Source organism: Mus musculus, chromosome 14 (genome assembly GCF_000001635.26).
Source record: "Mus musculus strain C57BL/6J chromosome 14, GRCm38.p6 C57BL/6J".
Classification (NCBI taxonomy): domain Eukaryota; kingdom Metazoa; phylum Chordata; class Mammalia; order Rodentia; family Muridae; genus Mus; species Mus musculus.
In genome coordinates, this window is record NC_000080.6 from 72,370,649 (window position 1) to 72,501,060 (window position 130,412).

General features: G+C 46.2%; 2 protein-coding genes across 2 annotated transcripts; both read right to left on the reverse strand.

Annotated features, from left to right (window-relative positions):
* Window positions 1-61,011: 61,011 nt before the first annotated feature.
* On the reverse strand, window positions 61,012-91,006 carry Gm9195 (predicted gene 9195). The gene is made up of 29 exons (XM_017316340.1): window positions 90,786-91,006; window positions 89,783-89,994; window positions 88,834-89,054; window positions 87,667-87,813; window positions 86,751-86,915; window positions 86,033-86,184; window positions 85,074-85,242; window positions 83,926-84,034; window positions 83,154-83,287; window positions 82,707-82,832; window positions 82,441-82,611; window positions 82,107-82,331; window positions 81,076-81,202; window positions 79,594-79,793; window positions 78,999-79,211; window positions 77,624-77,778; window positions 75,267-75,394; window positions 73,359-73,503; window positions 72,347-72,479; window positions 71,945-72,091; window positions 70,463-70,589; window positions 69,966-70,177; window positions 69,353-69,515; window positions 69,067-69,149; window positions 65,268-65,428; window positions 64,981-65,158; window positions 63,709-63,824; window positions 63,280-63,380; window positions 61,012-61,156 (listed from the first exon to the last, which is right to left on the reverse strand). Exons 1-29 carry the CDS (start codon window positions 90,885-90,887, stop codon window positions 61,012-61,014), a joined length of 4,467 nt encoding a protein of 1,488 aa, XP_017171829.1. The 5' UTR covers window positions 90,888-91,006.
* A 10,437-nt stretch (window positions 91,007-101,443) lies between these two features.
* Window positions 101,444-121,200, reverse strand: Gm30500 (predicted gene, 30500). The gene is made up of 12 exons (XM_017316341.1): window positions 121,040-121,200; window positions 115,137-115,210; window positions 112,901-113,027; window positions 112,026-112,165; window positions 110,067-110,270; window positions 109,759-109,908; window positions 109,394-109,573; window positions 104,037-104,153; window positions 103,406-103,555; window positions 103,016-103,231; window positions 102,157-102,341; window positions 101,444-101,584 (listed from the first exon to the last, which is right to left on the reverse strand). Exons 1-12 carry the CDS (start codon window positions 121,198-121,200, stop codon window positions 101,444-101,446), a joined length of 1,845 nt encoding a protein of 614 aa, XP_017171830.1.
* Window positions 121,201-130,412: the final 9,212 nt, after the last annotated feature.

Sequence of the window (130,412 nt, forward strand, 5' to 3'; positions counted from 1 at the left end):
AACTCATAATCCTCCTGTCTCAGCATTGTGAATACTGTGAATATAGGCCTGAACAACCACAGCCAACTATTTTCCACTTCTGTTTCCTCTTGATTCAAAATACGACGACACAACATACCATTAGACCATCTTAACCAAGGGGATCAACACACATGATTAAATTCTTCTTCTTTTACAAGTCACTCCCCCCCCGCCCCCCACCCATTGGATCAGGGAGTTGAATGGAAACAGAAGACAATGCTGAAGACAATTTTCAAAGTCCAGACAAGAAATAGTGTGCAAAGCAAAAGAAGTAGAAAAGGGAGGAGAGCAGGCGCCAGCATGATTTCAGAAGCTTCTCTCAGTCCGCTGATAGATAGGGTGGAGTAACGCCATCAGAAATGACTCCTGGATTAACAAATAAGCCCAGTGCCTGGAACATAATAAGTGCTTGATGGATGGTTACTGAACAGCTAGATGAATGAGCATTAAACACCTCAACATCAGCTTTCCAACATAATTATGTGCCAGCGTGTCTGGTGCAGATAAATGCACTGGATCATCAAAAGGATGTCATCGAAGCCAGAGGTAAGAGTGCATGCCTGTCATTCTGGGTGTTCTAGAGGCTGGGAAAGAACAGCCATGTCTCAAGAGTTCTCATGAGTTCAAGACCAGCCTAAGCAACATAATGAGACACCGTCAGAGAGAGATGGGGAGAGAGGGATCTAGGAAGAGGGGAGATTTGAGCTTGGAAGCTTGGAAGCTTGGAAGCTGACTATCGCCAGGTTAGAGAAGCAAATGTGAAAGGAGATGATAGATCAGATCGCAAAAGCAAGCCTGGCTGCGCTGCTGTAGTGTTTGGGAAGAGATATTTTCGGTTTTGGTTTTGTTGTGTTCTGTTGTGTTGTGTTTGAGTGTGGTTTGGGGATGGGGTATGACGATGTAAACCATGACTCTACTGATTGGTAGGATTACTGTCACACTTGAGCCACCACATCGGGCTCAATCAGATTTAAGATTGGTTTCATTATTTGGGGGGAGGGGTTCTGCCTTGGTGGGAGGAGCCTGAGTTGTTTTGTTGTTGTTGTGTTTTGTCTTTTTTGGTTTGGTTTGGTTTGGTTTGGTTTGGTTTGGGGACAGGAAAGTGAAGAGAATTGCAAAGATGCCTGTGGTGGCAAAGCAGAAGAAAGGACAGAGAACTCACTCAGATCCCAGCTACAAGCAGGACTACTGGTCCTCCCAGATAACTGCCATGGGTGGGGCATCATCTAGGGAGCACCATCCTTAGCAGCCAGGGACCTGACCCCATTAGCGGGATGGCAGGAAGAGACTCCATTTGGACCCTCTTATCTTTCTTCGGCAGTTCAGTAAAACGACCAGCTGGCCACTAGAAGCAGGCTGGTGGTCACAGCCAAGAGCACATGCAGAATCCCACCGCAATCTCTCTACCGGAGATGCCTGGCCAGCGAATGACAGCAGCGCCCTCTGCTGGACACATACTGTCTTGCAGCCCACAAGGACATCGACTGTCTTCTGCAGCCAGATTAAGAGATGAGGGAGTTAGTTAGGCAGCCAGCCGGGGAGCCCCATAGAAAAGACAAGTTCTCGAAGGAAGCTGGAATTGTTCCTAATGAGGACCATCTGCTCAGAAGGCAGGTAATCTGAAATGTCTGAAATGTCTCACTCAGGCCGGCCTCCGTAGGGACGCCAGTTTTCCTGAAGGGGTCACACAGGAGCGCTTCTGCTCCCTTCGTTTTTATTTTTTTATTTTTGGGGTTTTCGATGGGCACAAGTAGCCGATATATTTCTCCTCACTTTAAGCTCTTGACCTGTGTTTTGCCTCAAACATATTGCGATTAGGTCGCATGCGCCCACGCACGCGCATGCACACACACCCACGCCCACGCAAGCCCTCACAAACGGACACTCCAGATCTGCATGCATGCATTCCATTCACACAGCAGATATTTATTGAGCACTTAGTATGGCTCAGACATGAGGTTAGCCCCTGGGAACACAGAGATAAATACATAAGGCTTTCCATGGAAGGTAGTTGTCTGTATATAGACTGCTCTATACAGTATGCTAGCAGGACCACAAGGAGGAGCCCATCCCAGGTTGAATCAGTTACAGGTAACTTATTGAAGTTAACACATTGCATCTAGATCTTGACAGAAACAAGGATGTGTCTCTGTCAAAAGTGATAAGAGGCCATTGAAATGGCTCGGTGAGTAAAATTGCTGGCCTGATGACCTGGGACCCATGCAGCAGAAAAAGAGAGCAAACGACTATAAATTGTCCTCTGGCCCTATTCCCATTATACACTCAAAGTCTTTTTTTTTTTTTTTCAATAGTGATTTTTATAGTTCCAGGAAGATACCAGCACTCAAGAGACAGAAGCAGGAGAACCATCATCAGCTATATAGGGAATCTGAGGCAGCCTAGTATACAAGAGGCCCTGGCCTCCCCTCCTTCCCCACCCCCCACCCCCCCACCCCCGCCCCACAACACACCAAGAAGCAGCAACCGCTCATGGGGGATGGCCGGTGTTGGGGGGATATCTTAAAGAAGTTTGGGGGCTGGAGGGATGGCTCAGCTGTTAAGAGTCTCTGCTGCTCACAGCCACCAGTAACTCCAGCTTCAGAGGATCCAACAACCTCTTCCAGCCTCTGAGGTCACCTGCACACACATGGTGTGCAAGCATGATCATGGGAAAGGCACGGGATTGTTAGAGGCACCTTTAGTGGCAGCAAGCGACAGTGCCAGGGGATCTGGAGAGAGCTGACTGCCGAAAGCCTTTGTTACAGAGTTTGTGGGGACCTGGGAGTCAGCTCAAGACACCCCAAGACCAAGTTCTCAGCATCCGTGAGATTTTTCCCTTGAGGTACAGAGGGCAGGGAATAAGAGACAGAGACAGGAGATAGAGAATGAGAGAGATTGGGAAGGGAACAGAGGAGGGGGGAGAAGAGGAAGGGGTATTTGTACCATGGGACAAAGGACTGTCTGTGGATAGAGAGGAGACAGACATGGCCCATACAAATATGGTGGTTTATAAAGGTACAAGGGGAAAGAAACCCCATGTTAGCACAAGGTGCTTAATTTTAATCAGGCATGTTAATAAGGTGAGCAGGGGGGGGGGGGACACACTTTTGACTGCTGAACCTCAGTAGTCAGCCTTAGGAGGAGGAAGTGGCCAAATAAGGGAATAGTCCTTAGAGGGAATGGGGAGAAGAGTAAGGTTTGCCATGCTCAAACTGGCCACAGTCCCTTTAGCTTGGGCTCAGGGGAAGGGCCCAGACTGTATCCATGGTACCTTAGAAAGAAGTTGTTACTGGATGGGCATGGTGGAGCTCAGAAGGCTGAGGCAAAAAGATTGAGAGACTCTGAGAACAGGCTGGGCTGCATAGGGAGTTTGAAGTCACTCTGAGCTATATAGCAAGACAAGGAACAGAGGGAGGGAGGGAGGGAGGGAGGGAGGGAGGGAGGGAGGGAGGGAGGGAGGGAGGGGAAGAAACTTCAGTGGGGATGAAGATCAGTACCAGAGTATGGGCCTAGCACACAGGAGATCCTGGGTTCCATTCCCTGCCCTGCAAAGAAGGGGTAGGGTAGGGGGGTAGATATTGACACTGATGACTGAGGGCCTGGAAATACCTATTTGTACCCAACGCTTTGCCATCTCTGGGATGTTTTCTAGAGAGTCAAACAAGCATCATCTCTACCTCTTCTTCTTCAAGCCCTAGACAAACCCAAGCAGTGAGCGAGCACTTTGTCTGAACTGTATGCCTTGGGCTGGAAGATCTTTATGTGACCTTCATTCCTCTCTAAACTGTCTTAGTCAGGGTTTCTATTCCTGCACAAGCATCATGACCAAGAAGCAAGTTGTGGAGGAAAGGGTTTATTCAGCTTACACTTCCATACTGCTGTTCATCACCAAAGGAAGTCAGGACTGGAACTCAAGCAGGTCAGAAAGCAGGAGCTGATGCAGAGGCCATGGAGGGATGTTCTTTACTGGCTTGCTTCCCCTGGCTTGCTCAGCTTGCTCTCTTATAGAACCCAAGACTACCAGCCCAGAGATGGTCCCACCCACAAGGGGCCTTTCCCCCTTGATCACTAATTGAAAAAATGCCCCACAGCTGGATCTCATGGAGGCATTTCCCCAACTGAAGCTCCTTATTCTGTAATAACTCCAGCCTGTGTCAAGTTGACACAAAACTAGCCAGTACACTAAACCTAAAGTAAAAAGAACGAAATGCATTGTGCTGCCCAGCACTGTTTAACTCTCCCAACCTCCTGCACGAGCTGAATCTGCTCTGGCCAGACCATCCCCTGGGGACAGGTAGCAGAGAGGTATCCAAGCTGTGTATCTAGCACCTCTCAGGTGATCAAAGGAACACTTTTTAAAATCACTAAAAATTGTTCTTCAGCAGGGTGTGGTGGTATCCCTGTAATCCCAATCCCAAATCTTGTATTCAGGGCATTGAAGCCCGGGGATGCTTAGTACGACTCTGCCAAGAGTGTGTAATGTACACGGTTGGAGGAGCTTCCTTGAGCTTCTTCAGCAGGGGAGCCTGAGAGACTTGTCATGGGATGGGGTGCAGTTCCTTCCATAATCCCAAATAAACCTTAAGTGTGAATGTGTTCATCCATTAGTGTTCCACACAAGGGTCCATCCCCACTAAACACCCGGGCAGGAACTGACAGCGGAGACGAGAATGTCCCAGGAGGACAGACCTGGAGAGCCTCCATGGAGCTGACTGTGTCACTGTGCAGATTTTGTGAGAGTCCACAGTGTCACAGATCTGTAAGATGAAGGGGCTTCTAGAGTGACCCTCCAGCAAGTGCCCTGGAGCCCCACCAGCCAGGGAAGCCTGTGAGTGAGCGCTGGTTCATTGGACTAGTCACTCTCCAGGACTTCTCCAAAAGCTGAATATGAATATTTCTAGGGATGGAAAAAGAATCTTCACCTTCTCAAGTCCCAAGCACCCAGACAGTCCAAATGTCTTCTGCTGATAAGAAACGCAGTGATCAACTCAAAGGGAACAAGAGGTTGTTTATTCATGAGCCAAATATGGATGGCCATGGCCCAGACACACAGATTTCTGGTTGAGAAGAAAAAACTCCCAAGTGGAATTGATTTCATGAAGTGTTTTAGTTACAGAACAAAAGAAAGTCACAAATCAAGGGATTTTTCTAGGACCCTGGTGGAAACATTGGGTAGTTGGGTTACAAACACTGGAGCAGGGGTCTCTCTTCTATAAGTTTCAGATGTTAACTATCATATGACACACTTGGCTTCCCAGGTTGGTAGAAACTAGTGACCTAAGTTAATAAGTCCAAAAAGGCACAAAAAATGTTAGGTTAGACACAGAGATGATTGGTGAGTGAGTATCAGGAGGACTAAAGATGACCTGAGATAATGGGCTAGAGATGTAGGTCTCCAGGAAACTATTATCTGGTGTGCTTAAGGCTCAGGGTATCAATTCCTGGCAGCACAGAGAAAGACAGAGAGACAGACAGAGACAGAGGGAGAGACAGACAGACAGACAGAGATTGCAACTTCTGTCCTCTTAAACTTTGCCCTGACCCCCTGTCCTTCCTAGCTGCAGACAGCTCCTCTGTGATAGAGTGTTTGTGTGACTTGTGCACATCTCTAGGTTTAATCTCCAATACTTCAAAAACAAGCAAACAAACAGTGTCTGTCCTCTGCATCCATGTCACACGTGGTAACTTCCCCTCCTAAGGGCAGAAGCCAACCAAAACCAATTTAAATGGGATGTTCCTTTTCTAGAAGAAGGAGAAACTCCACAGCTCTCTGTTTTGACCTCCAGGTTCATAATTCCTGCTGCTCCCACCCAGTGCAGCACACACACACCCATGCCTCTCAAACCAACCTTGCTAACCATATGAAAAGCATCTTATGTGGAGTGTTCTTAGAAATTCAAGGGATTTCCCAATTGTATCTCGTATTGCATCTCATATTCCCATCTCCAAAGCGACACCTGGAACTCCCCAACTAGTAATGCGCTGCCTTTCTTCTTTAGAGATTCTCTTTTGGACAGTTTCCTCTTGGGTGATGCTAAATTCCCCCTAGAAGAGTAGCAGGAGTTCTACCACACAGTACCGTGGCCCTGGAAGCCTTCCTTCAGAACCCATCATCTAAAAGGGAGATTTTAAAGAAGCATGTGAGTATGTTGGTTTCCAGCTACAGGACCCAAGGATTTGGTTTGTAAAATTCCCCAAAGGTAGGTTTGCTGTTTAGCCCGGTAAGCATAGCCTCTATTGTAAGCCAGAGGCACAGGGGTGTTTTCTAGGTGTTTGTGGGAAAGCACAATGAATGAGAGCACGAATGACTAAGAAAACATAAAGGGGCCAACTATCCTCCTCAGGGAGATAATAAGGCAAAAAGCAAACTCCCAGGATGAAAAAACTGACTCCCTCTTCCAGGTGTGTGTGTGTGTGTGTGTGTGTGTGTGTGTGTGTGTGTGTGTGTGTGTGTGTGCCTGCCTGTATGTGTGTGTGTTTATGTGTATGTCTATGTGTGTGTCTGTATGTGTCTATGTGTGTGTTTATGTTTGTGTGTCAGTGTGTGTCTGCCTGTCTGTGTGTCTCTGTGTGTGTATGTCTGTGTGTGTGTGTATCTGGGTATGTGTGTTTGTGTATCTGTGTGTCTTTGTGTGTGTGCCTGTGTGTGTCTGTCAGTCTGAGCTCTCTGTTTCTGACAATTCCATTAATCCATCCCTTCTTGCTCTTCCGTTTTGCAAGGGGCCCAGTCTGCCAAACCTGGCTGTTAATCTTGCCACCAGAGGGCGCTGCAGACTAAAGACCAGGGTTTTTCTTTTTTTTCACACATGTACACACACACACACACACACACACACACACACACACACACACACACACACCCAGTGGGTAACAGCACCCTCTCCACCAAGGTCATTTTTGAACCCCTGACTTAGAGCTTCTTCCCTGTGTACTCCTGAATATCAAAAATCTCTTACCTGTGTCTTCGTACTTGGGGCCTATAACTAAGTAATTAAAAATCTGTAATTTGAAACATAAAAACCAGGAGGAGAGTCCCTGGCCAGTCTGTCTGCTCTGTTCACTCCAAAAAAAAAAAAAAGTCTCCATCATATTTCTCTAGACAGCTCACCATGGTCCCTGGAGAAGCCTGGCACTTCCTATGGATGATCCATATTTAATTGATAATTAACAAGCTGCAGGGGCTGACTAAAAGCCATGAAAGCACAGCAAAGCCTTTCTGAGGAAGACTGCCAAGCACAAGGCTATCATCTAACATTTGGGCTCAAACTAGATTAGAATTGAAGAAAGTAGCTTAACCCTTTCAGCATCCACTTGGAACTATTGGGTCTAGGACAAGGAGAATGCTACACTTCCTATGCATGGATAATAAATGTACATGTTTATAAGAGCACACACAAGAACAAGTTCTCTCACTCCTTTGAAAAATTACTTTTTCCCCCTTTCTTCTATTTTTTCTTCTCGCTCTAACAGGAAATGGAGCTGGAGATAAGGTACAGTGGTTAAGAACATAAATTGCTTTACCACAGGACCCAAGTTTGATCTGCAACGCCCATGTTGGATGGTTCATAACAGCCTGAAGCTCCACTTCCTAGTGATCCCATATTTTAAGATAATAATAATAATAATAATAATATGAAAAGGAGTCTAAGCAGAATATCTAGATTTAAGACTAAGAATATAAGTCTTAAGTATACATGGTCTCATAGAAGCAGAGCTATTTGGGGAAGGAAGCAAGCCAGTAGAAGGGAGAGTACAGATGGGAAAGAGCACTTGGGGGAAATACTAGCAAAAGCAATGACATATGCATGGAAATGTTATAAGGAAACTCATTACCTTATACAAGGACTAAAAAGACTTAATTAAAATAAAACAAATAGAAAGACATGGTGGTGCATGCCTTTAATACCAGCACTGGGAAGGTGGATCTTCGAGACCAGCCTGGTCTGCCAAGGGACAACCAAGGCTACACAGAGAAATCCTATCTGAAAGAATATATATATATATATATATATATATATATATATATATATATATACTCAGAGATGGCCATGAGAAAAGACACTGTGCTATCCTGATGCACATCTGATTAGAATGAGCAAATAAGTGCTCTCTATTCTGCCTGACATCTATCTGTCATTATCTTCTTTATGATGACAGCTATGACCAACTGTTAAATAACTAATAGATATCGGTCATTTCTAAAGGCCACATATGACAAAGTCCTAGCATCTCATCAACATAACTATTCACAGAACATGTAAGTGATAAGTTTTCTGGATCCAACTCACAGAACAACACCACCAAAAATAAAGATCCTTAAGGGCTGGAGGGGAGACAGGAGACTTCACTGAATCTAAGGAATTTGAGCTTTGAAGTGTTTGGGACAAAGAAGGAAGACCTTTCCTAGCAAGGTAAATATCATGAGTTCTGTCTTAGACATTATTCTATTGTTGTGACAAGATACCATGACCTGGAGAGATGGCTCAGCGGGTTAAGAGCACTGACTGCTCTTCTGAAGGTCATGAGTTCAAATCCCAGCAACCACATGGTGGCTCACAACCACCTGTAATGAGATCTGATGCCCTCTTCTGGTGTGTCTGACAACAGCTACAGTGTACTTTAAAAAAAAAAAAAAAAAAAAAAAAGATACCATGACCATGGCAACTCTGAAAAAGGAAACCATTTAATTGGGACCTTGTTTACAGTTCCAGAGACTTAGTCCATTATCATCATGGCAGGGAGCATGGTAGAAGGCATGGCAGACACAGTACTGGAAAAGTAGCTGAGAGCTCTGAATCCTGATCTGCAGGCAGCAGAAAGAAAAGGGTTTGGCATGGACTTTTGAAACCTCCAAGCCCACCATCATTGACATACTTCCTTCAACAATGCCACACCTATTAATCCTTTTAATCCTTTCAAATAGTGCTGGTGACATAGCATTCAAATGTATGCTACAGAAGCCATTCAGATTCAAACCACCACAGTGAGGAAGGCTTGGTTATGGAAAAACAGTGTGTATGTGGAGGACTGTGAACAGATAGACCTCTAGAGACTGGGGCCTAAGTGACAACTGGATTGACCTAGAGTGACTGAAGAACCATCATTGAGGAAAGAGAGATATCCACTACCCATCCAACCTTCTTTCTACAACATCTTTCCAAAGCTACATCTTTCCAAGCCACAACCAATAGGCAGACATATGCATAATCATACTCACACAGACACCTGCACATTGTGTTTGCTCTTGTCAGAAACCAGCCTAAGAGATCGTTGTGGATTCTAGAGGATGTGCGGAGGGGCCCCATAGCAGATTGGTGAGGCTCTAATTACATAACTCTGAGGTGGAAATTTAGTAAAACTGCAGACTTAGAACAACATAAAAATACATTAAACAACCTCATCCTCTCATTATGCAAAGAAATTGCTCATTTGTGGAGTTTAGATTACAGTAGAGAGCTTATAAAGCAAAAATATGGAGCTTTGTGGCATCCTATAAGGGCTGGCATGTTTTCCACATAGAAAGTACACCTGCCTTATGTCACCTCACTGAGGAACATGGTGAGTCCTCCAGCTAAGAAGGTATGCCCCGCATTTCCACTGCACCTGCCTCCAGGCAGGCTGAGGAAGGGTTTGCATAAAGAAGCCTCTTGGGAAAACTACTATGTACAGCCCTTCTGAGACCATAGGGAAAGAATGCACAAAGGACCACTGGCCAACAGGGACAGTTCAAATCATATTTGTGGCCACTAGACTAGGGAAAGGAATGTAGCATCTATGTCCTGTGTTTATGAAGAAACAGGGCCAAGGGTGTGAGACTCAAAGATTTCCATGGGACCAGGATCTGTACAGGAAAACAAACAACAACAATAAACCCACTTAGCTTTCACCTGTCTTAACTTCCTTATTATCCATTCTTTTTCTTTACATTAAAATAGGCTTGAGGATGACTAAGTCATAAAAAAACACTTCTTACCACTATATGTTACGGAAAGCTATTTACAAGGAAAAAAAGATTTGGTAATCAAATGCATTGGGAAAATTTCAAGTTAAATTCACACATGCGTACCTTTGAAATTTCAAATGCATGCTGCTATATGAAAAGTTTGCCATTGTTAAACACTCACTGGACTTCGTTTAACTTTTTATTTTTAAAATTTTAATCCACTAGGAAGAAAATGGGCTGACTATGGTGGCACAAGCTTTTCAATCCAGGCAAAGAACTCTGTGAGTTCGAGGCCAGCCTAGTCTATACAATGGGTCTGGGACAGCTGGAGTGGCAAAGTGAGACCCAGTCTCAGACAAACAGAAAAATAAGAAATCTAGGGCTTTCCTTTTTCTTTGCAAAATGTCTATCATGGTGAAGAGCAACTTTGGAAGTTTTACAAAACAAACTTTGGAAGTTGGTCATTTACTTTTGTATCACTGTGGTCAAAATACCTGAGAACTAAAATGGAATCATGGGTTATGTTGCTATCATGTTTCAGAGGCTTCTGTCCATCACAGTAAAGGAGGCGTGGCAAAGCACATCAGCACACACCAGAGCTGCCAGGAAACAGAGAAAGGGGACAAAAGAAAGGTTCAGAGCAGGATAGTACAAGCCTTCCCCATCCCCTCCTTTCTCCAACTATCTCTACCTGAAGCCCCTAGGGAAGGGCTGCCCCTGATCATCTCTAGTGTCAATCTGATGGTAGCATGGCTTGAAAGTCCTTAATAGTCTTGCCAATAGGCACATCACTTCCATCTTGCCCTCTATCATTGTCTATCCTCATGATGTCCCCGTATTCCTGTGTCCCTTCCTCTTCTCATAAAGATACTAGCTGTATTCTGTAAGAGCTCACCCTAGTCCAACATGATCCCATCCTAACTTGTTTTCATCTATTTCCAAAGAGGGTCATAGTCAGAGATTCTAGATCTGGGGAAACTCTCTAACCTCCCATGGTGTCCAAGCTCAGTCTGCCTGAGGGTAGCAGGCTCTAAAAATAAAGTGACCTGACCCAGTAGCAGCAGAGCCAGGACCAGAGTTAGAGTTTATTCCCCTCTCCCATATCTCTCCTCATTGGTAAATATCAACATACTCCAAAGAGTACACATTGGATTCTAAGTTCCGGATAAAGGGAAGGCATGGCTTTGTTTCAGTAGCTTCCAGTGCTAAGCTAAGTTTACAGTGATGTGTTGGCCTCTCGAAGCATGGTTCCTAAGTTAAAGACAACAGTTTCACTGGGAGAGCTCACCGTAAGGTGAAGAATTGTGATTCCTAGTGCTCAAAAGCATGCTCACTGTCTTCATGCTTCCCACAAGTCCGGGTCTATCTATATCCAGAGACAATATTATTCCTCCAGCACCAAGCTGCCATTGATAAGAAATCCTGGAGAAAGTGATCCTTTGACAATCTCATCATCAAATGCCTTTGACTCAGTAGGATTTTGAAAATGTTTCTTTAGAACAGGAATAGAATGAACACAGAAGACAATTGTTTATCAAATCCCAGTCTTTAATACATCTATATAGTCTGAGACAAGGACTGGGAAACCAAGCCCACTCTAACAGCTATGGTTTCTAGCCAGAGAGAATTGGTTGATGGGCTCCAGCAGCCCCTGAAGGTCTATATGCAGATGTCAAACAAATGTCTCTGGCCTGACGCAGCTCTGAGACTAAAAGAGGCAGCTCAGACCACATCTGGGATTTCATGGCAGTGGCTCAGTGCCAATTCTATGCTGGAAACACCTTCATTCCATGCTGGGGACCCAATGGCATCAATTCAAGCCAGAGAGATACTTGGTGGGGTCAAGAGGTATCTTGACTCACTGGGAGGGAGAGCAGAAGGTGTACTTCAATTCTCACTAAGCACTGGGATACTTGGAGATACCTTCAGGAATTGGAAAAGGGACTGGACCCTCCTGAGCCTCTGCTACCCCCTTCATAGTGACAGTTGTCACTTGCAAGAAGGCACATAGAGAGCATTCAGAATCTGGAGTGAATCCCCTTGGGAGTCTCACCCTGGTTCTGTTTCCGGTTTAGGCAAGTCTGAAAACACAACCAACCATGAGATGCTTTGCTCATTCAAAGATTAGATGTATCCTATTGTCTGTAAGGACCTCAAGAAAGCAGCAAAGAGCCCAAACTTCAACTTCAAATTCTGTGGGCCCCATAATGGTTCTGTTATACCCAAGTTGCTGGTAACCCCCAAAGACCACTGAGGAACCAATTTCGATGTAAATACATAAGGATCTAGAGCAAGGTCTCTCATTATCCCAAATGCAGTGGGTCAAAGTAAGAGCCCTGAGTCTAATAGTTCAGGGTTTTTATTGTGGTTACAGCAAACTTGGGGAATTTCCATATGGGTCAGCAAGTTAATATGTTAAAAAAAAAACTTCAGTTCTGGCGTTATCGGCAGAAACTGGACACAAGGGCAAACCACCTGACAAACAGGATGGCCAGGTTACCTAGTCTCTTCAGGATGTCTTAGGTTATCTCTATGCACCTTGGTCCTGCTATTGTAACCTGGCTGTTGCTAAGGGGGGAAGGGGTGTCATAGGATATTCATTCAGGTGTGATTTTCTTCCTGGAATTGGAATTTAGCCCCTAGTCTCACACAAAATGGAGTTTCTCCAAAAACAGAGTTGGTTGGGTTTTATAGTTCCACTATGACCTTGCTTCATGACTTTAGCTAAGTTCTTGATCCTTGCTGTCTAAGATTTCTTGCTGTCATTTCTCAAGGACAGGCAAGTCATGTTCTTCCCTTCTCCCTGCATGAGACTCAAATCAGATAATGCATACAAATGTTCTTATTGTGGGTTGAATATAGAATTTCCCCGTCCCTCTCAGGCTTTTGTTTTGAGTCCTTGGTCTCCAGCAGGTGATGCTGTCTTAGAGGTTGTGAAACCTTTGGGTCATGGTGTCTAGCTGGAGGACAGAAGTTACTAGGGACAGGTAGAGTATAGCCTGATCCACTTCTAACTCTGATCTCTGCTTTGAGATTGGCCAAGATAGAAACAAGCTACTTGCCAGGCTCCTTGTAATCATGCTTTCTCTGCCCTGGTGTGCGATATCCCCTAAAACCATGAGACAAAGTAAAGCCTTCCTCCTCAAAGTTTCTTCTATCAGCCAATTTGTTGCAGCATTGAGAGAAGGAACTAATTCAATTCTGTACAATACTAGGGACAAAGGCACCAATAATAAAGAGTGGAGAGGAACTGCCACTCAGCCACCAGCTATCCAGGTATGGGAACCTGGAAAAGTCATCACAAAGCTGCCATAGTAGATGACAGTCTTGGAATTCAATGGGCTAAAAGCACGCACGGATGCAATGATACGTGCACTGCACAAGACTCAGGAGCTTCTCCTTTGGGTCATCTGTGGGCCTCTAGCAAATCCATAAACCCCAGATCCCCAGTGCTGCCCATAGAGAATGATAGCAGCAGCCAAGCCTTAGCTGTGGTGTCCCTGCAAACTAAAAGCAGAGGGAAAAAATGTACTTATCACCATGCTTATAAAAGCAATGCTGCGCGAACGCACACACACACACACACACACACACACACACACACACACACACACACACACATCTTATAAGGACAACAGTCAGATTGGATTAGAGACCCATCATTTCAACTTAATTCTCCCTGAGTCTTGTTTTGGTTTGGTTTGGTTTGGTTTGGTTTGGTTTGGTTTGGTTTGGTTTGGTTTGGTTTGGTTTTTTCAAGAAGGGTTTCTCTGTATAGCCCTGGCTTTCCTGGAACTCACTTTGTAGACGATGCTGACCTCAAACTCAGAAATCCACCTGCCTCTGTCTCCCAAGTGCTGGGATTAAAGGCGTGCGCCACCACGCCCTGCTCTCCCTGAATCTTTACAGTCACAATCTGAAGAACTGGAGGTGGCAACTTCAACATATGGTTTTAAGAGTACAAAGTTCAGTCTTACTTGTCTCTAGTGTCCTTCCAGGACTCACATCTACTTCTCTGGAGGTAAATGAACTTTGGATGGGCCTTTCTCCCCTTAATGGTCAGCAACTGGTTGGCAAGAACAAAGATGGAAGCTACTGAGATGTACTGCTATCTGGTTGGGGCCTGGAGAACGGGACTGAGTGCTTCTTTTGATCTACCCACAGCACTCTCAATGTCAGAGAGTGAACTCTGAATGCCCGCCACAGGGGTGAGTCTCAGAGTCATCACATGCTCCCAGCAAGCAGCAGTCATAATAAGGGCTACACTACGTGTGTCTTCCACTGCATTGTAACAACTTCTCAGGAGCCAAACAGCTGCATTGTTTGTCCTCTATGGGGAATAAGAAATTGGTTTCTAAAACTGAAACACTTGAATTATCAAAGTAACATGATGAATAAAAGAAACTTCCTGTATGATTCTATTCACATGCATCCCAGAGTGACAGAAAACAGGTCTGGGGATGCCTAGAGAGAAGACACAAAAGAAACAGGAGGCAGTCCCAAAGCTGCCTAGGTGATGGGCATGCTCAGTACCTTGATGGTGGTTGTGGTTTCACAGGCGCACATGTCAAAAACAACGCATACCAAAGCATCTTGCAGACAGACTTGAAACGTGTGCCTTCTCACACGTCAATTAGACTTAATAAATCTGCTCAAAGCCAAGGTAAGAATGACAACTGATTTATCAGGGAGTCTTGCAACTTAAGCCCTGGTGAGAAGAAGATCAGAAAGAAATGAGAGGCAATTTGCAGCTAGATCGCTGGGAAGCTCTGGGATTCAGAAGGCAGGGAGGGGCAAGCAGGGAGGGGAGCAGGCAGAGTGGATGGAAGCCTGTGCTTAGAGAACCCGTCCTCTCAGGCCCCTCTCATCCCATGCCTCAGTACTACTTGCTCCTCCAAAGTTACCCAACAATAGACAAAATATGCAGTCTGTAGTCTCTAGGGATCGCTCACAGGAAATCCCTCTGGTATCCAGCGCTCTTCTCTGTTCCACTGCCAACCAGCTTCTCAAGACAAGAGAGACAGAGAGACGGAGACAGAGACGGAGACAGAGAGACGGAGACGGAGACAGAGAGACGGAGACGGAGACGGAGACGGAGACAGAGAGACAGAGACGGAGACAGAGAGACGGAGACGGAGACGGAGACGGAGACAGAGAGACGGAGACGGAGACAGAGAGACGGAGACAGAGACAGAGATGGAGAAAGACAGAGGAGGTCCCAGCTAAGCCCCAGAGCAAATATCACAACCCAGATGCTCTTGGGCCTCATGAAGGAGGAACAGTAATATCTTCAGTGCAGGACTGGGGTGGCACTATACCTCGAACATACCTGGAACCCTGGAAGGATATGTGGCTACTGCCATATTCTCAAGAGGTCCATAACTAAGAAGTTGCCTTTTCTTCTTCTTCTTCATTTTTCTTTCTGCCATAGGCAGTTCTTTTTAGGCATCAGGGTTTCTTGGTATCTGTCACACTATCCTTAGCTTAAGAGTTGGAATCCAGACTTCTGACACCAACCCTATCACTGAACTCATAGAAACAACTTCCCAGAGCATTGGTCACAGATCTGGGAACTTGGCTTTCTCTCTTCTTCACTCTCTTCACCTGAATTACTGCCTTGTTTTACACACACACACACACACACACACACACACGGTTTCCATCCACAGCCACAGTTGTCACTCACAGAGGGTTCATTTCCATGCCGTGAGGGGAGGGCAGCTTCTACAGAAGACACAGACATCAATTTCGTAACATCAACACATCCAACATCTACAATGCATTTTTAAAAGGATTTATTTATTTTATGTGAGTCCACTGTTGCTGTCTTCAGACACACCAGAAGAGGGCATAGGATCCCATTCATTCCAGATGATTATGAGCCATCATGTGGTTGCTGGGAATTGAACTCAGGACCTCTGGAGGGGCAGTCAGTGCTCTTAACCACTGAGCCATCTCTCCAGCCCCTAAATGTGTTTTGATCCCTTGCGTATCACACCATTTGTTTCAAGTTGTGTTGTTTAGCTTTCCTCTGTATCTGTGGTGCTGTGGATTCAGCCCAGGGCCTGTGCTTGCTAAGTAAGTGCTCTGACCTTGAGCTGAGGCCACAGCCCTTGCTTTTTGAGGCAATGTCTTACTATGTAGCTCAGGGTCCCCTTGAACTCTTGCCTGACCTCCTAGGTGCTTGGATTATAGACATGCCCCCCCCCCACATCTAGTTTATTACTTCATTTTTATCTAGATGACTTGGGAGGAAACCTGTGAATTAGAAATCGGCTGTCTGGTGCACAGATATCAGTATGTGTTGATGTCAGAGGCAGGATTGTGTAAGTGTATGAGATCAAAATGGGAAAAATAAAACCCTGCTGGGTAAGGGTTCTATTGAAGTTAAGACAGCTAAGAATAAGTTCCTGTTTATCCTGTGTTAAGTTCTTGCAAGTTAAGGTTTCTATTTGTAATTAAGAATAAGTTTCTGTTTCTTAGGTCTGATGTGAACCGCTTAAGACCACACTCATATGATATATATCCTCAACTCCTGTTCCTTGCCTTTCATTATTTCTAACAATGTATAACACTCAACTATCTCAGCCCTGTGAACACCTTTAGCTCTCCTATACAAGAGCCTTCAAGAGGCCAGCAGGAGCTGCTCTCTCAATTCCAGGCTTAGAGTGAGACAGCCAGCTGGCCAGTCCCAGGTACACTCCAAAATACAACTTGCTGGACAATCATGGACCTAGTCTTTCTCCTCATGATTCTCAGCTTCATCAAGAGCCAGACAAGGGACTTAGAGACTGTTTGTCAGGAACCTATAGGTACATCCCCTGACAAAGCCTGGGAAGAGAAGAGAAGAGAAGAGAAGAGAAGAGAAGAGAAGAGAGGGGAGGGGAGGGGAGGGGAGGGGAGGGGAGGGGAGGGGAGGGGAGGGGAGGGGAGGGGAGGGGAGGGGAGGGGAGGGGAGGAGAGGAGAGGAGAGGAGAGGAGAGGAGAGGAGAGGAGAGAAGAGAAGAGAAGAGAAGAGAAGAGAAGAGAAGAGAAGAGAAGAGAAGAGAAGAGAAGAGAAGAGAAGAGAAGAAAGGGGAGATTGGGAGGGAGTCACCCTAATGGACCCTTAAGCAAACTTCACCTCAGCTCTCTTCTTAGCCTTAGCTTCCTTATAACAATGTAAGGCTGTTTATATGGGGGTGGTTGTGGTAAGGAGTACCTGGAGGCTGAAGAGGAGGGATGGATAGATACTGACATCATATTGCCTGGCTTCAAATCCTACTTCTCCAAAGGACTGGCTGATCCTAGTGAGAGGTATTTATTTCACTACCCCAGCACCTCAGTTTCCCCATCTCTAACGATGTAACATGGATGGTTCTTGTCTCATAAAACGATTATAGAGACTAGGGTAAGAATCCACACTTTACACTTTAAGCAGCATTATCTATTCTAATTCTTTGATATTTGAAGGCAGGGGAACTAGAGCTGACTGGGAGGATAAGTGGTAAGGAGCCTCTGGGGAGAGGAGGATGGATCCTTCCTTCTTTGAGTTTTCAAGGCTCTAAGCACAGTCTGCTAACATGCAAATACTCTCCCAGCAGTTTTCCAGCAACTGAAAATTAGAGATGTGAACTGGTTGACAGACATCTTTTGTCTTTTCTAAATTAAACTCAGGTTTGAAGGGAGCAGAGAAGAAAGGGCTCAGGACATGGCTTTCATAATACAGATTGCTCTTGTGGAATGGCAATGTTTGCAATAGTTGAGTCACAGGTTCTACGACAGGATTACCAAATGAAAGGGTCAGCCCCAAACATCTCACTATTTCTGAAAGAAAGGCTAGAAATCTGTTTATGACCCAGAACCAAGCCTGTGGTGGCCCCAGGTGACCACATGGGCAGAAAAAGAAAACACCATTCTACAGCTCCTAGTGGCTATACAGTGAGGGGGATGAAGTGGATTAGAAGAGTCAGACATTATTTTTGCTGTCACTCACTTGTGAAACTGCATCTTACTAGCCCAGCCTCCATCCCAGATGTGCACGGCCATTCCAAGATGAGAGGAAATGATGTTCAGATGACATTTGAATATCATCAACAGGGTGAGCTTCTGACAGCTGGAAAGGTGGCTAATCTGGGCATTGAACTTCAACCAAGATGTAACAGAAAATCACCACAAAGCCTTAGAACCCTCCTCCTAGGAAGGAGGAGAGTTCTCCTCCTCCCTCCCTTCTTCACTTCAACTTGCCCTTGAGCTTCTACAACCCTGGCTGTTGCAATAGAACTGTGACTCTGCACAGACCATACCAGGCCAATGTAGTTCCACATGAGAGAGGTTTATTGTGGGAGAGGGGGACTAAAGGGGGGTGACAGAGACGAAGGGAGAAAAGAGAGAAGAGAGGGTGAAGCTCAAGAGGGTCTGCCTTTTATTTAGACTGTGATATAATCACTCACAGGTAAATGTGTGGGAGGTAAGCCAAATGGATGCTGGAATGTATGGCTATTGCCATGACAACAGATGCTCGGGTCCCTGTCACCTATGGGTGACGTCATCATCATCTTTGGGTTTGGAGGTGATTTGAAACCATAAAACCAGTTCCTGATACCACCACTGGCAATGAAATTTTCAGGATGGTTTGACAGGTGTGAGTCCCTGGCCCATATTGCACATGGAGTGGCTCCCTCTCCCACTCACTTGGAATGTGGGGCTCCACAGCAGTCCGACATGACAACTCCATTGGTGACCTGACCACCTTGGTTCCTACTTCCTGTCGCAGCATATTTGTTCAGTTGGAAAGGATGTGTAAGAGGCTAAAGCTTCCAGCAACAGCCAGAGGAGAACAGCTGCAAAAGCCACCCTAGCCGAAGAACCACTGGGGTCTGGACAGCCTGGCTGCTTGCTGCAGAGAGCTCCCCTGCAGACTTGGAACAGAAGACTTGCATCTGGAGAAGTGATGGCTTCATAGCTTTCGGCCCAAGGACACCTGTTCCAAACAGAGCCCTTTACTCAAGGCAGGTGGTGTCCTGATAAGGTCTCTCCCCAACCCTGACATGCTAAGCTGCCCTGCCCCTGCACTGATTTTAAGTGCCCTCCAAGTGCCCCACCCCAACCAGGTTAATCCCCAACAAATTCTGCTAATAAAGACCCATCTCTTCACCCCTGCTCCAGAGTGACTGAAATTAAAACTGAATTTGCACCATGAGGCTCAGAGGCTACGCCCATCTTGTTTCTCAGCCTCTCCCCTCTACACTAAACAGTTGCCAGCAGGATACAGGCCAGCTTGGCCAGCTTGGCCAGGCCTCAGGAAATCTCTCCACAGACTCAATGGAGTAACAACCCCTCCCCTCACTTAATGGCTGATGGAGGCCATCTGTGCCTGAACTCTGGGAATTGAGCAGTCAGTGCCCTGGGGCCTCTAGGGGCCTCAAATCCATGGGGAAATTCTGCTAAGCTCTCAGGAAAATCTCACCACTAATAATAACTGGTAATTTCCCAACTTCTGCCCCCCCCCCCCAGCCCCCCTGCCTGAGCTGGAGAGCAAGTGCCATCCCAGGTGGATTCCCTACAACATGCCCTGGGAAAAGGCAATTGCTTAGCATCAGGTCCCAAAAAAACTCAGAACAGAGGGATAACTGTGGTGCCTATTAGCATACCAAAGCACATACTGGCTTCCAGATGCACTCAGTACCTATAGCCTCAGTTCTTCTCACCAGCTTCCTACTTAAACTTGTCCAGCCTTTGGGCTTCACTTCCTTCCCCCTAGCTTCTCATTCTATATAACCATTTTCTTTTCTTGGCTCTTTTTCTTGGTTTCTCTCTCTCTCTCTCTTGGTTTCTCTCTCTCTCTCTCTCTTGGTTTCTCTCTCTTGCTCTCTCTCTCTCTCTCTCTCTCTCTCTCTCTCTCTCTCTCTCTCTCTCTCTCTCTCTCTCTCTCCCTCCCTTGGTCCCCTCTATAGCTCTCTCCCTCCTCTGCCTCGTACTTCCCACCTCTGTCCAATCAGGGACAAGCATACTCACTGACGTACTTCCTGCCGATATATCTCCCACCTGCGTGTGATCAAGCACAGACTGGGCAGTTGGGCAACCAACCCTACTTACTTAATGAAGTAAAAACCCGTGGTTTGTTATCTTACATGAACAACAGCCGCCAGCATTCCAGGAAGTCTTTGGGCAAGTGAAGCTTACAGGTTAACTTTAGCCCTCACACCTGCTCTGGACTCTTGTAGATGCCTCTGACTGTTCTCTCCCTTGTATTTACAATAAAACACCTTCTCCTCAACTATACCTTTAAGCGGTCGAGGCCTCAGTTCACTCAGTGCAAGAAAGAAGTTTCTTCTTATCAATTCTGCAGCCCCTAGTGTAGGCAGGCATCCAAGTGATGAGGAGGATGTAAGCAGAGGGGGTGGAGCAGAAGCCAGGGACCTGCCTCCAGGTCAAGTTCTGAGCAGAAGGGATGTCAGCAAAGAGTGGGGTACATACAGCAAAAAAAGGACCAACATCATCATACCACAAAAGTCTAGAGTGTAACGTGCTTCTCTCATCACCATGATAGGGCATCTGACAGACACAACTTAAAGGAAGACAGGTTTATCTAGGTGTAGGATTTATAGGGCACCATCTTGGTAGAATACTTGCTGTGACTAGAGCAATTCAGTTTGGGATGGTGGGAGCTTGCTGTGTAGCCTGTGATATCTTAGGGGATCAAGTAGTAGAAACCTCAGGGTGTTACAAGAATTCAATATAACTTGGTGACCTATATCCAACAACTAAAATCTGCCAGTCAGGCCACAATCACAAAGGCTCCCAGCCTTCCAGAACATTGCTACCAGCTGGGAACCATATTCAAACACAGAGACTATGGAGGCTTTTTGTATTCAAGCCATGATGTCCTATGGCTCCTTTGGTCAAGGGCATGTCCAACCCCCAGCCCATAGGCCACATTTGGCTAAAGATAGCTAGTAATACAGACCAACTCAAATTTATAAATGTACATAAAGTATTATGAAGGGAATGTGTGTGTGTGTGTGTGTGTGTGTGTGTGTATTGTTGTTGTAACTTGACTGTGTGGTTCTCCAGCATCAATGACAACATCTTTTCTGAATGTCAAAAAAAAAATTGACATGGTTATGTTAACAATGACAGGTCCAGAGCTCTGGGACAGGGATGTCATAATGGTCACAGCTATTACATCATGCCATTGCAGATTCAGAGCAAGAAACCAACCTTCCTCTCCCTCCTCGTCTTCTTTTTCCCCAGACTTCTCCATGGTCATTGGTTGCATAACTCCATGAGGCTATACTGGTAAAGCGAGTATCCTGCCTGGTTTTGTGTGTCAACTTGACACAGGTTGGAGTTATCCCAGAGAAAGGAACTTCAGTTGGGGAAGTGCCTCCATGAGATCCAGCTATAAGGCATTTTCTCAATTAGTGATCAAGGGGAGAGGGCCCATTGTGGGTGGTGCCATTTCTGGGCTGGTGTTCTTGGGTTCTATAAGAAAGCAAGCAAAGCAAGTTAGTAAGTAGCATCCCTCTATGGCCTCTGCATCAGCTCCAACTTCCTGACCTGCTTGAGTTCCAGTCCTGACTTCCTTTGGTGATGAACAGCACTGTGGAAGTAGAAGCTGAATAAACCCTTTCCTCTTCAACTTGAGTCTTGGTCATAATGTTTGGCGCAGGAATAGAAACCCTGACTAAGACAGCTGGGTTTAGTGGTTCTTAGACACTCTCTATCACCACGGCAAGTACCTAAGAAAAGTTAAGAGAAGGATTTGCTTTGGCTCCCTATTTCAGAGGTTTCTTCAGTAGATAACATTGTGCAGAGTGTGGTAGAGGACAACAGCTCACTTCATTGTGGCTCTCACCTCATGGTGGCCAGGAAGCAGAAAGGCAAAATATCTAAACTCGTGGGCTTTCTCCTTTCTCCTCTCCCATTCTATCTGAGCCTTCACACTATGCCGTGCTGGCCATACTCAGGGAACTGTTTCTCCACTTCGCTAATTCTCTCTGGAAATTCCTTTGCAGACACAAAGAAGGTGTGCTTTACCAATCTTCTAGATGTTTCTCAATCCAGTAAAATTGACCATTAACTATGATATGACTGAAGAGATGGTTAGAAGTGTTTCCTGTGTGTCTCAGCCACCGTTTTATGACTGTGAAGAGTCATCATGGCCAAGACAGTTCTTATAAGAGAGAGCATTACCTGACGGCCTGTTTACAGTTTCAGAAGTTTATTCCATTACCATCATGGCAGGGAGCATGGCAGCATGCAGGCTAGTAGAGCAGTAGCTGAGAATTCTACATTCTGAGCAGGCAGCAAGAAAAGAGAGCCTGGGCCTGGCATGGGCTTTTGTAACCTCAAAGCCCACCACCCATTTCCTCCAACCAGGCCACACCTCCTAATCCTTCTAATCTCACCAAGGAGTTCCACTCCCTGGTGACTAAGCATTCAAATAGATGAGCCTAGAGTGTCCCTGCTATGTAAACCACCACATTGTGTGAGAATGAGGACATGAGGACGGGAACCTGAGTTCAGCAACCCAACACCAATGTAAAAGCCAGATAAAGCAGAGTGTGTCCAAAAGGGCAACACTGGGTGTGGGACAGGAAGTGGTGTGCAGAGTCAGGGGGAAGCCAAGGGCTCTCTGTCTAACCAGTCAGGCTGTGAAGGCTGTAAACATATAAGCTTCCTCTCCTTGAGTCATTTTCCTCAGGCATTTGTCACATGGTAAGAGCAGTAACTGACATACTGTGACACCTAAGGTCTGAGTAGCTTTCAAAGAATCCCAGACAGGCATCTCAATTCTTAATTCCAAAGTGCTGGCACTTGAGGTGGCCTAGAGTGGCAACCCCACAGCCACAGTCTTTTCTTAAAGGCCTGTGAAGCAGGTGCACAGGGCTATAGCACCTCAGCTGGACAGCACAGGATGGACAGAATGGGCAGATGGGAGCCTGATGGGACACAGCTCTGAATGCCCTCGAAGACAACAGGACCTGCTTAGACAATGACTCAGCAAGACAAATATCATAGAAATGGGACAAACTTCACTGTAGGGACATGTAGCCTTCCATTCATCATGGAATGAAAAGACTTTTATATTTATTTGAAAACCTGTTCACATTTATGTTCATAATTAATTACAACTTGTTCCTAGATGTGACAAGTGAATGTGCGCCCATATTCAGCATTTTTTATAGTCTCAACCAAATTCCTCCCTTATTTTCCTTAATAGCACAAACAATAAAAGCTCACCACCAACCTGCCATGCACCTGCTGCCATGTCTGTGCCTTTGGCATCGTTGCCACAGATGTCCATCCTTCTGAATTCTTAAATCCTACCACACAGGCTCAGAGGTTATCTCCTCCAGGAAGCATCTCTGGCCATACTTAGATCTCACCAGTATCTCAGGCATTCCCAGTTTCTAACCTTGATTTTAACTCCTTTTCTTATTGTATTCTATACCATATTCTGAATGTAGGACCATCAATCTTCTATCAGTTGGAGGTATCAGAAAATACTTTTTTCCTGCAAAGGCACCATGTATGATTTTGTTCGTGTAACATACATACATACTATCAATAAAACAGTCCGTGGGAATTCTGTCATCAAATTACATTGTTTGGGCCAGTGAGATGGCTCGTTGGGTCAAGCTGCTTGCTACCACACCTGATAATCTGAGTTAGAACCCTGGAACACATTGTCCAAACCAGAAAACTCACCAAGATTCAAACCACCTGCTACACTCTTACTATGACTAGTTTACTATATCATATGATGATTCCATTTTTTGTACGGATAAATTTTAATTTAATACAGATGAAATTGTTGGAGCAGGGGAGATAGCTCAGATAGTAAAATACTTTCTGTGCAAAACACATCAGGATCAGTTAATTCCCTCAAACACCCAAAGTCTGGAGGTGGCAAGAGCTTGTAATTGTGATTGAAGAGGCAGAGAGAAGTGGATTTCTGGTGTTTGGTGACCAACTAGTCAAATTGGTGAGTTCTGAGTAAAAGAGAGAAAGTCTGCCCTTTAAAAAAGGTAGAAGCATGCATATGTATGTATGTATGTATATATATACATATATATATACACATATATATATATATGCACATGAAACACACACACACACACCACACATACCACACACACACACACACACACATATACACACACACACACACACACACACACACACACACACATGCATGCACACACACCCCACAATATATGTCCTGGCTAGTTTTTTTTATCAGCTTGACACAGAGTTTTCTGGAAAGAAGACCCTTAAAATGAGAAAATGTCTCCACTGAGACTGTTAATCCACAAGTCTCTAGGACATTTTAATAACTTGTGTGAGAGGGACAAGCTCACTGTGGGTGGTAACTCTCCTGGGCAGGTGGTCCTGCGTGGTTTCAGAAAGGAAGCTGAGGAAGCAAGTGAGCAGCATTCCTCAATGGCCTCTGCTTCAGTTTCTGTCTACAGTCCTGCCTTGAGTTCCTGCCCTGACTTCCCTCTGTAATGCAGAAGAGTAAGATGAAATGCATCCTTTCTTTGCCAAGTTGTTTTGGCCATGGTGTTTTATCACATTCTTTAGTTACATTGTCTTCTAAAAATGTAAACATATATTGTAAATACCTTTGTGTGTGCGTGGGTGTGCCTGTGTACACATGTGTACATGCAAAGTTTATGTGTTGGTTTTGCTTTGCTTTGCTTAACCCAAGTCTTTCTCCCCCGACTCCTCACATCAAGTTAATGCAAGATGTCTGTTGGATCTCCTGGATGATGGTCACCCAACCAGTCTTAGCTTTCACAGAGAAAAGGCCTGTGTGGTTCAGTGTGGCTGAGTGGGTCAGACTGACCCTCAAGGGTCCAGACCCCTTACTTTTTTCCATTCCCTCAATGCCTTACTTGTTTTTTAAAAAAAATTAACTTTTTATTGATTCTTTGTGAATTTTATGTCATGCACCCCAATCCCATTTATCTCCCTGTCCCTTGCAGCCTCCCACACAAAATAAAATACAAGTAAAAATAAACAAAACAAAACAAAACAAAACAAAGAGAACAAATAAACACACACACACACAAACTCATTATGGAAGGTGCAGTGTGTCACAGTGTGTCCCACAGTAGACCCTTTTGTTCACACATCTTTACTTGCAAATGTTCATTGCAATGAGTCACTGGTCTGGTTGGAGGCCTCTGGCTTCTGCCACACTGTCAACAACTGGATTCTCACTGGGACTCCTCTCAGATATCTTGTTGGTTCCCTTGATCATGGAAATCCTGCAGCTTTGGGTTTGCAGGCCCTTCTTGCTTTCCAGCAGTTCATAGATAGGGTATATGTTGGGGTGGACCAACTCCAAGTCCTAGATCTGGGCCTGGGTACACAGCCCTTCAGCTCTCCTATACACACATCTTCACCAGGGAGAGCTCTCCAGCATTTCCCCGGCTAGCTCTACCGATGTTGCAGCCTGCAAGGGCCAGAGCCAGCTCTCCTGCTCTTGTGCCCTTGGGACTGGCTCACCCATGCCCACTCCACCAGGGTCAGTCTCTACTGTGCTGCCCAGGTGAGGAAGCACCCTACCCTTAGACCACAGCTTAAGGTCATTCCCACTTCCGTTCATGCTCTCATGACACTAATGCTTCCTGTAAGTCAATTCTAAGTGTGCCATTCCCATAGGACACCCTTTACAATACCTCTGCACTACAAAGCTCCTCATATTTCAACCACAACTTTTACCTGCGGCTTTCTTTGTTCTTTTTCCACCTGTGTACATGCATGTGGTGTGGATGCATGTGCCTTTAGCCAGATGTGCTTGCAGATATGCACACAGCTGTGTGCACAGGTGTATGGAGGCCAGAGGTTGACCTTGGTGTCTTCTTTAGATAGTCCTCACATTTTTTTAAAGATTTATTTGTATGTGACTACACTGTTGTTGTCTTCACACACACACACACACCAGAAGAGGGCATCAGATCCCATTACAGATGGTTGTAAGCCACCATGTGGTTGCTGGGAATTGAACTCAGGACCTCTGGAAGAGCAGTCAGTGCTCTTAACCACTGAGCCATCTCTCCAGTCCCAGTTCTCACATTTTATTGATTTTATTTGTTGCCTTTGGAACTCCAAGCTTGCAGCCTCAGCTACTCGATCTAGCCAGCTAAGTTTTGGGGAACCCTGTCTCTGCCTCTCGGTTACTAGGGTCCTACTCTTCATGACAAAGCTGGGGATTCAAACTTTGGTCTCTGAGCTTGAGCAGTGAGCGCTGCACCCACTGAGCCATTTCCCAAGACCCTCGCCTCGTTATGCTGTGATGCTCTCCCACTTCGTTCCAGGAAAGACTGATTTCTGGTTAGTAGTTGTAAAGCATAATTCCAGTTCATTCCACCCCCTCCCCAGACTCTCGTCTCATGCTTTGTTCTAAAAAACTTTATAAAATGTTTTTCTCGTCTCAAATATTTTAACATAAACACGTTGCCTATCTTTAAAAGCCTCATGCTGAGACTATTATATGCACAGAACTGCTTATACTCTTTGTTGGAATAAAAGTCTCTCTTTCCTCTTATAACTCAGTTAGAACTTCATTTATTACATGCATCCTTATGTGTTCTCTATTATAACCATCACCATGAGCCCTGCACCAGAATCTGTATCTGCACCTCTCTGTGTCTGCTAAGAACCTAGTGGGCTGATCTGCCTGTAAGGATGGGCAGTAAGGGAATGCCTGAATGAATTACTTGTTGAGAGGGTAAATGAAAGCTGATGATGGCACAGTCTTTCCTTGTGGCTCCTGTGGGTTCATATAAGGCACATTGTTCTAAATCACCGAAAACTGCTACAGGAGAAAACACAAGCAATGAGAATTTTCTGGTGCTTCAGCATTACAAGTCCTCTACTACATTTTAATGAAAACTACCATTTAGTACATTATAATGCATTCCTAAACTCACATGCTGTCCACGACAATCGAAAACAAAGATTTCTCATTAGTTAAATAAAAAATGTTATCAATTATTTATAAATGAGAAAAGTAACTATGAGACTGGCATATATCTATTAAACAGCTTATATGTACAAAAGACTAGACATTGACTTGGAGGAACTACTGTATATATGTACGCACACAGTCACACACATAACACTCACTCACACACACATACTCACATACTCACACACATAAACACTCACATACACTCACACACACACACACTCTCACACACACAGAGAGACTTGCAGGTGTTGAAGAGAGGAGATAGGCTCCAAAGACAAAAATCCAAGATATGAAGATACTAATTACTCGGATTTGATCAGTCCCTGTTGTATGTATGTGTTGAAATATTGCACTGTATATCTGGAAGTTGTACAATAATTACATGTTATGAACAATAAAAGTTTTAGGCCTAGAGAGATCATAGAATGGTTACAGGCCTATACTATGCTTATAGAAGACCCGAGTTTGCTTCTCAGGATGCACATGAAACAGCTCACAGCCATCTGTATCTCCTGCTTCAGGGCATCCAACCCTTTTTTGGGTCTCCCTGGGCAACTGCAAACGTACATACATATAATAAAAGTAAACCATTCTTTAAAAATAATATGAATGGCTTAGTGGTAGAGAGTTTGCCAACCATGTCCAGGACCTTGAGTTCAATCCTAACACCACAAAAGCAAAAATATTAAAGGGAAAATAGTCTCAGAGCTCTGAGGCCCCTCACAGTCTCAACACGAGAGTCAAGGCCCTATGGGGACAACCTTGCTGCAGAGGCCCTTGGGCTGATTGATTGATTGATTTTGATTTTTTGAGACAGGGTATCTCTGTGCAGGAGGCCTCAAACTCGGAGATCTGCCTTCCTCTGTCTCCAGAGTGCTGGGATTAAAGGCACGTGCCACCACTGCCTGGTTGAGCTTTTTCTTTTAAAGCTCCAATTTTCCATGCATTTAAGGTTAAACTCCAAATGTAGAAAAGCATATGGCTGACCTGGTCCAGATGTGTGTTTGTGGTTTGTGTGTTTGTGTGTTCTCTCTCTCTCTCTATATCACCCCCTAGAACTCTGTGTTTGTTCTGTCGTGCATTTTAGACAAGGTTTTAAATCACAAGCCACTGAGGCTTTAAACTTTGATTCTCCCGTCTGTACTTTCTGAGCACTAGATTCACAGGCAGGCACCCACCATACTGTGCTTATTGTAAGGCTTTAAAGTGGTCGTGGGTGATAAGCTGTTGTTTTGTTGGGGATGCCTGAAGTAGGCAAGCGAGTTAGGGAGATATCTCATTGTTGTGATAAAATACCTGAACAGCAACAACTTAAGAAAGGGAATATGAACTAACCAGTACCCCCAGAGCTCATGACTCTAGCTGCATATGTAGCAGAAGATGGTCTAGTTGGCCATCATTGAGAGAAGAGGCCCTTGGTCTTGCAAAGATTATATACCCCAATACAGGGGACTACCAGGGCCAGGAAGTGGGAGTGGGTGGGTTGGAGAGCAGGGAGGGGATATAAGGGACTTTTTGGATACAATTTGAATTGTAAATGAAGAAAATACCTAATAAAAAATTGGAAAAAGAAAGGAAAAATGTATTTATTTCAACTCATAGCTTGAGGGTGGAGTCCACCATGGTGGGGGAGGTGTTGTAGAAGGAAAGGAGATCTGGACTTTTGCTTCCCATCCTCTGGCAGGCCTGGGAGCCAGCGAGGGGGCACCTCTCTAAGAGGGAGAATGGCTGCAGCCTGCCTGGCTCTGCTGGGGTGGAGTGTGATGGAGCCCACTCCTGGTGTGCGGAGGTGAGGGCAGGGCAGAGCAGAATCTCTGGACTGTGGTAGTGTAGTCCCTTTAAGACACAGTTGTGTCCTGGGCTGGCTGGGTGCATGGACTGTAACGTGGGAGAATGCCCTCTTCCTTCTCTGCAGGTACCAGAACAGAGTGTAGGTATTTAGATCAGGTTTTCACTCAGCCTCTGACTCTTTGAGTTGGTGATTAAAACAGAAGAGTTTTGCTTAAGGACATTTTATCCCAGAAGGGGACCCAAGGAAGGGAAAGAACTAGCAGCCCATGTAAGGAAATTGGCATTTCTTCCCAGATAAAAAGGTATTTAATCCCTGGTTCACCCAGAATAAAGTTTATGCACTTATATCCACCACCAAATAAAGCGGTATGAACAAGCAAGGATCATCTTTCCATCAAGGATCGCCATGGAGTAGACCTTCGTCTCTCTTCCAACCTCTCTCTATTTTCTAGGCACTCACTCAGTATCAGACCGGTTCAGCGCCCCTACCTTGTCCAGGGCTCTGCCTTCCCTGCCTGGTGAGTGGACACCCTAAGAGGAAACATGGACCTTGAACCCCCTTTCCCAACTCCCAGTGGCATGCCCAGGTGCCCGCGTACACAGAAGACCGAGAACCACAACATTCGTCCCAGGTCCTACTGTTCTCCCTTCAGAGAAAATGCGGGCTGTGGACCACCCAATACAAACTTTGCCTTTCCCCTGCGGTGTGCCAGGCGGTGCGGTGCTCTGTGCACCCCAGTGGAGAAGCAGGTGTGGTATGCTGTCTTTTGCCAGGTCCCTTTAATTGAAGAGAGCAACACATGACTCCCCCTGAGCCATTAAGACTGCCTGAGAGAACATTCTTGAGGCTTAATAAGGACTGCTCTAACTTGTCAAAAACCCCTCCTTGTGAGGATTTGACAGGACAGTCCCTGTATGCTCCCAGGCCAGACTGGGCCTATGAAGTCCCCACAAGACTGTCGCTGAAAGCTTAGGTTTGAGTGAGTGGGATGGCCCAGTGGGTAAATGCGTTTGCTGCCACTCCTGATGATCTGAGATCCATCCCCGGTCTCCACATGGTGGGAAGAGAGGACTGACTCCCAGAGTCAGCTCTGCGACTCAGAAGTCACTGGTGAGTTGCAGGGCCAGAGATGTTTGCTTCATTTCTCTTTCTTTCTGTGTTCACCTGGAAAGGGAAAGAAAGGAAGAAATCGATGCTGACTATCCAGTCCAGAAACACTGGCCAAGCACTGCCCCCCCTGCCCTGTGCACAGAGAGCAATCACTGGAGATGCTCACTGCCCTTATCAGGGTCTCAGGCACTTGCAGAGGACCTCATGGGAAACCATGGTTTCCCTAAAGAAAGCTTCATCAGAACAAAAGTATTTGGGACTGGGATGGACTATACCAAAAAGAACTTTCAACTAGAGTACCTCCAGACATTATGGAGGGTTTTTTGTTTGTTTGTTTGTTTTAGAGTGACTTTTTAGCGTTTTGGAGACAGAGTATTACTTTGGAGCTCAGGCTGACCTGGAAGTCACTGTGTAGCTTATTCTGGCCTCAAATTCATGGCTACTTTTCTGCCTCAGCTACCTAAGTGCTGAGATTACAGGTGTGAGCCAACATGCTCGGTGGCGTTTTAATACAGTTTAAAATGATCCTGGAGTGGGCTGACATTTTCCAAATCTGAAGCATTTGTTTGCCCAGGCTAGTTTTATGTCAACTTGACAAAAGCTAGAGTCAACGGAATTGAGAGAAATACCTCCATAAGATCAAGCTGTAGTGCATTTTCTTAATTAGTGATTGATGGGGGGAGCAGGCAGCCCATTGTGGGTGGTGCTGCCCCTGGTCTGATGGTCCTGGATTCTATAAGAAAGCAAGCTGAGCAAGCCAAGGGAATCAAGCCAGTGAGCAGCACCCTTCCATGGCCTCTGCTTCAGCTCCTGCCTCCAGGTTCCTGCCATGTTTTAGTTTCTGTCCTGTATATACAATGATGTAGAAGGGTAAGCCGAATAAACCCTTTCCTCCCCAAGTTGCTTTGGCCATGTTGTTTCATCACAGCAATAGAACCAAGACGGTGCTCTTCTGTACCTGACATTGCTTGCCAGAAACATAAGCTGGAAATCCCAGGAAAAGGGTGTAAGAGAGGAAGGAAGTTTAGAGTGTGTCTTACATAGCGCTCTGTTGCCATGATGAGATGCCATGGCAACTCTTATACAGGAAAGCAGTTAATTGGGGCTAGCCTGCAGTTTCAGAAGTTTAGTCCACTGTCATCATAGCAAGGAGAATGGCAGCATGCAGGAACAGGCAGACATAATAATGCTGGAGACGTAGCTTAGAATTCTACATTCAGAACTGTAGGCAAACTGGGCTTGGCTTGAGCTTTAGAAATCTCAAAGTTCATTCTCTGACACATTTCCTCCAAAAAGGTCATGCCTCCTGTCTTAGCCAGGATTTCTATTCCTGCACAAACATCATGACCAAGAAACAAGTTGGGGAGGAAAGGGTTTATTCGGCTTACACTTCCATACTGCTGTTCATCACCAAGGAAGTCAGGACTGGAACTCAAGCAGGTAAGGAAGCAGGAGCTGATGCAGAGGCCATGGAGGGATGTTTCTTACTGACTTGCTTTCCCTGGCTTGCTCAACTTGCTTTCTTATAGAGACCAAGACTACCAGCCCAGAGATGGCACCACCCACAAGAGGCCCTCCCCCATTGATTACTAATTGAGACAATGCCTTACAGCTGGATCTCGTGGAGGCACTTCAACTAAAACGCCTTTTTCTGTGATAACTCCAGCCTGTGTCAAGTTGACACACAAACCAGCCGGTACACCTCCTGAAACCTTTCAAATAGTGAGACTGCCTGATGACTAAGCATTAAGCTATCCTCATTCACACCACCATAAGGTTCAGGAAGCATAAACAGACCTGGAAATTCTCCAGCCTTGGCATCCTAAATATTGGGACTGTAAGCCCAAGCCACCATGCCTGCATGGATTAGTATATTTAACTATGAGGTCAAGCAAGATGACTCAGAAGAACAGCACTTTCCACAGGTGCCTGGTGACCTGAACTTGAATCCTGGAACTCACATAAGGGTGGAAGGAGAGATCCAGCTCTGGAAAACTGTGCTTTGATAACGGCTCCATATTTATTCACAGAGAGATGGAGAGAGAAAGCAATAGAGCCTTCCATTGCTCTCCATGCTACTATGGCTTGTTGGTAGGAACCTGACTAAGAGCATGTCAGTGAGGTGTCCTTGCTATTCATCTTTATACACTCACCCCCTTGTATGAAACAAGGCCGCTGACTGAGAAGCATGCACGCCTTGTTGTTCATCTTTTTTCTTTTAGGATGATTTTATTTTATGTAGTTGAGTGTTTGGGCTGCATATATCTGTGTACTATGTATGTGCCTAGTGCCCATGGAGATCTGAAGAGAGCATTGGATCTCCTGGAACTGGAGGTATGGATAGTTGCGAGAGAGCATGTGGATGCTGGGACTCAAACTTGGGTCCACAGCAAGAGCAATGAGTGCTCATAATTGCTGAGCCATCTTTCCGTCCCCATGCATGCAGTTTTTGTTTAACTTGTTTTTGTTTTCTTTGTATTTTCAGAGTTACATTGAATAATTCACATACTAAACAAATTATCCAAGTTAAGATGTACCATTCAGGTTTTAAAAGTACATTTACACAGTTGTGAAGTTATTGCTCTAATCAACTGTAGGAAGTTTCATCACCCCAAAGAAAACAGAATAGGGTCATCAAGATGCTCAGGGAGGAAAGGGATTACCAACCCTATGATCTAAATTCCATCCCCAGGACCCAAGTGGCTGAAGACAACTGGCTCCTATGATTTGTCCTCTGATCTCTATATGCACACTGGCACATAAGTGCCCACACACATACACAGATGATAGATAGATGATAGATAGTAGGTAGATAGATAGATAGATAGATAGATAGATAGATAGATAGATAGATAGATGATAGATGCAGATACAGATACGGATACAGATTCGGATACGGATACAGATACAGATAGATGCATAGGAAATCTATATTCATAACTATACAATCAGTTTCCCTGTCAAAGCACCCCTGCTTACCATCCTGGGAAATGACAGACCTGCCTTCTTTTTCTATAGATTTAACTATTTCACAAGTTGGCTGCACTCACTGAAAGAGGCTGCGAGCTCACAGGCAACATCCCACAGAGAGGCTCCCAGCCTCAGTTTCCTACAGAGAGTGATTTTTCAGAGGGGAGAAAAATGTGTATGAGGGGGAACTAGAGAGTTGGCTCGCTGAGTAAAAGCACTTGCTGCATGCATATGAGGACCCAAGGTCAGATCCCAGCACCCACAGAAAGAGTAGCTGTGCACATACCTGTCACTCCAGTACTGTCAGGCAGTCAGTGGGTGTGTGCCAGGGCTTGCTGCTGACAGCCTAACACCAGGGTCAATGAAAGACCCCATCTGAAAGAAGTGAGGTAAAGAATGATAACACAGGACACCAGTGTCCTCCCCTGACCTCTATGCACAAACAGCACATACACACACACACATACACACACGCTCGTACGCTCATGCATAGACTACACTCAGGCACATACATATGTGCTTACGGAGAGGGGGGGGGGGTCTGAAGAGACGTAGCTAAGTGGTTAAACCACTGGTTGCACTTGCAGAAGATCCAGGTTCAACTTCAAACACCCACGTAGTGGCCCACAACATTCCCTAACTCCAGTTCCAGAAGGTCCAGTGCACTCTTCTGGGTCTACACTCACATTAATGCACAGACATGCATCTAAGCGAAGCACACATACACACGAGATGAAAATAAATCCAAAACCTTTTTTTTTTTTTTTTTTTTTTTTTGGTTTTTCGAGACAGGGTTTCTCTTGTAGCCCTGGCTGTCCTGGAACTCACTCTGTAGACCAGGCTAGCCTCGAACTCAGAAATCCACCTGTCTCTGCCTCCCGAGTGCTGGGATTAAAGGCATTCGCCACCACTGCCCGGCCCAAAACATTTTTTAAGAAACGAAATTAAGTTTTAAAAAGTGAAGTTAAAAGTGGATATTTTAATTTCATCTCTGTTTCCATAATAACACACTCTGACTGAAAGCTGTTGAGGGGAAGAAATCGTCTATTTCAGCTGACAGGCTGTAGTCCCTCACGGAGGGAAGTGGACACAGGAACTCAATTTCAGGCAGAAATCATGACGAAGGCTACTTGCTGACTCGCTCAAAATCTTCATGCTCAGATAGCATTCTTGTTCTACTTTTGTACGGTGATGGCTAAACTCCATTAGGCCCCCATCCTGGTACCTAACAGCTCTGCACTTCTGACTCAAGTTCCTGACTCCTTCATCCTTCATGGGTGTGAATGCCAAAGAAGCCATTGCATCCGGCTTGAGTCATAGATATGTCAGCAGTACTCTCCTGGTCCTTCTATGTCAGTGAGCATCCAGGTGCGTTACCGTAATAAAATTCTCACGCGCTCGACTTTCCAGTGAATCCATCACCATGCATGTTATATTACAACTGTGTGTGTTGCTGTTGCATTGGCATTAATGAAGTTCTTGCGGCTGTAGTCTTACAGCCATTGGCACTGTGTGCTAATCAATTCTGATGCACTTAGAAGTGTGTGCATTGATGTTCTAATGCAAACAACGTCAGAGCCATACAAGTAAAACTGTCTCCTTTGTTGTAAATGCAAATTTAATTGCGTTACCAATTACATTACATTACTACTAATTACATTAGTAGTACATTGGTTTTTGCAAATGAACCATCGTGTGGTGTTTTAGGCATAAGTGCCCGTGTTTAGCAAAGAGGCCACTGTGTATACATGAGTTACAGATTGTGAGTGGTGCTCTCTTGTTCCTTGTATGTTCAGTGAGTGCCCACGTGCACATGTGGTCTTTCCAATCAATCTATCAACACCTCCGTCCATGGCAGTACAACTGGGTGTGTTGTGTTGATATTACAAAGTTCTTGCTGCTGTAATCGCACTATCATTTTCACTGTGTGCTTATTGACCCTGGTTCACTTAGGAACATTTGTGCTTCTGCACTACTGCAGGCAAATTCAGAAGTGTATGAGTAAACCTGTCTGATTCTTTGTAAATGATTAGTGGTAGTACAGTAGATTTTTCAAATATACCATTGTATGGGGTTTTAGGCATATGCGTGTGTTTTCTCCAAAGAGGCCATCATCTAGTGCATAAGTTATAGTTATGAACATTGTGCTCTCCTGTTCCTTTCATGTTCAATGAGTGTCCAGGTGCACTGCTCGTATCAAAACCTCATGTCCTGTGCTTTCCAGTGAACCTCCCACTGTGTCTGTTAGAGTACATCTGTGTGCCTTGCTTGGGTATTGTAAAGTTCTTGCTGTAGTGATAGTAATACATTTCACAGTGTGTTGATCAATCCCAGTACTCTTAGGGATGTGTGTTCTGCAGTTCTGATGCAGCAAACTTCATACCTATACGAGTAAACCTGTCTGCTTTATTTTAAATGCGTATTTGAAGATGCTAGTGTAAAAGTACATTCACTTTTGCAACTATATCATTGTACGGTGTTTTAGACATACCAGTGCGTGTTTTCCAAGGAGCTCATTATGTCGTGCATGAGTTAAAGATGCTTATGTATGTTCTCCCATTCCTTTAATGCACAGTGTCCAGATTCATTGATATAATAGAAATCCTGTGTGATCCACTTTCCAGGAAACCTATCACCACTTCTGTTACAGTACATCTATTTTGTTGCATTGGTATTACAAAGTTACTGCTATTGTAACCGTACTACCTTGTACACTGTGTGCTAATCAATTCCAGGACTCCTAGGAATATTTATGTACCCGGTCTCATGCCGGCAGCTTCAGAGCTGTATAAGCAAACTGTCTGCTTTGTTATAAATACACACCAGAACACACTACTTTTGTACGACATCGGTTTTCGTAAACATGGCATTCTGCATTGTTTCAGGACTAGGTGTCTGTGTATTCCAAAAGAGGCCATTTTGAATAGTTTGAGTATGTAAACAATGCTTCCTGATCCTTTCATGTTCAATGAATGCCAAGGTCCACTGCTACAATAAAAATCTCACATTCTTTGCTGTCCAGTCAATCTGTCACCACGTCTGTTACAGTATAATTGTGTGCCTAGCATTGGTATTGCAAAGTTCTTGCCGTCGTAATTATACTACCATTTACACTGTGTGCTTTCTCACTCCCTGTTGTCTTAGAAACATTTGAGCTGCTGTTTTACTGCAGGCAACCTTGGAGCTGTATGAGGAAACCTGCCTGCTTTGTTACAGATGAACATTAGAGTACTAGTAGTACAATTGTTTTTTGCAAATATGCCATTGTACATTGCTTCGGGAATACCAGTGTGTTTTCCAAAGAGGCCATTGTGTGTGGCTTGAGTTCTAGATGCATACAGTATGCCTCCTATTTCTTCCATGATCAAACAGTGTCCATGTGCACTGCTCTGGGAAAAGTCTTATGTGATCTGCTGTCTAGAAGATTATCATCACTTTTGTTTCCCTGAAACCTTGTGCCCTGCTTGGGTATCACAAAGTTCCTGCTATACTAATAGTACTGCCATTATCACAGCGTGCTCATCCATCCTGTGCTCCGAGGAACATTTGTGCTGCTGTTTTCATGCAGGCAAATTTGGAGCTGTAGGAATAAACCTGTCTGCTGTGTTGTTAATACACTTTAGATTATGTTACAGTAATAGGACATTGAATTTTGCAAAGGCACCCTTGTGTAGAGTTTTATGCATTTGGGTGTGTTTAACAAAGAGGCTGTTGTGTAGTGTATGAGTTATAGTTAAGAACGTTGGGCTTTCTTATTCCTTTCATGTTCACGGAGTGTCTAGGTGCACTGCTATAATAAATATCCCACGTACGCTCCTTTCCTGTATCTCTATCACTTTTGTTACAGTATATCTGGGTGCCTCACCTTGGTATTACAAAGTAATTAATGTAGTAATAGTCCTGCCATCTGTGCTCTGTGCTAATCAGTCCTGGTACTTTTGGAAATGTGAGTGCTGGAGTCACAATGCAGGTAATTTAAGCTCTATATTAGTAAACCTGCCTATTGTGTTGTAAACACACATTAGATTACACTATAGTGATAGTACATTGGTTTTTTTTAATATACCACTGTATAGTGTATTACACATATGAGCGTGTGTTTTCCAAGAGCACATTGTGTTCTGTGTGAGTTACAAATGTGTATATGGTGTTTTCCTGTTCCTTTTACGTTCAATCAATGCCTGGGTTCATTGATATAATGAAAATCTCAGGTGTTCTGCTTTCCAGTAAACCTATCACCACTTCTGTCAGTACATCTTCTACATTGCATTAGTATTACAAAGTTACCGCTAATGTAATCTTATGAGCATCTGCATTGTGTGCTAATCTATCCCAGTGCTGTTAGAAATGATGTGCTTCTGTTCAAATGCAGGAAACACCAGAGGTGGAGAAATAGACTGTTTCTCTTTGTTATTAGTGCACACATTACCACATCTGTCCCACTGTGATTCTGTGTGTTGCATTGGTATTACAAAGTTCTTGCCCTTGTAATCTTACTACCATTTAATCTGCGTGCTAATCAATCCTGGTGCTAACTGTTGTAAATGTTCTGCTGCTGTTCTGATGCAGACAACTTCAGAGCTGTAAGGATAAACCTGTCTGCTTTGTTATAAATGCACATCAGAACACACAACTTTTCTGCTACACTGATTTTGCAAATATGCCATTGTGCATTGCTTTAAGCATGTGTGTGTGTGTGTGTGTGTGTGTGTGTGTGTGTGTGTGTGTGATGTGTGTGTCTGTGTGTCTGTCTGTGTGTGTATGTGTGTCTGTGTGTATATAAAGATGCTATTGTGCATGGCTTGAGTTTTAGATGCATCTGCCACTCTCCTCTTCTTTCCATGCCCAGGTGCACTACTATAATAAAAATCTTATGTTCTCAGCTTTCCAGTGAATCCATCACCATTTCTGCTATATTACAACTGTGTATGTTGACTTGCCATTACAAAGTTCCTGCCATTTTTATCACGCTACCATTTGCGCTGTGTGCTTATCAATCCTGGTTCACTTAGGAACGTTTGGGCTGCTGCGTGACTGCAGGCAACTTCAGAAGCATGTGAGTAAACCTGTCTGCTTCTTTGTAAATGATAAGTAGTAATACCCTAGCTCTCGTGCACACAACATTGTGCAGTATTTTAGGCATATCTTTGGGTGTCTTGGAAAGATGCCTTTGTGTAGTGCTTGAGTGATAGATGTGTCTGCTGTGCTCTCTTGTTCACTCCAAGTTCAAGCAGTGTCCAGGTGAACTACCTACTACAATGACAACCTCATGTGTTCCTCTTTCCAGTAAATCAACCTCCCCTCCTGTTAGAGAGTTGTATTGATGCACTGCTATTATAACACCCTTCTCCTTCTAATTCTATGACCATTTTTACTGTATTCTTCACCATCCTGAAGAACACATGTGCTAATGATTTAATGCATTCAACTTCAGAACTGTACAAGCAAACGTGTCTGCTTCCTTGTGAATGGGATTTAGGCTTCCCTACTGTAAAATTGCATTTGTTTTTACAAAGACACCATTGCACAGTGCTTTAGTCACATGTGGGTGTGTTGTCCAAAGAGGTCCCTGTGTGCTCTGCTCTCCAATTTCATTTTTTTTCGGTCAGTTTCTGGTGCCAAGCTACAGTATGAATTCCATGGACTCTGCTTTTCTATAAATCAAACCCATTTCTGTTACAGTACATCTCTGTGAGGTGCATGGTGTAACAGAGTTCTTGCTGTCATAAGAATGCTACGGTTTCACAGTGTTCTTACCAATCCTGCAATGCAGAGGAATAACTTTGCTGCTGTTTTCATGCAAGTCACTTCAGAAAACACTATTGTGCAGTATTGTTTCAGTCACAGGAGTGTGTCTTCCAAAATGACACAATGTGGAGTTTAAGTTGTAGATGCATATGGCATGCTCTCCTATTCCATACATGCCCAACCAGTGTCAGGGTGCAATGCTACAAAGTGATCTCATGGTCTCCTCGTTCCAGGAACTCAACTATGTCTTCTGTTACACCACATAATTGTTATGATACACTATTCAACACATACACCATCATACAAGAAACATGTCCACATCCTTGAGGTCCGATAGTAGACTGTGTAGTATCTTTTTCACATGTACATTTGTTTTCCAATGATGTGACTGTGTACTGCTTCAGCGATAGGTTCATCTGTTCTGCTCAGCCATTCCACTCTTGTTCAATCGCTGTCTAGGTGCAATGCTACATAAATAATCTCATGTGATTGCAAATCAGTTACCGATTGTCTCACAGTACATCTCTGTGAGTTGCATTGACATAACCAAGTTCTTACTGCTGTAAAAGTACTACCTTTTCCTGTATCTTGCCAACCTGGTCTCCATAGGAACTTAGTAGTGCTGTTCCAGTACAAGTAACTTCAGTGTTGTATGAGTACACTTGCCATCTTCACTGTAAACAGAAATTGGATTTCACTGTAGCAGGAATACATTAGGTTTTGCAAATACATCATCACTCAGCATCTTAGTGACATGTGCATGTGTTTTCTAGAGATGACACTGCGTGCTGCCTCAGCTATAGATGCAAATGTTGTGCTGTCCTACTCCATTCAAGTTCCGCCAGCAGTGTATATGGTCCTGGGTAAAGCTGGTCCATTAAGAACACAGTGTATGCAGAACCTGAGACTGCGGTACATAGGGAAGCAGACTACCCGGGCCTGACCTGGGGCACAAGCCCCTTCCGCTCCACTCGAGCCCCGGGCTACCTTGCCAGCTGAGTCCCCTGACGCCCGCAAGGGCCCACATAGGATTCCCCACGGGATCCTAAGACCTCTGGTGAGTGGAACACAACTTCTGCCAGGAGTCCGGTTCGAACACCAGATATCTGGGTACCTTCCCTGCAAGAAGAGAGCTTGCCTGCAGAGAATACTCTGACCACTCAAACTAAAGAGAGAGCTACCCTCCCAGGTCTGCTTATAGAGGCTAACAGAGTCACCTGAAGAACAAGCTCTTAACAGAGACAACTATAACAGCTAGCTTCAGAGATTACCAGATGGCGAAAGGCAAACGTAAGAATCCTACTAACAGAAATCAAGACCACTCACCATCATCAGAACGCAGCACTCCCACCCCACCTAGTCCTGGGCAACCCAACACAACCGAAAATCTAGACCCAGATTTAAAAACATTTGTCATGATGATGATAGAGGACATCAAGAAGGACTTTCATAAGTCACTTAAAGAATTACAGGAGAGCACTGCTAAAGAGTTACAGGCCCTTAAAGAAAAGCAGGAAAACACAGCCAAACAGGTAGAAGTCCTTAAAGAAAAACAGGAAAACACATCCAAACAAGTAATGGAAATGAACAAAACCATATTAGAACTAAAAAGGGAAGTAGACACAATAAAGAAAACCCAAAGCGAGGCAACACTGGAGATAGAAACCCTAGGAAAGAGATCTGGAACCATAGATGCGAGCATCAGCAACAGAATACAAGAAATGGAAGAGAGAATCTCAGGTGCAGAAGATTCCATAGAGAACATCGACACAACAGTCAAAGAAAATACAAAATGCAAAAGGATCCTAACTCAAAACATCCAGGAAATCCAGGACACAATGAGAAGACCAAACCTACGGATAATAGGAATTGATGAGAATGAAGATTTTCAACTTAAAGGGCCAGCTAATATCTTCAACAAAATAATAGAAGAAAACTTCCCAAACATAAAGAAAGAGATGCCCATGATCATACAAGAAGCCTACAGAACTCCAAATAGACTGGACCAGAAAAGAAATTCCTCCCGACACATAATAATCAGAACAACAAATGCACTAAATAAAGATAGAATATTAAAAGCAGTAAGGGAGAAAGGTCAAGTAACATATAAAGGAAGGCCTATCAGAATTACACCAGACTTTTCACCAGAGACTATGAAAGCCAGAAGAGCCTGGACAGATGTTATACAGACACTAAGAGAATACAAATGCCAGCCCAGGCTACTATACCCAGCCAAACTCTCAATTACCATAGATGGAGAAACCAAAGTATTCCACGACAAAACCAAATTCACACAATATCTTTCCACGAATCCAGCCCTTCAAAGGATAATAACAGAAAAGAAGCAATACAAGGACGGAAATCACGCCCTAGAACAATCAAGAAAGTAATCACTCAACAAACCAAAAAGAAGACAGCCACAAGAACAGAATGCCAACTCTAACAACAAAAATAAAAGGAAGCAACAATTACTTTTCCTTAATATCTCTTAATATCAATGGACTCAATTCCCCAATAAAAAGACATAGACTAACAGACTGGCTACACAAACAGGACCCAACATTCTGCTGCTTACAGGAAACCCATCTCAGGGAAAAAGACAGACACTACCTCAGAGTGAAAGGCTGGAAAACAATTTTCCAAGCAAATGGACTGAAGAAACAAGCTGGAGTAGCCATTTTAATATCGGATAAAATCGACTTCCAACCCAAAGTTATCAAAAAAGACAAGGAGAGACACTTCATACTCATCAAAGGTAAAATCCTCCAAGAGGAACTCTCAATTCTGAATATCTACGCACCAAATGCAAGGGCAGCCACATTCATTAAAGACACTTTAGTAAAGCTCAAAGCACACATTGCACCTCACACATTAATAGTGGGAGACTTCAACACACCACTTTCTTCAATGGACAGATCGTGGAAACAGAAACTAAACAGGGACACAGTGAAACTAACAGAAGTTATGAAACAAATGGACCTGACATATATCTACAGAACATTTTTTTTAGAAGAGATAAATCTATTATTGTATTTCATTATTAAAAGTTTGGATTTTAGTTATGTACATGATCTATAGTTTAGCTAATTTTGTTTTATCTGAGATAAAGATAAAAATTCATTTTCACGAGTTATCAGTTGTTCTTGCTATATGTGTTGAAAAATTCTTTTTCCTCATTGTATTGTTTGGCATCTTTGCCAAAACTCAGATGAGCATAAACGTGAAGGTTTATAACTGGCTTTTCAGCTATAGTTAATCAATAAAATCTGTCTCAGCGACCGTGACTATGCTAAAATACTCCAGGAAAGCAACCTGAGGTGAGAAATTTGTTTCGGCTCACAGCTTGAGACCTCAGTCTACCATATTGCAAATGTCTTGGAGTCAAAAACTTGATGCAGCTGGCTGTATTGCCTTTGTAGTCAGGAAGCAGAGAGACAAGGGTGTTGCATCCAGCATCCTCCTCTTCATGCATTCTGAGACCCAAGCCCCAGGAATAGCCCTGATCACTCTTTGCGGACTCCATCCCACCTTACTTAACCTAATCTAGCTAATGCCTCACAGATGTGCTCACAGGCTTGTCTCCTAGGTGATCCTAGGTCCTGTCAAGTCAATAACATTCTACAGAACATTTTATCCTAAAACAAAAGGATATACCTTCTTCTCCGCACCTCATGGGACCTTCTCCAAAACTGACCATATAATTGGTCACAAAACAGGCCTCAACAGATACAAAAATATTGAAATTGTCCCATGTATCCTATCAGACCACCATGGCCTAAGACTGATCTTCAATATCAACATAAATAATGGGAAGCCAACATTCACGTGGAAACTGAACAACACTCTTCTCAATGATACCTTGGTCAAGGAAGGAATAAAGAAAGAAATTAAAGACTTTTTAGAGTTTAATGAAAATGAAGCCACAACGTACCCAAACCTATGGGACACAATGAAAGCATTTCTAAGAGGGAAACTCATAGCTCTGAGTGCCTCCAAGAAGAAAGGGGAGACAGCACATACTAGCAGCTTGACAACACATCTAAAAGCTCTAGAAAAAAAGGAAGCAAATTCACCCAAGAGGAGTAGACGGCAGGTAATAATCAAACTCAGGGGTGAAATCAACCAAGTGGAAACAAGAAGAACTATTCAAAGAATTAACCAAACGAGGAGCTGGTTCTTTGAGAAAATCAACAAGATAGATAAACCCTTAGCTAGACTCACTAAAGGGCACAGGGACAAAATCCTAATTAACAAAATCAGAAATGAAAAGGGAGACATAACAACAGATCCTGAAGAAATCCAAAACACCATCAGATCCTTCTACAAAAGGCTATACTCAACAAAACTGGAAAACCTGGACGAAATGGACAAATTTCTGGACAGATACCAGGTACCAAAGTTGAATCAGGACCAAGTTGACCTTCTAAACAGTCCCATATCACCTAAAGAAATAGAAGCAGTTATTAATAGTCTCCCAGCCAAAAAAAGCCCAGGACCAGATGGGTTTAGTGCAGCGTTCTATCAGACCTTCAAAGAAGATCTAATTCCAGTTCTGCACAAACTATTTCACAAAATAGAAGTAGAAGGTACTCTACCCAACTCATTTTATGAAGCCACTATTACTCTGATACCTAAACCACAGAAAGACCAAACAAATATAGAGAACTTCAGACCAATTTCTCTTATGAATATCGATGCAAAAATCCTCAATAAAATTCTCACTAACCGAATCCAAGAACACATTAAAGCAATCATCCATCCTGACCAAGTAGGTTTTATTCCAGGGATGCAGGGATGGTTTAATATACGAAAGTCCATCAATGTAATCCATTATATAAACAAACTCAAAGACAAAAACCACATGATCATCTCGTTAGATGCAGAAAAAGCATTTGACAAGATCCAACACCCATTCATGATAAAAGTTTTGGAAAGATCAGGAATTCAAGGCCCATACCTAAACATGATAAAAGCAATCTACAGCAAACCAGTAGCCAACATCAAAGTAAATGGAGAGAAGCTGGAAGCAATCCCACTAAAATCAGGGACTAGACAAGGCTGCCCACTTTCTCCCTACCTTTTCAACATAGTACTTGAAGTATTAGCCAGAGCAATTCGACAACAAAAGGAGATCAAGGGGATACAAATTGGAAAAGAGGAAGTCAAAATATCACTTTTTGCAGATGATATGATAGTATATATAAGTGACCCTAAAAATTCTACCAGAGAACTCCTAAACCTGATAAACAGCTTCGGTGAAGTAGCTGGATATAAAATAAACTCAAACAAGTCAATGGCCTTTCTCTATACAAAGAATAAACAGGCTGAGAAAGAAATTAGGGAAACAACACCCTTCTCAATAGTCACAAATATTATAAAATAAATTGGCGTGACTCTAACTAAGGAGGTGAAAGATCTGTATGATAAAAACTTCAAATCTCTGAAGAAAGAAATTAAAGAAGATCTCAGAAGATGGAAAGATCTCCCATGCTCATGGATTGGCAGGATCAACATTGTAAAAATGGCTATCTTGCCAAAAGCAATCTACAGATTCAATGCAATCCCCATCAAAATTCCAACTGAATTCTTCAACGAATTAGAAGGAGCAATTTGCAAATTCATCTGGAATAACAAAAAACCTAGGATAGCAAAAAGTCTTCTCAAGGATAAAAGAACCTCTGGTGGAATCACCATGCCTGACCTAAAGCTTTACTACAGAGCAATTGTGATAAAAACTGCATGGTACTGGTATAGAGACAGACAAGTAGACCAATGAAATAGAATTGAAGACCCAGAAATGAACCCACACACCTATGGTCACTTGATCTTCGACAAGGGAGCTAAAACCATCCAGTGGAAGAAAGACAGCATTTTCAACAATTGGTGCTGGCACAACTGGTTGTTATCGTGTAGAAGAATGTGAATTGATCCATACTTATCTCCTTGCACTAAGGTCAAATCTAAGTTGATCAAGGAACTTCACATAAAACCAGGGACACTGAAACTTATAGAGGAGAAAGTGGGGAAAAGCCTTGAAGATATGGGCACAGGGGAAAAATTCCTGAACAGAACAGCAATGGCTTGTGCTGTAAGATCGAGAATTGACAAATGGGACCTAATGAAACTCCAAAGTTTCTGCAAGGCAAAAGACACCGTCAATAAGACAAAGAGACCACCAACAGATTGGGAAAGGATCTTTACCTATCCTAAATCAGATAGGGGACTAATATCCAACATATATAAAGAACTCAAGAAGGTGGACTTCAGAAAATCAAATAACCCCATTAAAAAATGGGGCTCAGAACTGAACAAAGAATTCTCACCTGAGGAATACCGAATGGCAGAGAAGCACCTGAAAAAATGTTCAACATCCTTAATCATCAGGGAAATGCAAATCAAAACAACCCTGAGATTCCACCTCACACCAGTCAGAATGGCTAAGATCAAAAATTCAGGTGACAGCAGATGCTGGCGTGGATGTGGAGAAAGAGGAACACTCCTCCATTGTTGGTGGGATTGCAGGCTTGTACAACCACTCTGGAAATCAGTCTGGCGGTTCCTCAGGAAATTGGACATAGTACTACCGGAGGATCTAGCAATACTTCTCCTGGGCATATATCCAGAAGATGGCCCAACTGGTAAGAAGGACACATGCTCCACTATGTTCATAGCAGCCTTATTTATAATAGCCAGAAGCTGGAAAGAACCCAGATGCCCCTCAACAGAGGAATGGATACAGAAAATGTGGTACATCTACACAATGGAGTACTACTCAGCTATTAAAAAGAATGAATTTATGAAATTCCTAGCCAAATGGATGGACCTGGAGGGCATCATCCTGAGTGAGGTAACACATTCACAAAGGAACTCACACAATATGTACTCACTGATAAGTGGATATTAGCCCCAAACCTAGGATACCCAAGATATAAGATACAATTTGCTAAACACATGAAACTCAAGAAGAATGAATACTGAATTGTGGACACTATGCCCCTCCTTAGAATTGGGAACAAAACACCCATGGAAGGAGTTACAGAGACAAAGTTTGGAGCTGAGATGAAAGGATGGACCATGTAGATACTGCCATAACCAGGGATCCACCCCATAATCAGCATCCAAACGCTGACACCATTGCATACACTAGCAAGATTTTATCGAAAGGACCCAGATGTAGCTGTCTCTTGTGAAACTATGCCGGGGCCTAGCAAACACAGAAGTGGATGCTCACAGTCAGCTAATGGATGGATCACAGGGCTCCCAATGGAGGAGCTAGAGAAAGTACCCAAGGAGCTAAAGGGATCTGCAACCCTATAGGTGGAACAACATTATGAACTAACCAGTACCCCGGAGCTCTTGACTCTAGCTGCATATGTATCAAAAGATGGCCTAGTCGGCCATCACTGGAAAGAGAGGCCCATTGGACTTGCAAACTTTATATGCCCCAGTACAGGGGAACGCCAGGGCCAAAAAGGGGAGTGGGTGGGTAGGGGAGTGGGGGTGGGGGTTGGTATGGGGGACTTTTGGTATAGCATTGGAAATGTAAATGAGCTAAATACCTAATAAAAAAATGGAAAAAAAAAAAGAACACAGTGTAGTACTATTACAGCAGCAAGACTTTATTGTACCCATTCACCTCACAGAGGTGTACTGGAGCAGAACTGTTGGTTGGTATACAAGAAATCAAAGCACATGGGATCACTGAGTCACTGAACCAAGCAAGACACTGAAGCAGTACACAGTGGAGTCTCTGGAAAACCAACACACTTGTAACTAAAACACTCCATAATGGCATATCTGTGAACACCAACAAACTTGAACCTGGAGCAAAATCTAAATGCCACTTACCATGAAGCAGACCACTTTACACATACAATTCTCAAGTTGCTTTCAGCAGAACAGCAACATGTATGTTCCTAGATAAAGCAGGTTTGTTAAGTACACAGTAAACACAGAAGTACTTTTACAACAGCAAGAATTCTGCTATACACAGAGATGTATGTAATAGAAGTGGTGATTGATTTAAAAGCAAGCGAGCACATGCATTTACTCTTGTAGCATTGCCCCAGGACACTGAACAAAAAATGCAATGGGAAATCTCACCATAAGCCTCTTAATGAGAAGCAGTTCACAGTGGCATCTTTAGAAAACACACACATACATGACTAAAACACCCTACAATACCACACTTGTAGAAACCCACGAACTTTTTTCCCCAAGCCTAACTGTAACTAGCTTTACTAGTTATACTGTCCATAAACAATCATGGTATTTACAGTTTATACTGTTCATAAACAATCATGGTATTTCAGGCAGGACATGGGCAGACAATCAACAATATACAAGAGCTTCCGAATTTCCTTTTTGTATAGACTACCAAAAACCCATGAACTTTATTACTGAGAAATTAATCCTATTTACATCAAACCTGATGGATCTATTCATATAGTTCTAAAGTCACTTGCACCAGAACACCAGTGCGTACCTCCCTGGTAAAAGCGGGTTTAAGAATACAGGGAAAATGGTAATACTTTTACCACAGCAAGAGCTGTTATACCAATGCACCTCAGAGAGATGTACTGTAACAGAAGTGGCTATTGATTTACAAGAAAGCAGGGATATGAGATTATTACCATAGCACTGCACGGGGACACTGATTGAACTCAAATAGAATAGGAGAGCACAGCATTAGTCTCTATAACTGAAACAATACACAATGGCAAATGACTAAAACACCCACAATGGCACTGTTCCAAAAACCAATGGATGCACTTGTATTGCAGCAAAACCTAAATCTCATTTTACAATGAAACATACAGGTGTATTCATATATCTCTGATGTTGCTTATATCAGGACCGCAGCTCCTTTGTCCCTAGGTGAAATGGGTTTGTTAAAAACATGAGGAAGACGGGGTTGGGGGGGGAAGTGGGTATGGCATTTACAGCAACAAGACCTCTTCACAGAGATGCACTGTAATGGACGTGGTGAGTGATAGACAAGAAAGCAGAACACATGACTATTGCTGTAGCATTGCACCAGGACAGTAGCTGAATAAGAATGGAATAGAAGAGCTCAGCATAGCATCAATAACTGAAGCAGTACACAGCAGCATCTTTGGAAAGCACACACACAGGCAACTAAAACAGCACAATGGCGTTTATAAAATCCAGTGTACTTCTGCTGCAGTGAAATTTAAATCCTGCTTACAATAGGAGAGACCGGTTTATTTTTCACACCTCTGAAGTTGCTTGCATCACAAAAGCAGTTCGAATGTTGCTTGGCAAAGTGGGTTTGTTGAGAACACTCCTGCTGGCAGGCTAACTAGAGACCTTCACTTCCCACTCTGCTCCTGGGTGTCCAAATCCCCACTGTCACCAGCAGCCCTACAGCAGTCAACTGCTGCAGCCTCCCTTCCTCTCCTGCATCCATCTCCAGTGGATCACACAAACCTTCCCTTCCCAAATTCCTTCTACCAGCCCATTGTTTAATCCCAGCCCCCAACTCCAGCAGGAACTCCCTGGGAATCCACCGGCCACTCTGACCAAGAAAGCAAGTAGGCTGTCTATTTTTTTATTTTCACCTCACCCTCCATTCCTTTAAATCCAATCCCCAATTCTCATACCTAGCTTATTAGCAAACCTTCTTCTATGGCCTCTCCTCACTCTCTGCTCCTATTCTCCAGGGACTAACTAAGCAGATCCCAGTGGAACACTCTGTTTTCTTCCCTTATGTGAACCCTCTCTACCACACCCTGCCCTTCCCCATTTTTAAGTCTCTAGTCCCAATACCCAGAAACAACTTTTAATTGGAACCACCAGTACCTACCTCTATCAGGACCTAGAAAGATTTTTCCTATAGGCAACACACAGCTACCACATTCCCCTAAGGACTGGAGAGGAAATGATACCAATGAGCAAAACATGCACCTAACAAAGACAAGACCAGACATTGGTACCTAGAATTAAAATCTTCCCAATCCCACAGGACTACGTACCAGCATGAAAACAAAATCAATAGCATCCAGCAGCACAATATGTCTCCACTATAGCCCAGCAAATATATATATTTGATGCTCTGTATTCTTTTTGTACCTTTATAGGAATGTCCTTCCTTAAGTTAGGAAACTTTTCTTCTATGAACTTGTTGAAAATATTTTCTGTGCCTCTGATCTGTGTTTCTTTTCCTTTCTGTATTTCTGAGTACTCCAACATGCCCTGAATATTCCAACGTGGCTAAATCACAAGCATAAGACCTCAAAAAAGCCTTTATGAATATGATAGAGGTCCTTAAAGTGGAAACAAACAAATTCCTTAAAAAACAATCTATGAAACCATAAACAAATGATGGAAAGAAATGAATTAAACCATCCAAGCCTTTTAAGTAGAAATAGAATCAATAAAGGAAACCCAAACTGAAAGAAATCTGGAAATGAAAAATTTAGGATCTCAAACAGAAACCACAGAGGCAAGCTTCACTAGTAGAATACAAGAGATGGAAGAGAATCTTGGCCATTGAAGACATGATGGAAGAAGTGTATACATTGCTCAACAAAAATGTTAATCATAAAAAAATGCATGGCACAAAGCATCCAGGAAAACTGGGAAACTATGAAAGGACAAAATCTAAGAATTAATAGGAATACAGAAAGAAGAAGAAACCCAGGTCAGAAGTACAGAAAATATTTTCAACAAAATCATAGAAGAAAAGTTTCCTAACCTAAGAAGGACATTCCTATTAAGGTACAAGCAGCATACAGAACATCAAATAGACAGGACCAGAAAAGAAATTCCCCTGAGCACACAATAATCAAAACACTAAGCATACAGAACAAAGAGTATTAAAAGCTGCAAGGGAAAAATGACCAAGTAACATATATAGGCATATCTATTAGGATTACATCCTATTTCTCAATGGAGACTCTAAGAGCCAGAAAGACCAGACAAATGTACTATAGCATCTAAGAAACCACAGATGGCAGTCCAGACTACTATATGCAGCAAAACCATTGATCACCACAGATGGAGAAAATATATTCCATAATTGCATTTTAAAATTTTTATCATCACATATTCAGTAAAGTAGCTGAATACAAAATTAACTCACAAAAATCAATAGCCCATCTATATGAAAATTACAAATGTTCTGAGAAAGAAATCAGCAGGGGGGAAAGACATTTTCTGCAATAGCCTCAAAAAAAAGATAACATTTCTTGGTACGATCCAGAGCCAGAAGGAATAAAGGGCACAAAGAAAGCAAAAGGTTCTCTAAATCAACATAAGCAATGCTCATATGAACTCACAGTCAACTCCCACAGCCTGTCCCTTGGGGCCATTTCCATGCACAGGGCCTGCATGGGTTTACACCACATCCTCTGCATTTAAATTATGGCTTTCAGTTTAGTGTTTTTTTAAGGGATTCCTGAATGTGTGAATGATTGGGTCTCTGATTCTTGTGTCTTCTCTTAGGCACATATGAACAGCTCTCCATTCTAACACTGTCTTGGTGAGTGTTCTATTGCCGTGAAGAAACACAATGACCATGGCAACTCTTAAAAAGGATAGTATTTAATTGAAGCTGGCTTACAGTTCAGAGGTTTAGTCCATTATCCTGGTGGGAAGCATGGCAGCACACAGGCAGACATGTTGCTGGAGAAGTAGCTGAGAGTTCTGTATCTGAATCAGCAGGCAGCAGGAAGACCAAGTGAGCCACTGGGCCTGGCTTGAGCTTCTGAGACCTCACTGGGCCTGGCTTGAGCTTCTGAGACCTCAAAGCCACTAGTGATGTACTTCCTCCAACAAGACACACCTACTCCAACAAGGTCACAATTTCTAGTAGTGCCACCCCCTATGAGCCCATGGGGGATACCTTCATTCAAACCACCACAAGTGGTATCTTTAGGTTCTGAGGATGTAACAGTTAACACACAGATACAAACTATATAGTCGTTTTTCAGTGAGAGAAGGTAGAACACAAAATGAACAATAAATCAATGAGCAAGGCTTCTGGTTTCCATGGCTGTGAAGTTAAACTGATTGAAGCTCTTATTCTTTCCCGTATGACAGAATGAGATACTATGATAGCAAAGCAGAAACACAAATCTGACCACATTAGCTAGCAATCCACAAGCCTCTTCTGAGTCTCCATTGCTGGAAGGATCCAGCCCCAGCTCTCTAGTATGTGATCTTTCTATAGTCTGGTAATACATTCCTCTTCATAGGGCTTGGTCCTGACACTCTCCATAGACCTAGGACCTACCCCATTCAAGCCTTAGGTCTCAGTTCCAAAGCCCTAAGCACTATTGCAACTCCCCATGTTGGAGACATTATTTGATAAATGATCCTCTCAGAGGAGATATCTGATCAGTGACCATCTCATTGGAGGACCTATTTAATGGGTGATAATTATCATAGGATAGGATACTAGGCAGTGACGATCTCACGGGAGGTATGTCTTTGATCCATGACCACCTCACTGAAAGCATGATTGATCTGTGATTGTCTCTCTTACCAGCTTATGATCCCAGAGCAAGGACTTTATTGGCTCCATTCTCTAAGCCACAGTTGAGGTTCTGAGCCCAGCAGGTATTACTTGGCTTACAAGAAAAACAAGCCAATGAGTTCTTGAATGAGGATTCCTCGATCCTTTGGGTGTGGAAACCTATCATTGTGGTTTGTCCAATCTTCTTCTCAGGAGCTATTTGTAAGGGCAGGAACTTTGAAACTAAAAAAATGCAGTCAAGTTCTGAGTCACTATAGCCTTAAATAAAGAGACTTGGGACATGGGGAAGGAGCACATTGGTCTGAAGGGGCAGGCCAGGGATAATCATGATGTCATGACAATCTTTGAGTTCCTGGCCTGGCTTCTTCACTTCCAGGAAACCCCTTGAAAGTGACTTTACTAAGAAGATGTGAGATGTAGGCCTCACAACTTTCCTCCAATTCTTTGTGTTTTCCTGTCTTAGTTACAGTTTTATTGCTGTAAAGAGACTGTGACCACAGCAACTCATATAAAGGAAATAGTTAATTGGGGCTGGCTTACAGTTTCAGAAATTTAGTCCATTATTGTCATGTGGGAAGCATGGAAGCATGCAGGCAGGCATGGTGCTGGAAAAGGATATAAGAGATCTACAACTAGATCTGCAGGCAGCAGGAAGAGACAGTCACTAGGCTTAGCTTAAGTTTCTGAAACTTCAAAGTCCATACCCCACCCCCACCCCGACCCCCAGTGACACACTTCTTCCACCAGGAAGAACAAGGCCACACCTCCAATGATGTCACTTTCTATGAGTCTATGGGGGCCACTTTCATTCAGACCACCATGCTTCTCTAGTCAGCCTTTGTGCTTTGGTCTGATTGGACCTTCTTTTTCCTAGTCTTGACCTGTTAGTCTGGGCTCTGAATCCAATTAGCTCTGGGTTCCTCAGGTCTCATTTCACAGTAAATCTCACCCTCACTCAAATAGGGCTGACCGTTCACTCTGCACATGCTGAGCTGAAGGTAGGTCCAGCCTTCCTGCTGGGAGTGATGAGACACAGGCAAGGTAACCTTAGCACCTGGGTCACCAGCTTTTGTTGGTTGTCTTCTCCCCAGTGGCACAGGCTCAAAGGCACCATCGCCCTCTACCTTGCCTCAATCCTTCTCCCTTCTTAGTTAATTTGTTTTCGAATGCTGGGTAATCTAACTTTATAACCTGCTCCACATCTAGCCTCTTCCTTTGCTCTTTCTTTTATAACTCTAGTGAAATTCTGGATTCGCAGTACTTCCCTCAACTATAGACAGGCTGCCTGAGTGCTTCTCTGTGTCATCATTTTCTAGCTCCTTCTGCACAGGGACCCAGTGCTCTATGTATTATTAGCTCTTCTCAGCATGGGTCCTTATGTACTTCATCCTCTCATTATCCTTCCAGTTGTCAAAAGCTTCCTATACCAAGTCATCATTCCACTGTGGGAGCCCTGGCCTCTAGCTCACATGGTTTCTTCTGCCTGGAAACTTTTGTGTTGGGCCTTGGGGTTCTAAATCCAGTTGGACTCTCAGTTGTTCAACAGAGGTTTCCCAGCTGCCTTTGGGTTCTGCCTTCTTATGATTCCACCACTTTTTCATGTACTTAAAATTGACATCCACCAGGACCTATGTCTCAGATTTAAAATCCCAACATTTAGGAGGCTGAGGAGGGACAATCTAGAGTTTGAAGTGACACAGTGACACTCAGGACAATCCACTTTCATGTTAGTTTGTGGTTTTAGAGAGAGCCAGTCTGGTGCTGGAATAGTGGCTTATAGATAGTAGGCTCCCAATAAGAATACTCCTTGAATGTGTTTTTAACATAAACCAATTAAAATAGCAATAGCAGCCTATATTTATTTGCATGCTTGTCAGGGCACTCTGGTGGAGTCAGCTTGTGAGGCAGAAATGCCAAAAAGCTGCTCATGAGAAATGAATTTCTAGGACTCTCCTCCTGGATATTCTGGCGAAAGCCAACTCTCCAGTTTGGATCGGTTTGTCGGGCGAAAAGCCTGGAAGCTGTTTCACGAGGATAAGAGTTCCATGGAAATTTTCCTCCCAGAGTTATGGCATCTCTTTCCCTAACCCATTATATTCAAATTTCCACCACATTAATCTAGTGTATAGATTCACGTGCACTCTATATAGTATTACCTTATAGTAAATGCCTTTTAAGATTGTATTCTAACATAGCTAAAGCCTTTTTCCAGTGTTCTTAGATTCCAGATAGCAGCAAGGAGCTTAACCTATTCAGTAACTAATTAAGCTCTACCATAAAACAATAAAGCACCTGCCATTTACTCAGCTGTCTGCAGATAGAGACTAAAAGTCTCACTGAGATAGAAATCTTTTACTACAGGCTACATTCCATGTCAAGTATAAGTTGATATACTACCCTGATAAAGGGGAACTCTCCAGACAGGATAAGTTTTACTAGACCTAAGAATTTAGAGCTCCTGATAACACACTACTCTTAAGGCCTATCAAGAGTTAACAACCCCCTGATGCTTTTAGGCTGATCCTAGGCAGGGCTTGTTATCCCTAATGTAAACATTTAATTAGTCCCTGCAAATTCCTTTCTGCTGTAACTGGTGAATTTCAGTGTATCTTGTCTTTTTGTGATTTGTATCCTCTGATAATTCGTTGTAATATAAATCTGAAGCTCAACCAGAACATTACATTCAGATTCAACACCTCTCTTGTGTGTGCCTGATTGTCACTTCATCCGACTCTTTTGCCCATCTGCCTAAGAAATCCCATTCCTCGCAGACCAGGGACCCAGAGGGTCTGCGGCACATACTCTATACACTAAGAGAGTTCTGCAAGCTTTTCATACCCACAATGCCCTTCCCACCAGCATTGGAGGTGATCTGTGCCACTGTGAAGCCACTGTGAAGCCAGATTAACTTGGCTGAGGTCATGAGTCAGATAAGAGCTGGAGCTGGATTTGAACCTCTTCCCCTGCTTCCTGGAATACAAAGACAAGTGCTTGACCCTTGTTAGGTTTTTATATGGTTTGAGTGTGTGCCCTAAGGTTTATGTGCAGGAAGCTTGGTCTCTAGTAGGTAGGAGTTTTGAGAAGTAGAGCTTTCAAGTACAAGGTGATTAGATCAAATGATTCTCTCCCTCAGGAGAGGCTAATGTTGTTCTCAAGGGATTTTAGTCAGTCCCCAAAAGTGCATGTTGCTATAAACAGTGCAAACCTAGTTAGTCTCTGACTCTCACTGGCTTCTTATCTCATGATATAATCTCTTCACACATGCTCCAGCCATTGCAAAGCCATTTCCTACGAGGCCATTGGCAGAGGCTAAGCAGGTGTGACATCCTAATCTAGGGCTTCCAAACCTATGAGCTAAATGCATTGCTAAGGGCTATGCTTCCATAAGAACATGGGCTTTGCTATCATATCGCTGGACTATAAACCTGCCACTTACAAGTGATGGCTGGTCACTGTGGCATCTGAAAGTCTACAGAGCATGGTGCTACTTGATAATTAATGATCCCATCTGTCTAGCAGTGGTGCCCTATGTCAGCTGCATTCAAACAGACTTGATGGGTGTCAAACACTTGAGTGTGAGTTTCTGTGTCACCATGTGAGTTTGTAAATATGTTTGTGTTTGTCTCTATGTCTCTATGGGAGACAGTATATAACTGTGCATGAACATCTGTGTGAGTTTAGATGTGTGTTTATGTATAGTTCCCCAAAGAGGGAAGAAAAATTCTGCTTTCAGAAACTCATCCCAAAGAAAGGGCCACATGCATGGCATAGATAACTAATGTGAGAATCCCATACAGGTGAAGAAAGCAGAGGGCATTGTGGTATATGCCTCTCCTATAGTTCTAGAGTAGTGGTTCTCAAACCATCATTGACGACCCTTCTGGGAGTTGAATGACCCTTTCACAGTAGAGATAACCTGCATATCAGACATTTACATTATTATTCCTAACAGTAGCAAATTGCAATTTTGAAGTAGCAACAAAAATAATTTTATGGTTGGGGATCATTAAAAAATGAGGACCTGCATTAAAGAGTCACAGCATTAGGAAGGCTGAGAACCACTGTTCTAGGTAGGTCCTGTGGCTCTCCCTAGGACAGGACAATGGAGGAAGCGGCAGCTTGGGCTTCCAGGAAGTGCATTAAGGCATTAGAAACTCAGTAGAAAGGTAAGAAGAAGAGTGGAATGTGCCTTGCTGTACCTACACCCCAGGACCCTATCCACGGCACTTCTTACTGTGGGGCTGGTACCTAAGCAACCTTTAGACCGCATGAACATAGACCACAGGACAGAAAACACAGTGAACCTTACTTTAGAGAGAGGATGCTGGGAGCATTCATTGATTTCTTATTCCTAGGAAACTTAATCATCCCTCACCCCAAAAGATCCAAACTTAACACATTCTGATGTCATCTTCTGACAGAAATTGGGGTGTCCCCAGAATGCACCCCTAAACCAGTATACCCACTTATATCCCCAGCCTCAGGTTCCCCACTCCATCTTAACATGGTGATGTGGTTGTGTCCTTGGTGTAGAAGGGACATCCTACGGGTGGCCATCTTTGCGTCCTTGGTGACTTGGGAACATGCTGGCTATCATGGTGGCTGGGCTGGCTCCCTTCTGCTCTTGAGCTGCTGGTGGGAATCTGGAGGAGCAGGGACAGCTCCCACTCCAACTCCTCAATCTTCTGAGCCAGGTGGATCCTTTGCACTTCCAGCATCAGCGCCTGTGTGCTCTTCAGGACAGGACAGGGCAGGACAGGACAGACGTAGAACAAGGAGAGGTGATCTCCAAGAGTTCTCACTTCCCATTGCCCTTTGTCACACTGATGGTCTGTGAATACCAACATCCCTCACTCTCAAGAATATATCTAGAGACTCCTCTGGAGACCAAAATCACTCAATAGAAACAACTGTATTTTGCCACGAATGAATCAGATAACAGCCAATGAAATCACACATATGTGAATCATTTGGAATGATTATATTAAACAATTAAACCTCATCTATACTATAGCCCTTCACCTCAACCTGTTTGTTCCTTCCTCAAGTCTAAGAATATTTTTAGTTAATATTTCATAAGAATGGAGTTTCCCTGCTCCTATGTCCTCACTGAGTCCCTTATCTTCTGCCATTCCGTGATCCTGGGGATGAGGGCAGCATCCTGCACCCGGTTCTCCACGGGTAGAACTAGCTTCACAGCTGTCCACTGCAGCAGAGGAAGGGGGCCTTAGAGAGGAAACAGAACTTGGCTCGGCATGAAGCCTACAGTTCAGCTGCCAGCTTTGATATGTCTCACACTCTGTGCAGACTCACTGCCTGACCAGAAACACCCTCATCTTGTTCTCCTGTAACTGTTCTTATGTCCTCATCTCTAGATACCCCAGTGACGGTAGGAAACCTCAGAAGACACATGGAAAGTCCCTGGGATCAGAAGCTACTGTCATCTAGGCAACATCTACAACAATCTTCTGAGGCAGAGTTTCATAGCTTAGGCCTGGTACTTGCTCTGTAGCTGAGGCTGGCCTCCAAATCAATCAATCTCTCTCTCTTTCTCTCTCTCTGTCTGTCTCTCTGTGTGTATGTATGTGTATGTATATCTGTCTGCTGTCTCTGTGTGTCTGTCTGTCACTCTCTATATATCTGTATGTGTCTCTTTGTGTGTATTTGTGTGTGTGTGTGTGTGTGTGTGTGTGTGTGCACATACACACGCACGTTATTATTGTATGTGATGGAAATCAAAGGACAAGTATAGGAGTCAGCTCTTTCTTTCCACCATTTGGGCTCCACGAATCACATTCATGCAGTCCACCAGTTTCTATAAATGCCTTTACACGTTGAGCCACATTGATTTTCTGCCTCCGTATACCAGGTACTGAGTTTACAGCACCACTGAACCTGGTACAACAGCTATTTCTATTAATCTCTTCTGTATTTCTACAATCATTCTAGCTCTGAATGTCCTTAGAGAACTATACCCCAGAGGCTTCCCCGTCTGTATCCTCAGCTCTCGGTCTTCCTTGCTCAGCCTTTCATGTGCCAAACAGAATGCAGCACGTAGCCATGGCTACCAGATGTTCTGGTCATAACCAACCTCTGTGCAAGGGGCTCTGATACTATAAGCTCCCCCTGCGGACATGAGGAGTTGAGGTGTTCATTGGCTGGGCTTACCATAGAGGTGTTCTCTTCCCCCAGCAGGACTTGGTCCAGTTTACCGTCCTCTTTCTGGAGCTCCAAGGCTTGAGTGCTGAGCCAAAAGAACTCCTCGTTCAGCTCATCCAGCGCCTCTTCCACTTGCCATGTCTTTTTCTACAATCAAAAACCATTGTTTGTTTACTTTCTTTCTTATAGGGCTCAGCCTTGTTATCTTTCCAAGACTGGCCTTGAACTTTTGAATTCAGCAGCTCCTTCCCTGGGTACCCTGATAGATGTGTGCCATTGCAGGCAGCAGGGGACTGTATTTGATGCCTAGGCTCTGTAGGCAAGCTATGAGGCTCTCCATCACTGAGCCTCATCTCCAGCCAGCACCGCCTCATCACTTTTACTTCCATGATCATTTCATTAAAATGTTTCCCACTGTGCTACAAAGCACCATCCCTGTGGGATGTTCTCAGAGGGCTCAGAGCCTCATGAATCAACCCAGACCCACAGGAAAGACTTGTAAAGGGATGTGCTGTGCTGCAGGAACAGAAAAGACACCTAACCTGGAAGTGAGATCACAGAGAGAAAATCCCAACTGAATTTTAAAAACTGGACAGGAGTTACCTGGGGGTAGTGTGGGAAAAATAGATAATATAAGCAAAGAGAACAGAATTTTACAAAAGTCAGAGATATAAGATGGTATAAATAATGCCCAGCTAGCTGTCCATCCATCTACCCATCTATCCATCCATCCATCTACCCACCTCTCTGCTTATTTACTCAAAGCACCGTTCATTAACCCACCCTCCATCCATTTATCCCCTTACATATCCATCTATCATCTCTCCCTTCATCCATCCACACATCCATCTACTTATTTGCCCATCTACTCAACTTCTCAAACATCAGTCTATGTTCCCATCTTCTCACACATCTACCCCCACTCTACCCATGCATCTATACATCATTCTTTATTTATGTACTCATAGACAAACTAATACTTATTGGGGGCCAGGAGAGATGGGCTCAGCTTGTCTGTCAACACTTGCTGTTCTTTCAGAGGACCTAGGTTTAGTTCCCAGGACTCATATACTGGCTTACAACTATCCATAAACCAGTTACAAGTAATCTGACACTGTCCCCTGAATTCTATAGACATAAGACATGCTCATAGTGCACAGACATACATGAAGAAAACCTCATATACACAAAATAAAAATAAACCTTTTTAATTTTTTAAAAAGAAATGCTTACTGCACACCCACCACGCATTAAGACAATGTGTTAGCATTCCATTAGTGAGCACCTATGAGTTTGTAAGTCTATCAAGAAAGACAGACACATAAGGAAAGAGGTTCTATGTGATACATGGTGTCTAAACAGATTTTAGGTTGCTGTAGGAAGTAGTTAAAGTTTGGCAGCATGGAATTGTATTGGAATAGTGGAAGAAGATACTAGGGGAAGAAACAGTTAGTTGCCGTGGAAAGCAGGTCACCCAGGGCCTGTGTGTTCTTCCTGGCACTGGGGGATCATCAAGGACTACAGCTGTAGAGTCTTTCTGGTTATAGAACCCACATTGGGGGTGGGAGTACTCTCACTCAAAAATTAAATGTTTCAGACTCCCTAATAGAGCTGATTATAGTGCTGAATTTTGGCTAAAGCTGTTTTGGAGTGGATACTAGACATGAAGTTAAGCCAGGTATAACAGCTTAAACCTATACTCCCAGAACTCAGGAGCCTGAAGCAAGAGTATTGATATGCATTCAAGGCCAGACTGGCCACTAAATAAGATGAGATTTCAAAACAGACAAATGAGTTCGATTCCAAGCATCCATGTGGTAGCTTACAGCCTCTATAACTTCAGTCTTCTGGCCTCCACTTGTCTTCTGTGGCACATGTGCACTTATAGTCAAACACTCATGTGTGTGCATGCACACACATACACACATACACACACACACATGAGATAGGGGAGACAGAGAGACAGAGAGAGATCCCATGTTCATGGATTAGAAGAATCTATACTTTTCAAAGTAATGTTTTGTCAAAATACTAATGATGTTATTCCTACAAATACACACATTAAAAATAATAACCACAAAATTTGAATAGAGTTTAAAAAGAGACCCTGAACAGTCAAAGTAATCCAGAGATTTAAAAAAAAAAAACAAGCAAACAAGCAAACAAACAACAAACAAACCAGAGGCATTATCACACCTTGCTTTAAAACATACAACATAGGACTGGAAAATTAGTTTAGTGGTAAAAGTACTTGTTAATCTTGCAGAGGACACAGGTTCAATTTCTAACACTCAGGTAGCAACTCATAACCACCTGAGTTGTGAATTCTACTTCCAGGGGATCAAATACCCTCTCCTGACCTCTGCAGACACTCAGGCATGTACATGGTATGTATACATATATGCAAGCAAAACACCCATACATGTAAAATAATAATTAAAAAATAATGAAACCTAACTACAAGCTGAGCATCGTGGTGCAAACCTGCCATCAATCCCAGCCCTTGGGAGGCAAGGGCAGGTAGATCAGGGTTCATGGGCACCACAGGCTACTTGGAAGTTAGCAGCCTAGATTACATGGAACCCTGGTTTTGACAAAGGCAAAAAGAATAAGTATCAGTGAAAGGAAAAGGGTATATCCACCACAGAAGAAATAAACTGAGTTCCTTGTCCTTATCGTGAAAAAAGGAAATTCAAAGTAAACCAAAAACCTAAATATAAGATCGGAAGCAATGAATGCAGTAAAGGAGACAGGGGAGGAGGGGGATGCTTTAGGGCTGAGAATGGGCTGTGGCTTTTGGATATGTGTCCCAAAGCACTGGCAACCAGAACAACTCAGCAAAGCAGCAGGCATGCTTCTTTATATCACGGAAGCTGATTCACAGAGTGGGGCTGGATCTGCAGCACAGGAGGAGGTAACTGAGAATTATTCATCTGACCAAAACGTAGTATCTCAGGTATATGAGGAACCCAATACAGCAACAAATAAATAACACAAACACAGCCCAAACTCAGTAATTCCTTCAAACAGGGAAGTGAAAGTAATAGGCAGTGTCACAAATTGTCAGGGAAATACAAGAAGATGGCTCACCCCAGGAAGAACGGCTGTCATCAAGTGACAAAAATCACATCGCCAGCAAGGACACAGAGAAGTCTTATATATAGGTGGTGGAAATGTGAATTGATTACTCTATTGTGGAAAATAAGCTGGAGGCTACTCAAAAAGAAAACAAAGCACTCCTCTCCAGAATGGATCCACCATATGATCCAGAAATCCAATTTCTGGGCATATATCCTAAAGTACTAAAACCAGTCTGTGGAAAATATATCCATATTCCTGTGTTTGTTAAATATTATTCATGGTAGCCAAGATAATGGTGTCATCCTAGGTGTCCATTAATAGATCAATAGATAAATATTACTAGCCACAAGATGTTTTCATCATATGGCTGGAATTGAAGGATGTTATATAAGGTACAATACATCAGACACAAATGGGCAAGTGACCTGGCTTGTGTGTGGAAGCTGAAATGTCTATCTCCTTGCATGCTGATTCCTTTAAGCCTCATAGGCTTCCATTCCCCGTCCTTGAGAATATTGTCACCAGTTACTAAATACATGCTGATTCCCCTGGCCAATATTCACTAGTCATAAAATACCTATTTTTTTTCCAAAGTTGTGATTGATTTCTGTCTTCTAGACTTACAAAGTGACTAGAAAATGAACAGGACTGACAGGGAGGACAGAGAGACACTCAGAACCCTGGGTGAAGCAATGTGAGTGGAGAAATTGCCCCAAGTTCTAGGTTGTCCCTACCTGCAAGTCAACATCAGGCCTGTGTCTGGGTCTGGCCCCAAGGATCCACTTCTCAGGAGTTGGGGTCTGAACCTCCCTTCCTTTAGTGTCTTCCTGGGGGAGCTGGAAAGGTTCTGGGGCCTGCTGTGGCCTGTGGATGAGGGAAAGAAAGGTCCCATTTAGGCTTCATATGTAGTAGGACCACCTATCTAGGAATGAACTGGATGAAACAAGAGCTGCTATTTACTACTGTCCAGTGGCTGGCTGAGCCAGGCAGGCTCGATGAACCCTTTCAGGCTTTGGAGAGGAACAATGGCCCTGTGGTCACATGGTCACACATCCTACTCTCTCCTAATGTGTCCTCCATCTTCCTATACTGCCTCAAGCTTCCATGTAGAACATGCCAGTTGATCCCTATGGGAAACCAGTTGATCCCTACTGGAAACCAGCTTTTAGCAGTGTTACACTTCCCATAGATTCTAGATCTGCCTCTGGGCATTGAAATCAGAGAAAGTCGGAACTAGGTACAAAATCTCGGTCCTTTTGGAAGGACAGCCATGAGTCACATCTCAGCTTTCTCATTTTATGTCTTTGTCAAGGAACACCTTCCTGCCCATTCAAGACATCACTTCCTTTAAATGCCCATCTCAGATGACCCCATTGGCCTTCACCTTTTGCTGAACTTTGCACACATCTCTAAACTAGAACTCTCTCTCTTTTGTATATCTATTGTCTTATCATTTTTGTGCTGTCAGACCTATTCTTTCTGACCTTTTCATCTTTAGGATTTCTTTTTTTTCTTATTTTGAGATATGATCTTCCTATCTACCTCAGGCCGGACCCACATTCACAATGATCCTCCTTTATGGGCTTCCAATATGCTAGTATTACAGGCATGTGTCACCACACCTCGTGGCATCCTTCATTAAGGATAAGGGCAAGGACTTATTGCATGAGATTATCCTATTTGTCTCTAAGACAACTAACTGGCTGGAGAAAGCTTTTGTTCAGTATGTATAACAGTTGGAGCAGAGCCCATCCTCGAATCTAGATCTACAGACTCTTAACCTGTCTTCCATTTATCACTAAGCACCCCTTATTGCTAGAGTTCTAGGTCCTCAAGGACTAGGTTCCATGATATTAGAGCAATGGCTCTAAACATTCCTTATGCTATGGCCCTTTAACACAGTTCCAAATACTGTGGTGATACCCAACCATAAAATTATTTTTGCTGCTATTTCATCGTTGTTATTTTGCTATTGTTATGATATATAAGTATCTGTTTTCTGATGGTCTTAGAGGGCCCCTGTCAAAGAGTCATTTAAGAACTCATATTAGAAGGAGAATCTAGACTCTCCCCCTGCCTGCAGAAGAAATCAGTTATTTGTTCACTCTCTAGGCCACTTCACTGAGGAACCCCCATAGTGGGTGCTTCTGAAAAGGAGGCTGATTATGGCTTCCATGGAAGGCTAGAGGGAATAGTCGACCAACCATCAGTATGCTCAGGGTGTGAGACTCATATATTCATACTCCATGTTACTTAACCTCTATGAGACTCAGTGTCCTCACCTTAACAATTAAGCAACTGGCAGTATCTACTCCCTATGGCTGTTGTGAGGATCAAACTAGATAGCATTTATCACCATGAAATGTAAAACAGTCAACAGCCATTACCACTTACCATCATTAAAAGCATATAAAAGGAAATAGACTACACAGAGATAAATTGAGTCAGTCAGATGGTTCAACGTGAAGGATACTTGCTACCAAGTCCAACAATTTGACTTCAGTCCCTGGAATTGACATGGTAGAAGGAGAGAACTGTTCCCTACAAGTTGATCTCTGACCTCTATGCATGTGCCACATCTTCCCCAATATAATAAACATAAGTAGTCTACATAAGCAAATGAGCTCATCATAGCCCATGGGTGTGACTTGGGAAAGGATAGTAAGTGCTACCCCATGGAAGAATTCAGTACATGGTAGTGAGAAGAAGAATTAGGTAGGTTGAAACATGAAATTTGACGTCTGCCAGAGTCAAGTGGACTCAGTCTCAAAGGTGGGAACACTTTACTAAACACTGTCAGTAAACTTTCATAACAAACATGGATTGCCTAGGTGGGCATAAAGACCCTCCAAATGTTGTAGTTGGATTTGAATGTCTTAAGGCTTCAAATCAAGTTGTGTTATGAAAAATGAGATGGCCACAGTCAGGGATATAAATGTTGTCCTTAGAAGCACCTCTCATGGACCAGCATACCAGTCCTGCCCCACCTTATGTTCTGGGGTTCCTCGGGATGGACTGGAGAGTGTCCCATCATGGGTGAGTCCTTTTGATTGGTGGAGTGAGGCTGCTCATCATGGTGACTAGAGGTCTAGAAAGAACAGACAGTGTTATAGTCTACAAGAAAAACCAGAGTCTAGGGTTTCAAACCAGAGTTCATGGCCACGACGTAGGAAAGCAAGGTCCCAGGGAGTGTGTTAAGTTGTGGTTGTTTGTGTATATTGTTTATGGGCATTTGCATGCATGATGGTTCAGTGGGTTTCACTTATCTCCACAGCAATCTGTTTTGCTCACACACAGGTACATGCATGCACCATAGGCCCATGGGTCTCATTTAGCTCCAGAGGATGACAACAAGGGTGACAGACAGGCTATCCTGGTCATACATGTGTATTCCATTGCCTCTGGTAGCCTCTCACCTTTCTACTGGCCCCAACTGGTGGCTCACGTGTCTGAGAAAGTGCAGACGCCAGGGCAGTGATGGTTCTGTTAAGCTCTGGCTGGAAGCTCAAGGGAGAGATGCTTGGGGTGTAGCCTGGGGAAGAAGACCAAACAGAGGAGCCTCAACATAGAGACCTCAGTCCAGCACAGGTACACCACATGATACCCAGTTTCCCTGCCCCTGGCTTCCTAGCCTTGTGTGGGGCTAAGCACATGCCTCTCCCCTTCTCAATGTCTTTTCCTCTTGTGCCACAACTGACTCCTCCCTCTCTTGATGAGATGGACACTTTACAATGCGAGATGCTTTGGGTAGAGCTTTGATCACCTATGGAGGTACCCTGTGCATAAATGTACAAATGATCTCTTCCCTCTGTGTGTCAAATTATTTCTTGGTTATGTTTATGAATACAATATTCACAGATCTGCTGATCTCTTTATCTGTCTCTCTATAGTTTTCTGTGCCTTTCTCTAGCCATGCTCACCATACAATCCTACAGACACATCTCCCTCTGTCCTTCACACTTGATGGCACTATATCCTGTCCCAGGGCTTGACAGGGGGAGCTTGACATCCTGAGCACTTTTCCTGGGCTATAGAGCAAATGTTGCCTGAGCATAGATTAATTTTTTTCCTGTTTGATAGAATTTCATATCCTGTTGATTGGAGGAGGGGCACAGTCTTTTACCAAGGAAAATCCTCAGCCCTCTGCCTTATAATACATGATGGTCCAGGATGGAAATAGGCTTCATCTAGCTTCCAAATGCATCCTGTCAGTAAGCACCCTGGGTTAGGAGGTAGGAGAGGGAAACATCTGGACATAGCTTTACAGCTTCAGAGAAAATGGGCTTTCTTGGTCCTCCTCACAATCATTGGCCAGAGATGATAAGACAAGAGAAGACTGACCAGAAGTCCAAGGAAAAGAATTGGTATGGAAGGAAGGTCATAGAAGCCTCAAATCCCTGTGTGGGTGTTAGACGGGACTGAGAAGAGTTTCTGATGGATGTTTAACCAAATTTATAAATCCCTTCCCAAGGCCAGTCACCCAACATCAGAGCCTGGAGCCCTCATGATGCTTGTACTACATAGCAGTGTCCCCACTATCTAGATCCCTCTGTAAGTCATACCCTTAGACTTTGATGGGCTGGATATTGACTGCTGTGATTGAGTACTGAGTACCACATGAGATGACTAAGTGGAGTTGCATAGGCAGCCTCTACTGCTGACCCTTCCCAACCACACCTGCCTCTCACCTGGAGCAAGCTGCCAGGATTCTGTCTGAGATGATGCAGTGTGACTGGCTCTTGCTTCCTGTGGTTCATCTTTCTCCCCAGTAACTGATTCCACCTGGGTTTTGAGCCCTGAGGGCTCAGGCTCTTTGTCCATGACCAAAGATTGAGGTTCTGGCTGGCTGAGGCCCTGCAGAAAGTCCTGGAAGAATCAGAGCTGTGTCACCTCTTAGTAGTAAGGTCCCCATGGGCTCAGGCTTTCAACAGAGTAGTGGTTGCCTTCTGAGTGGTTACCCAGGAGAGGGGCTAACCTGGAGTCCCTGCAGCTGCTGGCTTGCAGCCTCATAGAAGGCCATTGCATCCTTCCTGTGCCTGCTTAGCTGAGCTGCTATGTGAAGACTCTGGTCCTCTAGCTTGTCATAGAGCGTGTGCACACTGAAGTCCTCCAGTGTCAGGACTTGGGGTGGCTTCCCTGTAGGGGGAGATCATAGAGTGAGACTTAGAGTGAGCAGGGAGCGGTAAAGGCCTGGCTGGGGAGGTTTAGCTATTCCCTCCCTAGGGACTTTGTAGGCAGAAGAAAAGGAGGCCCAGCTGCAGAAGAAAGCCAGCTGCTTTCTAATCCAGGCAACACTGGAGAAGAAGAAGGGGGAGGCTTTATGGGGAAGGCATTGAGAGCTCTATGGGCAGTAAGTGGCAGGTGAGAACCTCTGTGTGGCTGTGACCTAAAAGGGCCTTGATTGTCACACAGCTGGCTCAGTCTTCCTGAGGGAGCCACCTGCTTTCCTCTCAAACCTTTATGCCCAGCCCTTCACTCCACTTGCACCCACACCACTGTCCGTGTGCCCACAGCTGTAGTGTTTTGCACTCACCCCTTTGATGCCAATGTTCTTTGGACTCGTGTCTAGCTGGACTTCTCCAGCACCCTCCCCATGAGTGCCCCCCATAGTGCCAAGCACTGAGTTCAATGGGTGCTTATTTGTCAAGGAATGTGACCCCAGCCAACTTCAGAAAGGGAAGAATTAGGGTGACTCCATCAATGTCGCTGTCTATCCAGCCTCGGTCTCCACTGGACTCAAGTAAGTCCCGTCATGGCTTTTAATTGCCCCTGACCCAGTTTTCGTCCACCTATTCAGCTCTACAAGACGGAAAACAGGATGACAAAGGTCCTTTTCCAGCTGCAATATGTAAAGTACTGAAGAAAACCTCAGTACACCAGGACCCTGTATCCAGAAGCACAGGTCTTCAAAAGTGAGGGAGAAGTGATGAAATTCCCAGAGAATGAGAAGCAGAAGGAGTCTGCTACCATGTCACCTGCCATGTAGAAATGCTCATAGGAGCCCTGCAGGGTGACACAAAAGGATGCTGAACAGCAGCTTGAAGCTAGAGAGTCACTTAAAGCTATGGAAATAAAGACCTTAATAATGGTTAACAAGTTGTAGACGCTGATATTTACTGTGACAACTGTTTATGACGTTACACATAAAATCCCAGACTGTGTGAACTGGAGAATCTTCAGATAATAGGGAAATCTCTCCAGTTAACTGTGGGTCTCATTTGAGAGACTAATACATTAAAAATTATTGAGCTAAAAGCATATGTTATTGTAACTTTGATTGGCATTTTATTCTTTGTTTTTTTCTACACACTTTAAGAGGTAGATAGAAGATTAGAGACTGCCTTCCCATGACATGGTGAATGAAAAGAGTCAGAATAACAAGAAATGGTGTCTATTCCAAAGAGAGAAATGCCGGGAAGAGCTTTGGAAACCACACAGAGTGACAGGACAGCTGCAGAATTCAGGGAACCCAAGAACAATACAGAGAAAAGGCACAAACTGCACCTGGCTCCATCTTCGTGCTTATAGGTAGAGGAGGGGAAACAGATACCTCCTCCAAAACGTGGTCCTGGTGGCTCAAGTGAAAAAGAGAGAAATATTCCCACCCATATGGGGCAAACCCACAGTTCCCTGTAAGCCTTGAATCCAGTGGGGGTCTTAGTGAGACAATGATGCCTACATTGTAGCGAGTCATGAGCAGAGAGGAATTCCATAGGCTTTGCCATTCTCCATGCATCACAGGGCTATGGCTCGGAACCATCTTGAGACAGAACCTAATGTTTAAGACTGGGGAGTCAATAGGGAGACACATGTCTAGGCTGTCTCCTTCTGTGTCATAGCATCAGGTTCAACAAAACACTTTTCCAAGGGGACTTCTGTTGCCCACTTTCAGGGGTATAGGTGGAGGAAACAGAGAAAGAAGGAAAATTGATCCCACAAATCAGAGAGTCTAAGGCCAGCCTGCCATAGCTTAAGGGGACAGACATTCAGGGAAGGCAGTGGTGGAAGAAGACTGAGGTGACAAGCCAAAACTCAAGACAGCAGAATGCTTGGCTCACGTGTGTAGAGCAGATATCTCTGAAATGAAGACAAGAAAAGCAATAACGTAAATAAAAAGTTCATCACTGAAAAGAGCAATGACATGTATATATATTTATAAAGAATGTGTGAAAACTCAGATTCCTAAAAGCAGAAATGAAAATAGGGGCATAATCACTAAATTCTTCACAAAACAAGAAGAATGTATTAGTACCATGACAATCCCAAGCCAAGAAATCACATAACTAAGGTGCAATGGATGAACTGTTAGAACCAGAAAACCTACCAAAACTGACTCATGAAGAAATAGAAAATACAGAAGATACATAACCAGTAAGGAGAGCAAGATTCCAGAAAAAAAAATCTTTACATCTTTGGTCAAACAATTTCAGCAAAGTTTCCAAGACCACGTGCAGTCTTTTTAGTAAATGATTCTGGAAAAACTGGATGTTCACATGTCAAGGGACAGATCTGTGTTCTTACCTAATTCCACTTCCAGAAGTAAAGCAAAGTGGACTAAAAACCTAAATATAGAATCTGAAACAATAAATTCCTTAGGGGATGGGGAACAGTGCAAATCCTTTGTAATATTAGATTTGTTCTTGATTAAATATCAAAAATATAGGAAATAATAAGGAAAACTGCAGTACAGACTTGAATTAACCTAAAATAATTATATCTCAAAGATGCTGATGTCTGGAGCTCAGGTTAGTGACAGAGCACAAATTCAGTAGGCAAAAAGCACTGTGTTTAATGCCCAGCACCTAAAAGAAACACATATAGTACTACCCAACACAATGTCTTGTGTGTGCATTCTGTTTTCCCAGATAGTCTGGGAGTTCCTGGGTGTGATGTCTATTTCTCAACTATCTCCGTGTCTCCTAGTCCTTGACAATACTTCTTAAGTGGGAAAAGAAAGACACTATAAACATTACCAAGGCAACCTAGAGAATTACAGAAAATGTTTTCAAATTACTCACATGATGGTGGATTTAATATCCAGAATATACAAAGAAGTCCTAAGCCTAGATGATGAATGCCCCGATTCAAAATGAGCAAAGGACTCACCTAGACTTTCATTCAAGATCATGCAAATAGCCAAGAAGTGTGTGGAGAAATGCTAGCTGTCTTCAGTCATCAGGGCAAAAGCAAATGGAAGCCACAAGAAAGCACCACAAGCCCTTGAGGCTGGCATCCACCCAGGAGAGTGCTCTGCCAAAGATGTGAGGGAGCTGGAACTCAAAGCAGAGGGAAGGTCTCCTCCCAGAAGTCTCTCCCATGCCCTTCTGCTCAACATCCCTGCTCACAGTGGGTGTAAGTGCTGTGAAGGATGAAAATGGTCCAGCAGGGGAAGTCTGACAGTCACAGTCTCCTTCTCACCCCTGAGCTGAGCCAGGGCAGTTAACGAGTTGTCCTTGGCTATAGACAACTGACTAGCACAGTAACTAACAATCGGAGAGTCTTGCCTCAAACCAGGGCCACCCTTTCTGCATACCACACTTGCAGGGGACCTCTGAAGACTCATATTTCTTGGCCTCAGGCTTTCTATCTGTAAAATGGAGAAAACACCTGGAAGCACTCGTTTGTTCATATCAATGGGAGTCTCAGCTGGATGAATGAAGTCTCTTATGGCCCCTTGTACCACAGACACATAGGTCACTGTACCTGAGGGTGTGCCTGGTAAAGGTGTGGGGATGAGGCAGAGAGAAGAGAGCTTAATGCAAACTTGTAGGTACCTGCACCCCGAGTCATATCCTTCTCCCTAAAGTCAGCTTCTTTCCCTGAGCCCCGAGGACCAAGGTCTTCATAGGACAGGAGGCTGGAAGAAAGATCTGGCCTCAGCATAGACACACAGTTGCTGGAAGCCCCCCTGGGAAGCTCCTCATAGGTCACTGGGTCACTCTGTCCAGGGTCTACATGACCAGGGCACAGTTCAGCAGTGCTTGGCTCTCGGGAGGGAGGTACTTACAGCAGCCCCTACTTGGGGTCGGTCTAGCAAAGGTGCATAGAGAAATGACTTACTTGTCCCTGAGGGATGCAGACGCAGCACGAGTATGAGGCCACCCCACACTTCTCCACGGAGATTCCCAAGCCTCTGTGGGCCACGTCTGAGGCATGACAGGTTTCAGAAGGAGGCCAAGACCAGTGAGCAGAGCTGTTGTCAAGCCAGTGGCCAGTAGCACCCCTGAGAGTTGGAAAGGGAAGGGATTTCTGTTGGGTCCTCAGACGTCATTCCCTAACCAGTCTCAGCAGGGACTGGGCAGTATCTTCTAGAAATGGGCTGGACTAGGTTTCTCCTGGTCTCAGGATGCAACCTAGATAACTGAGATTGTAACCAAATGAGGACAGGCAGGAAAGATGGTGAGAAAGCCTCTTCTAACCTGACTCCTATCGTGGCCCTGTTCTCAAGTGCCACTCTCAGGATCAATGGGTTCAGTGGTGCAGGAAGAGAGGATGAGAAAGGCCACTCCATATGGAGGGAATTAGAATGTTGTTGTGTACAACGGACACCTTCACTCAAGGCCAAGCATTACTTATCACCTGTGGGGCTGTAACCAGAGTCACAGGACTGGCTCACATTGTCCCAAGACTGGACCCCGCTGAAAGGTCCCAGGTACTATGTCTGAATTGTTACCTGTGATCACTGCCCAGTCTGGGCCTAGGATCAACATCCTGTGCCTGAGGACCCCGAGCCTGCCAAGCTGATACGGAGAAGAGGGCTGCACAGGGGACAGGCCAGCACCACAAGCTGCCCCCTCCTCCTTCACCAGCACCACTGCGATATTCTCATGCTGTCCGTTGTCCTGAAACACATAGGTGCCTGGATCTAGGAACTGATGGGCAAACCTGGGGAGTAAAGAGACAGAATGTGGGAACTGGCCTTGATAGGCCACTCAAGCCAGGATGAGCAGGATGAGTGTGGTATCATTGGTTATGGCCGGGAGTCTCAGTACATTCAAACTCCACTCTGCCAAGATGCTTGGCCTACCTGGGTACCACCTAATCCTGCCCAACTCTACTCCAGATAGACCCCTCTACCCCTAGTCTAGGCTCTTTCCGTCCTGGTTTCCCATCAGGAAGGTCAGCAATATGTCCCCCATCCCCAGTTTCCAGGCAGATCAACTGTGTTACCGTGAGAGGCTGAGGTTCGTCTCTTGGACTAAATGGCCTAGTCTCCTGAAGGCGCCGAAGTCCCAGTGGGAGTTGCTGTTAAGCAGGTGCTGCCTCTGGTACGTAGGGTAGTGACTGGCTGACCTGTCTAAGGGATGCAAGTGGGTCGGGGCTGAGGTCCAGGTACAACCCCAAGCCTGGCCCTGGACAGCACCAGTGCAGAGCTTGTCATTCAGGCCTAAGGTGAGTGGGTAGAACTGAGGTGTGTGTTTAAGGAAATCATCTCTTAATCTTGGTATTAAGCGAGCCCTTTTATTCCTCCGCCCACAGATGTCTTCCAGAGTCAAATGGGCTAGGCATGGCAACCAGGCCCTTTGTAATGAGCCCAGCCGATTCTCTAACACATGAGATGTAGGATGCTCACGCACAGCAATCTCTATGCAGCAGGTGCTCATTGGGTGCTGTTGATAGTAGGGTAACAAGGCAACTTCAGGGAAAACTAGGACCTTGACAGAGGCAGCAGGTGGCTCTAGTTGAGAGGAGCCTTTCCAGTATGATGGAGAGGGTGGGGTTTCCCAGGTCCCAGTGGATTCTGGGAAACCAGTGTACATGAACAAACATAGAGCTGATTTTCTCAGGCTTAGGCTCCTCTCTGACCCTTAACACCTTGTATCTCTGGGGCTTTTGCCTCTTCACCTGGTTCTCCATGCCTACCACAGTCCCAGTGTGCCTGTCACTGTTTCAGACAGCCCTGATGCTACAGGTGGGGCAATACACTACATCACCCTGTGTGAACAGAGGCACATGGAGCCAGGCACACCAGCCCACTCCACCACAGACTCCTTGGGAAGGACCAGCTTAGCTGAGGTACCCTGAGGGAAGTGGACTAATTCCATGACTCGAATGCAGATGGGGGAAGAGGATGAGCTCAGGACCAGGAAGGACCCAGGCTTCCTCCTCCATCGGCAGATAGCTGCTTGTGCAGAGGGGATCAAGCCTGCTCTGGGGGGCACCCAGAAGTAGGGCTTTCTAAAAGGCAAGCTTTCACCATTTTGAGGAAGGCATCTGTCATTGACTAATATGCCCTGGTAGGAGAGGCTGCATAGCTCTTTGGAGCAGCTCTGCAGAACCTCAGACACGGCAGGGTGACAATGTCACAGCTTTGGAAATGATCAATGAGCCGGGGCTTTAAGGCAAGGCGTGGTACAGCCTCCCTCAGTGACTGCCCTCTGTCCTTCAGGCATAAAAATCCTGCAGGCTACTAGGCTTCAGGGAGACTCACGGAATGTTGGAACTGGGCTATATGCTCCATTTTACTAAGAAGGAGGAAACTGAGGCTCAGGGGTGCAGTGAGCCAGTGGGTTGAGAGCGGTATACACTGGGTGGTGGTGGCTTCTCATTGCCAAGATGTAGTCTCTATGTGAGATCCCCTGTGCGGACAGAGTGAGTTGAGAGTCGGGACGTGGAGGGAGAGCAGGTCCCAGCTCTCCGGGTGACACTTACTGTGGGGAAGAAGATGGAGCTGAAAGAGGATCAGCTCTCCCACTGCTAGGCAGACCACTGGATTCGGAATCTGGTGATAAATGTTGGGGTGCTCTGGGCCTGTTGTCCTATGATGCCTTTGCTGCGGGGGACTGGATTCAGTCGTTCCTGGAATAATTGGGACAGGCACAGTAGAGACCTGGGCTTGACTTGGAGGCACATGCTTGCCCATCCGTCCTGTCCTTGAAGAGCAGGTGCAGCCCTGAGAACCTTTTATTTTATGAATGCATGGGCCTTGAGGGGGTGTCTGTCACACTCTCATCCCCCAAACTCTAGACACAGGTGAGGGGTTTATGAGGGTGCTGTAAATCCTGCCTGATCTCTCTTTGGGGAGTAAAAGCCGTACCTTTTCCCTCAGCTCACCTTGGAGCAAGGAGATAAGCATGTCCACTCTGGAGATGACGAAACCAAAGGTCCCCCGGGGGCCAAACTGGACCAGGTGGACCCTGGCACTCCCTGGGAATTGCAGGTCCGGACCCAGAGTTTCTAAGATCTCCTGCAGACATGCAGCATCAGATGCCGGAGCAGGGCAGGGCAGCCGAGAAGGACAAGGAGAGCTCACGTCAAGTTCTGTGGATGCTCAGAGCTTGATGACGTGAGCTCTGTTTCTCTCAAGTCTCCTTCCTCACCCACAGCCGTCCAGGGAGCTTTCTACATCCTGGTCCCTCGTTCTCTTTCTGAGCACGGGGATTCCAGTTGGCCCCTCTGTTTGAATCACTCAAAAGTCCACCTGGTCCTTCCTCCCCTCCTCTCTGTAAGCATCCTGCTTGGATGTCAAGAGGAAACCTCTCACCACAGATCTGCTGCCTAGCACCAAGCCAGGAGACCACTGTGACCCATGAAAGGCAGACAGAGCTGTCTGGTAGCCAAACCTGCCAGGACTAAGCCTTGGCTCCCACTCCTTCCACACGAGAAGTAACATCAAGGCTTAAAGGCAGATATGGCAACACCACAGTGGCTATAGCCTACCCCTGCCCTGGGCTCAGATGCTTGGTACTGGAAGACCTGACACCACTTTCGAGACTGTAAGTGGCTTCCAGTCCTAGACATCACCTCACATGCTCTAATATCTTCACATGATGCCGATACCTTCCAATGTCCCTTCTGACATTCAGACTACACAGTGGACACTGACATAGGAATATCATGCCTCCCTCCTCCCTGCCTTCCCTTAACCCATAGAATTGAAAGCCCCACTGACAGTAAACCAGGTAGGGATGACAGTGATCAAATAGGCTTTCCTCTCCACTGAAGAGTTCCTTTTCAATTGATGCTTGGATTCTCTGTAGCCACAGGTGCTGTGTGACCTCATCTTTCCATCCCCACTGGGCAGAAGGCTGCCCTCCCAAGCGATCCTCCCCTGAGTTAGGATCACCTTTTGGATGCTGTCTCCATCCTCACCCTTTACACTAAGGATCAGCTTCTGGCCAGCATCCCAGGACAAGGAGAGCAGAGGAGCGTTGGCCAGACATCGCATGTCACAGAGTTCTTCTGCAGAGACATATCCCGAGCACTGGCAGCTGTAGGAGAGGAGAATGTGAGAGGCAGTCCCAGGGGTGTAGGCTCTCTGAGACCTGAGGCGAATCCTTAGCCCCTCTCCAAGAAAAGTGAGCTGTCTCCTTCCTCGGAGGCCACTGCACCAGGAACGGATGTCAGTGATAGTAATGCCTTATGGTGCAGGGTCCAGACCCTGTTTTGTTCTGTTAGGCCTCTGTGCAGGCTAGTCTTGTGTCAAATTGATACAAAAACTGGAAATGAGGGAAGCTCAATTGAGAAAATCATTCTATAAATCTGGTTGTGAGGCATTTTCTTTTTTTTTTTTTTTTTTTTTTTTTTAGATTTATTTATTATTATATTTAAGTACTCTGTAGCTGTCTTCGGATGCACCAGAAGAGGGCGTCAGATCTCATTACGGGTGGTTGTGAGCCACCATGTGGTTGCTGGGATTTGAACTCAGGACCTTCGGAAGAGCAGTTAGTGCTCTTACCCATTGAGCCATCTCACCAGCTGGCATTTTCTTAATTAGTGATTGGTGTGGGAAGGCCCTGCTCATCGTGGCTGGTTTCATGCTTGGGTTGATGGTCCTGGGTAGCACAGCCACATCCACTGGAAACAGCGAGAGTTATGAAGCCAGCACTGCTGTGTGACACAGTTCCCAGCAAACCTGAGCAGATTGCTACAATCACTGTCCTTCTATCTCTGACTTTTGGGGTTTGGTCACTGGTGTTGCATTCTTGGGGACTTCCTGTACTGTGATTCATTTTATGTGTTTTCCCGAGAGAATTACATCTGAGTCTTTTTAGGAGAATCCTAAGATTAACTTTATCTGGCTCTGTTTGGAAGCCTTCCTTATGCCCTGGAGATCATTATGCTCAGACGAGTACATGACTCGATGAGGCCATTACTCCGGGAATCATCTTGGCATATCCGCCCCTGAGCAAACTCAAACAGTATAATTAGTGCAGGGCAAATAGAGACAGTTAACAAACTCTGACTGGCCAGGAGAATAGGTTATAGATTCAAGGTCTCTTTTTATTATAGGCTTAGAGCTCTCTGAAAATACAGTTTAAAGATGGGGGTGGTGGTCCTACAGGGTCCACACCTAGAGGACTAGAACTCAGTAAGTCCAATAGAGTGACTAAAATAACTTTTCCTGCTGTATAGCATAGATGATGGAACATACAGTAAAAGAAGTTAGGTGCTAATATTTGCTACCTATAAAGAAACAGTTCGGATATTTTCTGTTTGGCTGGAGTACTTTCAAACAGCAAACACTGTTAGCCTGTCATATATTGAATGTGTTTGCATTGTCCCACAATGGAGGCAATGCAGAAGGCCATGCAGAAGGCAAGGAACAGGCCAATGTATCAGAATCATTGCCTCGGGTATCTTGCTGAGGCAAACATGGGAAGAGTCCCATAGAGTCTGAAACACTCCTATTGGAACAGAAAATAACCTCTCCCCACCTAACCCACAGGACAGGACATTGATCAGAGATCAGATTTCTGTGCAAATTTCAGCATAGTCTGTGGTCAGAACAAGCATCTGGACCAGGATATGGGGTGGGACCCAATGGGGTCACCTCTTCCCAGATCTGTTCTGCAGACCCTAGCTAGTGATGGACAGGGCCCCCTTGGAAAGTATGGACCTGGGGAAGTCTCTGGAAGGAGCTTTCATTGGGTTGGTGTCCCATTGAGTCTGGGCTCCACTCCACCTGTCAGAACAGGCCCTCTTGGTTTGCAAGAACAAGTGTGGAGAGGTTCTGGGAGCTGTGTTCACTCACATTCCCAAAGCAGTGCTGAGTTTTCCACCCCCTGGGCCACAGAAGGAGGCACAGTCATACTGTTCCGGAGACACACACTCACGGGTGGCGGCTAGGCGGACATCACCAGGTGGGCAGTGCTGAGCAACCTGCAGGAGTGGGCATAAAGAAAGAAAAGAAAAAAAAAAAAAAACTATCTTGGCCTTGGTGCCTCTACAGGTCTAGCAGAGGTATTCTCAGCTTTGAAGAACATTCCAGGGACATGGGTAGGGTAGATGCCTTGGAGGTGACTGGCACTAGTTATCAGATGCCTTCTAGATGTGGTAAGATATTGAACGGAACACAACAGAGGGAAGGGTTAGACTAGGGTCCCAGTGGCTGGACTGACATAGAAGGTCATTTGCTGGAGGAAGTGACATTCCATGAGGCCATCGTTATGGTATCCTGTGTGGCTTCCTGGTGGCATGAATCTGAGGGAGGACACTAGGGAGCTGTGGCCCTTCCCTTGGAAGACACATGCGCATTTGAATGGCCCAGCTTTCAAGTCCTGTATTAGCCAGACATGATCATGCCCCTTCCAGAACAAAAATTTGACACTGTAAATATGTTATTATAATGTGTACTGTGTATAAAATATGTACTGACGTATACATGAAAAACTAGTGCGCGTATAGTCATCATATCTACAGCTGGTCCTGAGCCACTGGGAGATGGGTGAGGAGGCCCCCAGCCTCACTAAATCTAAGGCCAGGGACAGCAGAGATGCTTAGGAAGTCAGCCTCCTGCGGATGAGGAGTCTGGGTGATCTTCATGAAGGCACTGCCCTGCGTGTACTTGTGAAGGGGCAGGAAGACTCTACAGTCTGGGATAAGCTGGGGTGGGGGAGGGAAGTGTGCTCCTGCCTGGGCAAGGAGGGGAACAGAAGCTGTGGGACAATTGTCCTAGGTGCTGTGTATAAGGGCTTTTGCAGTGGGTGGAGCCAGCTAGGAGGCCACTCCTCTCTGAGAGGAGGGATGATAGAGAAGAAGACTCCAGGGTTTTAGTATTCTTGACTCTGCAGTAAAGTGGGAGGCATGGAGAGTGGCCTGGCTTTGACCTGAGTAAGGACAGAGGGGAGCGGGGCTGGTTAATGACACGAAGGATACAAACTCGGATTGATGCATGGTTTTAGATGTCCCTGGACTGGTGAAAGTGTGTACAAATCCCAGCCTTGGGGTTGCTAACTCAATGCCCTGCGTAGGATGCAGAATACATTCCCAACCAGTGTTCCAATGCAGGTGGTGGCTCCGCTGTTTCAAGGAATCCACCAAGAGGGGAACAGGGTCACCTGTGTTCACAGTCAGGCCCCAGCCAGGAAGAGACTGGTGGCTCTAAAGTTCAGATGAGGCAGGGTTCTGAGGGTGCTGGACTCTAGCTAGGGCTCCTGCAAATCCAGGGTCATAGCCAGGTTGGTGTGTGCTGCCCTCTAATGGATACAAGATGGCATGACTCATCTTGCAGGCTTTTCTCAAGAGGGAAAGGCCGTGAAGCTGGGTGGAGAGAATCTTTTTATTCCTTAACTACAGAACAGAGCGTCTGTCTGACATGGGTGTGGGAGGCCATAGGATCCTGACCCAAAAAGTCTCTCTTTGGCACCAGGGCTATCTGTCACCTAGAGACTGGGGTCAAAGCTGAAATTTATACATAGGTAGGGTCTATCTGGAATACAGTCTGCTTCAGGTGGGCGAATGTGCTCTATAGGGAGAGACCCAGTAACCCTGGGGTAACACAGAGGGTTTTGCACCAAATGACTGAAAGTGAAGGGAGGTGACCCCTGTGTGCAATTCCAGTACGGGGGGGGGGGGGAGGTGGGAGGGTCAAAAATTCCAAAACAAAATGTCAGGATGAGGGAGCCTCTCTAGAGACACAGCTGTTTCCAAAAGAGTCAGCTTAGAGTGAATGGGTCCTGACACAGCTGTCACCAGCTGCTGCCCAGATTTTTTTGAGGGGGCAGGGGGAGCCTGACAGTCTTCTGTTGGCCTGTCAGTCAGCCCAGGCAGTCATGACCCTCCTGCTGGCCGTAGCCCTCGGGTTTACAATGTCACACAGATGTGCACAAGGCAGATCCAGTCTCCCATGGCCATTGCTGCCTGCCGCTCCCAAGATGTCCGCTCATGGACAGCCCTCAGAGCCACCTGGGGAGGTGCCTGCTCTTTGCAGATAAGGGTGGCACAGTGGCCCAACTTCTCTGAGAACACACTGAGAAAGGTCTTGTGAGGGGGCAGCACCCCTCTACATAGACTCTGACACATACCAGCCACTGTGCCTGTGACCCTGTGTGGTAGCCTCTGGGGTGCACACCCTCCCTTGCCAATCTGCCCCTGGTCTGTTGGGCCTACCTCAGGTTGGCAGTCTTCCTCGCTGTGGCTGTTGCTCTCCTGGTCAGTTTGTAGACCCCTGTGGTCATAGGAGACGTGTCCAGCCTGGCAGATGCAGGAACCATCTGACTTCTGGAAGACCCTGTTCAGACCTCGGCAGGTACAGGTAGGAGCACCTGAGGGCAGAGGAATTCCCTTACCTCACGGACACTCAGTGGGGGACTGCCCCATGCAGTCCTCTGGGAGCTTAGGTCCAGCTATAGAATTCATTCACCAACTTGACCAGTCTTGGCCTCAGGGCAATGTAAGAAGACACGTGAAGTCGCTGTTGATCATTTTCAACCCTGACTTTGTATTGATGTATCTGAACACATGTCAAACAACACTGTTTTGCAGGTGGCCTTTGCACTACTTAAATCAGTGGCTCTCAACTGTCCTGCTGCTGCCCTTAAATACAGTACCTCATGTTGTGGTGACCTCCGACCATGAAATTATTTTCATTGCTACTTCATAACTGTAACTTTGCTCCTGTTATGAATCCAAATATAAATATCTGTGTTTTCAGATGGGTTTAGACCCCTATGAAAAAGATCATTCAGTATCCGCCACCCAAGGGGTCATATTGACTGAGAACCACTAACTTAAATAGAGCTCTCTGAGGTTAGACCAGGGCATACAGCCTGGGCTGTCCCTGCTAAGCAGAAGTAAGCATTAGATACCTGGATCAGGGTTCATTACCATGCACATAATGGGATCCTGGTCCTAAAACATGGGCTCAATTGGCTGCTTCGGGGGCATGAGAGAGAGAGAGAGAGAGAGAGAGAGAGAGAGAGAGAGAGAGAGAGAGAAGAAGAAGAGGAGGAGGAGGAGGAGGAGGAGGAGGAGGAGGAGGAGAAGGAGAAGGAGGAGAAGGAGGAGACGGAGGAGAAGGAGGAGGAGGAGGAGGAGGAGGAGGAGGAGGAGGAGGAGAAGGAGAAGGAGGAGAAGGAGGAGACGGAGGAGAAGGAGGAGGAGAAGGAGGAGGAGGAGGAGGAGGAGGAGGAGGAGAAGGAGGAGGAGAAGGAGGAGGAGAAGGAGGAGGAGAAGGAGGAGGAGAAGGAGGAGAAGGAGGAGAAAGAGGAGAAAGAGAAGCAGTACCCCTGACAGTAAACATAGCATCAGAGCCCTACGGATAGTCTCTGAGCAGAGCCATGCTTTCTGAGCTGAGCCAGCTTCTGCTTGCCCATCATGAGTGGAGGTTTTCACATGCACACAGAGCTGCACCCCTACATTTTCTCCCACAATGCAGCTCTTCTGACCTGCCATCACAATGCTTCCTAAGACCTCGCCCTGTGGAAATGCAGGCTGCAGGAGCAGATGAGGATGACACAGTCACCAGAGGCAAGCATGGACTCACCTGGGGGAGAGAAGGCGGCACTCCCGCAGGGAAGGCACGCTGCCTGTCCTGGCAGGGCACTGAAGGTGCCCGCAGGGCACGGCTGGCATTCTTCAGATGCTGCTGCTTGGCTCTTCCCTCCAAAGGTTCCTGCTGGACAGGGCCTGGGCCTAGATGTCCCCGCAGGACAGTAGTGGCCCACTGGGCAAGGCTGCTTGTGATAGCTCTCAGAGCCTGCAGGGGGATTATGCAGGGATTATGATGAGCTTGTTGGGGTGCGGAGACAGATCTGAAGCCAGATGGGGAATGGCTGATCGAAGGGGGCATAGAGGGCTCTGAGCCCTGCCATCCCTAGTCTCCTGCCCATGGGTGTTCTGAGCACATAGCACACATTTCTATCTCCCTCTCAGCTCGGCTTAGGGAATCGGATATTGAGCCACCTGGGATGTGGTTATCTCCCCCTAACAGTGTTCAGGTTTCCAGCTGTGCCCCACTTGGGTACCATATTGTACTTTATGACTTGTAGAGGGTGGGGTAGTGACTTCTAGGCCGGTTTCTTGTCTCACCTAAGGGCCCAGGCCTCACCTGTCTTTGCCCAGTCTCTCCTGACACTCACCTTGGGGGCAGATGAATCCAGGCGGACAGGGCTGACAAGTCAGGGTATCCAGAGCTGGGCTGCGGTAGGTACCTGCCACACACAGGCGGCAGGAAGTCTCTGCAGAGACCCTAAGGCCACTCTTGTTCAGAGCCTCAGAGCCCCCAGGGCACCCAAGAGGATGGGTGCTGCCTGGAAGGCAGTAATAGGGAAATAGGCACCTGCATAGAGAAAAGGCCCAGGCTCAGGCCATCTTGTCAACTGAGTCCCACAACCCAGGTCCAGCATCACCCCACGCAGGACCAGGACCTGGGATGTGGGATGGTTGGTCTGTATCCCCTGGGTCTCTGCAGGCTGAACTGCATTTACGGAGAAGGCTGAGCCTGATAAGGTGGGATGACCCTGGGTAATCTTTCTACACCTAGGTAGAGGGATTCATGGAACTGACTTGCTAGCTGGAATTCCACTTCTCACTCCTGGACAGGGCCTGGGGTGATCTAATGTTAACCGAGGTTCCCAGAAATAAAAGGTCACACCTATGTTAAAGATTAACTGATTATGTTCAAGACTAGAGGGGTGGGACTCTTGGGTCATGGAAAGTTGGGATGTTGCAGAGCCAGAAGCAAATTATCTGGGGCTATCTTTAGCTCTCCGGTCACTCAATGGCCACCTCTGTGTCTCACCTAACATACTCGTGACTCTCACACCAAACCTTTTGGTGCACGTTAACATAACAGACCACTGGCTTCCACTGACTCAAAAGCTGAGAATCTCATCAGATGGCATCTGAATCAGTTGTAATCAGACGAATCACTGTAAGCCTGATGCTTGCACCAATACATTTACAACGTGCCTTGACTTATGACTTCCTTCTTCCTGGGACTCTAAACACTTTATGAAGCCATTTTACTTGACACATGGTATCTGGGGTAAGATGAATCCATGTTTCCGGGCCCCCAAACAACCTATCTTTCTTATTCCCCTTGTGATGAGAGCTGTGATTTTTCAATGTTAGTCCCTCAGAGTGGCTGACAAACACTAAGAAACATTTTTGTTTTGTTTTGTTTTGTTTTGTTTTGTTTTGTTTTGGGAATGTATCCCAGATATCTCACAGGCCTCATTTATAAAGAAAAAAAAAGTTATTTATTTAAAATTAAAATGAAACAGTGTGTTTCATATTCTCATTTGCTCAACATGGCTGCCCTGCATAGGATGTTGCTGGAGGCTAAGAGTGTCCTAACAACATCCCTTGCTCCCTGATAGCTTCCTGGAAGGGTTCTAGCTGGCAACCCAATACAAAGGGTTACAAAACACTTGCCCATGACTCGGCCATTTTGTTCCAAACACTAAGAAACTGAGGACCGATTTGTCATTGAAGATTGGCTCTGACTCACAAGACGAATGAGGTCATCTGTGGGGGGGGGGGGGGGGGGTCAGTCAGTTTTGCAGGATTGTGGGGACCCCTGAGAGGGCTCAGACTCATAAGAATGTGAAGGAACTTACTGTTGCCCAGGACCAGAGTAGGTAGAGGAGCCAGGCGGGCAGGCAAAGCCCCCAGGGCAGAGAGGGGGTACTCCTGTCCGGGGCCCACAGTAAGAACCAGGCCTGCATGGGACCATGCCCACAGCACCTGAAGGAGACAAGGCTGGAATGAAGGCAAGTAGGACCCTAGATGGGCCTGGTTTAGAGACCTAAGTTTCTGTCAGGAGCTCAGGAAAATTTTGGAAGGCCCTAAGATGTGAGGAGAGCCAGGAAGTCCCCAAGATCCCTGGCAGGGGTCTGAGTGGGAAGTCTGTTGTAGGGTGGGACATTGAGAGAGTTGGGGTCCTGTGAAGACCAAGGAGAGGGTTCTGGCAATCCTCACTGTGTGGTCAGTTAGGGAGATGCATGAGGTCAGAGCCCCAGGAACAGAAAAGTTCAAAGCACGAGGGAGTCCCATAATGCTTTTGGACTGGTTGGGGTGTGTGTCTTATGTGGGGTGTGATGGAGTATCAACAGAGAAAACACAGCGACCCAGCACAGGGAAACCATAGGCTGAACACATCCCTGTTCTCATTGCCCCCCCACCCCACCCACTGAGGATGGAACCTGGGAGGCTGGGAAAGCGTGGGGCTCACCCAAGTTCTGTCCTTGCAGTTTCCCAGCAGGAGCCCTCCCATAACCGAAGGACATCTTTCCTGTATCCCAGCCCCATACCCACATTGACTTCTTCCTGCCTACCCAAGTAGCAGAGATCTCATGGGTTCTTGAGAGTGGGGCATAGAATACCCTGCTCTGGGCTTGTGGAGACTATGAAGCTGTTAGATCCTCCCTGATCTAGCTGAAAGCAGGGACCCTAAGGCATCTTGGTCCTGAGGAGATGCTGGTAGAGTCTGAGTGGGTGAGGGTTTAGGAGAAGGTCCTAGAGTGAATGGGTAGCCATGTACGCCTGCAGCCTGAGCTCAGTAAATGGCTCTTTTAACCTCAGCCTAGAGGTGAGAGCATGAGGGTAGGCGACAGCAAAGGAAAATGGCTAGGAGGTCCTACGGGCTCACCTGCCGGGCACTCTGACCCAGGCTGGCAGGGGATGGCAAACACATTGGCACGACCAGTCACCTGTGCGTCAGGGCAGTAGTATCCAGAGGGACAGAGCTCACACTCTTCTGGTGAGGATGCCCCTGGCTCTGAACGAAAGGTGCCAGGTGGGCAGAGGAAGGCACCTTGTGCACCTGGACACCAATGGCCAGGGGGACATGGGTGGTCTTCAAAGGAAGAGAGGCCTGGAGAGAAACCATCATGAAAAGTGGGGGGGGGGGGCCCTGGGGCCTCCCTGAGGCCTGTTTCCATTCATTCCCAAGGTATCCTGTCAACTTGAAACGAGGCCCTTACCTGGCCATGGGCAGTGGTACCCAGCAGGGCAGGGGAGGCACTCAGCTGACCTCTGACCTCCTTCTGTGGCCAGGTAGGTATGCTCAGGGCAAGCCTGAGGGACTCCTGGGTGGGACCCACTCATTCCAGGGCAGTAGTGGCCAGCAGGGCAGGGTTCCCAGGTTTGGGCTTCTGCAGGATGAAGGCTACACTCAACTTTCTGCCCAAGCATGGCCTTCTAGGCCCTCCATAGGTACAAACACAGTCACTTTGCCCTACAATCTTACCTGCTTTGCACCACTGTCCTGGGGGACAAGGCTCACAGTCTTCTTTTTTCTGGGCTCCAGGGGTAGCCGCCAGGGTGTGAGGGGGACATGGGATGGGTTCGCCACTGCCCTCAGGGCAGTAAAACCCTAAAGCACAAAGTTTTCACTGTGGCAGATACAATACAGATAGGCAGTGCCAGACTGGGAGCCAGAGTGAAATGAGCCCTGGAGTTCTGAGTGATCGTACTGGTCAGTATGGGGAGGTGTAGACATTAGTCCTGTTTTACATACACACACACACATGCACACACACACACACACCAGTGCATTTGTCACACCAGGAAACATGTGCATTTGCATGGGACACGTTTGTATATTATATATACACCCATGCACATGCATGTTATATAGACAATTGAGTGGATCCTGAGCCTTTCATACCTGCAGGCTGGAGGCAGGGTCTGTTACCTGGTGGGCACTGTTCTGCACAGAGCTGTTTCTGGGTACACAGGGCCTGAGGCTTGCTGGGGTCTGATGTTATTTCAGAGGTGCCAGGTGGACAAAAGTAGCCAGCAGGACATCTTCCCCACACCTGTCCACGTCTAGTGCTCAAAGAGAGGGAGGGTACTAGGGTAAGAAGCCTAGTGATGGAGCGTCTGATCTGAGACAGGAGGGAGATTGCCCTACTAGAAGCTTTCTCTGTGAATGGTAGTGTGATGATCTCGCTTTAGAGCCCCAGCAGAGTGGATCAATGTGACACAGGCAATACCAACACAGAGAAGCAAAATATAGAAAGGAAAGGATGAGACCCAAGTCCAGCACAGGCAGGAAACTTCTCCTGCATGTCCAGCGAGTGACAGCCTGGCATGACCATCAGCACACGTCCTTCAGACACTCTGTCACCCTGAAGCAGTTGCCCCTGGAAATGGGGATAGACAGAGCAGGCACAGATCCTACCTGCTTCCTGTACTGATTGAAGTGTCTACTGGGTCTCTAGGGGCTTGGACCTGGGTTCTGAGGCATCCAACCTCAACAAGTGGGAGGGGGACAATTCCTCAACAAAGAGGAACCTCAGTCCTTACGTTTTAAGTAGGAAAAGAGTTGCTTAGGTCAGTGGAGATGCTGGGGTCCAGGGCTACCTGGAGGGATGCTCAAGCTTGGGCTGCAGGTCTCTCCACGCACAGAGGCTGGACTCTGGACAGAGCAGGCACAGAGCCATGGTAACCGTAGTTTGACTGACCTGCAGTAGTGGCCGGGAGGACAGATGGAGCAGCCACTTTCTTCCTGGAGGCCTGATACCTCCTGAGGAGTGAAGGTCCCTGGGGGGCACAGACTCGGGGACCAAGTTCCTGGAAGAAGGAGAGACGGAGTAAAGGAGGAGCCCTACGGGGACAGGGCCACATCAATGACTGGGGTACGATGGCCTCCACTCCTAAACTAATTCCTGACATGAGTACCTGTTCTTCTCACCCTCAGCATCCAATTGGCCCCTGGATTCTTTCTGCGACTTCCTCAGGCAATAACTGATGATATGGGCTTACTTCAGTCTTCCCTCTAGAAAGGGGACAAGGCAGGTGACTGCCACAAAGGAATAACCCTGGAGCCTGCAAGATGGCTCAATGGATAAGAAGCTTCCTGCCAAGCTTAATGGCTTGATTTTTTTATCCCTAGGACCTACATGGTGGAAGGAGAGAATGGACTTCTCCAAAGTTGTCCTCTGAGCTAGCATACCATGTGTGCACATGCACGAGCGCGCGCACACGCACACACACACACACACACACACACAACGTAATAAAAAATTTTAAAGGAAAATTGGTGTTGGAGGGTCTTTGGACAGCAGTTAAGTGTTGGGGTGCGTGATCATGCCTTTAGTAAGGACTCCCTGAAATCCTCTGGGGCTAAGTCTAACCTTTTCCACATCTGAATAGAGCTTCCTTCTGCCCTTTCTCCTACTCTGTGATGAGCAGAAGGTACCTAGACAAGGAGTGCTCCCACATGCTACCTTCTGATCACACCCATGGCCCTGGCCCACAGAGCTGACCCTGGCTTGGTTGTTCTGGTCCACAGACACTGTTTTAACAGGTGTCAGAGTCATCCTTCTCTACATGGGGATGCCTTTGAATTCCCTGTAGATCCAGGTTGATGACTTTGTATTTTGGGCCAAGACCCTTAGGGAAGAGGTATAAGTAGAGTGTGGGGCCTGCAGATGAAGAGAAGGCCAGCAGTAGAATGGGAAAGCAGAGAGGAATCTGGCCAGGGCAAGAAGGCTGAAGGCTGGGCGCATCCCCATAGGATCCTGGTGCATAGGGGTTGGAATGAATGAGTGAATGAAGATAGGTAGATTGTGAGAGAATAAGGATGTGGGTGTGAGGCTCATACACATACCAGCTTGACAATAGGCATGGGCTGGGCAGGGCCTGGGTGTCCTAGTACCAGGGTGTGGGCAGTAGGAGCCTGATGGACATGAAAGGCAGGTGTCTGAGCCCTGGGAGGGCTGGTAGTGCCCACGGTGGCACAGGATAGGCCATTCAGCTCCTGGCTGGCAGAAGTGTCCCTGAAAGATAGATCCAAATAGAAGTCTCTGAGTCTAGGCCAGGGCTGGTTGATATGCTCAGTATCTCTGCAGGTGGGCATGTGGTCTTTCTTTCCTTGGGTTTATGTCACAGTGAACTCCAGGGATGAAGAGGCCAGGGGGACTTGTGAAAATTGAGGCTTAGGAGAGGGAGATAATGGAGTATTAGGTAGGGTAGCAAAAACTACATGCAACAGATTGTGCCCAAAGTGGGGCATGGACCCATGACCCTGCGATTAAGAGTCTTATGCTCCTGAATAGGCAGTGCTACCAGCCCCCACCCAGCTTCCCTTGAATCCATGGATAAAAGACACAGATACACAGTTGTTCAATTTCAACTTGCCTTTGGACACAATTGCTGGGTGCTACTATTTCCTTCCTGGAAAAGTGTGCCCTTATCAATATTCTTATCTCTACATCTTCTCCTGCCATAAACTTTAGTTGCTCAGTGACATCTAGTCCCTGCTAACCACCCCCGACTACCCGCCTATAGGAGCAGCCACAGGCCACCATTCCTCCTGAGACCTTACTCTCCTCTCCTCTAGTCTGTGTGCTTGCCTCTAGGGACCCAGAATTCCTTCTTATTCCTTCTGTCCAGTGGCTTCTTTACTGACAGATCAAAAAACAATTGGGGAACGGGACCTTAGCATCAGAACCACCTTGGAGTTCATCTCTTGTGATCCACTGAGCCATCTCGATGGCCACAGTCTAAGGCTAAGCTTCTCCTCTTGCCAAGGCAGTACCCGGGCCAGGAGACTGAGTTGGGAGGTACCTGAGGGCATGGCACAGGTGCAGGGGTGGAGATTCTGGTGTCCAAGGAGCAGTCAGGGTCAACTGTGCAGGATCCATTGGCTGAGCCAAGGTCCAGGCTAGGACAGAAGAATCCAGCTGGGCAGGGCCTGCAACTCCCCTTCGAGGTGCCACCTGTACAGAGAGGGTCATAATACAAGACTTTATGTTTTGTGGGCTCAGACATTCCCTAGAGCTACAGTGGAGCCTGGCCCAAACTCTTTGGTTGGGTTCCACTGGGCAATGTTTTTCTGGGTTGGCCAGTGGTACTGTCTGCATTGTAGTTGTGGCCTAAACCCAAGGAGAGAAAGACACCATGCACAGAGATACAGAGCATACCAACCATCCCTGGCCTAGACTTGGAGCTTTCTATTTGGGTCTACCTTTCAGAGTCACTTCTGCCAACCAGGATTATCCTGTGCCTCCATGGCTATTACCAGCCCTCCCTGGGCTCAGAAAGCTGCACCTCTACCCCTGCACCTGTCCTGTGCCCTCGAGTACCCCCCCCAGCTCAGTCTCCTGAGGAGTAGAGGAGTTGGGGAGCCCTAACCTGGTCATGGCATGGCACCCAGACATCTAGCCAGTAAGGTTCCTTGCCCCTATTCACTGGGCAGCCCATGCACAACTCGGAGTGCCACAAGGAAAAGGTTCCATTTAGGTCTCCTGGGAGTAAGAGGAGAGGACGCAGGCCTGATGCTCACCCATTCGGTTCCTTGTCGTCCCCAAGGGGCAGGGCACTGGGAAGAGAGAACCCTGTGGGCAGTAGTGTCCTCGGGGACAGAGTCCATTGAGAGAAAAGATGGCGCTTCCCTGTGGTGTGGGGCTAGTAGCACCCCCCTTACAGTAGTAACCAGCTGAGCAAGGTCCTTGGGGAGAGAAATAGGTGGGATTTTAGCACAGCTACAGAAACTTAACAGCTCAGTTGAACCCTGCCTTATGGAGAGAGGCCCCTATCATCCTCCGGTTGGATCCTGCCACCAACTACTAGCTGCAGCTGTCTCTAACCCCAGGCACCATGAAAAGCAAAGTGGGAAGGAGAGAACTGCTAAGGGCGCTATACATCATTGAGCAAAAGAGATGTCCTCAGTGCTAGAGAGGACTCCTGCCATATAGTCCTGCAGATGTCAGGGAGTGCTAGGCAAACGCTGGTTGGGGAAAATCCCATTCTCCACAGCAGCCATGAAAGATGCTTCTGCTGCCACCCTGTATCACAGGGAGAAGATAGAGCCCAGTTGGTCAGTGATCTGGCCAGCATCACACAGAGAGGCACACAGGCACAAAGGCAAATGATACCTGCCTATAGCTGCAAAATCTGCTCTTGGCAGCAGACAGAGCTCACAGAGAGAAAAGAAAAGTGTAAAACAGAGCCCAGGCTATACTTGTGCCTGCTGAGGAGTGGACCTTAAGACCTGAGATCTCAGGGCAGGTACCAGCCTTGATTTTTGGCGTTGGTTTTGGAAACGTGTCCACAGATATCAAGGTTTCTCCACCCCTCGTCTTTAAAGGCATAGACAAGGTGACATAGGCGCTATCTCCAAGCTGTGTACTGTGAGACACTTGTGCAAGAGAGCTATCCTTAGGCTGCCTATCTCTGCAGGCAGGTATGTCAGTACCTACCTTCAGGCCATGTGTTGCCCTCCCCAGGACAATAACTCCCAGCAGGGCAGAGCTGGCAAGCCCTGGGAGATACAGCACTTTCCTGTGGGTTCAGGGTTCCTTCTGGGCAGGGATGAGCTGAGAGTGTCCCTGCTGGACAGTAGTGACCTACAAGCAAAACCAAGGTGATCAGGGGCTGTCCAGGGACCTGGCTATCCTCTAACCTGTGGCCTCCCATTACAGTGACAGAGAAGTCAGATTAACCTTGAGGGTCAGAGGTCAGGAAAGGGAGGGCATGAGGGGCTACCAGGAAAGAACTGAGGCTTGCAGAGTCAGAGTTCAGACATAGACCTGTGTGTCAGGGCAGAAGATGTGAACATGTGCGTGAGAGTATATGAACACGAATGTGTTAAAGAAGTGTGAGTATATATATATATACATGAGCCTGTGTGTGTGAGGGGCTGGGTGAATGAACGTGTATGTGTGAGTGATAACCCCTTCAGTCTCAGGAGAGGGTCATCTTAGTGACAGAAATACCTGATGCAGGTGGCCTTGTCTTGTCAGGACTTTTAAAGCAAGAAATGCTGATGTTAAAGACAGTGTCCCAGATTTTGTTAACCTAGAACTTTCCTATAGTTCATAAATGCCGGAGCAGGCAGCTTAGCTCATAGGTGACTATGGTAGACAGGAGACAATACAAAGTCTTAATCCAAGTATATAACAGTGCCTGCTCTGGGGGATGTTCTGAGAAGAGTCAACTCAGAGTACTTGGGGTCTTCCCCAAGGGCCCCTGGGACTGCTTGAAGCAAAGCAAATAGCTCACATCTCATGATTGATCTCTCTTCTTAGCTCATCCCTGATTCCCATGGGAGGGCTCTGCAATGAACAGGGCAGGAGAGCACAGGAAACTACCTATTACCATAACATCTTCTTTCTTGTGGATGAGGAGAGCTTTCCCTCAGAGAGGCAGGGAAAGGCTGTATTTGTCTAGGCTCATGACCTTCACCCCACACCTTCCCTCTACAGTACAACCAGCCCCATTAGATGGGTGGGTCTGATCAATAGATCTGAGGTCTATTTGGACATTGGGTATGGAAGCCCTGAATATAAGCAACATGACAGAGTCCGGTCCCTGAGCATCCAATTGCTCTACTGAGGAGAAGGAAGTTAAGGCAAGCCTGGGGTTACCTTTTGGGCAGGTGATGGGTTCCACAGTGGCTGCCTGAGGACAGTAGGTGCCCTGTGGGCAGGGTAAGCAGGTGTCAGCACCAGACAATGGGCTGAAGGTACCAGGTTTACAAGGCAGCTCATGGTGGGCCCCTGAAGGACAGTAGAACCCTGGAGGACATTTGTATCCATGAGTCCCATCAGTGGGTGAAGGTACAGAGCTTCCTCCAAGGCAGATGTATCTGAGGACACAGACAGCCATGGCTCAACCTCCTCCATTCTGATGAGATTGGAATTCCCAGGTAGCCTTGGGAGCCCCAGGTCTCAGGTTTAGTCTGGAGTCAGACCGGTGGGACCAGTATAGTGGGTGACTCAGCTGAGTTTCTGGGACCAGAGCAGGTCACACATATACATGTAAGAGGAATTCCACAACTTAAATATGTTCTGGCCCTATGATGGGAACCAGAAGGGGAACGCAGGGAGATGGTTCTGAGGAGAGTCAGCATCTTTCAGGTAAGCTCTACTCCCTGCAAGTGCTCCCAGGCCTCAGTGTCCCTGGGCAGGTCGGGCACCTCATCATCCAACACTCAAGTGAAGTTCCTGGGGTCATGGTATCTCTAGCCCATTGAACAGTGGTAGCAAACGCACTGCACACATCTCAGATGCTACTTGCCAATGGTGGCCGGCCAAAACCAGAGAGACTCAGGTCTGCAGGGCCTTCAGAGGTAGCAGGCACTTTTCTGACTGCAAGGGCATACCTTGAATCCCCCAGAGGGAGCCTTGAGGTTATATTCAGCAGTATCTAAAAGGCATGATATTCCCAGCTCACATGCCTAGGGAGACAGTCCTTGGCCTGAGCTTTTCAGTGGAGTTGAGAAGTGGTAAGGATTTAGGATTCGTCTGTATTTGGAGTTTTTTGCAACCTCAGACTGGAACTCAGACTCACTCCTTCTCCCAAGAGTCCCCTTACCCTGCATGGCAGAGACCAGCTTCCAGGACTTGTGATAGCCCAGGCTGACTACAGTAGTGTCCCGAGGGACATGGCTGGCATTGGTCTTTGCTGTTCAGGCCATGAGCAGAGGAGTAGAACCCAGGAGGGCATGGGAGTGGAAAGCCTGTTCCCACAGGGCAGAAGAAGCCAGGGGGGCAGATATCATTCCCAGAAATCCCTGGGCCCTCCACCTGAGGGGGAGAAGAAAGAGAAGTTGTCCTGTTAGAATTGGGGCCTCTGCTACACACACCACAGCTGGAACTTAGGGCCAGGGTCATGACAAGTCATTACATTTCCCACTGTATCTTTCTTTGCTCCCTGTTTTACTGAGCCTGGCTGGCATCTGGAGAGCAGTCACCAGGATCCGCATAATGGGCTCCGAATTCTCAGATCCTACCATCTGCTAGATGCCTCCCTCCTCACTCCTTCTCTCTGTCTCTTCCTCACTTATGCCTTCCCAATGCATTAATGAGCAATTCCCAGATCTGATACCTTCCATTCTAAAGGGAAGAGCTAAGAGAACGCAGGACTATCTAACTTACACACCATGTCAGTGATAACTTAGTAATTACTACCCACCTCTGTCTGTCTGCCCACCATTCCTAGTCTGTATCCATCATTCTCCTAACCAAGTCTTGCATTAGGTATGATGATCCCCTGTATCCATGTGAATTCTCCTATTGCCACATGTCATCAACCTAAGATGCTATCTTGTAAGACAAGCTATGATCACTCCCCGTCATGACTGCCAGACACCTTAGCTTCTATGTTGTTGCTGATTTGTAATGATGTTTAATGTGGAAGAGATGCACATCTTAGAATCAGCATGAGGAGCTATTGTGGATGCTATGTCCTGAGAGCAGGAAGGTCAGAGAGTTTGGCTTTCAGGCAACTGTAGCTATGTGGGAGAAAGAAGGGCTCCTGGGAGTTTGGTGGTCCTGAGCCTACACATCCTGGGGTGCTAGAGTCCTGTGTCACCTACCTTGTGTTGGATGGGGGTTGCAGAAACAGCACCCCCTGTGCAGTAGTGGCCAGAGTGACAGAGTCCAGATGGCTGAGTCAACCCTTGTGACACACAGAACATCCCTGGAAGGAGCAGAAAAAGTGTGTGACAGAGGGACTTAACTTCACCTCCCACGTGTTCAAGCAGAACAAGTAGTTCTCGTCTGTATCTTGCCCTTCATCTTTAGCCATCTGATCAGGGGAGCTGGCATGGAGCAAGAGTGAGGTCAAAAGTCTTCCAAAACCCTGGAAATCTCATCTTGAGACTGGCATGAGTAAGGATTGCTCTCTCCCTGTTTCTGAGCAGCCCCACTTCCATCCTTCTTGTGGTAGTCATGGGGCCTCATGGCCAAACTGCAAGTTTAAGCACCTGGAATTCCCCTTCATGTAAATGAAGCCCCAGCCAATAATGTAAGCTCACCTCAACCCCTACATCCCCAGCCCAACCCCTCACCTGCACACACACACACACACACACACACACACACACACACACACTCACATTCACTCAAGACAATAGAGTTTCTGCAAACCCATCTGGCCTGGCAAGCTTTCTTCCTTTCATTCTGCCCAGGCTCACAATGGCACCTAAATACCCCAAGAGCAGAAGCAGAACCAGGCCGCACTTCCCCCTTACATTTTGTCTGGCCCCAGAGACCTCAGATGGGCACTGGGGGTTGTCCTTACCTTAAGCCTTAAAGGTAAATGTGGGGCAGTTCGGGTACAGGGGCTAAGAAAGCCCTGAGTGCCCAAAGGAACATGGGGGGTTGTATGAGAACCCACGTTTCTCCCACCAGCCCTCTTTTCTCTTCCCTCCCAGGCCACCTCTGTGTCCAAGGTTAAGGCAGAATCCACAAACCTGCTGGACAAAGCTCACAGTCTAGCTCTGTAGTAGCTCCAGGCCTGGGCCCAAATGTTCCCTGAGGGCATGGGTGGGCAGTGGCTGAGTGAGAGGCTAGGGGGAAAGAAATAGTCTTGGATGCATAGGCCATAGCCATGGTTACAAGGTCTAAGAGGCAAGGGCAGAACCAGCTTGACTCAAGGTGAAACTTGTTCCCTGCTCTACCTAGATCAGAGACGAAGGATCCTAGTGCCTTGATCCAGGTGCTGACAAGGAGGCTCACAAATGCTTGACCTTCTGTAGTGTAAACACGTGATCCAGGAAATCTGCCCTTCTTGATTAGTCCTGGCTATTGAGCATAACCTCTCTTCTCTACACGAGGCTATCACCCTTGTCACAGGACTCTGTGCCACATCAACCATGCATGAGGAACTGAGTTAGACTTGGCCAGCTCAGGCCTGGGGCTCAGCTGTCCTTCCCTGTTCTGTACCTGTGTCTCCACTATGCTCAGACCTGGGTTGAGCACTTTGGGGGAAGCTTATATGGAACAGATGTTGCATTCTGGCTGACATCCCTAACATTCTCCCATTGCACCTTGGAAGTTATACCTCCTCCCACATCAACTTCAGTCTTTAAAGCAACTCACAACGGCTGAGAGTCACAAAATGCTCTATACCTATAAAAATAGATCAATCAAGTCTATAGTGATCAGCACACTGAAAGATCACCTGTTAGCTCCCAGAACCTACCTGCGCTGGAGACTTCACAGTAGAACCCCCTGGGGCAGAGTTCACAAGAACCCTGAGCCTCCTGGGGCTGGAAGGTTCCATTTCCACAGGCCTTTGGCTGGGGTGATCCCTCAGGACAGTAGAAGCCCTGGGGACACCGGAAAGACATGGGGCTGGCTGAGGTCTGGCCAGGGGGACAGTAATAGCCTGCTAAGCATGGCCCATCAGGGAAGCGTTTCCCAGTCCCTGTAGAGAGGGGTGGAGACATATGCTTGAAGGAATGGCATCATGGAGGATAAGACAAGGCATGGGGCTTGACGGCCTGGCTTTTCTTGTCTCTCTTCCTGGCTCTGTGTTCCCTCCTGGCTTTGTGACTTTCTGGCTCCATGTTGCCTTAGCTTGGAACCTCTTGGTGTTCTGAGGTCTCTCCTAGCTCCTAGCTTTGCATCTTCTGACTCTTCAGCCAATCCTGAATCTTCAGCTCAACTCCTGTCTCAGCTCCTCTATGGGACTCTGTGCTGCTTCAGGACCCTAGATTACAGGCCAGGATGTGAGGTTGCAGTGAGCAGAGGGCTGCCTATGTATAGGGGGTAGGTTGACATTCCATATCCCCAGCCTAATTCTGAGGTCACATATCAGTGGTCTTTGGGGCTTCCTCCTTTTTAGCAGTACCCACCTGCTCACTTATCTTCTGGCCATTCCTTATTGCATGAAGTTTATTATATAGATTAGACAGAAAACTAAGTGACAAATGTCCCTCTCAAAGTCATCTTCCCTTCACATGCTCATTACTGTGCCCTCTCAGTTTCTAGCTCAGTCCTGATCTCTGCTTCCTACACAAGCCTCACCTCTGCTCCCATCGCTTTGGTCTTGAGATGGCCTCCTTTTTTTTCCATTTCCTCTCCAGTATAAGATCTCCTTCCTGCCTGCCTACTGCTAACTTATCCAAGCCTTGAGAAGTGCCTGCTATAGAAGACATGTAACCTAGGATGCCCCCTGTAAGCAGGCCCAGAGCATCTGAAGAAAGTGGGTTAGATAATGACATGGCAAGGTCCAGGATCTAGCATTGGTAACCTGAGTCAGTACAGAATTGTCCTGCAGGACAGAGTTTGCAGTCTTTGATGCTGTGTGCTCCAGGCGTCTCTCGGAAAGTTCCCCCAGGACATGGGTGCTGGGTGGGGTTCTTGGTACCCAAAGGACAGTAGTATCCAGCAGGACAGTCCACTGGCCTCACAGTTCTGGTTCCTGGCTCCAAAGCCCCTAAGGGACAGAACCTGTGGAACATAGTAGCTTGGTGTTAGATATGAAAGAGTTATTGTCATCTGGGAGCTGAGGTTCTCCAACGAAGGAAGGCTCTGGACATAGAGAATTTAGGAAGACATAAAACTACCATAGGCCAATCTGAAGACAGAGGAATGGACCTCAGATGGATAGTGGCCTTGTCTGTTGGGTTTTATGCACAAACCTGAGGTTTCCAAGGCCATGTGCATGGCTTTGGGGTGATTGGTGATGGGGTTAGGGGTCCTGGGCTTAGTGATCAGTCTATATATGTATTAGTCCCTCTAATCATCAAGAGTGTAGGATAAGCCAGAAGTCAACAGACAGAAAAGAGAGGTTCTGAGCGCTTACTTCCCAGCAGGGCACATCTTGCAGAAGCTCTGTCCCGGTTCATCTTGATACTGCCCAGGGGGACAGACTCGAGGCTCTAGGCTGCCAGGGGGACAAGAATGCCCCGGAGGACAAATGGTATCTGGAAAAGCAAAAGGAGAAGGCTATTCCTCTTGGATGCTTCCACCCCATTCTAGCCATAGCTGTTCTTGCTCCCTCTACATCAGTGTGGCTGTGTGGGTGACATTCTTATGACCTAGGACACCTCAGGCCCTCCTGGTGCACCTTTGTGGGCAAGTGTGCCCTCTGTCTCAGTACTGTGGCTCCACACGAGGGGACAAGTTCCAGTCTGAAGTAAGCTCCAACTTTTGGAGTTACTTGAGACTTTTTAGCCTTGGTGAGAAAAAAATCCCAAATCTAGAACTTTTTCTTACACAGCGTTCTTTTTTATACATCTCCTCTATTTCTCTCTAGGACATTTAATGACGCTCTCTCTGGAGATGCCTGTTTAGATGGGCTGTGCTCTAGATTTGTGCTGTGTGAATCAGGACTTCCAGTCCTCCAGCAAACTTCTAGCTATTGTAGCACGGTCCTCAGAGGCAATCTGAGGCCAGGACACAATTTCATGTAGCTGTGAGATTGGAACTCAGTGAAACACGGGCTCACTCCCCCTCTGTCACCTTTAACAGTGTGACAATCCTACATGGAGAGACGTCATCCCAGGCTGGCTGGCTGGCTGGCCCTGTACAGCGATTTCATCTTTTATACACAGTCCCTGGCTTTGCTGCTTCCTTGTGTCTTGATAGGATTATTTGTTCCAGCCCAGTCTACTGGTACATTTCATATCTGCTTGGACTGTGTAGGTATCTGAATGCCCCTTCTGGGAGGAGGCTCCTTCATAGTCCTTCAAAGTTACTTAACTGATACACTGATGAGTGCTCACTGAATTACAGAACCCACGTCTTCCAGTGACGTATATGACCTTGGTGTACGGCCTTGGCCTCTGTCAGATTTCTCAGCCTGTTTCCCCACCCTGTATTGATCTTATCTGGAGGATGTACTCCTAACAGTTCTCAGGCTACACAACACAGGTCCCAGGAGCCAGTCGTGACTTCACTCCAACTTTCCTCGGTTGCATAAGAGTGTGTTAGAAGGAGACTGAGTAATATGGACAGGGTCAACCTTCAACTCATACTGATATAAAAGGAAAGAGAACTCTAAATAATTCTGTCATAATTTTAGTCCTAACAACTGATGATAGCCAACCCAAGTGAATAGAAGGCAAAGGCCTACCAGGCCATAGTCCCATGATCCTCTCAGAATGTTTGATTCTGCTGACTGCCCAATTTATAAATCAAATAATCTCCATTAATCTTAATTTGTCAGGGATTTTCTTTGAACAGTCCCAAAGACAGAACTGGGCAGGCCTCTGGATCATATCTGTTTCCGGGCCCTGCCAAGCTCATGTCTCACTAGAGCTCTTTCGTGTGATCCTGCAGTACTTTAATCCCCTTCTCTGAAGCACAGAATGCTCCATCTTTAATTATTTTCTTTTAAGAAGTTCTGGTCTCCTCCATTTCCTTCCCTTATCCCAGAAATTCTCATCACCCTTTCCAAGCAAGAGACACTGAGCTCTGAGAGTAGGATGGGCGCTGAGCTCTGAGGCCAGGATCCAGTTTCATGCGTGGCCTTCCACAGTCCAGGAGCCAGGGGAGCTGAGTTCAAGGGCACCCATAGAGCATCTCCTTCTAGAACTTCTTCCTTCTGAGAATAGTAAGGAGGGTCTGTTCTTACCTGGACTGTGTCCAGAGACAGAGGCCCTAGGGCAGAACCAGCCTCCTTTGCACAGGGCCTCTGGGGAGCTCAGGCCAGCCTGGGAGCAGAACCAGCCAGCTGGGCATGGTTGGCAGTCCTTCGCAGATGTAGCACCTGGCGTGGTCAGGAGGAAGCCTGCAGGTGCACACACTGGGAGTTGGGACAGGGAGTTTCCCAGATAGAGACTCATGGTTGTCTGTCTCATGATGGACATGTTCTGCTTCATTCTCTCAGTCTCACACAGAGAGGGCTCATGAACTTGGGAACTGGGGCTTGGGCCCAGATGATACCCGCCCTCATTCTCTGCAGTGTCTCTGTATCTCACCCATCTCTGCCAACTCCATTCAGATGCTCTGCCACGCTTTGGATCACTGGAGGAGACAGCCCTACAAGCCACACATACCATACTACTCCTGTGTTGACTAGCTCCTGCTTTCTTGAAGAGTGTCTTCAGTGTCCTTTCCCCAGAGACCTCTAAGGCTGGGTGGGCCCCAGCTCCTCTTGTCTCTAAGGACCTAGAGCAGACCTCACCACCGAGAGACCTACCAGGGCTACATGGAACAGGATGGGGGCTTCCCTGAGGACAGAAGTGGCCTGCAGGACAAAGGTCCCCTGTAATCCCATCTGTGGGATTCGGGACAGATGCTCCATGGTTGCAGTAGAACCCAGCACTACAGAACCCCGATGGGGTGACCAACCCAGGCAGGAGACAGTAGGACCCTAGAAAGAATAACAGGATGGTCCTCAGATGGAGGTGGAGGGCTTGGGTACCTCCCTTCAGGGACAGTTTCCTAGGATACTCTTGGGTTTTTCATTGGAGCCGGGCCTCAGGCACAGACACAATGGTTAAGGGAGGGTGTGGCTTAATGTGGTCAGGATAGCAAAGGGAGATCTCTGGGTCCCTGAACCTTACCTGGTTCACAGGGGCTACAGTCTGACCGGTGGACTCCTCCTCTCTGTGGCTTGTACATGCCCCGGGGACAGGGGAACTGAGTAGCGAAGGTGGTGGAGGCTGGGCAGTAATGGCCAGCAGGACACTCATTCCCTGCCACAGAAGAGGTGTTGGCTGGGCAGAAGAAACTGTAGAGAGAAGGGAGGAAGGTTCAGAGGTGGCCTCTGAATTCTGATGATAGCTAGAGGCTACACTAGACTTATATTATTGGCTTCCCAAGTCATGGCCTGGTATGGAACACAACTCTGCACAGTCCATTGCTAAGGGTTTGGCATTAGAGGAGGTAAATGGCATAAATAAATGGCAAATAAACAGACTCTGATTGAGATATGAAACAGCACAGTAATACTCAGCGAAGCTGTCACAAAGACTCAAGAGTTCTTCTGGATACAGAAGCCTTGGACTGAAGGAATTAGCACCAGCCCCTGTTTGGCTACCCCCTGAAGCAAGACTGTAAATTGTATGCACGGAGACTAGAAGGTCCCCAGGGAAGTTTCTCAAAACTCACCCCTGGGGGCAGGGTTTGCAGTGGCCCTGAGCAACCAGGGCACTGTGGGTACCAGCTGGACATGGCTTTGGAGAGACAGTGCCTGATGGGCAAAAGTGTCCTGAAAAGGAAGTAGACATTATAGTTATAGCTCAGGACAGCCTACTGCCCTGCACAGAGCAGCCACAGTCATAACTCCAGCCTTGTAGGGCCCTGACACAAGTGGTGGTGCCCTAAGGCCTTGATCTCTGCTGAGCGGCAGGCATAGGGGGATGAGATCACACTTGACTTAGAAGTGTTCTCATTCTAACCTTCCCAGATTTTTCCTTTACCCCTAGGGAGTACCTGCTGGACATGGGCCACTGGTCCCATCCTCCAGTGAGTTGTTGGGGACTAGGGCTCCCTGGAGGCAGAAGAAGCCTTCACTGCAGAGTCCAGAAGGATGAGCAAGGCCAGCAGAGGCACAGTAATGGCCAGGCAGACATGGAGAGCAAGCAGCCTGCAGGAAAAGTTAGGAGTGACCCACTGATAACCAATGGGGTTAGTAAAAGATGGAGAGACAGCTGACAGAACTATCAAGACAGAGAAACAACTGGCTCGGGTGAGTATTGGACACTCTTCTGTGACTTCTCCCTGTTACAGAAACCTCCGAGTGAAGGAGACAGCCATGGCTCCGCTCATTACTGAACAGGGAAGCAAGAGCAGCTTCAGATAAGGTCTTAAGAAGGCTTGGTGAGAGACCTGAGCCCCGCCCTTCTCTGGCTGCCTGCTTATCACAGCTAACCTCCCTCAGAGCAAATGCTCATGGCTCTCTGCTGGCTCATTCTCAGAACAGGTGCCTACTCCCTATAGATCATCCCCTTTCTGTCACCTCAACTATCTAACATGTTCCTTGGTGGCAAGTACTTATTTACTCTCCCAACTATTCAGTCAGCATGCTGCCTCTCTCTCTCTCTCTCTCTCTCTCTCTCTCTCTCTCTCTCTCTCTCTCTCTCTCTCTCCCTCTCCCTCTCCCTCTCCCTCTCCCTCTCCCTCTCCCTCTCCCTCCCTCCCTCCCTCTCTCTCTCCCTCCCTCTCTCTCCCCTTCCTTCCTTCCTTCCTTCCTTCCTTCCTTCCTTCCTTCCTTCCATGCATCCTTGTTTTCTGACCAATAAGCATCAGGAGGTGCTCAGCTCCTCCTGCATCTCTGATGGCCTCCAGGGCTCCCCACCCTCCCAAATCCCCCTGAGATTTTAGTCTCCAGCTCCAAGCCAGGCACATACATGTTGGGAGCCACTCTGTAACTACGGCAATGAGCAAGTCAGGCCCCTTGGGTTTGTGGTGCTTAGGTTGTAGAGAGTGGAAACAGGACAGCAGTCAGGAAAATGGTAAATGAGACTGCTGTGTGCTTATGGAGCCAAGAGAAGCTTCCCTGGGAAGTGACCTTGGGGAATGACCTGAGGAAGGAAGGCACTTGCCAAATGACCCTGATCTTCGGTGCCAGTGACAGTCTTTGGTTTGGGAGTCAGTGTAGTCTGATGAAACAGAGCCCACCCGACACACACTCTTTGTCCAGGTTGTAGCTTCCCTACCTCTGATCCAAGCTTACTCCAAGGTCCAAAGGTCCCTGGTGGGCACGGCTGGGGTATAGCTGAACCTCTAGGGCAGTAGTGTCCCGGAGGACAAGGGCCAGCATTCTCTGGAACCAAGATTCAGGTCAGTCTGGCCAATGGGAAAGATACTCAAATCCTAGAAGGCTGCCACTCCGAGTAGCTTCCCTTGAGTTCCTGGTGGAACTCGAGCTTGTGAGACTGAGCTGCTATTTCTGAGAATACTGAAGCACCCTTCCCCTTGGTTCCACACTCTGCCGCGTTAACCACTTAAACTTCTGGCTACCTGCTGGGTGGGGCGGTAGGAGCTTTCTTAATGATGGTCACTTTCTCTGGGAGGGATGCTGTGAGTGGGGCAGGGTTCTTCCTGAAAGGTTTAACTCTGGGGGTGTGGGGGCTTCACTGAGTCTGGGATTGAGGTAAGAGCTCACTTGGTGACTGTCCCTTCTTGTTCTTGCCATAGGGTCTGTGTAGTTATCCTGTATGGGTTTGTAGTCTACATTTTCCAGGGACCCTGGCAGAGCAGGATCATTACCAAGCTGCCTGGCTGTTGTTCGGCCTTTATCTTCCCTCGCCCAGCATAGCCACTATGTTAAAAACCAGTGGGTGGCTAGGCTTAGGAACTGGCTATTTCTTGGCTGTTTTCTAGCAGACCTTGCTCTCAGAGCTGGGGGATGAGCTATGTACAGAGAGAACGTCCTTGTCTTTACTTGTCAGCAGCTTGGGGTGACCCTTGGAGGAGGATGGGGAGAAAATGGGGCTTCAGAATGGCAGAAAGCTGTACCAGTTGGCTAGTTGCCCAGCCTGGTATCGACCCGTGTGCTAGCAGGTATGGGGCATTTTCCTTCTGAACCTCAGCTGCCTTGTGTGCAAAGAGCGGTTTAATGAGAGAGGAATCTGTCCTTCCTTCAAAGAATACACGGAAAACTAAGTGTCTCACAGTTGTTACATGGACTTCAAAAGAGAGGATGCCAGAAGATTCTAAGCACTGTGGTGGTCCCTGGGCTATACATGAGAACCACCTGAAGGTTTATAATAGTGATTGGCACTCCTATTTGATACCCTACTCTGTTCAGAGTGTCTGACTCAGTGTTCCTGGTGATTGAAGGCTCAGTCTGGCTGAGAACTTTTAACCAGCAAAGCTTACTTTGGCCAACTTTAGTCTGCAACACAAAGCATCTTTGTGGACTCTATCCAGAATTGGGGAGTAGGTGGCACGGTTCCAAGCCAGACCCCAATTCATCCCTGGGCCACAATTTCATGTAATCATGAGATGGGAATCTAAGAGCATCACCTAAGACAAAGAGCCTGCTATGCAGGAAAGGACAGAAGTATCTGTCTCTTTTGAGTTGGCCAATGAAAGAATAGGAGAATCTGCACGCACCAACTTTCTAAATAGGGTTCAAAAAGTAGGAATGTATGGGATACCTTCAGTACCAGCCTCTGGGTTGGGTCGTGTTGAGCCTCTGGTGCAGAAGAAGCCCTCCCAGCACTGCCCACCGGCCTCTGTTGCATTGGCCCTGGGACAAAACCTGCCCCCATCACAAGCCCGGCACTCTGGCAGACTGCTCAGCCCTAGTTCGTAGCCATAGGTGCCTGGGGGACAGGGCTGCCAATCCAGGCCAGTGCCTTCGGAACAGTAGAAGCCTGTGGATGGAGCAGAGCTGAAGGATAGGGCCAGGAAAGGATTCTCTGGTCAGGGAAGGGATACACAGGCAGCAGAGAGGCTTGGCCTATTAGCAGCTTCCACCCAAGTCACGAGAGCATCTCAAATTCAGGGAGTGTGCGTTGTTATGGGAGCATACAGCTAAGGTTGTGGGTACCTCAGAACTCAAATAAGGCCTGATGGAAGTGAGAGGCCTAACTGGCCATAGCTCGTCCCCATTCTCTGGCCAGAGGATCCTTGGACAAGCCAGCAGGACTGCTGGATGCTCACTCACCTCTGGGACACAGCTGTGGCCTCATCCCTGGAACACAGTAGCGGCCACTGGGACAGATGAGACATTCTGTTGTGGCAGTGTGGGAGGCATAGGAGCCGGGAGGACAAGGAGTGACATCTACCATTCCCCAAGGACAGAAGTGTCCAGGAAGGCAAAGTCTCCCAGACAGACTCTCCATGAGGATAGCAGGGGCAGTCCCTCCAGTGAAGGGGATACTGGACAGGTGTAAGAAAATAAAAAGTCTTTAGTTAAGAACAGTGCCTGAGTAATGTGCAGCCTGAGGCAGGGGACTGACAATGAGCAGAGCCTGAGGACCCAAATCAGTCATTAACTGGGACTTTCATTGCTTGCCCTCTTGTCTGCTCTCCCATCATGGTCTTTGACTGGCTCTACTGAGTCTATAAGAAAGCAGGGATGTGGCCTGGGGCCACAGACAGCTCCCTGAAAACCCTAGTGACCTTGTCTGCAAGGCTTTGGGACCTGGCATGGCTTGAGCTCCGCAGGTCTGTATGTAGCCTACAAGTCCTGAAGGGCAGTGGGTTGCCCTTCCTCAGCTACCCTGCAGAGGTTTCCTCTTGATTTCTGGATGCCATATTCCCAGATGAAGCAGAGCCCCCTAGATATGTGCAGATAACCCCTTTCTAAACCTGGAACTGGGAGGTGAACGTTGTGCCTACCCTAGGTAGCAAGGTGCCGACCAGGTTGGCAGGAGGCCCCCAGGACAGAGTTGTCCAACAGAGCACTGCCGGCATCCCTTTGGGCCTCTGGTTCCTTCTGAAGACCAAGTTCCAGGTGGGCACGGGGCTGGGACTGGAGAGCCTACAGGACCAAAGACTTAGAGAAATAGCCATGCTGCCCCCAGGCTCCTGTGCCCTGAGATGGCCCCTCCCCACAAACCAGGACAAGGATTCTTCCTCAGTGGCCAGAGGAGGGACGCTTTAGTTGTGAGTTTCTGGTCACCTTCACTGAAGTAAAGTGGGCAGTGGGAAGACCAAAAATGGACTTGGTACAGGGCACTAGAAGGCTACACACTATTTGCTATCTGGCCTGGGAGAGAAGGGATACCCAGGCCTGAATAGGCCTTCTGAGTGGGAAACTGCTGAAGCAGGAGAAGGCTACAGAAAAATAGTGCCACGGGCACATCAATCCTTAGGCAGCTTTCCTAAGTTTACATCTGGAAGGGTTTGAAGATGGTGGCACAGGTTTGATGAGAAGTAGCTATTATAGCAAAAATTCTATGTTCAAGCTTATAGTTCAGTCGTGGATACAAAACAGAGCTAATAAGGCCTTTGAGGAGCAAGAAACAGCATCTGAGGGGAGCACTGGGCTGGGAAAACAGGAGCCTTCTCTTTCTCCCAGCATCACTATGGTGCCATTGAGGTTGAAAGTACCTTCAAGACAGTAGTGTCCTGGGGGGCAGCGGAGGCCCCCAGCCCCATCTGTGGGGTACTTGCTGGAAGATCCTGCTTTGCACCAGTGCCCTGCAGCACAGACTCCTGGAGAGAGGATGTCCGGTCAGGATAGGCTTCAAGTCCCTTGCTGACCATGTTGAGACCTAGGGCAGTCTGAACTTTCCCTGCAGGAGGGGTCATGGGATACACCTGTGGCCAGTGTGGCATGGAGCTGTGGGGATTCAGAACTTCAAGGGCCTTCGTCCTGAATTAACACAGAAGTCCCATTGAAACTTTTTGAGGTCAGGTCCCAGTTTGAGAGGTGACTGAGATGATCATTGACTGGGCCTATATGTCTATATGACTGGGCCTATATGTCTGGGCCTATATGACTGGGCCTATATGTCTATATGTCTCTAATGGATGCACTTCTTACAGAAGCTACCTGCTCTCAAACCAGCACACCAGGGGCATAGGACAGATATTCTAAGGTTTTTGAGAAGAATATGAAGGGGGTGGCTATTTCTCTGCAAGTGTGTCTACAGCTGGATGCTGCTCTGACTTACAGAAGGGGGCAGTGATGGACAACTTCCCAGTGTGTATGATGATGCAGCCCCTGAGAATCTTTTCGGAACCAGGGAGAGACCTGATCCCTGGGCTGAGGTTGGGGTGTCATGCTGGCTCCCATCACTCCCATTGTCTCTGGAAGCAGTGAGCATACAGACCACTTTCCAGGCAACTCACACTGGTAGTTCTGACTCAGAGTTGTGGACATAGTACGTTATCTAATGGACTTGTCCCTACTCAGGTCCACGGCTTCCCAAGGCCTTCTGTGTCCCCCAAAGACCTTTCTCTTTACCTGTGGGAGCTGAGATCCCAGCCAGTGAGCAGAACTTCCCAGCAGGGCACAGCTGGCACTCGGTGATGCTTGTCAAACCTTTTCGAGGACCGTAGGTGCCCACTGGGCAGCTGTGGTACATGGCCTTAGTTGTGCCCACAGGACAGTAATACCCTCGAGGACATGGGTACAAGCTGAAGTCCTGGACAGGTCCAGTGCTGGAGTCACAGTAATAGCCTGGAAGAAGTGAGGACTACTGAGGAAGGACGGCCCCTCCCTCTACCGGAGACTGTTGGCTCTGGCAGTGTCTTCTGCTGGCAGAAGGTTCTGGGGCTCTGGTCCCAGAAATTTGCCCCTTGGACCCACACTGGCCTTTTCTTTTCATGCTTCCCATCTCTCCCCTCCTCTTACCTGCTGGACACCACCCACTGGGAGCCTGGAGTCCTGCCTCCTTGCAGTAGAAGCCCGAAGGACAGGACCGGCATGTGGAGGACGTGGTCTGCTCTGGGAGACTGGAGAAGGTGCCCACCGGACAGGGTGTAGGCTTGTGTGATGCTACAGCTGAGGGCACAAGGAAGATATGGGTTAAGGAGGAAAGACTCCTCAGAGGGCCACAAAGCATGGAATGACCTGTGACCCACAAAGATGTAAGATCTACCACTGCTCAAATTCTACTAACTGGGCCAGCTCTCTGACCCTCAGCTGCACGGAGAGAGATACCCAGGACATTCCCCTCTGAGCTACAGAACACTCACCAGTCCTCACAGCACTGTGAGCTGACCAAGCTGGCTCCAAGTGCAAGCAGGCCACTGCCATTGTTCTTAGTCCAAACAAAACCACTCAAATTGTCACAGTATAGGCTCCTGTGTCCTTTAACCATACCCTTCCCAAGGCTTCTCCACTCCAGCCCAATCACTGCTAACTACTTCCTTTCCTCTGGCTTCCTCCTCACATTCAGACCAACCCAAGAATCAGGTTCATCAGCAGACAAAGGGATAGGATCATAGCTAAGCCCAAGAAAGAGGTCCATAAGGATACTCACGGCAATAGGATCCTGGGGGGCAGGGCCCCCCTGTCACCTCATCCACTGGAGCTGGGGACTCAGAGCCTCCTATGCAAAAGTAGCCAGCCTGGCAGGGCCCAGTGGGTGTGGGGAGACCTGGGGGTAGGAAGAAGCTGAAACTGATTAGGTTTCTTAAAAATGGTGGTGCATGCCTTAATCCTAGCTCTTAGGGGCTTCAGGACTGGAAGTCTGAGGGTCATGAAAGTCACACAGTAGAATCACCTCTCAAACAAACAGACACACACACACACACACACACACACACACACACACACACACAAAAACAAGATCTCAAGATATGTCTTGAATTCCCAACTGCAACTGACATAACCCCACACCCCAGGATAAAACTACAGTCTATGATGAATCTGAACTGATCTGATAGAGTCTGTGAGGAGCCTGGTATTATGGTTTTGATGTAAACTCCACCCCTTTCTCCCCCCCCCCACCCCCCTTCAGCTCATCTGCTCGAATACTTGGTCCTTAGCTGGTAGCACTATTTTGGGAGGTTCTGAAACCTTTAGGAGGTAAAGCTTAGCTGAAGGAGGTGGTTGGAGGAGGGCGGGCCTTGAAGGCCTTGAAGGCCACAGTCCAGCCCAATGGCCCCAGTCTCCCTCTGCTTCCTGTTTGTTGATGTCATCTACCCAGCTTCCTCTGCTCCCATTACCATAGCTGTGAGCTGTCCTGCCGCCATGATGGTTAGTAGCTTCAGTGAGTCCAAACAAGTCTTCCCTTGAGCTGCTTTAAATATCAGAAATCACCTATTTATTTCATTTGCAGTTACATTTCATATTAGTGTGTATATGCAACCAGCACGACAACTGTTAGGAAATGTTGTAGGGTGCTCCCCATTTCCTGGCTTGCAGGGTTATTTTCTGACTCATTCTAGTGTTTGTAATTTCATAGGATCTTCACCAAAATCAAGTGGCTAACTGAGCAATGGTAAACTGTCCTCTGCACCCTCCCTGCCCCCAAAATGGACTCATTCTTAGCAGGTGATTTGATTGCCTTCAGAGGTGCCGGTTAGGGTCTCACTATGTAGCCCAGGCTGGTCTATAGCTTGAAAGCCTCCTGCCTTTCCTGAGTGCTGGCATTACAGAGACCTGGCCATATCCAGTCTATATTTTTTTGTGTTCTCGAGAGGTAAAGTTCCATAATACAGATTTTCCTCAGTGATGACCACTGCCTCGATATTTCTGAGGATCTCTCCATTGAAGTGGTTTTTCCTCATTTCTTGTTACTGTTTCCAGGTTCCACAGTTAAAATCTCCCTAACTACCATCCTGCATCTTTATGCTACCTGTGTATAAGAATGAGTCATTTGGGAAATCTGAATTATCATCCTAAAGGAATGTTTAAAACTCCCATACTGCATAATAACAGACACCAAGGAAATTCATAGATTCCAGGAAGTTTCTACTGTTCTCAGTTTTCATGCCCCCCCTTTTCAGCCCACATTCTCTCTGTGTACCTCATATCCCCCCTCACCCGATCCTCCTTGCTCCCATCCCTGCCTGCTCCTAGTCTACCCATAAAATCGAGTCTATTTCCTTCCTAGGGAGATCCATGTGTCCCCTGAGACTCCTTCTCTTTACCTAACCTCTCTGCGTCTATGGATTGTAGCTTTATTATCATTAACAGCTAAGGTCCACTTATAAGTGAATTCATACCATATTTATCTCTCTGGGTCTGGGTTACCTCACTTAGGATAATTTTTTTCTAGTTCCATCTATTTACCTACAAATTTCATGATGTCATTTTTTTTAACCACAGAGTAATATTCTGTTATTATGTAGCACGTTTTCTTTTTCCATTCTTCTGTTGAGAGACATTTAGGTTGTTTCCAGTATTACCTATTATGAATAGAGAGCTGCAATGAACATGGTTGAGCCAATGTCCTTGTGGTAGGATGAAACATCCTTTGGGTATATGCCCAAGAGTGGTATAGCTGGGTCTTGAGGTAGATCAATTCCCAACTTTTTGAGAAAACTGCCATATTGATTTCTATACTGGCTGTACAAGTTTACAGTCTCATCAGCAATAGAGGAGTGTTCTCCTTACTCCACATCCTTGCCAGCATGAGCTGTCACTCATGTTATTGTTCTTAGCCCTTCTGACAGGTGTAAGATAAAATCTCAAAGTAGTTTTGAATTTGAATTTCCCTGGTGGTCAAGGATGTTGAACATTTCTGTAAGTATTTCTCAGTCATTTGTGTTTCCTTTATTGAGAAGTCTTTTTTGATCTGTTCCCCATTTTTAATTGGATTATTTGGGTTTTTTGACATCTAATTTCTTTAGTTCTTTATATGTTTTGGATATTAGTCCTCTATTGGGTGTAGCCTTAATAAAAGATCTTCTCCCATTCTATAGGCTGATCCTAATGAGAACTCCTAATAATAAGGATATGTACGACCATCTCTTGTTGCCAGGTGAGGCTTCCAACGGTAGAACTGAGTTGCATTCAGTTAAGTTGTTCATCAAGGGTGTCTCATGAAAATCCCCAAATAACTTAGGCTGTTGCTAAGACAAAGGGTTGCTCTCTGCAACTGACAGTGGGACCTCATTGCTGAGGTGAAGATGCACACAACACATTGAACATTGAGAAGTGGAGCTGGTGCCTACAAGAAGCATTCACCCCTACATCCAAGTCTCTTGGGTGTGGGAAGATATTCTGTGAGCTATTGAAATATAGATACTAACACAGCCACAAAACCTTTGACCTATAATCTGTCTTGTTTGCAAAATATGCTTGAGTCATGGTGCCATAGAACTTGTGGGAGTAGCCAACCACTGTCAGATTTAAGTTAAGCCAACTCCACAAGAAGGAACCCATACCTGACACTGCCAGAGTAACCAAGAACCAGAGACTAGACAGCTCAAAAGCCTAGGGTAAAACCAAAATTGCTGGTCTAAAAACAAACATATCACTGAAAGTACTCCTAATGATATTCTGCTGTTCTCATAGGTCAGTCCCTTATCCAGTCATCATCAGAGAGACTTCCTCTGGCAGCAGATGAGAACAGATGCCGAGACTCACATCCAGACATCACACATACACACACACACACACACACACACAGAGAGAGAGAGAGAGAGAGTGAGAGAGAGAGAGAGAGAGAGAGAGAGAGAGAGAGAATGAGTTTGAATGGGAGGTCTCCAACACATCCCTCCACTCAGTGCTCAGGGAATCCTGCAGGAATTGTAAGAGGCAGAGGAGATGGAAGACACTGGGAGGACACGGTCCTCTGAATCAGCTAAAGCAAGACAGACAAGAGCTCACAGAGACAGAAAGAGCAAGCACGGGACCTACAGAGATCTACAACAGATCTTCTACATTTATATTGTAGCTATTAGCTTAGTGTTTTTAGAGGACTCCTGACTGGTCGGTCTCTGATTCTGGGGACTCTTTTCCTCTTGTTGGGTTGTCATGTCCAACTTTTACCTCATCTTATTAAATTTTATTTTGTCATGGTTGGTTGTCATCTTTTAGAAACCGATTCTTTTCTGAAATACAAAAAGGGAATGGATCCAGAGGGGAGGGAGGGATTGGGGAGTAGAGGGAAGGGAAACTATAATCAGAGTATATTGTACAAGAAAAGAGTTTATTTTCAATAAAATTAAAAAGAAAAATGCAAGCTAATAAACGCAGTTCTGGTTTCTTCAGTTTAATAGATTTAGAAAAATTCATTGTATAAATAAACAAAATACTGGTTTGTATTTCTCCTACTGAAAGATTTAGATGGTGACCACTCTTTTCTTTTCTTTTCTTTTCTTTTCTTTTCTTTTCTTTTCTTTTTTCATCATTACTAACTATGTGAATAACATTTTTTTTCCATTCAAAAGTGATTATTTGGAGAAGGTGCCAGAAATCAGACAGGTGAATGGAAGAGCATGCATAATATTACACATTATTACTAAAATGAACTTGAAAATATCTGTTCAAATTTATATTATAACAAAATAATCTGTCACTACTTCTAATGACTGTAGCTAACTATTTCTTTCATCAGATTTAATTTGTTTTCCCCATCATTCAAGAATAAATCTGGGTTTTATTCATTTAGAAATAAATAAAGGGATTCCTACACAGAGGGATTTCCCAGGATGTACATCTTCCAGAGCTCCACACTGACACTGAAATGGGTGTCTCCTCAGAGTGAGGACCTCTGTGATCACCACAGGTCCAACAACTCTAATGACTCCTGTCTTTACTATGCTCACGACTTTTCACGCTCCTCTGACAAAATACCCAACAAGCAATTTAAAGAAGGAGGGGTTTCTTCTGGCTCACAGTTTGAGGGGATACATTCCCCCATGGCAGGGAAGATGTAGTAGCTGGGAATGGGGAGGGGTAGGTGGTCACATTGCATCTCTAGTGAGGAATCAGAGAGGGAACAGGATGTAGAGCTGAGCTATAAAAGCCCAAGGCCTGACTCTAATGACCCACGTCCTCAAAAGATTCCATCTCCTAAAAATTCCATAGCCATCTGAAGCAGCTCAACCCAGCCGGCAACCTAGAGCTCAAGCATGTAGGCCTTATGAAGGACATTTCACACTGAGACCACAATTACCCACAAGTGAATTCCAGTCCATGTGAGTCCCACCAAGTCCTATAGGCGTGGCCCTGTGAGCCATGAAGCTCACACTGTACTGTATTGATTTTTTAATGAGTTTTCTTGCAGTAAAGTTCCCTGCTGTACTTTGTGTGCGCATGCTTGCTCTGAGGAATGCCAGAAAGTTCTCCCATGTGCTTCTGTGTGCATCATGTTCCATGGTGTACATGAACATGAGCGCCCTTAGCAGAAGGCTCACCACAATTATTGCACTTAAAGGGTTCTCTCCCATTGTGAGTTCTAAGCTTTTTTTCCCCTCAGGTATTCAGTCACCCCTTTGAGAAGAGTAACTAGTACACGTGACGTCAGCCCTGCCCTGAGACCCATGAAGCCAAGCTATGTTCCAGATGCCCTTTTTCTCATGGCAGAAACTGCGACATAGCTCAGTTTCTCAGTCACACAGGGTCTGAGGTTCACATCCAGGTGATCACAGGGCTGAAATAGTGGACTAAGTTTAGTAGACAGAAGATAGAGTCTTGCCTCACTATGTTCTGCAGTGCCTTAAATGAGCTGAGACTCTCCCAGCTTAGGACAAGGTAAAATACACACACACACACACACAGAGAGAGAGAGAGAGAGAGAGAGAGAGAGAGAGAGAGAGAGAGAGAGAGAGAGAGCCACTGACTGACAATCTCTATCCAGCTATGCCATGAGTCCAGAGCTGGGAAAGGAGGCTGAACCACTTCTCTCATAGACAGTCTGGGCGGAGCATAATTGGCTCTTACCTGAGGTGGCACAGAAGGAGCCTGGTGTGCAGGGTATAGGCTCTGGGCTTCCCTCAGGGCAGTAGGAGCCAGCTGGACACTTTCCCCCTGTGGCAGTGGCTGGGCACAGGCAGTTGGTGCTGGTGTAATTGTCCAAGTCAAAGGGGCGAGCATTCCATGCCGCTGACACACAGTACCAGCCTAGGTGGCAATGGCAGGGTGGGGCAGGCACTGTTCTCAGGGGGTCAAAGCCAACCTCAACATGTCACATGCCCCATCATCCCAGTAACTGCTCTGAGTATTATGCTGTTGGCCTCAAGCATGGGGCAGATGTGGGAAGTCTGGGGGTGAGTAGGGGGTTATCGGGACCCACATGGGAACCAAACCTGCATCACAGGGCCCTGATGGCTTCGTCAGATTCTCTTGACCACAGTAGTGGCCTGGCGGGCAGGGGAGGCAGCTGTCCAGGCTGTGGGTCAGTGGGTCTGGGTTGTAGTAGCCCCGGGGGCAAGGGAACTGGGCAGCATGCTTGGTACCTGGAAATAGAGGTCAGAAATAGTATCTCCTGGTTCCTGAGAGCACCCTACCCACAAGGCAATGGACCTGAAAGTGCAGGGATATGAACTGAGCCTAGAGAACCTTTGCTGACTCCTGCTGGCAGCCTGGCTGGGGAAGCTATGTCCCATGCACTTACCTCGTGGGCAGTAGAAACCTGCAGGACATGGGTATCCACTGTAGCTGGTAATGTTCTCAGGGCAGTAATAGCCAGCAGGGCAGGGGAAGCAGGAAACCTGGCCAAGCAGGGAGCCATAGGAGCCTGCACGACAGGGCTGTGGGAGACTGGTCCCACGGGGGCAAAAGTGCCCTTGGGGACAGGGTCCACCGTGCCCTGAGCGGCCTGTTGGGGAAGGGTTATATATGAGGAGTCCACGTCTTGGTCACCACCAAGTCTGGGATGGCTTTGTGACACCAGGACCCACCCCGTGTAGACTTGGGTTCAGGTTAGAGGGTCTAAGAGTGTTTTTGAGCATAACACTACCAATAATCATTCCCTCTGCACTTCCCCACAGGTCAATAGCACACATTCTCTAACACATTGTGAGAACCTCAGATCATCTCTCTCCATGGCAAGTGCACAGGACAGTGATGACCCGTCTTAGGATGGAAGGAGCCAGTGGGATGTTAGCATCCCCTGAGCCTGTCCCTGCTCTCCCTGGCTCAGAGCCATGCTTTGCCATCCCGAGTTTGCTCTGAGGTTACTTTCCGAGTCCTTCAATCTAGACACAGACTAAATGGATACCATCTTCATGTTCTGTTGTGCTGAACGGGGAGGCTGGTTCTGTTTTGACTGTCATTCTGGTTCAGCAACCTCCCTGGGGACTAGCATTGCCTTCTGGCTTCCTACCCATGACAATTAGAAAATTGAAATTTCTATCTGGAGCTGGAATTGCATCTTGAATGTTTTCTGAATAATGGGCAAGCCAGGTAGGAAGGTTCTGGTCCAGGTTCAGCTGACCTCTCAAAGCTAAGGCTCAGTTCTCTGTGTGTGGCCATATTCTGGTCTCCCTCTGCCACCTTCCCAATGGAGACACCCCCCAAAGGAGGCTAACTCTGCCCCCCCACCACCACCACCAAGGCTCAGGACACATCACAGAAAAGGAGACAGAGAGAAAGGAAGAGCTGGAGGATGGGAAAGAGTGAATGGGATACTGTCTTCTGGACGTGGCTAGTGCAGCCCAGGACTGCACTAACCCAGTAACTATGGCTACTTGCACAAGATGGAGCCAGCCAAATTCCCAGCACAAATGGGGTAGATGATCCCGAAGCCCCACCCCATGCTGGGGAGCTATTGGTAGTGGATAGTTGCTGGAAGAGGAAAAACTGTTCTTTTTTTTTTTTTTTTTTTTTTTTGAGGATGTGGCCATGCTACAGAGGAGGAATACACACCTTCACGTGTACATACAGGCAACATTAACTAAGATTTAGTGAGTTATCAAAATAAATGACATGAGGTTGTGAGGACCTATGTTGGAAGGATTTGGGAATATGAGGGAGTTTGGAGATGGAAACGGGGGATGAATATAATCATATTTTATTGTATGTATTATGAAATGCTCAGAAATAAAGGGGGAAAATGGAACTTTCTTCCAGAGTGAATTAACCTCTGAGTGAGGAACCAGATAACTGGACACAGCCCTAGAGAGTTCACCTTTTAACCTACCCTGCACTTTGCAGGGACTTGCAGACGGTATGTTCCTGCAGTTATGCCTTGGATCCCACCTGTTCACAAGGCACCCTCTGTAACCCCAGTTTGGGTGAGGATGAGTGTTTAGCTCAGCCGCTATGTGATCCACAGAGCGTCACCATGGTCATTAAGCAGAAACCCTCAGTTCTCTCTGCCTGTCTCCCAGCAAGTCTATGACTGAGCCAGTGGATCTGGGTGGAATGGAGGATGATGTGTGCAGAAAGGCATGAGCTGTGTTGCTGCCGCTAGAGGGTAGGAAGGGTTATACCCAGTCTCCACTTATACATATCCCCTCTTCCCTCAAATTATCCAGCATGTAGTTACCCCAGTCTTAAGCCTCCCCCAGGGTTCCCCACCACAAGGTCTCTTGTGGGGTCAGAGCCCCTTTAGACCCAAAGGGTTTCATACCTGTTGGGGTTGGAGAGGAGACTCCCGATAGACAGAAGTAGCCAGGAGCGCAGGGTCCTGAAGGAGCAGAGAGGCCAGACGCAGCACAGAAATGGCCAGGGGGGCATGGCAGGCACTCAGAGGACATGGAAAGAAACATCCTAGGAGACAGAAAGAAACACTGGGATAGTGGGGCAGTGGGTATAGAATGGTCGACAGTGGGGCCTGATAGCTCTGGGGGGTGAGTAGGTGCCATCCTGAAGGATAGGCTATCTGGTTACCGCCACCTCATTATAGCCCCTATGATTCTGTCTCCTCGTTAGGAGGTAGTATCAGGAAGATGCCCAGAGAAGAAGGTTCATAATCTAGAGATAATCTGTCTGTCTCTCTGTCTGCCTGTCTTCCTCTCCCTTCCCCCCACACCCAATTCTGTGGCAGGCACTTAATTATCTTTTCCCTCTTATTCTCAATTCAAACTCAAGGGATTGATGGCCTCAGAATTCACTAGCATCTACAGTCAGAATATTTATAATCCTTCCATCCATGTGGCTCTCAACTGTCCCTTTGCTTTGAAGTGTCTGCTCTTGGCTGGAGTTTCCTAGAGATTTAGAGGGGAGGTTTTATTTTCAAATAAGGCACTGGAAAGGCATCTGACTTGACTCCTTTACAGCCTTTCTTGGGCATGGTCCATCTAAAGCCCCCAAGAACCCGTGGGATCCACCTTGGTCCAAGGCTCACTGCCTACCCAAGAATTTTTGGTCTCCTAGGCCAGGAGAAATTGAACTATCTGAAGCCAATACTCTTGGTTTCTGAAAGACATAACTGGCTAGATTTTTGGAGGAAGCAGGGCTGAGAGGAAGCCAGGGCCAACACCAGGCCTAGGCAATGGTACTCACCGATCTGAGAAGGTGCCCACAGGGCAGGGTAAAGCCATCCCCAGGCCTACTGGACAAAAGTGACCTACAGGGCAGGCGGTCTCTGCTGTCACATGGAAGCCAACACCAGGTTGAGCAGGCTCAGCTCCTGCCCAGAGAGTTAAGAACTGATGAGAACAGAAAGCAGTCCCCTCCAACACTTCCCCCTGCCCTGTTTACCTCCCACAGCTCCACATCTATGCATCTCAGAAAGGAGTCAGTGAAAAGGCTGGACAGAGTGACTGAATTCTCCAAGGCTAGGATGGCTCTCACACCAGGAATCCTAGCCCATGGGGATGGTGGGTAAGACCTGGGATGTGTCCCCTTCTTAGGTTACTGACCCTGCTTGCTTGTCATAAAATGAGGAAAAAACAACAATAGTCCAGAATCTGCAATGCCTGGGAAGGGCATTTTAGGTGCTTTTGGCTATCTCAGGGTAGAGACCAATGGAAGGCTCCAAACTTAGCTATAAGGCAGCTCTGACAGAGTGTGGTTTCTGGGCATGACTGAAATCTGATCTCATCTTAATGGTGTTCTGCTGGGATCCTTTTAGACAGAGGAGAATTACATAATTATTCTGACTCTTCTTCAAAAGCAAAATCTTTAAAGTGAAAGGGTCTTTTTTTATAGGAAAAGATGGAGTCATATGATCCCATTTTTATGACTGTCCTCAACCCAGAATATGAGAGAAAGAGACAGACAGAGACAGACAGACAGACAGGCAGACGGAGACAGAGAGAGGACACAAGTCTATTCATACAAGAATAGACCACTCTTGAGTATGGTAGAGAGATGTGAACCACCTCCTAAATGCTGAACCTTGTAACCTACAGGAAACCATCCTGCTTCCTGAGCTCTCCTTAGTCAAGGATGGATAAACTGAGGTGGGGGTGGGAGGTGGCAACCTACTTCCTAGGGTATCCTTCAACTCTAATCTAGTACCACTTTCTGAGACAGAAGCACTTGATTGCAGAGACCACAGAACATCATCTGTCCCATAGTCCAGGCCTGGGAACTCCTCTATGAACTGTGAAGATTCTGTCTACCCAGCTTTTTCACATAATTTACTGAGGCCATGTAGTTAGCTCAATCCAGACAACCCATTCTGAGACCCTTCCAGAGCAAAAGACCAGGCCATCAGAAAAGTATCACAAAGACCTAGCTGGACCAGACTCCTCATAAGATGGGGTCATATGACTCCATCTTTTCCTATAAAAAAGGAATCCTTTCACTTTAGAGATTTTGCTTTTGAAGAAGAATCAAAAAAATTCTGTGGATTCTCTGATCCGAGCAAATCTTCAGGGCCTGAACTGTTGATGCAGAACATCATTAAGATGAGAGCAGGGGCCAATTATACCCAGAAGCCACACCCTGAGCCAGACTCCTCAGCTGTCTGGGATGCGATCACACTGAAGGTCTGGGTAAGTACTGACTTGGGCTTAGAGACTCACAGTAAGGGACATGAATTTTGTGTAGTGTTCTGGATGGAGGAGTTTCAGGAAAGAAGACTGTGATTTGCCAGATCTTTGCAGGGGTCCTCTGAGGAATCCCTGGGGTGAGTGTTTCTCCTGGCTGGAGAAATCTTAAAGGTAGAAGAAGCTACAGGCTGCAAATTTGGGGTCTTGAGGCATATCTTCCTCCCAGCTCAGGCTGTATAATAAATATCAAGCTCCAAATCTGTTCCCAATGAGCTCAGACATCTTCCAATCTATGTGTGGCCATAGGAGGCAGAAGTGTGGATGACAGGACAATGGCGGTCCTACTGAGCCTATGGCCAACTACAGTGGCCAGGACCTCTACCCTGGAGGCTCTTGGGTACCCTCAGGGTCATCATGAGCATCTGGTCCAAGGATAGTCTTAGAGCAGATTAGGACCTAGCTTTAGCCTTACTGGTGTTCCCCCACACCATGAGGCCAGGAGGCTGAGATATGCAAATGAGTTGAGACGTGGCTGCAGTATGAGACACCCCTCATTCACACCCCAAACATCCTCCAGCCCCCTCATCAACCTGTCTCATCTGTCCAAGACTGCCTATGGTAACATGGTCACACTGGATCTGTCTCTAAGATGTCAGTTCCTTAGGTCCTGAGGTCCCCAGGGCTGCTAGATATTTTTGTGAGTGCCCTCAGCCGCACTCAGGCCCCTTGGGATGGCTTGGCCCACGACAGAACAGAACATCCCAGGTGGACAGGACAGGTACCAGCTTTGTTCCCAATACCTCTTCTCCACACTCCAGGTTTCAGCAGAGCAGAAGTGGCCTGGGCAACAGGGGTCACCGAAACGGACTCTCTCCTGGAAGAAGGCAAAAGTTGACTGCTTTTAAAATCAAAGAGTAGGAGGCTAATCCTCCTGAGATCCCTCTTTGACCTGTCCATCCATCCTCACTACCCTTACTACCCCCCAGTGTGCAGCCATGCATGGATCTTAATTTTCAGAAGAGTGTCCAGCTATGGAATGGAATTTTCATTGTCCAATTGTTAATTAGCCTAAACAATTCTATCTCCACCTATTTGCTAGCAATACTGGCACACAGATTTAATTGTGCCATGTTATATCTCTCTGCCTATATTCATTTGTCCACTCTGTTAACCAAGCTGCCCACCTATCTCCTATCTTTATTTTATTAAGGAATCAATCAATATATCACCTACGTCTTTTAATCAGTTAATCTATCACAAGCCAATATTTTAAAATCAGTCTATCTATCTATCTATCTATCTATCTATCTATCTATCTATCTATCTATCTTATCACCTGTTTGCCAGAGGAGAAAATCAAAGTGGGACCTCTGATTCTGGACACACACAGGTGTTGTGTACACACACTTTCAAAGCGAGTCACCTACACATAGCCACACGCCCATGGGCAAATGCTGACCTTGTCAAATTGCTGAACTCTGACTTTCTGGAATGAAACTCTCTAGCCATTGTAACAGCTTTGAGTCCCTTTTCCATCACCCCTCCCCAGCCGCAACTTTCAGGTGACTAAGACTGTGCCCCGCCCCTTTCGTACAATTCTTATTGCACCAATCATAATTCTTGGTGAACAAATGACACAATACCCCCCTCTTTGTAGTTTAATCTGTGAAAACAGTTGACAACTTGCACAAACCTCAATACAGAAAGCCATAGCAGCTTGAAATTGGCACCTCCAGGACAGGAGTAGTCACCAGAATGTGATCCTGATGACCGGGATAAATAGAATTCGGCTTTGCCTCCTACATATGTCCTAGTTGGCGTCACTATCGCTATGATTACACTTGATCTTAGCCAAAAGGCCGAAATGCGGTGTTGCTGTGATTAAACCCATGACCAAAAGTGACTCAGGAAAGAAAAGGTTTATTATGTCTTTCAGGTTAGAGGCTACCACCAAGAGAGCCAGGCAAACTCAAGCAGGAAGCTAGAGGCAGGAAGTGAAGCAGAGACCATGGAGAAACACCGCTTCCTGGCTTGCTATCCATAATTTGCTCTGCTTCTTCTATCACTAGGGCCACCTGTCCAGGAGGGCATGACCCACAGTGGGCTTGGCTTCTGAATCAATCATTAATCAAGAAAATGCCCTCACAGGGCTCGTACATAGGCCAATCTGATGGTGGTAGTTCCTCAATTAAGGTTCTCTCTTCCAAGGTGACTACAGTGTGTGTCAAGTTCACCAAAACTAGGTAGCACAAGCTAGGCTGACTTTGATCTCTGTAGACAATAGCTACCATTTGCCCGTCTTTATATCAAGTAATCAATGCATCTATCATCTAGAGCTACTTGTCAGCTAACAAATCTATATCTACATTCTCATCAGAAAATCTGTACTGTCTATCAGTCATCTGTTAATCAACATACCCCCTATATATTTCAGCAGTAGCTCTCTACCTATTAAGCAACGTTTCTCCCTGTCATTACTATAGTTACCTACTATGCCACTATGGGCTTGATTTGTCTACATGCCTACCTAGATCTTTCCTTATTCCTATGGTGTTCTATTAGTTTTATCTTTGTTGTTGAAATCTGTGCTACTTTGAATGTGTTGACATAATTCTTTTCCTCCTTTCAATGTATTCTCCACATAGGAATTATGAGATCCAGGGAAGGAATTGCCTAGAATTTTATATGTCTGGAATTGAACCCAAGACCTGGGGATCTCCAGGAAACACTCTATGCTCCCCTCTGAGTCCTACTGTGAAGGGGCAGCTTGCCTTGCCTGGGATCTTGCTGCTCACTGACTATGAACCATGATTACAGCTAGGAACTCACGAAGGGAAAACCATGTCTGCGTGTCTAAAGAGAACTTTCTTTTTTTAATTTTTTTTATTTTATTTTTATTGGATATTTTCTTTATTTACATTTTAAATGTTATCCCCTTTCCCGGTTTCCCCGCCCCCTCCTGGAAACCCCATATCCAACCCTCCCTCCCCCCTGCTTCTATGAGGGTGTTCCTGTACCCACCCAGCCACTCTCACCTCCCTGCCCTCAATTCCCCTACACTGGAGCATCTATCAAGCCTTCACAGCACCAAGATCTCTCCTTCCACTCATGCATGACAAGGCCATCCTCTGCTACATATGCAGCTGGAGCCATGTGTCCTCCTTGGTTGGTGGCTTAGTCCCTGAGAGCTATGAGGGGTGGGGGTCTGGTTGGTTGACACTGTTATTCTTCTTATGGAGTTGCAAACCCCTTCAGCTCCTTCAGTCCTTTAACTCCTCCATTGGGGACCCCACGCTCAGTCCAGTAGTTGGCTGTGAGCATCTGCCTCTGTATTTGTAAGGCTCTGACAGGGCACAGCTATATCAGGCTCCTTTCAGTAAGCACTTCGTGGCATCCACAGTAGTGTTGGGTTTTGGTGACTGTATATGGGATGGATCCCCAGGTGGAACAGTCCCTAGATAGCCATCTTCAGTCTCTGCTCTACGCTTTGTCTCCATATTTGCTCCCGTGAGTATTTTGTTCCCATTTCTAAGAAGGACCGAAGCACCCACACTTTGGTCTTCCTTCTTTTTGAGTTTCATGTGGTCTTTACATTTTAATTGTATCTTGCATGTTTGGAGCTTTTGGGCTAATATCCATTTATCAGTGAGTGTATACCATGTGTGTTCTTTAGTGATTGGGTTACCTTAGCTAGAGCTTTCTTAAGGTACCAAATGTTCTCTGCCACATCCTATGTGCATCATGGACCCTTAGCATCCCTCTCTGAGAAGCACATAGCTCTACAATAAAGTACCTATCTTTTTTTTTTTCTTAAAAAAATGTACGTGTATGTGTGTTTGTTTGTGTGGGTACATGCCATATGTGGTTGCCTGTGGAATCCAGAAAAGAGTGACTGATCCCTCAGAGTGACAGGTGGTTGGGAATGAAAGTGAATGGATACAGGTCTTTGACAATAGCCCAAAGCACTCTTAGCTCCTGAGACATCTCTCCGGTTCCATAAGGTGCCTCTTTAATGCTCTTTAAGCTTTCCCCAATTCACACGAATCACTCCTTCCTGCCTTTCAGAGCTTTGACTGCATGCGCTCCTAGCTTACTATGGCACCGACTCTCTGTGGTGCCCTGCTGTTCTCCACTGAATAAACTCTGTTCATTGAAGAATCACTCTGAGTATTACTCAGGTTGTGTGCTGAGTGTCCTGCCTGGCTGGTTCTTAGTGCCTGAAGGGTGAGACCTGGCCTGAGGGTACCTTGAATCCCTCTGGAGACCCTAAATGAGTCAGGAGAGGTATTTTTGTGGCTGGAGCCATCCATGGGTTCCATGGTAGGCTCTTCTTCCCCCCATCTTGATTGTCTCGTCCTTCCTGGTATGTGTGTGAGTGTGTGTGTGTGTGTGTGTGTGTGTGTGTGTGTGTGTGTGTCTGTCCTGGGACAGAAGGCAGAGGAATGGGTACTGGGGTCTTGTTAGGCTCACATCCCCATTCTGCCATCTGTAGATCTGCTCATTCTGTGATCTGGAGAGGTCACTCCAGCTTGTACAATTGGAATCCACAGATGGCAAAGCATCATGTAAGTAGGCAGGGTGAGGACGGGGCTTGGTGAGCACAGGGGAAGATACTGTCTGCAAAAGCACAGTCCAGAATCTGTGGGCAGACATGATTCCTTTTACCCTATATGGAAACCTAGGCTATACTGGCTGAAGGGCACAGCCCATGACTTACTTGCTCTCCATTGCCCCCAGTGTCATCACTGGCTCTATGACCTTCAGTCACCTTCTTGAATGATCCTACTCATGAAAGTTTACAGAGATTTCAGTGTCTGACCAGGGAGAGTCCACCAGTGCCAACTTCTTCTCCACATGGAACTGTGGGCATTGTTATTAGAACTATTCATGAATCCATTGGGTCCCATATGGAGCCACTAGGCTCTTGCTTATTGCTAATTTATGGGTATAGAGAGGACGTCTGCCCATGGCACCTCTTATACTGAACACTAAATGGGGATGCCTCCCCCAGCCAGGTTCATGACGATGACTATTAGGGAAACAAAGATTAGCATGGGAGCTACATGTAAGCCAATCTTCCCAAAGAGAGCTCTGAGCCCATCCTCACCCTCCTTCCAGTCCTTGGACTCAGCATGACTTGGGCTGGATGTAGAATCTAGCTACATTCTGTAGGCTAGGCTTAGACTCTGTGGATCTCTAAACCAGCTCTGCTAAAGTCAAACCTTTCATGCTCATGGCCTAGTGCCCCCAGCACATACCAAAGGGCGGCTGGGAGAATGAGGAACTGTGTGTGTCCTGAAGCAAGGGCAGGAATATCCTGCAGAGGCAAAGGGAATGAATATAGGCAATGTTTCGCTCTCCTCTCTGTGCTAAAAAAGAGCAAATTAAAACTAAAACAGCTAAAAGGAAGAACATAAACATTGGAAGAAATAGAAAAACAGCTGAGAATCCATGAACCCAGAAGTTGTTGAGAACACAAGCAGCTTTGGTAGCACTCCAAGGATAGCTATTGGCCAAGAAATAGAATGTAAAGTGCCACTGGCTGAATGGGAGAGCAACAGAGAGCAGGAGAACAAGCCCACTGAGAGAGAGCATCAAGGGTACTAGATGAGCAACTCTGTGGCCATCTGCTTCACACCGGAGATGAGAAGGACAAATTCCATAAGGCACAGGCGGTAGCTAGCACAGTTGCACACTGCCGCAGGCAAATAAAAATATGGAGAGCTTTAAATGGCTCAGTGTCTTACAGAAGCTGAATTTCTAACTAAGGACCTTCCCACCAGAACCCCGTGGCTCGATTGGGGTCTACACTCCACTGGAAAGAATTCACACCCGATTACCACGAGCTCTGCTGCAGACAGAGGTGTGGGCAGTACCTCATAATTGATTTCATGAGTCTAGCATTGTTTTGGTACCAAAACCAGAGAAGAAAACTATATACAATTATTTCTCATAAAGGCAAATTCAAATATTTTTGCAAATTAGTAAAAAAATAAAAAATATTAGCAATTCGAGGAATGGAAAGGACAAAATGTGACTGTCAGAGCCACCAAGTTGACTTAACATTTAAAGCAAGATGCCCAGTGTCTTGTCAGAATGAGAGTGACTATGTCTGAATGCTCATCTCAGTGCTACAGAAGAAGACCCAAGATAAATTCCCATGCATGATAATGAGCTTTCAGCAAGGCAGAAATGGAAGGAACTTCCTCTACCCAACTAATCCTTCTGAAACAAACTGCAATGAACATCACAAAAGGAAACAACTGACAAAATATTCTCCCAAAAGATCTAGACTCCAACAGGGTTGCCTGCAGATGAGAGACGCGCTAGAGGCTGTAATAGTGTAGTGAGCACGGAAAAGTAATGAGAAATGGGTGATTGAAGTTATGGAACTTGTGCCATATTTATCCACAGATAATGTGATTGTGTGCAATGAAATCTATACAAAATTATTATTTTTTTTTAAAAAAAGAATCAATGAAGAAGGCAGGGATGATGCTCATAAATCAGGACTAGTAATGAACCATTGGGAGTTGAAATGGAATATACAACTCCATTTGCATCAAAACTCAGGGCAAACTTGTAGGTAGATTTAGCAAGACAAATGCAGAGGCTGCACATGGAGAACTGAGAGCAGCAACACTCTTCCAGGACCACACAAGCAGGAACAATCAAATGCAGTGCTTGATATGGTCTCACCTACCTTCGAGGCAGAGCTGGCAGCTGTAGCCTCTGTCCATTGAGAAGAAGCCCAGGAGGCATGTTGTATGGCTCGGCTGCTTGGCTCTTGGCTCCTGTCCAGACAAGCACTTCTGGGGGATAAGACATCTCAGATGAAGAGGGCAGCCGGATCACGCCGCTCATGTAAACCCTGATGATGCCACAACTTGCAGCTCAACTATTCACCTTAATGAATAGCGTTCACAGTCTCTAAACTTTGTGTCCCTTAGCTTCTCATTCATTGGATATGACCTTTATGTGTCAGAGAAAGGTGGTACTTATTCCTATAATCAAATTGGGACTAACAGAAATTTTCCCTTCATTCTTAGGTCCAACCCTTATAGGTGTTCTCAGTCTCTACCTTTGAGAGAGGGCCAGACCTGGGGGCCACAGGCCTGACTAACCCTACTGTGTACATAGCACTCAACCACAGCACAGGCAAGCTGTGGTAGCTGAGAGCACAGCTTCGCTGTGGGATTACCTCCCTGTAGGTTGACATCTCTGTTCCCTTGTGGCTTGTCCATTCACTGAGTCATCTGGGAACAAGGGCTTGGAACCTCTCAGCACCTGCATGGATATCACGTCACTGACTCCATAGCAGCACTTCAGGTGACTTAATCTGGCTTCAGGGACAATCTGATTGAGCACTTCATGGGGACTCAGGGTTGGGAGGTCTTTCATAACTATGAAGGGTTTGTGGGTTATTCCCTAAGAAGAATATCAGCTTTCGTGAATCAGTAAGGATGTGGCTTGGACCTGATTCCTGGAGTTTTATCTGTTCTGGGTTCTTCCCAATACTCCTCTCCCATAAGGAACAATGGGAGAAAGAGCTGCATATTCCCTCTATACAGAGTCTGTCTCTGCTATCTCTGTGTGCTGTGTCCTGGGAGCACCCTGCATTTTGATCTGGGGATGGCTGTTCTGTTACTTAGGCAACTACAAGGCCAAAGAATGCCAATAGACTAAATCAATGTAGCTGCTAGCCCGTAGTGGCTGTCCCTTGGCTGGAGTACTGAGTGTGATGCCACCTGGCCCACTTTCTGCTGTTCCCACAGGATGAGTAGACAACTCAGAGATGATGGTCTTGGGGACAGGACAAGTCCCACGTAGGCTATGGGGAGGTCCTGCTTTGGTTGTTTTTTGTTTTTTTGTTTTGTTTTGTTTTGTTTTTTTGAGTCAGGGTTTAGCTGTATAGCCCTGGTTAACCTGGAAATCACTTTGTAGACTAGCCTTGAACTCACAGAGATCTACTTGTCCCTGCCTCCTGAGAACTGGAATTAAAAGTGTGTGCCACCACTTTGAAGTATTGATAAAAGTTCCCTGTATCAGAATGTTTATTTAGAGCTCATCTTAGGGATCCAGGGAGAAGGGGCTGGAGCTGTGCCAATATATATATCAGCCCCACTTCTCAGGTAGGGTCACAGCACAGGTAAGAGCCAGAACAATGGTCATTTCTTGGTCCCACACTCTGTCGTGCCTGGAGTTCCAGGGACTGTGTCCTGGAGCGCTGGAGCCTCAGTCCACCATACTCTTAGCATTTAGGACTGCTGTGGTGGCACTCCCCTCCATGGGTGCCCACCACTTTTGGAACTATCAGTGAGAGCACACCAGGCTCTCCAAGCAATCCCCTCTGTTTTTCTGGGTCTACGTGTCTGTTCCTTACTACAGGCCAACAGGGCTGTAGGTGGACCATGGCCAGTGTTTAGGCCTCAGGGAAAGGAGAAAGGAGATGTGGAGGCAGTCTGCCACACTTCAAGTGGACAATGTGGTCAGCTTTGCAGAGAGCAAAGGGTTAGTATGAACGCCCTGCTTGCTCGTTCTCATCAGAGCTGCTACAAATGAGTTACTGCATCAGAAACTGGAGTCACAGATGTCTCCACTGAAGACATGGACGGTAGGAACAATGCTAGGGATGGCTGTTCTGGACACTGTGCCATTAGATAGAGGATGGCTGTTCTGGACACTGTGTCATTAGATAGAGAATAGGGGAAAGTTAAGAATTCATGCAGTTGGGACAGTATCAGCTGAGAGGCTCTGGCCACTGGGAACCTGATGCTGAAGAAGTCACAATGGCCCTGCACCACCCCCTCTCAGTCCGCTGCCCCTTCTAGAATTTCTAGGAACTTAAGGACTTGCAGTCAGCACCAAGAAAAACCTAAACTGACATCTCATAGCATGGCTAGTCAGTCCTCTCATTTTACACAAGGACAAGCTGAGGCCAGAGGGATTGAATAACAACAGAAAGCCACCCTGAACACCCCCAGTGGGAGGTTCACAGCAGGATGTAAAGTATATCAGGTCACACACTCTATAGTTCAGGAGCCCCAAAGTGTGCCCTCTCCTGTTACAACTCCTGAGCAACAGTCCTCCTAGCCATGCAGCCACCATCTTGGGGAGTTTAGCTGCTCCCCCTTGCAAAAGAATTATTCCAGCCAGGCTTGTTGGCTATTTACATCCCCTTAAGGAGGGATGGTGAGGGCATAAGACCCTAACCTGAGCATTTAGCATGTGTAAAATGAGAGGACTGTCTACCTGAGAATCTACTTTCTCTGTACTACCTGATATATGCAACCCTGCCTTAATTGCTTGTGGTCTTGGGGAGAGCCTAGAGTATGCAGGTCAGGGAAGACTGGCGAAGAGGACTCCATCTATGTAGCTACAGAGACACCCTCATCTCTGTTGGGTAAAGGTCTTTCAGGTGTGGTCTATTGAAGGGGACTACCCACACCCCTGTAGGTAACCTCACACCTATGCTCTGTAAAGAAGCCCAATAAACATCAATTATTCAGAGTGAAACTTAGTAGTGCCTCAGTTTGTCATTGGGAATTTTTTTTAATTTTTAATATTTTTTATTACATATTTTCCTCAATTACATTTCCAATGCTATCCCAAAAGTCCCCCATACCCTCCCCCCACCCCACTTCCCTACCCGCCTGTATTAGTCAGGGTTCTCTAGAGTCACAGTGACAACCAGGAATAGCCACTACACCACCCATTCCCATTTTTTTTGTCCCTGGCGTTCCCCTGTACTGGGGCATATAAAGTTTGTGTGTCCAATGGGCCTCTCTTTCCAGTGATGGCCAACTAGGCCATCTTTTGATACATATGCAGCATACACTAGCAAGATTTTACTGAAAGGACCCAGATATAGCCGTCTCTTGTGAGACTATGCCGGGGCCTAGCAAACATAGAAGTGGATGCTCACAGTCAGCTAGTGGATGGATCACAGGGCCCCCAATGGAGGAGCTAGAGAAAGTAGTACCCAAGGAGCTAAAGAGATCTGCAACCCTATCGGTGGAACAACATTATGAACTAACCATTGGGAATTTTAAAAGGGTAGTAGATACTGATTATGAGAAGGAAGTCTGTAGGAAGGAATTTGAGCTGCCACTCAGGTAGTTTATAGCCTCCTCTTGGATGGGGAGGTCAAGAATGGGTAGCTAGACTTTACCTTTAAAGCTCTTAACAAGACCCCACAGTGCCTAGGAAGCTCCTGAACCCAGTGGGAGGTGACAGACTTTAGGGACAGATAGACTGGGCTCATGTGTACCCTCTTCTAGGGTCTGGAGGGTAACATGGCATGCATGAGTGAGTCCTTTCACCTCAGTTTTATCACATGTAAGACGTTTCCCTGCATCAGACAATCCTCAGGGAAATTTTAACCTTCAAAGATCAACTGTGTCTCAGGCCCCCAGAGAAGGTGCAGAACAGAAGAAAATATTTTTCTTCTGCAGGTAGGGGGTCAGGGGGATAGGAATTGTTGGGGGACCAGTACCCAGGGTCATGGAAAGGGGGTAGGAAGCCCATATCTGAGGGACGAAGGATCCATGTAGAGGCAGGAATATAGTGCACACTAGAGAAACCCAGAAGAAGTGTTCAGTACTGCCCATTCCCATCTCTTACTTGGAGTACCAGCCCAGTAGCACTGAAAGTCATGGCTAGCTCTTACTCAGCCCTTACACTTGTTGCCAATGTGCCTTTGAACAGGAGCTATACAGCTTCAGACAGGAATGCACACAGTTTACCAGAAACTGACAGAAGGCAGTCGGTACAGAATGAGGCTGTATCCCTCTCCCCTGCACATAAGTCCAGATGTGCAGACAGGAGATCCTCTAACCTTATCTTTGACTCACCTGTGCTGATGGTTACAAGCAGTGGAAGCTGGGGCACCCAGAACCAAGGCTGAGGCATGCTGGGGTAGCAGCAAGGAAAGGCTGAACCAGAGAACGTGCGGGATGCTGGGCTTGTTGATAAGGAGCTTACAATACATGATGTGAAACTTGAACCAGACTGTCTATCCTCCAAGGTCCAGGGAAATGTGGCCTCCCAGAGAGTACCAGAGTGGGAGGAGCAGGGCCTGGGCTGTCCTTACAGAGGAACAGGCTAGCATCCAGGCTCCATCCCCTGGAGATGTACTGGCTAAGGGATTCGGGGGTTATCCCTATCTTTTCTGTATCAATTTCTTGTATGCAAAAGGAAGTAAAGAGAGAGCCAACTCAAAAGACAGCAAAAGAGCTCTGCATAGCAAGTACCTTCCTCCTCTGCAGAATTCTACATTCTTCATCTCTTCATATGCTATCTTTAAAAGTTAAAAAGGACCGTTTGCAGCAGATGGAGACCATTGCAGAAAGCTACAACTGGTCACAACGCTGAGAACAACTTGCTGCAGATGTCCACCCCAAAATGTTATATCAACAATACAACCCTACAACTGCAGCTCAGGGAACATGGTAGAAGAGGGAGAGGAAAGATTGAGAAGGGCCAGCCAGGACATTAAGATAGTGTCTTCTAGAGGTGGGGACAAACAGGCTGTTAAGGAGGAAGGGGGTGGGCCTGGGAGGAGGGTGGACCCAGGATGAATGGGGGGAGGAGTGAATATGATCAAAATATGTTGCATGAAATTCTCAAAGGATTAGATTAGAAAAAGTAAATTGACATGCTAACATTCATGGAGGAAATCTAATGGCTCATTATCCCTAGATGAAAAGGTATGGGCAATGAAAGACTAGTAAGAAAGAGAGAGTTGTTCTTCCCCAGAGATTATCCCCCTAACTGGCTATCCAATACCAAGTGGTCAGCCCTAAAACATATATACAAACAACACTAAGTGGACTCGACAGGTTTATTTAGGTATTTGTGTATACATTTACATATATATGCATTTAACAATAATACTTCAAAAGAGGCCATGAATTGAGGGTGAGACCTAGGAGAGGTTGGGGAGAGGAAGGCTAAAATTATGTAATCATATTTTAATTAAAAATAAGCAAGCTTTAAAAATTCCTTAAAAGAAACAAGAATCGACTCAAAGCCAGTGATGGAGGACCCATTGAAAGTTCCCAAGTGTTCTGTCAACACAGTGGGATGACAACATGAAGCACTGCTATCAGACAAGGCAGAAGGCAGGCAGGTGCATAGGAGCGCAAAGTCCAGCAGCTACTGTGGTCCTGGTCTCCCTTTGACATCTCAGGAGCCCAAGATGAGCTATCTTCAGTGGTTTTTCAGACTACCTCCAAGCACTGTATTACTTTGCATTTGTCCTGCTGGGGTAGGTGCAATCCTATTCCTGAGTAGGGAGGATGTGAAAGAGAGGACATCTTCCTCGGGTGTCACTTTTATTGCAAGGCTAAGATATGAGATGAAGCAGTGGTCCAGGGGTATTTCAAGGTGGCTGAGTAGAGACACCCAGTACTGACCTTGTCCAGAAAGAAGAAGCCAAGCAACCAATGCAAACTGCACTGTGTAAACTGCCCATGGTAGAACACTGGAAACCAGTAGGAAGCAAGGAAAATCCTCAGAGTCAGAGAACTGCAGCAATATGTAAGAGAGCATTTGTGAGCCCAGCTCATGAAAGGGGGAGAACGGGTAGGGAAAGGGGATGTCCCGGCCAAGCCTGACAGTGTGCACACTGGTGACCCTGGCTGCTGGCAAGGTTCACAGCTCTCACAGACTGAGAGTCTCCATCAGTAACTAAGCAGAACTCTGCGTAGCAGACAGGCTTTAGCAGGAGTTCACATCATTCCCCAGGGACCCTACTGGATGTGAAAAGAGAGTCATTGTCTGAACTGCAACTCTCCAGCGGTCAGGTACTTGTTCACTGCAGATGCTAAGGGTCCACGGGTGTCTCACTGTCCTGACTCAACAGGTAGCTGACTCCTGAACCAAACTCCATGAAAGACTAGTGAGTCTGACTCACTCTGCTGGGCGTCTTGCACCACATGAGATGGGGTTTTTGACAAGGAGGGAACGGGAATGTGACACCTTCAAAGACAGGACAGTTGAAAAGCCTTTTCTTCAAGATCTGACTGTGGCCAGTCAGTGTGGATGTATACCAGGGTCTGATGGTACAAACTAACAAAACTACAAACTAACACTATCAGTAGATATAGTCTCACTATTTTTTGTAGATGTGTGGAATAATAAGAGCAATGAATTAATAAGACATCACATATATTCTACTTCAGGAAGAGCAGGAGACTAAGTAAGTGAACTATAAGAAAGTGTTCAGTTGGAATATTTATATTCTAATGGTTAGGACACAGGAAAGGCAAATATTTGAGGTAAGCCTTACGTTCCATCCCTAAATGCTGACAGTGTGGTGAAGAGGATGTACTAGGATGATAGTAAACCTCAATTAAGTGACCTGGATGTAAGCTGGCGAGAGAGGGCTTGGGGGGTCACGCCCTGCGGTGTGAGGACGAGAGTTTGGATGGCCAGAACCCACATGAAAAGCTTGGAGGGTGTGGTGGCCCGCCTGTAATCCCAGCATACAGCAGCACAGAGGGGCTCCCAGGGCAAGTGGCTGGCTAGATCAATTGATTGGCAAGCCCTGGGCTCAATTGTGCCTCAATATGTATACAGTGAAGAGTGACAGAAAACACCGATGACAAATGAATCTGCACACATATGTGCATACCACATGTATACCTCCAAAATAACCTAGAGTTGGGATTGGTGGTTTAAAACCGTAGTAATGGTGAATTCACAAAGCTTCTTTTTCCCTTCCTTCCTCCCTCCCTCCCTCCCTCCCTTCCTTCCTTCCTTCTTCCTTTCCTCTCTTCCTCTCTTCTCTCTCTCTCTCTTTCTTTCTTTCTTTCTTTCTTTCCTTCTTTCCTTCTTTCCTTCTTTCCTTCTTTCCTTCTTTCCTTCCTTCCTTCCTTCCTTCCTTCCTTCCTTCCTTCTTTCCTTCCTTCCTTCCTTCCTCTCTTCCTCTCTTCCTCTCTTCTTCTCTCTCTCTCTCTCTCTCTCTCTTTCTTTCTTTCTTTCTTTCTTTCTTTCAGAAGGAGTATCATGTAGCACAATCTGGCTTCCAATTCACTATGTAGAGGCTGGCCTTGAACTCCTGATCCTCCTGTATTGATGCTCCAATTATTGGAATTGCAGGCGTGAATCATTGTCAACTTTCTTAGTTAAAATTAATAACTTTATTAGCATTAGGGAGCGAGGCCAGGATTCATCTGTAAACCACATCTCAAGCTTTTCCATTTTGCTTTTGGTCCATCATCAGCACAAGATATGATGGAAAATAATTTATATAAAGAAAAGTTTTAATTTTCAGTTTGCCAGAGAGAGCAAAGGCTACGAGGCCGGGGATGCTAACTGACAGCACTGACTTGTCAACACTGTTCCCTGTTCTTCTCAGTCCACATAGATGCCAAGGGTTGCAAGAGGCTGCACATTAAAAAAAAAAAAAAAAAGACCTGTCAGACAGACTTCTCTGATAACACGCTGCATCCTCCCTGTGCTTCTTTTATGCCTCTCTGTGTTAGCAAAAGCATTCAGAGTAGATAAACTTTTTTTGTTTTTGTTTTTTGTTTTTGTTTGAGATTGGGTCTCACTGTGTAACCCTTGGTGGCCTGGAACTCACTATATAGCTCAAGATAGCCTCAAACTCATGAAGATCCACTCTAGAGTGGATAGATTCTTAAGGGAATGAACTTGCAGTGCCTTTCAAGTGCTGGGATTTAAAGTATGTGCCACGGTGCCCAGCCTAAGCGGTGGTGTTTTAAATTGGTTTCTCAGTTTGATTTTCCCTCAAGCCCCGGCACATGCAGAATTCAATGGACTCTTTCACTTCATTTTTATTTTGTTTTTAATTTATCGTTGACTATTATCCTTTTTTTTTTCACCGACTTTTCTGATTTCCCTCCTATGTCTTTTCTTCCTTCCTACGTCTAAGTGTTCATTTTATTTCCTGTAGAGAAGATCAAAAAAGCACAAGGTATGCCAGGGTATTAAGGAATCAAAGAAAACAATCCAAATAAATAACGCTCTGGCTCTTCAACCGTGTTTATCCCCCTGGGAAATGGTTGTCCTGATACAGAACTTGAAACGCAGAGGTGTTGGTTGATTTCCGAGAGAGAGAAAATGGCCCAGATGGCACCAAATCCACAGGCTTGATTTTAAGCCCCTCTCTGTGTAGGTGGATATTTCAATAACAGAACTGGAGAAAATCTAGGGAACGAGAGTGGAGTCAGCAGAAGCAGAGGACAGAATGGTTTGAGTAGGGCAGAGCAAGAGCGAAGAGCAGCAGCACAGGCCGGGCAGGAGGAAGCAGTCTGGAGAAGAAAGTGGGATGAAGACATTTAGAATAAGCTTGATAACAATATCGCAAGGGCCAAGGACCCAAGCAAACTTCATACACAGGCACATCAAAATCAATGATCTAACCCACCCAACCACAAATTTAGTTTGGTATCAGAATGTGGCAGGTTGATCCTGGGACACATTCCTCCTTCAAGAAGTTTCCTAAGCTGATGACCTTGGTGAGGCTGCCACTGAGCTCTGAGGAAGAGACACTGTACAGTTTTCAGAAAGGCAGTGGTCCAGCTACCAGGAGTCCATCTCCTGTTAGAGCAGTAGTTCTCAACCTATGGGTCTCAACCTCTTTGGTGTCTAGCGACTCCATCACAGGGGTTACCCGAGACACAGATGATACAAAGCAAAATTTCATTTATAAAGTAGTAACAAGAAACAATTTTATGGTGGAGGGTCACCAAACTATATTAAAGGGTTGCAGCATCAGGAAGCTTGGGGACCAGTACACTAGAGGATATTAGGGTTAGGGTTAACAGTTTAAGTTCTAGGCTGCGGTCTGGGCAGTCCAACAATGCTTATCTTAAAAGAGGAAGGCCAAGAACATGGTAATTGTTTGGCATACAAAGCTGGTGTCTCAGCATTCCCAATTTGATGTGGAATCATAGGAAATTCCTAGAGAGCTGACAGTTTTCACATTATACTCAAATCCTGAAGTTAGATTTAATACTAGCCATAGCAACAGGATAGACAAACTTGGGGAGGGCAACTAGGCAAAAAAGCAAAACTTCTTTTCTCTATGTGCTTTCATGAGACATCAC

Excerpts from the sequence above, each read along its gene's own strand:
- Gm9195 (XM_017316340.1), bottom strand. The coding sequence starts at position 90,887 with ATGTTCTGTGTGTCACAAGGGTTGACTCAGCCATCTGGACTCTGTCAC. Across the intron at positions 85,243-86,032 it reads CACCTGTGCCATGCCCTCAG|GGACACTTCTGCCAGCCAGG; the intron begins GTACCTCCCAAC and ends TCTATCTTTCAG. Across the intron at positions 82,833-83,153 it reads TGCAGAACAGTGCCCACCAG|GGTTTTACTGCCCTGAGGGC; the intron begins GTAACAGACCCT and ends TTTGTGCTTTAG.
- Gm30500 (XM_017316341.1), bottom strand. The coding sequence starts at position 121,200 with ATGAGCGGCGTGATCCGGCTGCCCTCTTCATCTGAGATGTCTTATCCC. Across the intron at positions 113,028-115,136 it reads ACCTGGAGTGTGGAGAAGAG|GAGCTGAGCCTGCTCAACCT; the intron begins GTATTGGGAACA and ends CTCTCTGGGCAG. Across the intron at positions 109,574-109,758 it reads ATCAGGGCCCTGTGATGCAG|GCTGGTACTGTGTGTCAGCG; the intron begins GTTTGGTTCCCA and ends ATTGCCACCTAG.